The sequence below is a fragment of the Budorcas taxicolor genome, chromosome 8 (genome assembly GCF_023091745.1).
Source record: "Budorcas taxicolor isolate Tak-1 chromosome 8, Takin1.1, whole genome shotgun sequence".
NCBI lineage: Eukaryota > Metazoa > Chordata > Mammalia > Artiodactyla > Bovidae > Budorcas > Budorcas taxicolor.
The window spans coordinates 54,055,364-54,199,542 of record NC_068917.1 but is presented as its reverse complement, the minus strand read 5'-3'; the positions used below and the strand labels follow the sequence as shown (position 1 = coordinate 54,199,542).

The 144,179-nt window shown below is 40.6% G+C and overlaps 3 protein-coding genes across 8 annotated transcripts; 2 read left to right on the top strand and 1 right to left on the bottom strand.

Annotated features, from left to right (window-relative positions):
- Nucleotides 1-33,131: 33,131 nt before the first annotated feature.
- On the bottom strand, nt 33,132-88,366 carry OSTF1 (osteoclast stimulating factor 1). Its single transcript, XM_052645038.1, has 11 exons — nt 88,090-88,366; nt 61,648-61,694; nt 54,868-54,918; nt 51,847-51,910; nt 49,963-50,016; nt 48,377-48,484; nt 47,427-47,476; nt 45,157-45,235; nt 41,889-41,987; nt 34,008-34,038; nt 33,132-33,627 (listed from the first exon to the last, which is right to left on the bottom strand). The coding sequence occupies exons 1-11, from the start codon at nt 88,121-88,123 to the stop codon at nt 33,588-33,590; spliced, it is 657 nt and encodes a 218-aa protein (XP_052500998.1). The 5' UTR covers nt 88,124-88,366; the 3' UTR covers nt 33,132-33,587.
- A 195-nt stretch (nt 88,367-88,561) lies between these two features.
- Nucleotides 88,562-114,791, top strand: NMRK1 (nicotinamide riboside kinase 1). Of its 6 annotated transcripts, none has more exons than XM_052644854.1 (10): nt 88,605-88,655; nt 89,241-89,276; nt 93,651-93,704; nt 101,495-101,585; nt 101,873-101,921; nt 107,165-107,312; nt 107,391-107,462; nt 108,079-108,185; nt 110,129-110,212; nt 113,849-114,791. In XM_052644854.1, the coding sequence occupies exons 3-10, from the start codon at nt 93,676-93,678 to the stop codon at nt 113,854-113,856; spliced, it is 588 nt and encodes a 195-aa protein (XP_052500814.1). In that variant the 5' UTR covers nt 88,605-88,655; nt 89,241-89,276; nt 93,651-93,675; the 3' UTR covers nt 113,857-114,791. The 6 variants fall into 6 exon arrangements, with proteins under 6 accessions (XP_052500817.1, XP_052500814.1, XP_052500815.1 ...); XM_052644855.1 differs by having other exon boundaries at nt 88,620-88,652; XM_052644856.1 differs by having other exon boundaries at nt 88,630-88,838.
- LOC128052330 (actin-related protein 2/3 complex subunit 3) lies at nt 94,897-95,552 on the top strand. The gene has a single exon (XM_052644859.1). The coding sequence runs from the start codon at nt 94,920-94,922 to the stop codon at nt 95,454-95,456; it is 537 nt and encodes a 178-aa protein (XP_052500819.1). The 5' UTR covers nt 94,897-94,919; the 3' UTR covers nt 95,457-95,552.
- Nucleotides 114,792-144,179: the final 29,388 nt, after the last annotated feature.

Sequence of the window (144,179 nt, the reverse complement as noted above, 5' to 3'; positions counted from 1 at the left end):
ACTCACGTCCATCGAGTCCGTGATGCCATCCAGCCATCTCACCCTCAGTCGTCCCCTTCTCCTCCTGCCCCCAATCCCTCCCAGCATCAGAGTTTTTAACAATGAGTCAACTCTTTGCATGAGGTGGCCAAAGTACTGGTGTTTCAGCTAAAGCTGAAAGCATGATGCTAAAGCATCATTCCTTCCAAAGAAATCCCAGGGCTGATCTCCAGAATGGACTGGTTGGATCTCCTTGCAGTCCAAGGGACTCTAAAGAGTCTTCTCCAACACCACACTTCAAAAGCATCAATTCTTCAGCGCTCAGCTTTCTTCACAGTCCAACTCTCACATCCATACATGACCACAGGAAAAACCATAGCCTTGACTAGATGGACCTTAGTCGGCAAAGTAATGTCTCTGCTTTTGAATATGCTATCTAGATTGCTCATAACTTTTCTTCCAAGGAGTAAGCGTCTTTTAATTTCATGGCTGCAGTCACCATCTGCAGTGATTCTGGAGCCCAAAAAAATAAAGTCTGACACTGTTTCCACTGTTTCCCCATCTATTTGCCATGAAGTGATGGGACCAGATGCCATGATCTTCGTTTTCTGAATGTTGAGTTTTAAGCCAACATTTTCACTCTCCTGTTTCACTTTCATCAAGAGGCTTTTTAGCTCCTCTTCACTTTCTGCCATAAGGGTGGTGTCATCTGCATATCTGAGGTTATTGATATTTCTCCCAGCAATCTTGATTCCAGCTTGTGCTTCTTCCAGTCCAGCATTTCTCATGATGTACTTACTCTGCATAGAAGTTAAATAAGCAGGGTGACAGTATACAGCCTTGACGTACTCCTTTTCCTATTTGGAACCAGTCTGTTGTTCCATGTCCAGTTCTCACTGTTGCTTCCTGACCTGCATACAGGTTTCTCAAAAGGCAGGTCAGATGGTCTGGTATTCCCATCTCTTTCAGAATTTTCCAGTTTATTGTGATCCACACAGTGAAAGACTTTGGCATAGTCAATAAAGCAGAAATAGATGTTTTTCTGGAACTCTCTTGCTTTTTCCATGATCCAGCAGATATTGGCAATTTGATCTCTGGTTCCTCTGCCTTTTCTAAAACCAGCTTGAACGTCAGGGAGTTCACAGTTCACGTATTGCTGAAGCCTGGCTTGAAGAATTTTGAGCATTACTTTACTAGCATGTGAGATGAGTGCAATTGTGTGGTAGTTTGAACATTCTTTGGCATTGCCTTTCTTTGGGATTGGAATGAAAACTGACCTTTTCCAGTCCTGTGGCCCCTGCTGAGTTTTCCAAATTTGCTGGCATATTGAGTGCAGTCACTTTCATAGCATCATCTTTCAGTGTTTGAAACAGCTCAATTGGAATTCCATCACCTCCACTAGCTTTGTTTGTAGTGATGCTTTCTAAGGCCCACTTGACTTCACATTCCAAGATGTCTGGTTCTAGATTAGTGATCACATCATCATGACTATCTGGGTCGTGAAGATTTTTTTGGACAATTCTTCCTTGTATTCTTGCCACCTCTTCTTCTTATCTTCTGCTTCTGTTAGGTCCATACCATTTCTATCCTTTATCGAGCCCATCTTTGCATGAAATATTCCCTTGGTATCTCTAATTTTCTTGAAGAGATCTCTAGTCTTTCCCATTCTGTTGTTTTCCTCTATTTCTTTGCACTGATCACGGAAGAAGGCTTTCTTATCTCTTCTTGCTATTCTTCTTTGGAACTCTGCATTTAGATGGCTATATCTTTCCTTTTCTCCTTTGCTTTTCGCCTCTCTTCTTTTCACAGCTATTTGTAAGCCCTCTCCAGACAGCCATTTTGCTTTTTTGCATTTCTTTTCCATGGGGATGGTCTAGATCCCTGTCTCCTGTACAATGTCACGAACTTCATTCCATAGTTCATCAGGCACTCTATCTATCAGATCTAGGCCCTTAAATCTATTTCTCACTTCCACTGTATAATCATAAGGGATTTGATTTAGGTCATATCTGAATGGTCTAGCAGTTTTCCCTACTTTCTTCAATTTAAGTCTGAATCTGGTAATAAGGAGTTCATGATCTGAGCCACAGTCAGCTCCTGGTCTTGTTTTTGTTGACTGTATAGAGCTTCTCCATCTTTAGCTGCAAAGAATATAATCAATCTGATTTCAGTGTTGACCATCTGGTGATGTCCATGTGTAGAGTCTTCTCTTGTGTTGTTGGAAGAGGGTGTTTGCTATGATCAGTGCATTTTCTTGACAGAACTCTATTAGTCTTTGCCCTGCTTCATTCCGTATTCCAAGGCCAAATTTGCCTGTTACTCCAGGTGTTTCTTGACTTCCTACTTTTGTATTCCAGCCCCCTATAATGAAAAGGACATCTTTTTTGGGTGTTAGTTCTAAACGGTCTTGTAGGTCTTCATAAAACCATTCAACTTCAGCTTCTTCAGCATTACTGGTTGGGGCATAGACTTGGATAACTGTGATATTGAATGGTTTGCCTTGGAGACGAACAGAGATCATTCTGTCATTTTTGAGATTGAATCCAAGTACTGCATTTCAGACTCTTTTGTTGACCATGATGGCTACTCCATTTCTTCTGAGGGATTCCTGCCCGCAGTAGTAGATATAATGGTCATCTGAGTTAAATTCATCCATTCCAGTCCACTTGAGTTCGCTGATTCCTAGAATGTTGACATTCACTCTTGCCATCTCTTGTTTGACCACTTCCAATTTGCCTTGATTCATGGACCTGACATTCCAGGTTCCTATGCAATATTGCTCTTTACAGCATCGGACCTTGCTTCTATCACCAGTCACATCCACAACTGGGTATTGTTTTTGCTTTGGCTCCATCCCTTTGTTCTTTCTGTATTTATTTCTCCTCTGATCTCCAGTAGCATATTGAGCACCTAATGACCTGGGGAGTTCCTCTTTTGGTGTCCTATCATTTTGCCTTTTCATACTGTTCATGGGGTTCTCAAGGCAAGAATACTGAAGTGGCTTGCCATTCCCTTCTCCAGTGGACCACATTCTGTCAGGCCTCTCTACCATGACCTGCCCGTCTTGGGTTGACCCACAGGCATGGCTTGGTTTCATTGAGTTAGACAAGGCTGTGGTCCTAGTGTAATTAGATTGACTAGTTTTCTGTGAGTATGGTTTCAGTGTGTCTGCCCTCTGATGCCCTCTTGCAACACCTACCATCTTACTTGGGTTTCTCTTACCTTGGATGTGGGGGTATCTCTTCACGGCTGCTCCAGCAAAGCATAGCCGCTGCTCCTTACCTTGGATGAGGGGTGTCTTCTTACCATCACCATTCCTGACCTTCAACGTGGGATAGCTCCTCTAGGCCCTCCAGCGCCTGTGCAGCCACCGATCCTCGGGTTGTTCCTCCCGGCTGCGGGCCCTGGCCTCGGGTGCGTGGGTGGCTCCTTCCAGCTGCCATCCCTAGCCTCGGGCTCGGCCTGGCTCCTCAGGGTCCCAAATTCTGAATATAACTTTTTAGGAATACTAATTTCTAATCATTGCAACTAGTGCCCTCTAGTGGCCAATATCAGAACTGATAAAAACTAAAGCCTTTTACTTGCTCGCTGACTAAACATATTGAGCATCAAATGTATATCAGATACTGTCAAAATCTATGTGAGATACCTAGACAAATAAACTACATATCCTGACCTCCAGTTGTTCAGATTTTTCCCCAAAGTTTTCTTGGTATTTGGGGTTAGCTGACTGGACATACTGCACTTCTGATCAAGCAAAGCATTTACAGGGATGCAAAAAATCCACATTTCAGTTTCCTGATTTGGCACCCCAGGCCATTGCAGCTCCATCTTGGGTGTAGAATTTTATTTCAGTAAGTAATTGCAACACAAACCAGAAATCATGTGTGTGGTTTAATGAATCATAAATGTTGCTATGGAAATTTTTAACTCTTTGACATTCTTTTACCTATGATATAATCACTTACCTTTTTTCCCTTTGAAAACTAGCAGTGATGGCTAGTTTTCAAGATACCTAGCCAAGCATACACATTTTCCTCTCTCTCCTTCCCAATCACATCAAATATAAATAATTTTAAAAATATAAACATGAGAATAACTCTGTAGAGAGTTGAAAGATGAGAAAGGTGACAGTAGACCAAAAGGAAATGGAATTTTGACAGAATGTATACATGGTAAGTATATAGAAGATCCATGTAAGGCATGTGATCTTGTGGTTACTACAGGGCTTTCCAAGGGCTATGCTGGTATTCACAAGAAGAAGAAATTAATAGGGAAGATGAGATCATAGCAGGGAAAAAACTAGGAGGATTCAGAAGAAACAAGAAATTAGAGCAGGTGTGACCTAAAGAAACATAAATTTCTAGAGAACTCCGGAGATACTGGGGAAAACACAGATTTCCAACAGCATGTGGGAGTAATGTTGAAATAATTCTATTAGGACCACATAATCTCCAAGGATATGAAGACAACCAGACAACAAATTGATGAGTATCAAAGAGCTAAAGTTTGAAAATTATTCGTGTGTTTTTCTAAAAAAAATAAAATAGAATGGTCTTGTTCTCTTAAGGGTCTAGTATCACCCTTATTTACTTGCACTTAACATACATAACTGATTGAAAAAGGCAAAGTAAGCGTTAGCTGGAGGGCAGTAAGAATGTGACCATGGTTATATTGTACTGGAGAATATTATCCATCATGTTTCAATGCAGGAGAAAAAACTGAGATGATTCATTTCATGGAAGTCACTGAGGGAGCCTGTCCTGATGATTCAGCTGATATGTTGTTTGTAACTCCGCAATTGAGGAAGGCTCAACCAAGTGTTGGCCCATACTTCCCTGCAAGATGAGAGAAGAGAACCAAGGAAAAAAGATTGCTCCTTCAGTACCCTCACACCCAAACCAGTATGCTTACCCAAAACAGCCCCAAACATCTATGTTCCTTGTTACAGGCTGTGCTGTATACCCCTCAAATTCACATTGGGTGTTCAAGGCCTAACACCCAATACTTCTGAATGTGATTGTATCTGAAGACATCTTTATGCCAGAACAAGACATCTTTTTGGGGGGATGGTCCTAAGATGGCAGAGGAATAGGATGGGGAGACCACTTTCTCCCCCACAAATTCATCAAAAGAACATTTCAAAGCTGAGTAAATTCTACAAAACAACTTCTGAATGCTGGCAGAGGACATCAGGCACCAAGAAAAGCAGATCATTGTCTTCAAAAACAGGTAGGAAAAATATAAAAGACGAAAAAAGAAACAAAGGAGGTGGGGAGGGAGCTCCATCCCGGGAAGGGAGTCCCGTCCCAAGAAAGGAGTCTTAAAAAGAGAGAAGTTTCCAAACACCAGGAAACACTGTCACTGCCGAGTCTGTGGCGAGACTTGGAAGCACAGAGGGCAACATAATAGGGAAGAAAAATAAATAAATAATTAAAACCAACAGATTACGAGTCCAGCGGTAACTCCCCCAGCGGAGAAGCAGCACAGACGCCTGCATCTGCCACTAGCAAGTGGGGGCAGGGCAGGGAGGCGCGGGCTGCAGTGCTTTTTAAGAATTGGGCCAGAATGCCCCAAATGTAACCAGAGCAAACTAACTTGGGCTAGCATACCAGACTGTGGGATAGCTACCACGTGAAAAGGTCTAATATAAGACACCTCCAGGACCGCACACAGAACAAAGGACGGAACAGAAATAGCCGACTGCAGACCATCCCCCTCTGGTGACAGGCAGCCAGAGCCGTAAGGGCTGGAAGGGGGCAATCACAGCCCCGGAGAGACTTTACCTACCAAACTGCAACCAGGCTTCTTTGCTAACTAAGACTTCTTGGGGTTCTGGACAGTCACCATCTGCCTGGCAAGGGGCGCCAGTGGTACACCCAGAAAACTGAGCAGCAGGGAAAGGCGATAAGTCGCAGCGACTGCGCTCGCCAAACACCTGAGCTACTCGGTCCTGGGAAGGGCACAAAATACAGGCCCAACTGAATCAGTGCCTCTGGGGTGAGGGCTACCTGAGAGCCAAGCCTGAGTGGCTTCGACTGGGGAGGTGCATGCAGCCTAGGGCCGGCCTCAGACGGTTCCCGGTGGAGCAACGTAGAGCCTGAGTGGTGTGCGCTGTGTGCAGGGGCATGCCCAGCATGGCTGAGACATTGCAAGCACACGCCAGTGTTGTTTGTTTGCAGCATCCCTCCCTCCCCACAGCGCAACTGAACAAGTGAGGCTAAAAACAAAACAAAAAAAGGGTCAACCACCGCACCCCTTGTGTCAGGGCAGAAATCAGACACTAAAGAGACGAGCAAACAGAAGAAGCTAGACAGAGGGAACCGCCTTGGAAGTGACCCCACACTGCCCACAACACCAGAGAAAGGACCAGATATATCTTTACTATTTTTACAACCATTCTCTTTTTTGTTGTTGTTGTTGATGTTGTTGTTTTTCTTCTTTTCTTTTTCTTCTCCTTTTTTTTAACTTTTTTAAATTTTTAAGTCCTCTACTCGCCCTTAATTTTTTTTCTCTTTTTTCTTTTTTTCTCCTTTAATTTTAATTTTTATAACCTACTATCACTTTTCAAAAAAAAAAGACCCTATTTTTAAAGCAAACGCCTTATATATTTTGTGTGTGTGGTTGTTGTCTTTTAATAATTCTTGTGACTTTGTTTTTTTTTTTCTTCTTGTTCTTCTTCTTTTCTTTAATATTGTATTTTTGAAAATCCAACCTCTACTCTAGATTTTTGGTATTTGTTGTCAAGTTTGTACATGTAAAAACCCAATCTTCAGGACCCAATTTTACCTGAGAGTGAGATTACTGGCTTGACCACTCTCTCCTCCTTTGGACTCTCCTTTTTCTCCACCAGGTTGTCTCTGTCTCCTCCCGCCCCCTTCTCTTCTCTACTCAACTCTGTGAATCTCTGTGTGTTCCTGACGGTGGAGAACACTTAGGGAACTGGTTACTGGCTGGATCTGTCTCTCTCCTTTTCATTTCCCTCTTTTATCCTCCTGGCCACCTCTGTCTACTTCCTCCCTCTCCTCTTCCCTGTATAACTCTGTGAACATCTCTGAGTGGTCCAGACTGTGGAGCGCACATAAGGAAGTGATTACTGGCTAGCTTGCTCTCTTCTCTTTTGATCCCACCTCATCTCATTCCAGTCACCTCTAACTACCCCCTCCCTCTTCTCTTCTCCATATAACTCAGTGAACCTCTCTGGGTGTCCCTCAATGTGGAGAAACTTTTCATCTTCAACCTAGATGTTTTATCATCGGTGCTGTATAGATGGAGAAGTCTTGAGGCTATTGTAAAAATAAAACTGAAAACCAGAAGCAGGAGGCTTCAGTCCAAATCCTGAGAACATCAGAGAACTCCTGATTCCAGGCAACATTAATCGATAGGAGCTCATCAAATGCCTCCATACCTACACTGAAACCAAGCACTACCCAAGGGCCAACAAGTTCCAGAGCAAGACATACCACACAAATTCTCCAGCAACACAGGAACACACCCTTGAGCTTCAATATACAGGCAGCTCAAGTTACTCCAAAATCATAGATGTCTCATAACTCATTACTGGACACTTCATTGCACTCGAGAGAGAAGAAATACAGCTCTACCCACCAGAACTCTGACACAAGCTTCCCTAACCAAGAAACCTTGACAAGCCACTGATACAACCCCACCCACAGTGAGGAAACTCCATAATAAAGAGAACTCCACAAATTCCCAGAATACAGAAAGGCCACCCCAAACGCAGCAATATAACCAACATGAAGAGACAGAGGAATACCCAGCAGGTAAAGGAACAGGAGAAATGCCCACCAAACCGAACAAAAGAGGAAGAGATAGGGAATCTACTTGAGAAAGAATTCCGAATAATGATGGTGAAAATGATCCAAAATCTTGAAATCAAAATGGAATCACAGATAAATAGCCTGGAGACAAGGATTGAGAAGATGCAAGAAAGGTTTAACAAGGACCTAGAAGAAATAAAAAAGAGTCAATATATAATGAATAACGCAATAAATGAGATCAGAAACACTCTGGAGGCAACAAATAGTAGAATATCGGAGGCAGAAGATAGGATTACTGAAATAAAAGATAGAATGGTAGAAATAAATGAATCAGAGAGGAAAAAAGAAAAACAAATTAAAAGAAATGAGGACAATCTCAGAGACCTCCAGGACAATATTAAACGCTCCAACACTTGAATTATAGGAGTCCCAGAAGAAGAAGACAAAAAGAAAGACCATGAGAAAATTCTTGATGAGATAATAGTGGAAAACTTCCATAAAATGGGGAAGGAAATAATCACCCAAGTCCAAGAAACCCAGAGAGTTCCAAACAGGATAAACCCAAGGTGAAACACCCCAAGACACATATTAATCAAATTAACAAAGATCAAACACAAAGAACAAATATTAAAAGCAGCAAGGGAAAAGCAACAAATAATACACAAGGGGATTCCCATAAGGATAACTGCAGATCTTTCAATAAAAACTCTTCAGGTCAGGAGGGAATGGCAAGACATACTTAAAGTGATGAAAGAAAATAACCTACAGCCCAGATTACTGTACCCAGCAAGGATCTCATTCAAATATGAAGGAGAAATCAAAAGCTTTACAGACAAGCAAAAGCTGACAGAATTCAGCACCACCAAACCAGCTCTCCAACAAATGCTAAAGGATCTTCTCTAGACAGGAAACATAAAAAGGGCGTATAAACCCGAGCCCAAAACAGTAAGGTAAATGGCAATGGGATCATACTTATCAATAATTACCTTAAATGTAAATGGGTTGAATACCCCAACCAAAAGACAAAGACTGGCTGAATGGATACAAAAACAAGACCCCTATATATGCTGCCTACAAGAGACCCAACACAAAACAAGGGACACATACAGACTGAAAGTGAAGGGCTGGAAAAAGATATTCCACGCAAATAGAGACCAAAAGAAAGCAGGAGTAGCAATACTCATATCCAATAAAAAGACTTTAAAACAAAGGCTGTGAAAAGAGACAAAGAAGGCCACCACATAATGATTAAAGGATCAATCCAAGAAGAAGATATAACAATTATATATATAGATGCACCCAACATAGGAGCACTGCAATATGTAAGACAAATGCTAACAAGTATGAAAGGGGAAATCAACAATAACACAATAATAGTGGGAGACTTTAATACCCCAATCACATCTATGGACAGATCAAGTAAACAGAAAATTAACAAAGAAATGCAAACTTTAAATGATACAATAAACCAGTTAGACCTAATTGATATCTATAGCACATTTCACCCCAAAACAATGAATTTCACCATTTTCTCGAGTGCTTCTCCAGGATAGATCACATCCTGGGCCATAAATCTAGCCTTGGTAAATTCAAAAAAATTGAAATCATTCCAAGCATCTTTTCTGACCATAATGCACTAAAATTAGATCTCAATTACAGGAGAAAAACTATTAAAAATTCCAACATATGAAGGCTGAACAACACGTTTCTGAATAACCAACAAATCACAGAAGAAATCAAAAAAGAAATCAAAATATGCATAGAAAAGAATGAAAATGAAAACACAACAACCCAAAACCTGTGGGACACTTTAAAAGCAGTGCTAAGAAGAAACTTCATAGCAATACAGGCATACCTCAAGAAACAAGAAAAAAGTCAAATAAATAACCTAACTCTACACCTAAAGCAACTAGAAAAGGAAGAAATGGAGAACCCCAGAGCTAGTAGAAGGAAAGAAATCTTAGAAATTAGGGCAGAAATAAATGCAAAAGAAACAAAAGAGACCATAGCAAAAATCAACAAAGCCAAAAGCTGGTTCTTGAAAAGGATAAATAAAATTGACAAACCATTAGCCAGACTCATCAAGAAACAAAGGGAGAAAAATCATATCAATAAAATTAGAAATGAAAATGGAGAGATCACAACAGACAACACAGAAATACAAAGGATCATAAGAGACTACTATCAGCAATTATATACCAATAAAAAGGACAACGTGGAAGAAATGGACAAATTCTTAGAAAAGTACAACTTTCCAAAACTGAACCAGGAAGAAATAGAAAATCTTAACAGACCCATCACAAGCACGGAAATTGAAACTGTAATCACAAATCTTCCAGCAAACAAAAGCCCAGGTCCAGATGGCTTCACAGCTGAATTCCACCAAAAATTTAGAGAAGAGCTAACACCTATCCTACTCAAACTCTTCCAGAAAATTGCAGAGGAAGGTAAACTTCCAAACTCATTCTATAAGGCCACCATCACCCTAATACCAAAACCTGAAAAAGATGCGACACAAAAAGAAAACTAAAGGCCAATATCACTGATGAAGATAGATGCAAAAATCCTTAACAAAATTATAGCAATCAGAATCCAACAACAGATTAAAAAGATCATACACCATGACCAAGTGGGCTCTATCCCGGGGATGCAAGGATTCTTCAATATCTGCAAATCAATAAATGTAATTCACCACATTAACAAACTGAAAAATAAAAGCAATATGATTATCTCAATAGATGCAGAGAAGGCCTTTGACAAAATTCAACATCCATTTATGATAAAAACTCTCCAGAAAGCAGGAATAGAAGGAACATACCTCAACATAATAAGAGCTATATATGACAAACCCACAGCAAACATTATCCTCAATGGTGAAAAATTGAAAGCATTTCCCCTAAAGTCAAGAACAAGACAAGGCTGCCCACTTTCACCACTACTATTCAACAGTCCTGGAAGTTTTGGCCACAGTAATTAGAGCAGAAAAAGAAATAAAAGGAATCCAAATTGAAAAAGAAGAAGTAAAACTCTCACTGTTTGCAAATTACATGATCCTCTACATAGAAAACCCTAAAGACTCCACCAGAAAGTTACTAGAGCTAATCAATGAATATAGTAAATTTCAGTTCAGTTCAGTCGCTCAATCGTGTCCAACTCTTTGTGACCCCATGAATCGCAGCACACCAGGCCTCCCTGTCCATCACCATCTCCCAGAGTTCTCTCAGACTCATGTCCATCGAGTCAGTGATGCCATCCAGCCATCTCATCCTTGGTCGTCCCCTTCTCCCCCTGCCCCCAATCCCTCCCAGCATCAAAGTCTTTTCCATTGAGTCAACTCTTCGCATGAAGTGGCCAAAGTAAAGTTGCAGGAGATAAAATGAACACACAGAAATCCCTTGCATTCCTTTATGCTAATAATGAGAAAGTAGAAAAAGAAATTAAGGAAACAATTCCATTCACCATTGCAACGAAAAGAATAAAATGCTTAGGAATATACCTACCTAAAGAAACTAAAGACCTAGATATAGAAAATTATAAAACACCAATGAAAGAAATCAAAGAGGACACTAATAGATGGAGAAATATACCATGTTCATGGATCGGAAGAATCAATATAGTGAAAATGAGTATACTACCCAAAGCAATTTACAGATTCAATGCAATCTCTATCAAGATACCAGTAGTATTTTTCACAGAACTAGAACAAATAATTTCACAATTTGTATGGAAACACAAAAAAACCTCGAATAGCCAAAGCAATCTTGAGGAAGAAGAATGGAACTGGAGGAATCAACCTGCCTGACTTCAGGCTCTGCTACAAAGCCACAGTCATCAAGACAGTATGGTACTGGCACAAAGACAGAAATATAGATCAATGGAACAAAATAGAAAGCCCGGAGATAAATCCACACACCTATGGACACCTTATCTTCAACAAAGGAGGCAAGAATATACAATGGAGTAAAGACAATCTCTTTAACAAGTGGTGCTGGAAAAACTGGTCAACCACTTGTAAAAGAATGAAACTAGATCAGTTTCTAACACCAGTCACAAAAATAAACTCAAAATGGATTAAAGATCTAAATGTAAGACCAGAAACTATAAAACTCCTAGAGGAGAACATAGGCAAAACACTCTCTGACATAAATCACAGCAGAATCCTCTATGACCCACCTCCCAGAATACTGGAAATAAAAGCAAAAATAAACAGATGGGATCTAATTAAACTTAAAAGCTTCTGCACAACAAAGGAAACTATAAGCAAGGTGAAAAGACAGCCTTCAGAATGGGAGAAAATAATAGCAAATGAAGCAACGGACAAACAACTAATCTCAAAAATATACAAGCAACTTATGCAGCTCAAGTCCAGAAAAATAAACGACCCAATCAAAAAATGGGCCAAAGAACTAAATAGACATCTCTCCAAAGAAGATATATGGATGGCTAACAAACACATGAATAGATGCTCAATATCACTCATTATCAGAAAAATGCAAATCAAAACCACAATGAGGTACCATTTCACACCAGTCAGAATGGCAGTGATCCAAAAGTTTACAAGTAATAAATGCTGGAGAGGGTGTGGAGAAAAGGGAACCCTCTTACACTGTTGGTGGGAATGCAAACTAGTACAGCCACTATGGAGAACAGTGTGGAGATTCCTTAAAAAACTGGAAATAGAGCAGTCTTATGACCCAACAATCCCACTGCTGGGCATACACACTGAGGAAACCAGAATTGAAAGAGACACATGTACCCAATGTTCATCGCAGCACTGTTTATAATAGCCAGGAAATGGAAACAACCTAGATGTCCATCAGCAAATGAATGGATAAGAAAGCAGTGGTACATATACACAATGGAGTATTACTCAGCCATTAAAAAGAATACATTTGAATCAGTTCTAATGAGGTGGATGAAACTGGAGCCTGTTATACAGAGTGAAGTAAGCCAGAAAGAAAAACACCAATACAGAATACTAACACATATATATGGAATTTAGAAAGGTGGTAATGATAACACTGTATGCAAGAGTGCAAAAGAGACACAGATGTATAGAACAGACTTTTAGACTCTGTGGGAGAGGGAGAGGGTGGGATGATTTGGGAGAATGGCACTGAAACATGTATACTATCAGGTAAACAACGAATCGCCAGTCTATGTTTGATACAGGATATGGGATGCTTGAGGCTGATGCACGGGGATGATCCAGGGAGATGATATGGGGTGGGAGGTGGGAGGGGGGGTTCAGGATTGGGAACTCATGTACACCCGTGGCTGATTCATGTTAATGTATGGCAAAACCAATACAGTATTGTAAAGCAAAATAAAGTAAAAATAAAAATAAAAGAGTGATATTCTTACTGGCAAGGGTGGAAAGTGGAGAGTGAGAGAATTCTGTACAAAGAGATCTTGTTGAAAAAGTAAATATAAGATCAGCAACAACAGTGTTTTTAAAGCTGCACTGAACTTGGGAAACTCCATGTTTTAATCACGTAACTAGGTATCTCTTCATGGCTCTGCTTGTAAAGAATTGATTCAATATCATGTTAATGTAAAGGTTTCTTACTAGGTACATGAAAGACATGTACCTAGACAGCATATTAAAGAGCAGAGATGTTATTTTGCCAATAAAGTTCCATCTAGTCAAAGCTATAATTTTTCCAGTAGTCATGTAAGGATGTGAGAGTTGGACCATAAAGAAAGCTGAGCACTGAAGAATTTATGCTTTTGAGCTGTGGTGTTGGAAAATACTCTTGAGTGTCCCTTGGTCTTCAAAGAGATCAAACCAGTCAATCCTATAGGAAATCAGTCCTGAACATTCATTGGAAAAACTGATGCTGAAGCTCCAATACTTTGGCTACGTAATGCAAAGAAATGACTCATTGGAAAAGACCCTGATGCTGGCAAAGGTTGAAGGCAGGAGGAGAAGGGGACAACAGAGGATGAGATGTTTGGATGGCATCACCGACTCGATGGACATGAGTTTGAGCAAGCTCTGGGACTTGGTGATGGACAGGGAAGCCTGGCGTGCTGCAGTCTATAGGGTCAGAAAAAGTCAGACACGACTGAGCGACTGATGTGAAAAACACAAGATAAAAGTGTCCGCTCTGAGTATGGTACTGGCACAAAAACAGAAATATAGACCAATGGAACAAGACAGAGAGCCCAGAGAGAAACTCACACATCTATGGGTACCTTATTTTTGACAAAGGAGGCAAGAATATACAATGAGGCAAAGACAGTCTCTTCAATAAATGGTTCTGGTAAAACTGGACAGCTATGTGTAAAAGAAGGAAATTAGAACACTTCCTAACACCATATGCAAAGATAAACTCAAAGTGGATTAAAGACCTAAATGTAAGACCAGAAACTATAAAACTCTTAGAGGAAAACATAGGCAGAATACTTGATGACATAAATCAAAGCAAGGTCCTCTATGACCCACCTTCTAGAGTAATGGAAATAAAAACAAAAATAAACAAATAGGACCTAATTAAACTTAAAAGCTTTTGCACAGCAAAGGAAACTATAAACAAGATGAAAAGACAGCCTTCAGAATGGGAGAAAATAATAGCAAATGAAGCAATGAACAAAGGATTAATTTCCAAAGCATACAAGCAGCTCATTTAAGCCAATACCAGATAAACAACCCAATCAAAAAATGGGAAAAAGATCTAAACAGATATTTCTCCAAAGAAGACATACAGATGGCTAGTTCAGTTCAGTTGCTCAGTCATGTCCAACTCTTTGCGATCCTGTGGACCGCAGCACACCAGGGCTCCCAGTCCAACACCAACTCCCAGAGTCCACCCAAGCCCATGTCCACTGAGTCGGTGATGCCATCCAACCATCTCATCCTCTGTCATCCCCTTCTCCTCCTGCCCTCAACCTTTCCCAGCATCAGGGTCTTTTCCAATGAGTCAGCATGAGGTGGCCAAAGTATTGGAGTTTCAGCTTTAGGATCAGTCCTTTCAATGAATACCCAGGACTAATCTCCTTTGGGATGGATTGGTTGGATCTCCTTGCAGTCCAAGGGACTCTCAAGAGTCTTCTCCAACACCACAGCTCAAAAGCATCAATTCTTCTGCACTCAGCTTTCTTTGTAGTCCAACTCTCACATCCATACATGACTACTGGAAAAACCATAGCCTTGACTGCTACTGCTACTGCTAAGTCACTTCAGTCGTGTCCAACTCTGTGTGACCCCATAGACGGCAGCCCACCAGGCTCCCCCATCCCTGGGATTCTCCAGGCAAGAACACTGGAGTGGGTTGCCATTTCCTTCTCCAATGCATGAAAGTGAAAAGTGAAAGGGAAGTCGCTCAGTCATGTCCGACTCCTCGCAACCCCATGGACCACAGCCTACCAGGCTCCTCTGTCCATGGGATTTTCCAGGCAAGAGTACTGAAGTGGGGAGCCGTCGCCTTCTCCGTAGCCTTGACTAGATGGACCCTTGTTGGCAAAGTAATGTCTCTGCTTTTTAATATGCTGTCTAGGTTGGCCATAACTTTCCTTCCCAGGAGTAAGCATCTTTTAATTTCATGGCTGCAGTCACCATCTGCAGTGATTTTGGAGCCCCCAAAAATAAAGTCAGCCACTGTTTCCTCTGTTTCCCCATCTATTTGCCATGAAATGATGGGACGAGATGCCATGATCTTAGTTTTCTAAATGTTGAGCTTTAAGCCAATTTTTTCACTCTCCTTTATCACTTTCATCAAGAGGCTCTTTAGTTTTTGTTCACTTTCTTCCATAAGGGTGGTGTACATGAAAAGATGCACAACATCACTCATTATCAGAGAAATGCAAATCAAAACTGCAATGAGATATCACCTCACACCAGACATAATGGCCATCATCAAAAAATCTACCAACAATAAATGCTGGAGAGAGTGTGGAGAAAAGGGATCCTCTTGCACTGTTCGTGGGAATGTAAATCAATAGAGCCACTATGGAAGGTGGTGTGGAGATTCCTAAAAATCTAGGAATTTACCCAGAGGAAACAAGAACTGAAAATGACATATCCCATTGTTCATTGCAGCACTACTTACAATAGCTAGAACATGGAAGCAACATAGATGTCCTTCAAAACATGAATGGATAAAGAAACTGTGGTACATATACAATGGAATATTACTCAGCTATAAAAAGGAATACATTTGAGTCAGTTCTAATGAGGTGGATGAACCTAGAGCTATTATATAGAGTGAAGTAAGTCAGAAAGAGGAAGATAAATATAGTATACTGATGCATATATATGGAGTCAAGAAACATGGTACTGATGAATTTATTTGCAGGGCAGCAATGGAGAAACAGACAAGGAGAACAGACTTAAGAACACAGTGGGGTGTGGAGAGTGCACAGGAAGGAAGGAGAGGGTGAGATGTATGGAGAGAATAACATGGAAACTTACATGTAAAGTAGATAGCCAGTGGGAATTTGCTGTATGACTCCAGGGTTCTGTATCAAACAGAGGTTCTGTATCTACCTAGAGGCGTGAAATGGGGAGGGAAAAGAGAGGGTGGTTCAAGAGGGAGGAGACATATGTGTACCTATGGCTGATTCATGTTGATATTTGGCAGAAAACAACAAAATTCTGTAAATCGATTATCCTTACACAGGGATATACACACACGAAAGAAAGACACAGCAAGAAGATAGCCAACTTCAGGAGAGAGGAAAGAGGCCTCAGGAGGAACCAAACCTGCCAATATCCTGATCTCAATCAACCAGCCTCCAGAAGTAAGGAAATAAATTTTTATTCTTTAAGCCACCCAGTCCATGATCTTTTGTTGGAGCAGCCCTGCACAGTTATATATTTCTCGAGATGTAATATCTGATTTCCCTTTTTCTATCTCACTAGTCTCTTTCTTCTGCTATTAAAGTCGACTCACTAAAAATCACCAAAACACCGTCTTGATCAAAAGAAGGTTAGTTTCACAAGAACACACTGTATATAGCACAGGGAACTCCACTCAATGTTATGTGGCAGCCTGGATGGGAAAGGGGTCTGGGGGACAATGGATACATGTATGTGTATGGCTGAGTCGCTCTGTTGTGCACCTGGAACTACCACATTGTTAATCGGCTATGAAATCAAAGTGTTAGTTGCTCAGTCGTGTCTGACTCTTTGTGACCCCATGGACTGAGGCTCCTCGGTTTATGGAAAGTAAAATAAAAAGTTTTTTTTTAAAAAAGGTTAAGTTTATTAGTTTCCTGTAGCAAGAGGGAGCACACACATCTCAAACTAGAATAGTTAGAGAAAGGTATTTACAGGGTTTGGGAGCCTGGAATTTGTCATTCAGTGGTTTTAGGACAGAAGATAATGAGCAAGGTCTTTGGTGGGGATCAGTAAAAATTTGCCAACTAGGTGAGTTATTGGTACAGTCAGTGGTTTTTATCTTTAAAAGATACAAGTCCTTATACAGTTATGATTAAATCAAGTTTGTGACTTCTCTTGAATGTAGGAGTCTGAATGAACTGGTGTTAAGGGGATCCGAGCTTAGACAGTTTGCCTTGCAGTCATGCTTTGGTACAAGTTTCTCTGTTTTGCAAGTTATGGTAGTTTTGCAAGCTGTGGTTTCTGTGTCATTTCTCACTACTCAGAACCTCTTTGTGCTTCCCTCAGTGATCTCAGATCAATCCAGAGAGCTGATATGGATAAATGAGCACAGTATCAGTGAAGAGTGAGTATGCCTACTTTCTGGGTGATTCCAAAGTTCCTTATCTATTTATGAACCATCATAATCCTTAGATTAAAAAGAGGAAACTAAAATCTGAAAAACCAAAATGTTCAATCCAATTAACACAAATTTACTTTTTCATGTTAAAGTGAAAGTCACTCAGTCATGTCTGACTCTTTGAGACCCCATGGACTATACAGTCCATGGTATTCTTCAGGCCAGAATACTGGAGTGGGTAGCCTTTCCCTTCTCCGGGGGTTGAGGGGGTGGATCTTCCCAACCCAGGGATCGAACCCAGGTCTCCCACATTGTGGCCAGATTCTTTACCATCTGAGCCACAAGGGAAGCCCTTTTCATGTTAACTGAGACCCAAATAGTGGGACTGCATTAGAAATTTAGCTTAAAAGTTGAAAACAGGGCTCTGGAGTCAGGTAGATCTTGATTCAATTCCCATCTCCATGGCTTGTTTTAGGATCTTAGGCAAATACCCAGATGGTAAGCAGGTTAGAGGATCATCAGACTTACCTAGCAGAATTTAGAAGAGAAGCAATTCTTGCCAGCGACTGCAGTATGCAGCGCTGAGTAGTTACTGGAAGAACCATCCTACAGAACCTCCATGTTTGTGTCAAGGTGAAAAGTCTAAAGGTGCCATACAAATAAATGCAAATACAGATATACAGAAACTGATCATGAATAGACACGATATCTATAGGCTAAGGGGCACAGGAAAGTTGATGTACAAGTCACAGTATTTCAGTTTTGTTGTGGCTAGCTGGGTCTTCATTGTAGCTCAGGCTCCTCTAGTTTGGGCGTGCAGGTTTAATTGCCCTGAGGCATGTGGGATCTTCGTTCCTTTGCCAGTGTTGAACCCATGTCCCCTGCATTGATTCTTAACCAATGAACCAGGTAAGTCCCAAGCCACAGTATCTTAAAGCAGAAGAAAAGTAGATGAGTCTGGAAGGGAACTTGAACTTAGGGGCACTTATGCAATATCTGGCTTCCTAGATGGCTCAGTGGTAAAGAATCTGCCTACTGCTACAGGAGATGCAGAAGACACAGGTTCTAACCCTGGGTCAGGAAGATGCCCTAGAGGAGGAAATGGCAACCCATCCCAGTATTCTTCCTGGAATATGCCAAGGACAGAGGAGCCTGGCAGGTTATAGTCCATGGGGTCACAATGTGTTGGACAGAACGGAGCATGCAAGCTCATGCAATATCTACAAAACCCTGCCTTGGACACGCAGTCTTAGGTAAAGCCAATCTTGGCACATTGATGGGAATGCTGGGAAAGGATTGATAGGCTGGGAAAGGATTTTAAGCGACTAAGTGTAAGGCTATCTTAAGACTGAAGTACCCATCTCCATAAACAGTATTCTTATAGGAAAACTGCCTTATCTTTATAAGAAGAATAATTAGAATCTTAACACATGGCATCCAGTCCCATCACTTCATGGCAAATAGATGGGGAAACAGTGGCAAACTTTATTTTTTGGGGCTCCAAAATCACTGCAGATGGTGACTGTAGCCATGAAATTAAAAGACGCTTACTCCTTGGAAGGAAAGTTATGACCAACCTAGACAGCATATTAAAAAGCAGAGACATTACTTTGCCAACAAACGTCCATCTAGTCAAGACTATGGTTTTTCCAGTAATCATGTATGGATGTCAGAATTGGACTATAAAGAAAGCTGAGCACCGAAGAACTGATGCTTTTGAACTGTAGTGCTGGAGAAGACTCTTGAGAGTCCCTTGGACTGCAAGGAGATCCAACCAGTCCATCCTAAAGGAGATCAGTCCTGGGTGTTCATTGGAAGGACTGATGTTGAAGCTGAAACTCCAATACTTTGGCCACCTGATGTGAACAGCTGACTCATTGGAAAAGACCCTGATGCTGGGAGGGATTGGGGGCAGGACGAGAAGGGGACCACAGAGGATGAGATGGTTGGATGACATCACCAACTCAATGGACATGGGTTTGGGTGGACTCTAGGAGTTGGTGATGGACAAGGAGGCCTGGCGTGCTGCAGTCCATGGGGTCGCAAAGAGTTGGACACGACTGAGCAACTGAACTGACAGAGCATTTGGGAATCTTTGAGTTCAAGGTTAGACATTTAATGTCATTATTCTTCATTTATACAGTCCTTAATTTGAAAGATAGAATCACAATGCATAATCTCCTGCATCATACCCTCTGAAGAAATTTTAAATAGAAAACAACTTCCCAGGGATCGAACCTGCATTGCAGGAGGATTCTTTACCAGCTGAACTACCAGGGAAGCCCTCCTTATCTTTAAGTGTAGGACTAAGACCAAATGATTTATAAAAATTTTTCCAGCTCTGGATTTTTTTATTTTTACTTTTACTTTTTGTGATTGCTTGAATTGTGAACAGATGTATCTGCCAGACACAATGTTTCAAGATCAGCAAGTTAACAATTATGTCCTTTGTTGTTGGTGATCAGTTAAGTTGTGTCTGACTCTTTTGTGACCTCATGGACTGCAGCCTGCCAGGCTCCTCTGTCTAAGGGATCTCCCAGGCAAGAGTACTGGAGTGGGCTGCTATTTCCTTCTCCAGGGGATCTTCCAGGGATGGAGCCCATGTCTTCTGTACTGGCGGGGGTTGGGTGGGGTGGGGGGTTTTCATTACCATTAAGCCACCAGGGAAGCCCATTATGTTTTACATTCTCTTTTACTCTCTAGGTTTGACTCATAGACAATTTAAAATGAAATTTTAAAGATAAGGAAGTTAAATTTCAGAGAAGAAGACAAGAACTTAGTACTTATTAAATGAATAATACAATTAGTATTTTCTGTATATTATCTCAACATCGGCAAACCCATTTTGCTTGGAGCCAACAGTACTCTCATTTTAGAGACAAGGAAACAGGCTCAGAGAGGTTAAAGTGACTTGCCTGAAGTCATTCACTGAATTTGCAGCTAATCCAAGACTTAAAACAACTCTCCCTGAAAATGAATGCCTTTTTCTCTATGCCATACTTTGTAAAACGTATGGCCCTCTGTTAGTAAAAGAAGTCAGAGTGTTTTTTACTCTTTTGACTTTTTTCTGAGAATGTCTTGCTCTATTTGAAATTTCTAAGAATGTCTACAGTGACAATTTCTTTTAAAAAAAAAAACAGCTATATTTAAAATATTCTGTATTTCTGAATCATAGGGAATGATTCTATCAATGATATATAAACTGATATTTCAGACCGCTTGATATAAATGATATAAACAAGCATTTCAGAAATGGTCAGTGCTACATAAATCACAAATTAAATCTTTATATAAGTGCTTATATTTCCTTGATTTGCAAGGTCCAGCCTCTGTTTGGGAAGCAATTATCTGATTTCAGAATCCAAATAATATTGATCATACCTCAGTGATACCCACAATTAGCCAGAAATAATTCTCTTTGCCTGAAATCTGAAAGATCATTGTATGACCATTTCAGAACTACTCATTATATATGCACATACAGTGTAACTTGTATGTATAATTTTTATGTATGTATAAGATATACATTATTTATATAGAGAGAGAGAAAGTATGTATTAAGAAATGTGCATTTGATCTCCTTCCCCTTTTCCTGGCCCACAGTTCCTTAAAACCCTTGTAACCTCTGAAGTGCTAAGTGTCTTTTTTGTATGCTAACGACATGACTAACAGCTGGGGGATCTTGGAAAGCCTCAGGATGAAGGCTGTTAATCCAGGGAAACAAGCCTGTGATGAGAGGCTTGGAACTTTCAGTCCCACCTGGGAGGAAAGAGGGACTGGAGGTAGAGTTAATCACCTATGACCAATGATTTAATCAACCATGTCTGTGTAATGAAGCCTCCATTAAGAAACCCTAAGGGAAGGGGTGTGGAGAACTTTTGGGTTAGTGAACAGGTGGAGAGCACCACACTCAGAGAGGCAGGGACACCGCCGCCCCCACCTCATTCTTTCCCCCACTCTTGGCCTTATGCAGCTCTTCCACTTGGCTGTAAACTATTTTCCCGAGTTCTGTGAGCCACTTTAGCAAATTATCACACTCAAGATGGGGCAGGAGGTCATAAGTATATCTGAATCATAACTAGCAGGTCAGAAGCACACTGGGCTTGTGCCTGGCCTCTGAAGAGTGACCAGGAGCAGTCTTGTAGGACTGAGCCTTTAACTTGTGCGATATTAGTGCTAACCCCAGGTAGAGAGTGTCAGAACTGACTGAATTACAGGGCTCTGGTTGGCCTCCAGGAAGCTGGAGAATTGCTGGTGTGGGAGAAATACACACATTGGTGTCCGAGTATAAACAGTAAACAGATTCTCTTTTTTGGCCTCCACTGAGGCCTATCCCCAGTTTTGCTAACATAAAGCAGTCCATAAGAGCCAGTGGTTGAAACCACGTTGACCATGTGTCATCTACTCACTGAAAAGGCGCTGAAGAGGTGGCTGGCGCCCGAGCTGGAAGTGGAGGCCTGGGCTCCGGTGCCCCAGGGCAGGGGATGTGAAGGCAAGGAAGCCGGCAGCCTTTCTTCGTGGAACTCACCCTCGGAAATGTGGCAACAGCAGGGATGCTGGCTGCCCCAGAGGCAGAGGGCGCAGCAGAGCACAAGACACAGTGGCAAGGCCTTCTGTTCCAGGTGCCAAAGCCACAGCTTCCCTCAAACGCCAACCTGGTGCTGCAGGTAGTGGGGAGAAACCTCCTCGCCCAGACCTCAGGAGATTAGCCGGGTCAGGTGGGAGGGGGCGGATCAGCAAGGAGAGGGCAATGGGGAGGGTCCTCCAGAGACCCACCCCACGCTGCCTCAATCCAGCCCCCTTAGTTGTGCTTCTGCCCACGGTCCCCTTCAACGACAGGTAGTCAGTAGTGGCCCGCATGGATGCCATACTAGTCTGGAGGGGAGAACCCTGTGGAGACCCCCCTGGACCGGCTGCTGAATGCATCGGGAAAATCTGATTTACAGGTATAGCCTGGTTAAGGTAGCAGACATCAGAGCACCAAGCCTTGAGTGTGAAGCCAAAGAAATGTAGATTTTCAAAGTAAACAGAGAACTATTTGAAGGACAGGACAGGGAAGGAAATTATGGGCGCAAGAAAAGGTCCAAGCACCTGTGGGAGGTTAGAATTCAAGCCCCTGTTCCATTCCTGCAGCTTCACCTGCTGCTAAAGATGGAAATACAGGGAAATCTGATTTGCTTTCCATTCTTACAAAAAAATACTAAACATGTACCTAAATGTTTATGGCTTTTCATAATTGCCAAAAACTGGAAACAACCCAAACATCCAGCAACAACTGTGTTCCATTCATAAAATGGAAGTTTAAAAAAGGATACATGCAACAAATTTGAATAACCTCAGAGATACTACGCTGAATGAAAGAAGTTTGTCTCAAAAGATTATATGCTGAATGATTCCATTTATATGCCTTTCTGGAAAAGACAGCAGGGATGGGGAACAGATCAGTAATTGACAGTCACTGGAGTAATTGACAGCTGGTGGAGTAGCAGGAGGGTATGACTATAAAAGGATAGCCCATGAAGTTATTTGGGGCAGGGAGCTATTCTATATCCTGATTGTGGTGGTTATGCAAATATACACATTGTTAAAATTCATAAAAAGGGGGAAGAGTCAACTTGACTGCATAACTTTTTTAAAGCACTTAAACTCTATGCCAGGCACTATGTTATCTGAGGCAAAAGCAATTTGCTCAATGAGATAAGGAATGAAGAGAAACACAAAGTAACTATGGCACAGAATTATTTGACACATGATAACTGAAAAGTAAAAACAGCAAATGTTACAAGAAATAAAAGGAGAAAGAGATCATTTCCAGCTTAACTAAACAGAAAATGCTTCAGGGCAAGAGATTGCCTTGAATTTCAGTTTCAAGAACAAGAGAAGACAGATGATCACTCCCTGTGGAAAATGGTCAGTTTTCACTGGTGTGCAGGAAGGAACAGAACAGAAAGTGCCTGAGGGCAGAAAGTGTGCCTGGTTAAATGGCAAGGAGCTTGGGGAGAGCCTGAGTTGGCATGCTGGCCATCTAGGACAGTAAGCCTTTCCAGGCAGCTGGACCCACCCCTGCAAGATACCTTGGAGACCATGTCGAAGGTTCACTTGGTCCACATTTTCATTTTATTACCACAAATGAGTTTTTTGCCTCATTTACAAATGTAGCACACATCTTCATCTTACTTGCTGCAACTTGCTTGCATGCTTAGTTGCTCAGTTGTGTCCAGCTCTTTGCAACCCCATGGACTATCACCTGCCAGGCTCCTCTGTCTAGGGGGTTCTCCAGGCAAGAAAACTGGAGTGGGCTGCTGCAACTTCAGTTCAGTTCAGTTTAGTCACTCAGTCGTGTCTGACTCTTTGCAACACCATGAATCGCAGCACGCCAGGCCTCCCTGTCCATCACCAACTCCCAGAGTTCACTCAGACTCACATCCATCGAGTCTGTGATGCCATCCAGCCATCTCATCCTCGGTCGTCCCCTTTGCCTCCTGCCCCCAATCCCTCCCAGCATCAGAGTCTCTTCCAATGAATCAACTCTTCACATCAGGTGGCCAAAGTACTGGAGGTTCAGCTTCAGCATCATTCCCTCCAAAGAAATCCCAAGGTTGATCTCCTTCAGGATGGACTGGTTGGATCTCCTTGTAGTCCAAGGGACTCTCAAGAGTCTTCTCCAACAACACAATTCAAAAGCATCAATTCTTCAGTGCTCAGCTTTCTTCACAGTCCAACTCTCACATCCATACATGACCACAGGAAAAACCATGGCCTTGACTAGACAGACCTTTGTTGGCAAAGTAATGTCTCTGCTTTTGAACATGCTATCTAGGTTGGTCATAACTTTTCTTCCAAAGAGCAAGCGTCTTTTAATTTCCTGGCTGCAATCACCATCTGCAGTGATTTTGGAGCCCCTAAAAAATAAAGTCTGACACTGTTTCCACTGTTTCCCCATCTATTTCCCATGAAGTGATGAGACCAGATGCCATGATTTTAGTTTTCTAAATGTTGAGCTTTAAGACAACTTTTTCACTCTCCTCTTTCATCAAGAGGCTTTTCAGTTCCTCTTCAATTTCTGCCATAAGGGTGGTATCATCTGCATATCTGAGGTTATTGATATTTCTCCTGGCAATCTTGATTCCAGCTTGTGCTTCTTCCAGCCCAGCGTTTCTCATGATGTACTCTGCATAGAAGTTAAATAAGCAGGGTGACAATACACAGCCTTGACGTACTCCTTTTCCTATTTGGAACCAGAGGACCATTGCTTTACCATATGTTGTTGACACTGGGAGACCAAATTCTTTAAGCGTTGACCTTATGGAGGAAACATACAATATTGCAAAACTTACCCATTTAAATAGGTTGTTTCCATTTTGAAGGCAAGGCATATATAAGAGCTAAACAGAACTAGACATGGAGCAACAGACTGTTCAAAATTGGGGAAGGAGTACATCAAGGCTATGTACCGTCACCCTGCTTATTTAACTGCAGAGTACATCATAAGAAATGCCGGGCTGGATGAAGCACAAGCTAGAATCAAGATTGCAGGGAGAAATATCATAACCTCAGATATGCAAATGATACCACCCTTACAGCTGAAAGCCAAGAGGAACTAAAGAACCTCTTGATGAAGGTGAAAAAGGAGAGTGAAAAAGCTGGCTCAAGACTGAACATTCAGAAAACTAAGATCGTGGCATCCAGTCCCATCACTACATGGCAAATAGATGGGGAAATGGTGACAGGCTTTCTTTCTCAGACTCCGAAATTACTGCAGATGGTGACTGCAGCTATGAAATTTAATGATGCTTGCTCCTTGGAAGAAAATCTATGACAAACCTAGACAGCATATTAAAAAGCAGAAACATTACTTTGCCAACAAAGGTCTGTATAGCCAGCTATGGTTTTTCCAGTAGTTATATATGGATGTGAGAGTTGGACCATAAAGAAGGCTGAGCGCTGAAGAATCAATGCTTTTGAACTGTGCTATTGGAGAAGACACTTGAGAGTCCTTGGACTGCAAGGAGATCAAACCAGTCATTCCTAAAAGAAATCAATCCTGAATATCCATTGGAAGGCCTGATGCTGAAGCTGAAGCTCCAGTACTTTGGTCACCTGATGGGAAGAGCTCACTCATTGGAAAAGACCCTGATGCTGGGGAAGACTGAAGGCAGGAGTCAAGGGGATGACAGAGGATGAAATGGTTGGATGGCATCACCGACTCAACGGACATGAGTTTGAGCAGTCTCCAGGAGATGGTGAAAGTGATGTCCACGGTCTCGCAGAGTTGAAAACAACTGAGCAACTGAACAACAACAAAATAAGAGCAAAATGGTAACACCAAATAGCCTTTCAACTCTAAATAATCACATACCAAATACAGGACCTATGGTCTTTCAAGCCCATCAAACCACTCCAAAGCAACAATATAAAACTGAAGTAGTGGCAGGGATAATCTCCTCACTTCGACTTTGAATTATTTTAATAATAATAGTAACAACCAGGTTAAGTTATGTACCTCTTCCCAGAAAGTATATTTATCTTGAAAACCACTACTACCATATGTAAACACACCTAAATGACTGTAAGGAAATATCATTGTCCTCCCCCCATTTTAAAAGCATTTTACTTCTTCTTTTCCAATTTGGATTCCTTTTATTTCTTTTTCTGCTCTGATTGCTGTGGCCAAAACTTCCAGAACTATGTTGAATAGTAGCGGTGAAAGTGGACACCCTTGTCTTGTTCCTGACTTTAGGGGAAATGCTTTCAATTTTTCACCATTGAGGATAATGTTTGCTGTGGGTTTGTCATATATAGCTTTTATTATGTTGAGGTATGTTCCTTCTATTCCTGCTTTCTGGAGAGTTTTAATCATAAATGGATGTTGAATTTTGTCAAAGGCCTTCTCTGCGTCTATTGAGATAATCATATGGTTTTTATTTTTCAGTTTGTTAATGTGGTGAATTACATTGACTGATTTGCGGATATTGAAGAATCCTTGCATCCCTGGGATAAAGCCCACTTGGTCATGGTGTATGATCTTTTTAATGTGTTGTTGGATTCTGATTGCTAGAATTTTGTTGAGGATTTTTGCATCTATGTTCATCAGTGATATTGGCCTGTAGTTTTCTTTTTTTGTGACATCTTTGTCAGGTTTTGGTATTAGAGTGATGGTGGCCTCATAGAATGAGTTTGGAAGTTTACCTTCCTCTGCAATTTTCTGGAAGAGTTTGAGTAGGATAGGTGTTAGCTCTTCTCGAAATTTTTGGTAGAATTCAGCTGTGAAGCCGTCTGGACCTGGGCTTTTGTTTGCTGGAAGATTTCTGATTACAGTTTCAATTTCCGTGCTTGTGATGGGTCTGTTAAGATTTTCTATTTCTTCCTGGTTCAGTTTTGGAAAATTGTACTTTTCTAAGAATTTGTCCATTTCTTCCATGTTGTCCATTTTATTGGCATACAACTGCTGATAGTAGTCTCTTATGATCCTTTGTATTTCTGTGTTGTCTGTTGTGATCTCTCCATTTTCATTTCTAATTTTATTGATTTGATTTTTCTCTCTTTGCTTCTTGATGAGTCTGGCTAATGGTTTGTCAATTTTATTTATCCTTTCAAAGAACCAGCTTTTGGCTTTGTTGATTTTTGCTATGGTCTCTTTTGTTTCTTTTGCATTTATTTCTGCCCTAATTTTTAAGATTTCTTTCCTTCTACTAACTCTGGGGTTCTCCAATTCTTCCTTTTCTAGTTGCTTTAGTTGTAGAGTTAGGTTATTTATTTGACTTTTTTCTTGTTTCTTGAGGTATGCCTGTATTGCTATGAACTTTCCTCTTAGCACTGCTTTTATAGTGTCCCACAGGTTTTGGGTTGTTGTGTTTTCATTTTCATTAGTTTCTATGCATATTTTGATTTCTTTTTTGATTTCTTCTATGATTTGTTGGTTATTCAGAAGTGTGTTGTTCAACCTCCATATGTTGGAATTTTTAGTAGTTTTTCTCCTGTAATTGAGATCTAATCTTAATGCATTATGGTCAGAAAAGATGCTTGGAATGATTTCGATTTTTTTGAATTTATCAAGTTTAGATTTATGGCCCAGGATGTGATCTATCCTGGAGAAGGTTCCATGAGCACTTGAGAAAAAGGTGAAATTCATTGTTTTGGGGTGAAATGTCCTATAGATATCAATTAGGTCTAATTGATCTAATGTATCATTTAAAGTTTGCGTTTCTTTGTTAATTTTCTGTTTAGTTGATCTCCCTTATGACCCAGCAATCCCACTGCTGGGCATACACACCGAGGAAACCAGAATTGAAAGAGACACATGTACCCCAATGTTCATCGCAGCACTGTTTATAATAGCCAGGACATGGAAACAACCTAGATGTCCATCAGCAGATGAATGGATAAGAAAGCTGTGGTACATATACACAATGGAGTATTACTCAGCCGTTAAAAAGAATTCATTTGAATCAGTTCTGATGAGATGGACGAAACTGGAGCCGATTATACAGAGTGAAGTAAGCCAGAAAGAAAAACACCAATACAGTATACTAACACATATATACGGAATTTAGAAAGATGGCAATGACGACCCTGTATGCAAGACAGGAAAAAGACGCAGCTGTCTATAACGGACTTTTGGACTCAGAGGGAGAGGGAGAGGGTGGGATGATATGGGAGAATGGCATTCTATCATGTATACTATCATGTAAGAATTGAATCGCTAGTCTATGTCTGACGCAGGATACAGCATGCTTGGGGCTGGTGCATGGGGATGACCCACAGAGATGTTATGGGGAGGGAGGTGGGAGGGGGGTTCATGTTTGGGAACACATGTAAGAATTAAAGATTTTAAAATTAAAAAAAAAAAAAAAAAAAAAAAAAAAAAAAATTAAAAGCATTTTAGGGAATCCACTCTTCACAAATAACAGTGCTTTTGAAACACAAGTTTGTTAACACATTCTTCATCTGTACACATCAATTTGTTTTTAATGAAAACCCTCATTCAAGCTTATGAATAGCCAACATTTATTTAGCAGTTACTCTGCCAGGTACTATCCAAAGTCATCAGCATAGATCATTTTATTTAATCCTTTTTAACGTTAGGCAATGGGTACTATTCTCCCATTTTACAGTTAAGGAATCTGAGTGTTTAGGTAACCTGTCCATGTGACTCAGCAACAGGCAACAGAACCAGACTTGAATCAGAGAATTCCACTCCAAAGCCCATACCCTTAGTCACTTCTTGAAGCATTCTTCTTTTATATCAGAACTATGTGAGATTTAGAGAAGGTCACCATTATCTCCTTTGCTGATTAGCCTCTTTTCCTTTTTGTCTCTTCTTCCATTTCCCTTCCTGCTTCCTCTCCGTCTAACTCACACCTTCAGATTCCTCCATTTTCTTTTCCAGCCACAGCCAGGAAACCTGGCCTCACTCAGCTCCTAGTTGGCAACAGCACAAGTTTAGATGGAAACCATAAGCAGAAGGCCACCGGCAGAACAGCAGAACTGCCTCGGAGCGTGAGGTTACAACCGCGTCCACGATGAGCTCGCACACTTGTGTCAGAAACATTCCCTGACCCTTCTGAAGGGACGCACTTATTTTCATGGTGAGGTGGAAATATGTGAGGAGCTCTCAGACTATGTGAGGGAAATCGTGAAGTTAGCAGTGCAAACTCAGAGCATGGTGAATAGCTGCTAATCTTGACTTTCCTTCTTTAACATTTACTCAGTCTACTGAGCATTAACGTGGAAACTTTGGGAACTTGAGGGTATGGCCTGCTTCGTTATATCATATTTCTCCAGCGTTGTGTGTTAGTTGCTCAGTCTGGTCTGACTCTTTGCGACCCCATGGACTGTAGTCTTCCAGGCTCCTCTGTGGGATTCTTCAGGCAAGAATACTGGAGTGGGTTACCACTCCCTTCTCCAGAGGATCTCCCAACCCAGGGGTTGAACTTGTGTCTCCCACATTACAGGCAGATTCTTTGCTGTCTGAGCCAGCAGGGAAGAACCCAAAAATGTTGCCAAAATTTTTCTGGGGAAAAAAAAGGAGATCTTTTTTTTTTTTTTTAATTCTTTTTGAGGGTTAGTTCAATAACACATTTAATTAAGTTAGCTCAGTTTATTTCATGCTACATCCAAAGCCTGAGTCAGAAAAGGAGCTGGTCTGCGTCAATTTTTCTGGCAGGCTGCCAATGGCGTCACCCCCCAGCTGCAGTAGGCAACAGATGCATGAGCTCAGGAGTCAACCAGACCTGCTTTTCCACCTTCAAGCAGTGCAACCTTGAGACCGTTACTTAACTTCTTCAAACCTCATCTTCTCTGTAAAAAGGTAAGAGCATTAATGTTTGCTGCCTGGGGTTTTGCTGTAAAGATCAAGTGACATCATGTCTATGAAAGTGCCTAGCACAGAACTGGCAGCATAGACACTTAATAAATGGTTGTTTTATTTAATTTTATGTCATTTTAAGGGAGGAGAAGATGTACAAGCTTGTTATTAAGAAATAAAGAGACAGAAACCATAGATTTGTGGTTTGCAATTTTCCCTTCACTTAAGAAAACTGTTCACCAAAGCTATATTTTCAGTTAAAATAGCAAGAGCAGGGTCTTTTGCAATACTTCTCCCACCAAAACCTCAACTTTTAGTAATCAGACACTTTGAAGTCTGACGTGTGGTTGTTTGTGTATTACTGCTGCATATGTATTTACAACACAAAATTCAAGAGAACAAGCACAAAGTCAAACAGGGAAATGTGGAGGATCAGTGTCAATGTGAGACTCTTGTAGCCTATCAAAAGCATCATTTATAAGAAAAGAAAAAATACCAGTGAATCAGAAATTCTACACAGCAAAAAACATTTATGAAGAAAGCTTATATGGAAATATTGTTTTCTTCTGCCTAAAATTTCTTAGATTTCATTTTCAGCATTTCTAGTTTGGTTTTTAAGATGGGGAAAAAAAAAATAAGGTCACCATGGCTTTGCTCAACATTTCCCTTTGGGTAAAAATATAGCCAATCCTATTTTTTAAAGTAGCCAATAGGGGTGAGGGGGATCAGTGAAGAAACACAGAAATTGACAACTGTAATGCATGGCGCTTCAACAACAAATAATTTGCACCATAGCAGTCCTGGAAAGAAACTAAAATGGGAACCTTCGATAAAAACTGGGCTTTTTTGCATGAGGTTATGGAGTTAACTCGTTAGAAAAGACTCTGATGCTGGGAGGGATTGGGGGCAGGAGGAGAAGGGGACAACAGAGGATGAGATGGCTGGATGGCATCACTGACTTGATGGACATGAGTTTGAGTGAACTCTGGGAGTTAGTGATCGACAGGGAGGCCTGGGGTGCTGTGATTCATGGGGTCGCAAAGAGTCGGACACGACTGAGTGACTGAACTGAACTGAACTGAACTGAACTGGCTTCCCTGATGGCTCAGCTGGTAAAGAATCTGCCTGCAATGCAGGAGACTGGGTTCGATCCCTGGGTTGGGAAGATCCCCTGGAGGAGGGCATGGCAACCCACTCCAGTATTCTTGCCTGGAGAATCCCCATGAACAGAAGAGCCTGGCAGTCTACAGTCCATGGGGCCAAAAAAGGGTCAGATATGACTGAGCGACTAAGCACATACACTGGGCCGATAGCGGGACCAGTCTCTCACTGCCCGAGGGGCTGGAAGGCATCTTCTTTGTTAAGGATGCAATGGCTGGGAAGGAGTTCAGGCCACAGTGACTATCGGAAAGCTTGGGTTGCAGTAAAACCTCCAATGCCATTTCTAGAATACAATCAAAGCTCTCCTCTGCACAGAGTCTGAGTGGTGGCAATTTCCTGGAACTGGATTTTGTTGCTGAGTTCAGCATTAAACAATCTCTGAGAAAGCTCAGATAAGCTAGACTGAATAAACAAGAAGCAAAGTAAATTTTCTCATGGAATTTCAACCACAGCCAAATTGTATATTGTGGCTGTTGCAACAGAAAAAACTGAGTATATACCTAAGTCTGCCCTGCATTGCCAAAAGAACTATATATAGTTGGCCAACTTTCTAGAATTCTCTTAATGTTAAAGCAATGACAGTAAGGCCTCTTTTCCTCAAATGCATTAAAAATCTACATCAAGTACATAGTATTTTCATTAAAATAATCTTTATTTCTACAAACGTTATCTCTACCAATGTTAAAAAAAAAAAAAATTGAGTGCTTAGTTGGCAACTATCCTGACTGTCTCAGGCCCAAAGTACACAAGAATAAAACGTCAGAGATTTCCCATTTTAAAAAACAAATACTTAAAAGATTCTGTGGGAAAAGAATTTCAGTAAGGATTTCATATATTCAAGACTATGCTTATAAAGTAATAAAAATATTTAAATTTAGGTGTTTCTTTTAAAAATAAAATACCCCTTTTTTTTTTTTACTAATTTCAGATTTTGTGCTCATCTCTGACTGTTAATAACTGTACAGATATCTTTCTATTAAAATTTATTTGGGATATTTGACAGACCTTGAACAGGCTTCTCAGGGTATCCTTTCTCAAAGCACCCATGGAGAGAAAAACCAAAGTCACAGACAGAGGAAACTCCTCTACAGGCAGTTATTCATTTCCTGAGCTAGCCCACTTCCTTCTTCAAACATTCCCTTCTCTTCACCAATGTGTTTTCTGAAATTAGCATCAAAGTCCTCTTGCAAAACATACTTCTGGATCTGAGGCCTAAAATCTAGGCAAATGCCAATGGCCATGTCTTTTTTTAGTATCATCACTATTGTGATCAAAAGTAGAATCTCAAATGAAGTGTCACTGCGGTAGTAAAGGCTCCCTGTAATGTTACACTGATGTTTTATCAAAAGAAGCCAGATCATTATGAACTAGAGCCATGTTTAGAGAAAATAACTTACCAAAGTGAAAAATTGAATGGGGAAAAAATTTCATGGCTCATGGCTCCTCCATTATGGAAAACTACAGCATCTTTCATAATAAGGAAATAATTTTTTGTTCATCTTTCAAATCTTAAGCAAACTGTAATGAGTTGCTAGATTTTTTCACATTAAGTATAACACTGGAGAGAAAATTGAAAGTCTCACAATGTTTAAGTTTGGGATGGACACGTACACACTGCTGTATTTAAAATGGATAACCAACAAGGTCCTACTGTATAGCACAGGGAACTCTACTAAATGTTATGTGGCAGCTTGGATGGGAGGGGAATTTGGGGAAGAATGGATACATGTGTACATATGGCTGAGTCCCTTCCCTGTTCACCTTAAATTATCACAACATTGTTAATTGTCTCTACCCCAATACAATATAGAAAGTTTTTTTTTAAGTTTACATATTTTATTAGAAATGTATCTCCTCAATGATTGCTGCCTTGACTTTAATCAAAGCAGATATATCAACAGAAGGCTGAACAGAAATTCCACAGTACTATGCCAACTTGATCCCCTAACACACTGAGAATCTCCCACGTCCACAGTTTCCATCCCACAGGCTCTGAAGAAGGGGAGGGGCTTAGGGAGCCCCACCTTGTCTTGTACCAACAATAAAGTACACTGTACCCAGAAAAAAAGAAAGAAATTTGGCTGCTATGACTTCTCTGCTAATAATACAAAATGTATTTTAAAAAATCAAATCAGGCTTTACCTAAATATAAAAAGCTTTATTTATTTATCAGCAAAGAATAATACCATAAAACAGACAAAAGAAATAAAGTCTCTTAAAATGTTTATTTTTGTCAGAATAGCTGACAATTTTCTGTTAAATCTTTTGGTTTATTATTATAATAAGCATCCCTCCCTTGAAAAATCCATTCAAAATATCTCAATCCTTGAGGTAAAGAACTTTAAAAAAAAAAAAAACCTGACTTTTTTAAAGAAAAATTTTTTTTAATTCTGTTAAGCTTGATAAATAGAAATAATCTCTTCTTGTTCTACTCTGGTGAGCAAATATGTACTTTATACAGCAAAATATCCAGTCACTTATTGGCAAACTGAAGGTTAGACCTAGTCACTTACAAGTTTTACTCAAACACAGTGCAATACTGCCACGTTCATATAGACTTTTCTTTTTTTTTTTTTACAGTTACCAACACTCTTCTGACAAAGACAAGGTTTTGAAATGGCAAAAGCAACAGTTTTAGATCTCAAAGCTCCGGAAGGGAATTAATCTGAGTCTTCATCATCAAGATAGTCCTCGGCATTGCTTAATGATCGGACTGCATCTAAAAGGAACAGGGGGAAAAGCAAAACAGAAAAATTAGAAATGGCTTGGATTTTTTTTTCACTTTCAAAGCTCCTAGGGGTTGTATTTCTCCCAAGGATCTTTCTCTACTTTTGCTTTCCAGGCTAATCAGCTTCTGCTGCCACAGAGGCTGACAGCTATATTGGTCTGCATGTTACCTAGACACGCACAAAAGCAACAAACGTGGTGCTGAGGTGCTGTTAGTCTATCTCCCACCACAGAACACAGCCAGCCACATGCGCCAGGACCAACGGGGGACACACCAAAAGCCCGTCCACCCTGACACCTATGCTTCCAAACCTCCTCTCCCAGTGACAAGTGCACAGGTGGTTTCAGCCAGTCCACAACCTGTAGCCTTACCTGAAGGCAAGGTCACTGGGCAGAAAGATAACTAATGAGGGGGAAAAGGAAAAGAAAGAGAATGAAAACATAGAAGCTTCAGTTTCATTTTAGCAAACATTGATAAAGAATATGCAGAAGCAAGGAAACTGAAATGAAAAATAAATAATGTTTTAAAACAGAAAGAGCTGAACCCCATCAAATGTTGTCAACCCTAAACAGAGTTCAAAAGGAAGGTATCTGATCTTTTTACCTGTTCACCTGTCCATTCACATTCAAATAGTCTAATCAAATTCCTACAGCAGCAGCTTACACAAGGTATAGTTTTAAGCGAAAAACTGAAATGCAAGTATAAACACATTGTTCAGTTCAGTTCAGTTGCTCAGTTGTGTCCAACTCTGCAACCCCATGAATCGCAGCACGCCAGGCCTCCCTGTCCATCACCAACTCCCAGAGTTCACTCAGACTCACGTCCATTGAGTCAGTGATGCCATTCAGCCATCTCATCCTCTGTCGTCCCCTTTGCCTCCTGCCCCCAATCCCTCCCAGCATCAGAAATCTTTTCCAATGAGTCAACTCTTCGCATGAGGTGGCCAAAGTACTGGAGTTTCAGCTTTAGCATTATTCCTTCCAAAGAAATCCCAGGGCTGATCTCCTTCAGAATGGACTGGTTGGATCTCCTTGCAGTCCAAGGGACTCTCAAGAGTCTTCTCCAACACCACAGTTCGAAAGCATCAATTCTTCGGTGCTCAGCCTTCTTCACAGTCCAACTCTCACATCCATACATGACCACGAGCTCAATAAATGTGTATTATAGCACCCAGAACATTGTCTCTAAATACTATAAGCCCCTGCTCACTGGAGATATGATTGATTCCAAGTCTGGGACAGAAACTGTAAAAGATGGACCTGAAACCCCTTCTTAAGCTATAAAACAAGGATCCTAGCAAACACAGCATCATTTTAAAAGGGCTCAGGATCCAACCAGAAGGGGTCTCCACTAGCCAAAGGTAGGCTACCAGTAATTAACAATACTGGATCAAAACACAGCAAATATTTCAACACACAAAGAGAATTCATTGGTTCCCTTCAAAAAATAATAGAGATCCAGCAGGTTGCTTTGAAAACTCTTAAAGGGCTTTCAGGGGCAGAACTCTTATTCTGCCCCTGCTATACAAACTATTGCTCTAAGTAAGCAAACAGTTGATAAGGGGAAATTTTTCTTTATAGGAAGTTCTAACTAATAACTGAGAAGGGAATGAAATTAAAATATCACCATTTTGTAACCATCAGTGAAACAATGGATCTAGACAATAATCATCCATGGATGCCAACATCACAGGAGAAGTGACAAATAGATATTAATATTATGTGCCTCTGTTAGAAGAACACAATTTTCTTTATTACGTATCCTTCCCTCTACCCCTGAGACAGACAAAATCTAAGTCTAACCAAGCTTCTGGACATAACATCAATTGACAAAAAGATGAGGACAGAGGAGCATGACAGACTACACCATGGAAATGCATGCTTGCCATGTCTAGACTGGGAAATTCAGGGAAACTGTCCCAATTTCTTTACCAAATAAAAAGCAAGGCCAAACAAAGAGGAAAATGAGAGCGGAAGGAAACATTAATTGAAAAACAAAGCAGAGAAAAAAAGAGACATAGCTATCAATTTGGACCCTACTTAAACTGTAAATAAATAGATAAGTAAGCAAAGAATAAACAAACATATGAAAGAAAATGGTAAATCTAGACTATAACAAGATATTTGATGATACTGTAGTCTTTTAAAGAATATGTTTAGGAAAATAATGATTTTTAAAAAGGGAGGGGCAAGGGAGAGTCAATATGAGGGACATAGAAACCAACTTATCTTACATCGTATACATGGAACAAAAAGAAAGGGAAAAGAACAGTGAGTATAGGCAGAACAGAAGTATGCTTCAGCAATTTCACACCAGCTTCCAAACTACTAGAAATCTCCAGGTTGATTGTCCTTGTCTCCATTCTCCTTCAAAGGAGTTCTGGAGGCCTGGGAGGAAGGTATCTTCTTCTATCCCACACACACCCATGAACTTCACGACTGGCTGTGAACTGGTAGCTTTTTAAGTTAAATACAAAAAGACAAATATAGCAAAGCTCTCCCCCTTTCTTTTGTACTTTGCTACTACAATCCTATGTTTTGCTATATCGGAAATATTCTCGATCCTTCAATTGTTACTTTGGCACTTTGCTTTAAGCAAGAGAAAGATAACTTGCCATGGTACAAATGCTGACCGCACACAAAGTGAGAGACAGGCAGGCTAATAAACTCCTTCTCCTTCCTTCCTTACTTCCATAGACTCTCTGAGACACAGTTTCTCTGGAAACTTCCAACACGGCCAAGTGCTGATGATGAGCTGTATCTTCAACAGCCCATCCTGGGGCGTCACCATCATGGTAATGTATCTCCCAACAATGTTTCTCAGCCTCTCCTGCCTTACTTCCATTTTTTTCCTCAGTCTCACTGCCCTGGATTACACGTTCCAAGTCAAGCACTGGAACGTAAGACAGAAATACAAGTGAATAAATGAATGATGGAGGGAAAAACACAACATGGATAAATCTCACAGACATGTTACATGAAAGAAGTTAGACATCAAAAAGCACACACTGTTTGATTCCATTTATATTAAGTTTGAAAACAGGCAAAACTAATCTATGGTGAGAGAAGCAGGGGATGCTGAGGGAGGCTTCTGGGATGTGGGAAGGGCCCTCCATCTTGATCGGAGTTGTGGTTAACAAGTGTAAGCACAGTGGGAATTCCCTGACCGTCCAGTGGTTAGGACTCTGCACTTCAACTTCAGGGGCCCAGGTTCGATTCCTGATGGGGGAACTAAGATCCCCACAAGCCTCATGATGCAGCCAAAAAACAACAAGAACAACAAAATTTCAGTGTGAATTAAACCAGGTTAATGAATTTTTTAAAAAAAAGCAAAACACAGTAAAAAAAAAAAAATCATCAAGATGTTCAGTTAGGATTTACATATTTTAGTTAGTGAAAATTATACCCCAGCTTTTGAAAACTGGAAGAACAGCTTAAAGGTTCAAGGTTCAGTCCTCAGTCATGGCCTGACCCTACCCCTATCTCCTAAAGTTACTCTTCATGTTAGTGTAACATGTAAATTATCTTGTCCCTATAAGAAATTCAAGAGGTACTTTCAAAAGTGGCCAACAATATGAAAATATACCTTTTCTAGTTTAGAGTTCATGTTGGCAATTAGCTATATGACCCAGAATTCAAGCTCTTATTTCAACTAGGATCAAAATACAAATTAAAAAAATTTTTAACTGGATGACTAGGGGAATGAAGCAAGAAAAAAAGCAGAGAAAAAGGTAATATGAAAACTGAAATATGAAAATTCATTTCTTGGTTCTGTGTGCCAGGTCCCAAGATTAGACCTCAATACTGAATTGAGTATTGCACAGGTTTACAGAGGTAGACTAGAGATACTTGGAGTAAACAGGGAAAAGGGCATCCACCTCCTAGCCCCTTTCTACAAAGACTACAAAAAAATCGAAGGGAAAAAAGAGGAAAGCTTTGTCACCCGCTTCTTCCTGCTCCAGTTGCTCATGTGGAGCCTTCGAGGTGTAGCCCTCTGGGGTCTGAGCAGGTGTGGTATCTTCCTTGTCTATCACAGTCACACTCAGTGTGCATGAGACTGACACCCTTTAACTCATAAGAAACTGGTACTCCTCAGTCAGGATGCTTTGGAGGTACTAATAAAGCAATAGGAAGTCAGTGGCAGAGAAAGGAAATTAGGTCACAGTCCTTCTTCCTGACTCAACCAAGGCAGCAGGGAGTGGGAGATCTACCTCAAATAAAAGGGTCTCTCCCACATGGCTTCTAACATGACTTCTGGGTCAAAATGTTGCTGGGGGAGCACAACTCAGCTGGTAAAAACCTTCTTACTTTGTTAGTAGAATCTGTATAAATCTATGCATAAGTAATTTCTTTAAAGGACAACTTGCTCTGCCAGTGAACATTCATGGCTTAAATAAGTAAGAAATCCCTAACTGTTTAATGGTTTATACTATACCTAGACTGAGGTTAAATAAAAATCTGGTACAAACACTCATCTGAAATAAGGAACAAAACGAGCAATGGATTTGTGACGAGAACTATGATGAGAATTTGATGATAGGTAAGGAAAATGATGGGGCTTCCCAGGTGGCACTAGTGGTAGAGAACTGCCTGCCAATGCAGGAGACACTGGAGATGTGGGTTCGATCCCTGGGTGGGATGATCCTGTGGAGGAGGACATGAAACCCACTCCAGTATTCTTGCTTGGAGAATCCCAAGGACAGAGGAGCCTGGCAGGCTATAGTCCAAAGGGTTGCACAGACTCAGACATGACTAACGCAACTTAGCACACATGTACGGAAGAAGGATGATTCTGGGAAGCGCCCCTGGTAAGCCAAGGAGAGAGGCAGGCTGTTTGTTTTTTTTGACTGATGAAGCCAGGAGACCAGGCAACTGACTGTACTTTGTTGCTTCTGCTAGAAATGGACTATGAGACAGCATAATACTGACTCTTCTCATATATCAAGGGACAGGAGAAATAAGTTTCCCAAGAATTCAAACATGAATTGGAATTTGATTCAAATGATTAAAACAGAAATGAGTGTCTCATTGACCCAAGTTTTAGAACTCTGAAAATGATAATACCCTAAGGACAAAATGAAAACACATGCACTTACCCTCTACAATAGAAATTTCTTAAAAAGTTGTTTTGGTGATTCTCCACCAACATGGACCAGACTAAACTTTGGGCTCTAAAGCAATACTAAAAAGAGTCCACAATGATGAGTAGCAACGTGAACTCATGCAAAAGGTGAGTCTTCCATTTTTTCCCCCTCCCCCGCCACCGGTAGCTCAGCTGGTAAAGAAACTGCCTGCAGTGCAGGGGACCCCAGTTTGATTCCTCAGTTAGGAAGATTCCCTGGAGGAGGGAATGGCAACCCACTCTAGTATTCTTGCCTGGAGAATCCCCATGGACAGAGGAGCCTGATGGGCTGCAGTCCACGGGGTCACAAAGAGTCAGACACAACTGAGAGACTAAGCACAGCTCCTTTCTAGAAAATAGCAGTAAAAACGTATCCATGGGACTTCCCTGGTAGTCCAGTGGCTAAGACTCAATGCTCCCAATGCAGGGGGGACTGAGTTCAAATGTCCTCTCCAACCAAGCATCTTTTTTTCAAACCCCTCTGGGTTTCTCATGGGCCAGGAGGCTAATGAAGAATGAAAGAGGGACAAAGGAGAGATGGATGGGAAGAAGAGTTCAAGGCACACCCTTCTACTGCTCCCAGAACTCCTTTTTGGAAAATCACCATATCAGAATGAATCTGGAGGAGCACATTCAATAGGCTACTTACTGAGAAGTCAAATAAACAGCCAGTTTCTGAATAGTATCATGAATGGCACAAATGTGTTTAACACCTTTTCTTTCCTTTAACACCTTTTCAAAACCACCAAACTGTTCAAACTTTTCAAACCTCTTCTCCCACATCAATAGATATTATCTTTGAGATCGTACACCCTATCTTTAAAAACCACCCACAAAAAATAAATAAATAAAAAATAAAAACCACCCACAGAACTGTGAGCAGATAAGTTTCCAAAGTCTAGAATAATTTTGATCACAGCCTATTGATACCATCATTTACAACAGAAGCAAATTATAATCATAAAACTCTTGAACACATAAATAAAAAATATTTAGCAATAACCACTCATAAAACCTTACTCGTTGGAAGGAAAGTTATGACCAACCTAGACCAACCTAGCAAATTAAAAAGGAGAGACATTACTTTGTCAAAAAAGGGCTGTCTAGTCTAGGGTATGGTTTTCCCAGGAGTCATGTATGGATGTGAGAGTTGGACTATAAAGAAAGGTGAGTGCAGAAGAATTGATGCTTTTGAACTGTGCTGTTGGAGAAGACTCTTGAGAGTCCCTTGGACTGCAAGGAGATCCAACCAGTCCATCCTAAAGGAGGTCAGTCCTGGGTGTTCACTGGAAGGACTGATGTTCAAGCTGAAGCTCCAATACTTTGGCCACCAATGGAACAAGATAGAGAACCCAGAGATTAACCCACCTATCTATGGGTACCTTATTTCTGACAAAGGAAGCAAGAATATACAATGGGGCAAAGACAGCCTCTTCAATAAGCGGTGCTGGGAAAACTGGTCAGCTACATGCAAGAGTGAAATTAGATCACTACCTAATGCTATACACAAAAATAAAATGGATTAAAGACTTAAATGTAGGACCAGAAACCATTAAACTCTTAGAGGAGAACATAGGCAGAACACTCAATGAAATAAATCAAAGCAAGATCTTCTATGACCCATCTCCTAGAGTAATGGAAATTAAAAACAAAAATAAACAAGTGGGATCTAATTAAGCTTAAGTCCTTTTGCACAGCAAAGGAAACTACAAACAAGGTGAAAAGACAATCCTCAGAATGAAAGGAAATAATAGCAAGGGAAACAACTGATAAAGAATTAATTTCCAAAATATATAAGCAGCTTTTACAACTCAATACCAAAAAAGCAAACAACCCAATCAAAAAGAGGGAAAGGGACCTGAAGAGACATTTCTCCAAAGAAGACATACAGATATCTAACAAGCTCATGAAAAGATGCTCAACATCACTCATTATTAGAGAAATGCAAATCAAAACTACAATGAGATACCACCTCACACCAGTCAGAATGGCCATCATCAAAAAGTCTACAGACAATAAATGATGGAGAGGGTGTGGAGAAAAGGGAACATTCTTGCCTTTCTGGTGGGAATGTAAACTGATACAGCCACTATGGAAGACGGTACGGAGATTCCTTAAAAAGTGAAGAATAAAACCACCATATGACACAATAATCCAACTCCTAGACATATACCCTGAGGAAGTCAAAACTGAGAAAGACACAAGTACCCCAATGTTCACTGCAGCACTATTTACAATAACCAGAACGTGAAACAGATGCATGGATAAAGAAGGTGTGGTGCATCTATACAATGGAATACTACTCAGCCATAAAAACGAATGCATTTGAATCTGTTCTAATGAGGTGGGCGAAACTAGAGCCCATTATACAGAGTGAAATAAGTCAGAAAGAGAAATATAAATATCATATACTGACACATATATATGGAATCTCAAGAGAGAGCACTGATGGATTTAGTTTCAGGGCAGCAATGGAGAAACAGACACAGAGAACAGACCTATGGACAAGGTGGGAGGAGAGGAGGGAGAAGGGGAGATGTACAGAAAGAGTAACAGAAATTTACAATAACATGTGCAAAACAGATAGCCAGTGGGAATTGCTGTATGACTCAGGGAACTCAAACAGGTGCTCTGCGACAGGCTGAAGGGTGGGGTGGGGAGAGAGATGGGAGGGAGGTCTGGGAGCGAGGGGACATGGGTGTACCTATGGCTGATTCTTGTTGATGTATGACAGAAAACCACAAATTCTGTAAAGCAATTATCCTTCAATTAAAAAAATCTAAAAATATATGTATAATCGAAAACAAGAGTATGGAAACAATGGTTCTTTGATAAAAAGAAATAGAAATATTTCTTTATATATATGATATATATAATATAATAGAAAGCAAAGTAATTAGAACTTGATTGCAAGGAGAAACATACTAATCACAGCAAAAGATCAGTGTCTCTACAAATTTATTTTTACAGATACATTTGTCCATGTTGGAGGTTCTGATTCAGACCAAGGATATAAAATCTAACTCTAGAATCATCTGTAGAATTCAGCAAGAAAAATCTTTCCTCAATACTGAATCGATAAATCTTAAGTCACGATGGCATTATGAGGGAAAAGGATTAAAATCAAGTACCTGTTCCCTGTTTCTTTTTCAGGAGAGATGCACAGGCAGCATTAGTAGCCATGTCCAGGGCCAGCTTCTTCTCATTGTTTCTTAAGTCTGTTCTAGCACCTTCCGCAACACAAGAAAGGAAATTAGGTGTTTTGCAGACTCTATAGTAGCAGCCAAACATTTTTTTTCTTAAGTTTCTTTTTCCTCTCTTTCCTTTCTTCAAGTTATACTGAGATATAATTCACACACAACACTATAAGTTTATGGTACATAGCATAATGATTTGACTTACAAACATCATGAAATGATTATCACAAGTTGAGTGGACACCCGTCATTCCATATAGATACAAAATTAAAAGAATATTAAAAAATGTTTTCCTTGAAATGAGAACTCTTAGGATTTACTCTCTTAACTTTCTTATATAACAAACAGTAATGATGTTAGTTATAGAGCAGCCAATCCTCTTTCCATCAAAACATCACTTTTGGCAAAACTAACGACAGAATCATCTGGCCCTAAAGTAAGCTCTTTCAGTAAAACTTTCACAAGACAGCAACAGCATATTTGGCATCTTTAATCAGGGAGCTTACTGCTGCACCTATAATAATTACATACAATTGAAATACAGTCTTTCCTTTCAAGTCCCTGTAGAACTGCATGTGAAATTTTTCCTGAGAAGTTTACTGTCTTCATGTACAACACTAGGTCAGTTAGACTCAACATTCCTTGCAATAATACACTCTTTGCCTCTCTCGTTCAAGAAGATCTTTAGAAAAGACAATGTGAGTTGAGCTTGAGGAGATTAATATTTATCTTCAGTATACTTTCAAACATTATTAGCAGAATTAGTAAACCTTGAAATCCGGAGGCAATCCATTGTTTGCATAGCTCATCTTCCACTCACCTTTTCCCATCTTTATTATAAATTACATCGGAATTCATAAATATATTCTCATTGTCAAAGATTTGAAAATACAGACATATGCTAAACAATAGCTTCTGTCTCATTTCGGCTCTCAACTAACCCCTTCCTTCCCCATCTTCTACCTTCCACATAGGTGACCATTCCCAACAAACGGGCATCAGTTCCCATCTCCCTTACATGCAAGAGTGCATTCACAGACACTCGTGGACACATATACAAAATCATACTACAGGTATTGGTCTGTAATTTGATGTAGGGTTTTTTTTGCCAGTGGTATTTTCCTTTAAAAAAAAATACTGATGTATGGTTGATGTATAATACTATATGTTTCAGTTGTACAACAGTGATTCACAAATTTTAAAGGTTATATTCCATTTATAGTTATTATTATACACAGTACTTTGTGCCTTTTAATCCCCTAGCTCTATTTTATCCTTCCCCCTTCCCTCTTCTCACTCATAACCAATAGTTTTTATATTTTTTTGGTTTGAGAATATTGTTTCACAATATTGTGTTGGCCTCTGCCATACTAGTTTTGGTTTTTTTAACTTAACAATATATCATGCTATTTGTTCCTTAGTAGTACACGTACTTATAACTCAATTTATTTAAACATTGATAATTAATCCATTTTGTGGATGTTCCAAGATTTATTTAACCACCCCTCTCTGACAGGCACTTAGATTCTAATATTCATTATCACAATAATACTGCCATGAACCTCCTTGAAACACATCTTTTATGTATTTCTGAAGGATGTTTTTCTAGTGGTGTTGAAATATAAGAATATGTATGTTTTCATTCTGTTAGCTACTGTCAGATTGCCTTCCAAGAAGGCTTACCAATTTACACTTTCTGCCACAGTGTTTGAGAGTGCCATTTTCTCTACAAACATATCCTCTTTGGTAAGCAAAAAATAAATGTCCTAAAACTCAAAGGCACAAAAATATCGCCAAGGGGAAAAAAAAAAAAAAAAAAAACAGGAAAAAAAAAGCCAAAAGAAAAAGAGAAAGTACATTTAATTAGCAATATGGTGACTGTGTGTGAAAAATCTCTCGTGAAGAGCCTGAGATCTATCCACAGCTGGGGTGATACAGAAAACCTCATTCTCTCGCTGTGCTACAGGTCACACATCCTGCGTGTTCACAGTTCTGAGATTAATCATATCTTACTTTACACTTGAGAACTCACATACATGATTTCTGTCACGATGGGAAATGTTCAGAGACAGGATGCCAGAGGAAAACCATTTCAACCAGTGCTGCCCAATGGAAAATTATGTGAGCCATAGATGTAATTTATACTTTTCTAGTGGCTACATTTTCAACAGGTAAAACTCATTTAAACAATATATTTTACTTAACCCAGTATATCCAAAATGTTATCACCAAAATGTTATATATGTAACCAATATAAAAATTATTGATACATCACTTTTTTTTTCCCCCACTAGGTTTTCAAAACCTGATGTTCATTTTCCACTTCTAGCACATCTCAATTCAGACTAGCCTCATCTCAAGAGCTCAGTAGCCTGTATGGTTAGTGACTGCCATAGCAGACAACACATCTCTTGGCATACTTTTGAGGGGTACTACAGAGGTCATCAAGGTGTCTGATCTCTTATTCCTAGAGTTTATATTATCAACAAACTTCAAATTGAAAACTCACAACATTGTTCCAAGGATCCCTAATGATAGTACATCCACATGACATGCAGGCTGGGAACTCAAGTATCCTATATTATAGCCTTCTAGACCAGGGTGCAGTATGTGGTGATATCCCTGGCACCCTACAAGGGTTAACTAAAGCTTGTGGGACAAACAGATGAATAGATGGTTGAGTCCATTATTTCACTGTTCCTTCTGACTTGTGTAAAAACGTGGAATCAAGGCTTCTTCTCATTTGCTGTACACTGACCACCTGCTCAGCTCAAAGCAGGACACCGTGCCATAGCATCCTTTCTTATCTAATCAAGACTTGCCTGTGAGAACCTGGGGCCTCAGCAACTTTACCCACACAGCTTTTTTAGAGAGATCTCCTCTGTATGTGTGCACACATACATGTATGCAAACACACACACATACCTTCCTTCTAGGTCCCTTTAAATCCTGCAGAAAAATAAATTCTTACTAAAAGTAACATATATAATGCTAAAGCTTACCAAACTTTTGATTTAAAATGAAAAACAGAAACCACCTCAATAATTTTATCTTATCAGAAAAACTCCATGATGCAGACAGAGATCAAAATCCCAGTTATAAAATAAGAAGCCCGTTATTTTCCCTGAAATTTTTAAATGGTGTAATTGGATGGAGCTTGATTTTCAGAGTGATCCAAGACCAGAAAAACTAAACACTTTACCTTTTGCCAGAAGCAACTGTACAATATCTGCATAACCCTTCCAGGCAGCGGCATGCAAAGCTGTGTCTCCCAGCTTGTTCTACGGTGATAACAAGAGAGAGCAGCATTTTTAAAAAAGAGAGTGAGGATTGAAAATATACACAAATTTAGGTTTACTCTAGCCTAAAGTACATCTAAAATGAGAACAAAGTGAAAAAAACATATAAAATTCCAAAGAGGCAAAAGAGACTCAAGAGATGAGTGATGAGTCATATGGGGAGAGGGAATGCGATGGCGGAGGAGCAACTGACTTGGCAGAGCACATGTGGAAATGCAGATGCTCACAGAGGGAGGAAGCAAGCAGATCTGTCCCTGTAGAAATCAGCATGAAGGAGGAATTGGAGACACTGGAGACTCTGGAGCAGGAAGGAGGCATGGGAGTGAAGCCAAGAGTACTAGGTGAAAGTGTTTCTACTGAGTAATTAGAACCCCCAAACCCTAGATCACCTTTCTCTCTCCTTGCTGTCAGATGACCCAGTACAGATGGTAGAATTATCATATTTTGAAATTAACCGGACAGTTTCCAAGCTTATGGAACTTGGAGGCATAAGAGAAGGTAGTAATGAGGCCAGGAATTAAAAGCAGGGGGCTAGCTGAAAAACCTACACAATGAGCAGTAAGACCCCTCTCATAGCTGCCTTCACCTACCCCACATACCCTCACCCCACTGCCCCAGCTTGCACACACACACACACACACACACAGCCCCAGTGTGTACAGCCTAGCATCTACCCCAAGAAGGAGGCTGGAGAATGCTGCTCTGATAGAGCTGAACAGCCCCAACAGAGAGGAGGAAGTGACTATTTTAACTGGCATCTGGGTATAAGCCAGAAAAACAGTGAGGACCTCACCATTTCACCCAACAGAGAAACCCACCAGTCAGTAAGCCCCACAAGCACACACAGCTTCTAGTCACACTCAAACATGAATGGACAAAGGCAGTATTTGAGGCACTATGTATTTGTATCCTGTATTTGAAGAAAGATCAAAACAAAACTAACAGATCTCAGAGGGAAAAGATACAGTATAGTGAATAGTAGGAAATGTTTTTAAATATGTATATAGTTGCTTTACTGGTAAGTGGCCTGCAGTGACCCCTAAAAATGGTTCGCTATTTATCTGACCCAGAAAACCCCAGAAAAACCTGGAAAACCTGGGAAAAACCAGAAATCATGCAAATCAAGAGGTTCAAATCTTCATGTTCACTTTCAGAACACTTGTGAAACTGCCCAGGCCACTAAGGGCATGCATATCCAAAAAGCCACCGAACAGGTGAAGAATGTTGCTTTACAGAAGCAATCTGTGCCATTCTGTTGTCACCGTGGTGGAGTTGGTAGGTGAGCTCAGGCCAAACAGTGGGGCAGTCGGTGGCCGAAAAAGAGTGCTGAATTATTACTGTTTGTGCTCAAAAACAGAGTAATTCAACCCAGAATTCTATCAGCCAAATAATCAAGCCCAAGCTCCCCTTTCTCAGGAATCTATTGAAGGTGTTCTTCAACTAATGGAAGACGCAGGATTCAGAAAAGTGAGGACACACTTTTCTGAAGGGCAGTGAAGGGTTTCCCAGGAAGACATCAAAGAGTAGAGGAGATCAAGCTGCTCCAATCAGAGAATGAAGATGGAGGCCTTCAGCATGATTCCAGAAGAAAAACAAGAAAGCAATTATCATATACATTTTAGAAAAGTATATCAAGAGAGGACGAAAGGCTATAAATACTGAAACAAAATAAATTATATAAACAGCGAACAATATTGAAACAGCTACAATACCATGAGCATTATGTAGTAATATAACCCAAAATTATGATATATTAGGAGAACCAAAGGAGGAAAGATTGGAAGTTGGGTGGTGGAAGATGACAGGCTGTTGACAAGCATGGATCGCTATACCTGCCAGATAGAATGCCAAAACACTTATGAAGATGGTGAATTATAAGACAGCTCCACAAACATATTTCTCAGTAGTGTGAAGATAAGAGGAAAGCACTAAAGGCTTAAAGTGATATACTAGGAGTAGTGTGGCAGGCATTTTGAGCTTTATACAGTTTGCACTTTAGTGTAAAAATAATTTTTAACTATGTGCTTGAAGTATTTAGATTGAAAGTTTTATGAAAGATAATAAATGGGAAAAATTGAGTTTCAAGACCTCAAGACAGGATTTTACACACCTATAAGCTGTACTATGAGAGCAAGGCAGGCAGGTTAAATGATTTCTGCGTAAGCAAACTCACCTGTTGGTTCAGTTCAATGTTTGGTTGAGTAAACAGCATTTCCACTATATCTGAAATTCAAATAGAAACAATCTTTTTTAAAGAATGGGAATAAAAGCCTGATAAGACTCTGCATAATAATTTTAAAAGGATTCTTTTTAGAAGAACCTTCAAAAAACTCCTTATAACAATTTTTTCAACATTTATGTAAATAGAAGACTTAAGACTCTAAAAAACAGAATTATTTAGGGATAATTTTTTTCAAATACTTTGGCTTTTGCATTTTCACATGACATCTGTGATAGGAATATTTTTACATTTGCTGGGATACTTAACACTCATATCACTAATTTGTGCTTAAATTTTCCTTTGGCCATGCTATTTAACTTTTTGGATTCTTTTTTTCCTAATACTATTGGGATTATTTTCTGTGTGCTGTAGAGAGAGGGAGCAAGAGAGTAGGTTGCCGTAGATTCTCGGCCAGGCTGAAATGCATCTAGAAATTCCATCTGTCATTATTATTGATTATAAGAGAGAAAGTTATCAACTTAATCACCAACTCAAGCAAATGCTGTCTTTCTGCTAAATCTTAAACTTAGAATGTAAATCATAAAAGCTTTGGGGGATAAACTAAGCTAGAGGAGTCAATTGTGGCCCTTGTTTCAGTGAGGTTAGACAGTGGGGTTTGTTTTTATATTACTCTTGTTTTCCTGTTGCTCTTCCAAGCCTGAGAGAGGAAAGGAAGCTTTCACTCTTTTTAAGTGGAAAGGTGCCCACAGTGAGGCTGACCAGTCACATTCCACCTACAGTTTCACAGAACTTTCAGGAACTGGGCTTTTAAAAGGTTGATGTCCTGAAGAATTTAAAAAGAATAACCAATTTTTCTTTTCCATTTCTGTAACTCTCGGTCCCCTAGATGAAGCACATTTTCAGTGGCAAAGACATTTATGGTAACAAACAAAATGTAATACCTTTGTGACCCCCGTGACAAGCCCAGTAGAGGGCAGTGCTTCCAGCTTTGTCCAAACCGTTAACACCCACTCGGTTGTCCAAACACTCTCTCAACCAGCTCAAGTTGCCTGAAAACGTTTTATAATTATAAAAACACATGAAAAATATTTTCTTTTTTTTTGTTTTGTTTTGCTTTTAAATCAATTTCATCCTGCATAAATTTGTATTTGCAAAGGATTAGTCAGCAAGTCTGAAATTAAAACCTGCCCTTGTAATGCATTCTCTATGGACCATCTTGACTTCCAGTTTATTAATGGAAAGCATTAACATCAATTTTTAATGGTAAGTGGGAACAGTTGCTAAAATGGGTCTACCTAAGGTATTTTTACACTGTGGAAAAAACTGTTTTTCCTTTGTGAACTCCTAAAACTTTGAGGGGGAAAGAAACACAATCAAACCTAAGAACAAGCAGACACTACTCATATTCATATTTAAAACATACTTACAGTTCCTACAAGGACATAAAAAGTAAATAACCTACTCAAAGTACTGTTCTTTATGTTAAAGTATAGCTATTAATTTAAAATCCTCTGGCTAAATGCCCTAAATATTTACTTAAAAAATTTTTTTCTAAATATCTAGAAATTTTTAAATGTCCATTTAGTAGTTCTATTTATGCATAATCCTAAACAAATAATTTCCTTTTATATATTCAGATTTCAAGAAAATCTAAAATTAAATGGGAGCTTATTGTAGCCTGACAAAAACTCCCCATTATCTAGGGCAGGGTTCTCAACAGTGGGCCAACTGACATTTGGCATTGGAGGATTCTGTTATGGGAGCAGTACCGTGCACTGCAGGGTGTTGAGTGACACCCCCAGCCTGTACCCAAAAGGTGCCAGCATCTCTCCAGATATTGCCAAATGTCCCAAAGTCTGGAGAGAGGAATGACCCTTCAGTGGAGAACTGCTGATCAACAGGATCAAGTCCCATGTACTCTATAACATCTTACAGAAAAAATCCAAACATTTTTTGGCCAGCCCAATTCAAATCCCATCTCTGGTGCTCCCTTCCTCCCTAAGTCCATCCTCCCATACATACCAGCCCTATACCAACACTCTCCCAGAGCCTGGACCCCTGAGAGGCCCCAACCCTCTGCCCTGAATGAGGCCAGTTACTCACTCTGGCCTCTATAGCCTGTTTAACTGACCCACACTTCAACCACGGTCCTTATCACAATGTCTTGTAAAGATGTGCTACACACATCTCTCCCCGCCAGATTCTAAGCTCTGAAAGTCACAGACCATGCCTTTCCACTTGCCACTAAGCACAAGGCAGGTAAGGGGCTCAAAAGTATTTGTTGACATTTTAAAAATTAAAATCACACATTTCTGTAGAGTGAAAGAAGGCAGAATGGAGCCTGCCTTTGTGGGAGGTAAGGATTTAACTGGGAAAGGAACTTTTAGGGATGATGCAAATGTTCCAGATCTTGACCTGGGTGTTGGTTACACGGGTGTATACATTTGTCAAAAGTCATCAAATTATATAATTATTATCTGTGTGTTTTACTGTACTATTTATCTCAATCAAAAAGAATCATACCTACCTCTTTTTGCAGCTTCATGCAATGGGTTGTCAATGGATTCTGCCTGCTCTGCCACTAGATTGAAAAGAAAAAGTGCAAACTGATGCTGAGAAGGCCACTCAAAGGATTCCGTGAAACCAGCTTAGTACCCAAGCTTCAGAAATGCCAGGACCTTTCACCATACAGCTACCCTGACTTACTGTGGATTTTAAAAATGGCAGAAAATCAAAGTGATGTTTTGTGCTTTGAAAGAAGCTCAATGTGTCAAAAGAAACCAAGTTAAGACAATAACACAACAATTAACTGGGAGTATAAACAGAAATGAGTGCAGCAATTAATTGGAAGTATAAATAAAAACAATGGACATGAACTTGGGCAAACTCTGGGAGATGGTGAGGGACAGGGAGGCCTGGTGGGCTGCAGTCCCTGGGGTCGCAAAGAGTTGGACACTACTGGACAACTGAACAACAACAATAAATAAAAACACACAGATCCAAGGCCTGAATACTAGCTTGCTCAGATATTTCAACAAGAAATTTAGTCAGCAAACTGCAAAAGAAAGCATTCGAGGTTCATTTTTACATTCTTAAAAACATCCTGCTTTGAAGATGGCTGAAAATAATTGTTTCCCTTGTATGCATACATAAGAGGGGTGGGGTAAAGGAGAAATATTTTGCTTTCTGTATTCAGAAAGGGTAATTAGCATGCCTACCTGCCTCTAAGAAAGGTGTGTTCACTGCTGTCCCAGAATCAGCAGGAGTGACCACATGAAGACTTGCTCAAATGAGACTTCAGAGGCACCCCTCCCACCAGAGGGCTGTAACTGGACACTCCCTTGGCTACCAGGGATCTAGCAACTGAGGAACGTTTTACACCCTCGGTGTCTCTGAGCAGCTGGGAAGGGAGTGCACAGAAGTTGTTTATTTGGGATTTCAAAGAGGAGTGTAGAAATGTTTAAAACCTTTTAAAATCCAGAATGGTATGGCCCTTAGACCAGGTAAGTGAGGCCCCTGTGTGAAGGGCCTTAGCCTCACTCATTTCCCTTCCCCCTCCCCTCTCCTCCCCTCCACTCCTTTCCTCTGCCTCCTCCCCTCCCCTCCTCTCCTTTGCAACCTCCCCCTCTCCTCCTCTCCCCTCCCCTCCCCTAGGAACTGTGAAGTGCTTCCTAGAAATTTTGTAAGTCACCTTACAGTGTTTGGAACTAGTGCCTGATGCAAGCACTATTGGTCTGAGGATGTATCTAATTAAAATGTCCAATGGATCCTTAGAAGTGATTTGAATCAAACTTCTCATGATACAGATGGAGAAATGGTCCCACGGGTACCAGTTAAATCCCTTAAGTAAGGTCCCTCATTGTTAGGAGTAGAAGAAGAAGAATTAAAAACCGGGACCCTTGGTTTATCAATTTGTGTGCACTTTTTACTTTGAAGATGTCTATGAAAGTCTGCTTTGTCCCCCTTGTAACTAGAAGTGGCTTCAAGGCAAGGGCCCATGTCTCACTGTGCTATTACTCATTTAATGAACATCACTGCCCCAGACATTAATTAACATAACAAGGCAAAGTAATTTACTAAAGAAAGGGCTAGTCTAAAAAACAAAAGAGAAAGCAAAGAAAAAGAAAAATGTTCTAACCCTGAATAAAGTAAAGCCAAAAGCATTTCCCTGGAAACCTTACGTTCTTCCAAGAATGTTACAATGGGCATTTTCTTAAGCCAAAGAGTCAAGTTCAAGCACCTCAGGGTCCATGACCACTCTATTAAGAGAAGGCTCAGAGTTGAAAATGTCCCAGACTAGCAAAGACTCCATCAATTTCTCAGCCATAGGAGAAAGCAGAAAGGCCTCAGGAACCACATGATCGAGAATGCACAAACTACAGCCCAAGTAAAGCCACTGCAGCCGTCTTACCATAGTTGCTTGGGATCAGCCCAGTCCTGCCTTTGGAGGTACCTTTCCACCAATTGGTATCACTCTGGTGAAAGAAGAGTTAAATTAAGTGGCACCAAATCCAGTTTACATCCAATCACTATTAAAACCATGTGGCTCCGGCTGGCATCATTTTAGCCTTTTCAAAGGCTAGAGCAAGAGATGTTTTTGTCTTATTTTAGATAAGATACATGCTTCCAATTCAAATGCGGAGTTACTGCTTTGAACAGTAACTCCATCAGCCCTGGTCACATTGATCAAGCTTCCTGTTTCCCTACTTATTTCTACTTACTTATACCATTCCCTTTATCATTAAATTACAAATATACACACATCTGCCTGCAACAAATCAAATACACTTCATCAAAGAGTTTCAAAGTTTAAACAAATCACACAGAGATAATATGAAAGAGAAGTGAAACAAATATGTTTAGTTTAGACTATAGGATTTTTTTTTGCCCAAAGTCTAATTTCTTAGTCTCAAGATATACATATATTTGATTTTCTAAAGATCAATTTCACTTTTGTTTTTTTGGGTAACTTTTTAATCATTAAAAAAAAAAAATGCAAACCTGTACCAAAGTAGAAGGAATCATATAAGGAACCTACACATACCCATTTCTTACCTGCATGAATTATTTACTGATAGCCAATACTGTTTCATGTATTACCTCATTTATAACTCCCCTCCCCTTCAGATCATTCTGAAATAAATTCTAGACATCATATTCTTTATCTGTAAATATTTCAATATGAATCTCTAAAAGATAAGGACTTTCTCAAAGACCTAATGATAATACCATTATTACAGCTTAGAGTTTTTTTCAACAATTCCTTAATATCATCAAATATGTATAATATTCAAAATTTCTGATATGTCTCATAATAAGGCCACACACTATGACTGGATGATTTGCCTCTTAAGTCTCCTTTAGTCTATATTTTCCCCCTTCACTGATTTTTTTTCACTCCTTCACAATACATTTGTTGAAGAAAATAGTCTGTTGTAAAGAGTTTCAAATAGTCTGGATTTTGCATGTTGCGTCCCTTGTTATAAAAAAATGTGCTCCTTTGCACCCTGTATTGTTTATAAACTGTTCATTAGTTCTAAAGGCTTAATTAGATTCAGATTCAACTTCAGCAAGATGATTTCATCTGTAGCATTGATTCTTCCATCAGGAGACACTCAATGTCTGGTGGTCTCTATTTGTAGCATCAGTAACCACTGATGAGAATCTGGATCCATGATTTCATAAGGGTTGCAAATGGTGACATTCTAATTCTATCATTCCTTCTTCATTCAAATAACTAGTATGCACTTGCATGTTCAGTGGCTAAGTTGTGTCTGACTCTTCGCAAACCCAGACAACTATCTGGGTACAACTATCTGGCTGTAGCCCGGCAGGCTCTCCTGTTCATGAGATTGCCATTTCCTCCTCCAGGGGATCTTCCCCACCCAGGAACTGAACCCATGTCTCCTGCATTGCAGGTGGATTTTTTTTTTACTGCTGAGCCACCAGGGAAGCCCTTAAATAACTAGAATATTACTTTAAAGACAAACTTTTCCTCATCAACTCTCACGTGACCCAGAGATAAAGTTCATAAAGAAAAGGCAGAACAAATACTGATTCTTTTCCTTAACAGTTGCCAGAATAAAAAGCTGGTTCCCTAGCATTCCCTCAGGTTGACAAATGAGGTTTAGTTTTGTTTTTAAGTACCATTAGGAACTCATGAATTCAAACAGAGTAGATGTATTTCGATCCTTGGGATTGTTGCCCTAATTGATTGCTCAAACTGTCCTATCTTTGACTAGTGGCAGCCTCTTCTATTTAGTTCCAGTGTTTTTCCAGTGTGACCCTCATAGTCTTTGCTAGCTTCCTTGCTTCCTAATAGGAAGATGTCCTGGGCTTATCTTGTGCCTCTGCTGCTCTCAACCTAGTACCAGACATTTTTCAAAAGAACTTTTTTCCTTTCAATGGGAAATATATTATTATCAGGATGGTCTTTTTTTTTTTTTTTTGCCTATTCAAAGGACAGATTAAGAAATATTTTTGTTTCTTTTAGGTAAAAAACAACACACTTTGAATTCAAATGTAGAGCTACTTAACTTCATTGACCTTATATCTATCTGTATACCCTTTCTTGCAGACTGAAACTCCCAGTTTTCTACCTCATTGATCTAATGACTCATTTGCTCTAAACTGCAACACGCATGCAGCAATCTCAGAATAACAATACCATTTCTCCAACAACATCATGATTAAAAACAGTTTATAATGTGGGGCGGCAGTTCTTTCTGTTCCTTGTATTATTTGACTAGAGATATTCAGTCAAAATGCCGAGTTTTAAAGTCACTTGGAAGAGTTCCTTTCTGTGTGTTGTACCTCTCTGGGATATAACTAAGTTCATCTGATTCATTCTGCTTTTCATTTTCAGGTACTGCTTTTTTATCATTTAATTTTATAACTACACAAAAGTTCTACAGGATTACAAAGTGTGCTCTCCAAAACAAGGTGTAATTTTTTTTACAAGTCTTTATTCTGTTTATATATTTCCTCTATTCTATTTCCCTTTCCTTTCAGAGAGGAAACTACTTTTTAAAAATGTATAACTCTTCCATTGACTTTTTATTTTAAATTGAAGAAAGTAAGTATACATATATCCTCTCGTCCTTTCTTACATAAGAAAAGGCACACTATCTACAATTTTTTCACCTTGCTGTTTTTCACTTAAATTACCCCATAATATTATATAGAGAGATTCCTCACTCCTTTTTATGGCTGAATAATACTTTCTTTGTATATACAGCAAAGTTCATTCAACTATTTTCCTACTGATGGACATAAGGTTTACTTCCAATCTTATGCTATTACAAATTGTGTTAAGTGAATCGACTTGGGTGTATGTATTTCTATAAAGCTGTACATGTAAATAATGTACTGAAAAATAGTCTTTTATATCTTTAGTTCATGCATGGTATGAAAAAATATTAACTGGGCTTACCATGTCAGTAATGTAGATAATATCACCTTCTTCAAAGTACAATTCATCTGGCTGAAGAAAAAAAATTTTAAGTTTTACTCTATGCAATTTTTTTCATGAATTAGAACACAATCATGAAAATAATTACACAAACTCCAAATCCTAAAATATCCTTATAGGCAGCATAGATTTTTACATACTTAAATCTGCACATAAACCACATAACAAAACATTATCAACAAACTAAGATAAGAAGGTGAATCTTCCCATGAGAAGCTTCAAAGAATTAATATAACAAATAAGAATTCCCAGCTCCACACACACACACATCTTATTTTCCTGCACAATAAAAGAAAGGTGCTTTTATGCCAAAACAGGATTATTAATAAAAGTTTCTTACTGTAAAATTTTCAAATGGTGATATATATATTTTCATAAAAGGATCAATGTCTACAATTAAAGCCATGAAAAACAGCTAGAAGTTTGGCTCTCTCCTAAATGATTAGACTTCAAATCTAAACATTTTCATATCAACATCACTATCCACTTATTTTGAGAAAACTATTACTTTATCTCTTCATGCTCAGAGGGAATGAACATCTCATATATGAGAACTGTTAATACATAATTCAACCATTAATAAGGCTAAAAAGCTGAAAGATATGAAGCAGTAACTCAGTCTGGACCATAAGCAGTGACAACATGTGCTTTTGGACCAACCAAACTCTTTGAATAAAGCCAGGCACTTTGATTAAACATCGTCTTTTTCCCATCAGTAGATAACATTTATCAGCATAACTTTATTAAATTAAATGATGTCTAGGGAGTTCCCAGGTGGTTAGGACTCAGTGGTTTCACTGCCATGGCCCAGGGTCAATCCCTGGTCAGTGAACTAAGATCCTGCAAGCCACACAACCAAAAAAAAAAAAAATTATACACACACACACACACATATATATAATATCTTTTGAGGGCAAGTTTCATATATTGGGAAATGTTTACATTACCATATTGAGTGAAAAATGTAGGGCACAAAATTTTACACAGGATAAGATGAAAATTATGCATAAAATTCTATCATGAGCATGCACTACTTTCATAATTTTGGTGTGAAAAATATTTTTTAAAGGCTTTGATATTTCTGATTATGGTTACTATTCCATACAAATAACAATTATGCTAGTGAAACAAATTTTATTTCACTCTCATTTTCCTTTTGTTTATCTCCTCTCTTAGGCTGCAGACTTGGGCAGTAAATGTGACTCTGCACCAGTAGTTTATTTAGTTTCAGAGATAATATCTATTATCATTTTATTTTCCTTGAATATAAATGAATAGTATATCATGCTTTAAGCAACCACAATTCATAAATATTTAGATGCAATATGCATTCATATATAAAACAGCAAATGATTAAGGAAACCAAAAAATGTCTGAGTTCCTCTAGAAAGCACTTCCTGAAACATTTGTTGAATTTACACTTCGATCTGCAGAAACTAGACGTACACACAGTATATCTATGCAAAATCAACTGAACCTATGTAGATCAATGGCATACATTTTAAAATTACTGCAAATAGGCATTTAGAAGAAAAAGAGTAAAGCCTTCTAAGATTTTCTCTAATCTTTCTCTAAAATGCTCTGATGATCTATGCTCAATATTACAACCAATGTGTGATGGAAATAATAAGTAATTAGAGAAACAAACTATTTACTTTAGGAGTTCTCTACTGCAAACTGGCTTACTTGTCAGAGGCCAGAAAGAGAACTCACTTTCCACCACAGCATCCCCGGCAGGACACAGCGGCCACCCTACAACAACAAGATTGGCCTTCGCTGGCAATCTGAATAGACCCGCTCTCCTTTAGACGACAGTAAAGAATGGGAGGAGAGAAAAAAGCAAAATGTAAGGGAGTAAAGAAAACAGGGTATATGTGAAAACTTCACATGTTTTGGAGAAACTCTGAGTTTCTAAGAGTCCTGAAAGACTTCAATGTCTTGAATAGAAGTTAACCTTGCCCACTTATGTCTAATAATGAATCCTCCTCAATCAGTGCTTACGTTTAAGTGACAGAGTCATCTCTACCGACAGTTTTGACCTTCTAAAATCACAAAGGTCAAGTTTGCCTAAATTTCCACACTTAATAAGATCATTCACCTTTGAAACAAAAGGCACATTTTAAGAAAGAACCAAACAAATGACTTAAAAAGAAACAAAGAACACACAGTCACAGACACACACACACACACACACACGAGTCCCTGTAATTAGTCTTCATCATAAAAAGGAATAAAGCCTGGAAGAGTGGGAGGTAAGCATTTTAATGGGTACAGGGTTTTCCTTGGGGGTAATGAAAATATTTTGGAACTAGACAGAGGTGACAGCTCCCCAACACTGTGACTATACTAATGTCACTGAATTGTTTATTTTAAAGTGGTTAATTTTATGTGAATTTTACCTCAATATTTTAAATTGTATGGTCTCAAATGATTATTGTCATTCATGGTTTGCTATAATGCATGATTTGAAAAATGTCACCAAGTGCAGTAATTTCAAAACTTCTCAGTGCTATTTCAGATTTTAAATTAATGAATGCTGTTCAGTAGCAGTATCCGCCTCAGCCATGTATTAAATCAGACTTGGTTTTCAACTAAGGCAGCAACAACAGGCAGTCGATTTCAGTCAGGTAGAAAAAGTCTTGCTATTTTTCATCCAGAGAAAAGAGAATGGATGGTTTACTTTCTTTTTAATCAATAGCTCCCAGCACACGATGCTACTCTTTAGTAAGAGTAAAATACCTTCTTGCAAAGAAACTAGGAGCAGTTTTTCCTAACTGAGCTGAGGAGGTGCTCTATCAAATTCTTCAGAGTGCTGGCAGCATAGACAACAAGGCAATTTCATGGTTTTAAAAGTTAGATTTTTATCTCCAATATTCATATTTTCCATTAAGAAACCACTTGCAGGACACCTAATGTAAACTGTTCAATGCGGATCTACTTTTAAATTCCTGGCATCATATTCATGGAATATGATGGGAAAAGAGTGACACAATCAAGTAAGCACTTCTCTATTTCTAGTTTATTCTTTAGTTTTTAACCATATTCTTTTTTTCCTCTCTCCTTGAAAAGCCACAAGGTATTAGAACAAGTTACTTGTTGGCCACTGGGATGTTATGGGGATGAGTACAAACTTGGTAATGTATATCCTTGTTCCTGTTCCATATATTCTTGGCAACATAATTCTCAAGGTATTAATTTTCTTGGTTTATACAAATATATATTTTATGAAAAATTTTGGAAAGTGTGACATCCTTTTAAAATTTTTTCACTTTTGTCAATCTGGAGCCCTGGGAATTAATAAAAGAAAAAAAATCAAATTCACTACAGATGCTTTCATTTAGCACTTTATAGTACTACCATGTGCCAGGCACTGATCTGGACACTTATAATCTCACCAGCAACACTGTGAAGTGGGTGCTATTCTTATCATCACATTAGAACTGAGAAGCTTGTCCAAGGCCATATAGCAGATACATAGTAGACACTGAACTTGAACCATGACAGGCAGATTCTGGAGTCCCTGTCCTTCATTGCCACTTCTGCTTTCTGTCATACTGGAGCGTCTTGCCTAGCCATTACTGGTTGCCATGGTGTCATGACCAGGATAAAAGGCAATGGCTGTGGAAATTCTCCTGTTTCTCCCTACCCTGCCCCAACATAATGCAATACAGCAAAATCAACAGCAGTACCCTGTACTTGGCAAAGCGTACTTAATCTCATTTGATCCTTACAATAATCCATTAACGCAGGGCTGGGTCATGGGTATAATCTCCATCTCACAAGCAGGCTCGGAGAGGTTCAAACTTGCCACAAATGACACGGTTTGTGAGCAGTGGGGCTGGGCTCCTACTTTAGCTTTTAGAATCCCATTCTAGGGCTCCTTCCACTACAGATAGTGCTGTAAACCTAGAGGAGCCCAGCAAGCACTATATGATAGAGGTGGGTCCTACTGGTTTCCTTGCAGAAATCAACATAAATTCAGCACATAGGAAATGCTGCTCTCTCTGTATCAGTGCAACTTTACACTGGTCTACCCAGTCTTGCAGGACCTCTATATGATGGTTTATCAGACTGAGGGTTGGGCAAGAAATAAGAACCAAACAGGGCAGGGTAGTGCCAGGACTACCTTACCTTCGATCAAGACAGAGAAGAAACAGACTGGCCAGAAGAACCAGGAGCAACAAGTTTCCAGTGTCCTACTTGTTCAGTGGCTCACCAAGAAAGTTGGGCATTGCTGTGCCTACTCCTGAGAGTACTACAATAGCAAAAACTGGACCCAGGTCTTCCTGGGGTGTTGCACATGTCAGCAATGGTCTCACAGCTCAGCCCTCCCAACTTGCTTTGTCTCAGTGACTTTCAGGTGAGTTTAGGATGTACTTGGGGTACACTGATCCCACTAGAGAAGACAGTTACTTGGTTTCAGGGGAGAGAGACCAAACTGAGTTTGTCCAGCAGAAATTCTCATTCAGAAAACGAATGTAAGACTAACCCGGTTCTGGGGTGATGTTCAAAATACTGAACAACTGGTAAAGCATGGGCACTTAACCAGTCAGGAAGACCCCCTAAGACCTAGGGGCTACCTGCTCAGCCAGATGTCTCCCCATTAACATCTGGACTGAAGGGAGACGGAGAGGAGCAGAGTGTGGGGCCAGCAGGGCATGGGGTAGTCATTAATGGCCATCTAGTACATACAGAATGAATTAGCAGCACTGCACTAATTCCAGGATCCTCAGGACCATGGATATTAAAAATAGCATTTTAAATGGGGAATATTCAAAGAACCTAATGAGTTAGGGACTTCCTTGGTGGTCCAGTAGCTAAGATGCCACACTTCCAATGTAGGGGGCACATGTTCAATCCCTGGTTGGGGAAGTTCAGCAGGCTGTGTGGTATGGCCAAAAGCAAAGACCCTAATGAGTTAAATGGGCTTCCCATGTGGCACTAGTGGTAAAGAACCCACGAGATGCAAGTTCGATCCCTGGGTTGGGAAGATTCCCTTGAGGAGGGCGTGGCAACCCATTCTAGTATTCTTGCCTGGAGAATCCCCATGGACAGAGGAACCTGGCAGGCTATGGTCCATAAGGCCACACAGAGTTGAACACGACTTAGCATGCAATGAATTAAATGTCTATTTTCTCCTGTGATTTGATAATAACTAAGACTTTTAAAAAGCAGTAGAGAATCCATCTTGGAGTAGAACTACAGTTGAATTAAAGTAGTCAATATATCAACCAATCAAAAATATGTGTTAAGAGTGCTGGAGAGCTGGATCATAAAGAAGGCTGAGTGCCAAAGAATTGATGCTTTTTTCAAACTGCGGTGCTGAAGAAGACTCCTGAGTGTCCCTTGGACAGAAAGGAAATCAAACCAGTCCATCCTAAAGGAAATCAACCCTGAATATTCATTAGAAGGACTGATGCTGAAGCTGAAGCGCCAATACTTTGGCCACCTAATGTGAAAAGCTGACTCATTGGAAAAGACCCTGAAACTGGGAAAGACTGAGGGCAAGAGAAGAAGGGGGAGACAGAGAATGAGATGGTTGGATGGCATCACCAACTCAATGGATATGAGTTTGAACAAACTCCAGGGATACTGAAGGAAAGAAGCCTGGCGTGCTGCAGTCCATGGGGTCACAAAGAGTTGGACACGACTTAGTGGCTGAACAACAAGAGTCTATGAATATAGAAATCACTACTCCTTCTAATAGTAACAATGACTCCTTAATAGCAGCTTTACACAATAATATCACTTAATTCTCACTAAAATCCTATGAAATTATTATTATTACTTTCCCTTTACAGAAAAGTACACTGAAGCACAGAGGTTAGGTAATTTCCGAATTTAACAGGTCACACAGCTGTTAAAAGAGGCAGAGTGCGTCCTAACGCTACTGGCAGCTTGAAAGCCCTGTGTTCTCCCCACTAGACACTGTGCTGATGAGCAGGATTTCAAGCCAAGTGTAGAATTCAGATCAGGGAGAGACATCTCACTCCACTGGGGGATGATCAAAAAGTCTTTATGGAAGAGGAAGGGTGTAATCTGAGTTTAGAGGAGTGCAGAGCCATAAGTTTAGAAAAAGGTCAGGGGTGAGTTCTCAGTTCAGTTCAGTTCAGTCGCTCAGTCACGTCCGACTCTTTGCTACCCCATGAATCGCAGCACACCAGGCCTCCCTGTCCATGACCAACTCCCGGAGTTCACTCAGACTCACGTCCATAGAGTCAGTGATGCCATCCAGTCATCTCATCCTCTGTCATCCCCTTCTCCCGCTCCCAATCCCTCCCAGCGTCAAAGTCTTTTCCAATGAGTCAACTCTTCGCATGAGGTGGCCAAAGTACTGGAGTTTCAGCTTTAGCATCATTCCTTCCAAAGAAATCCCAAGGCTGATCTCCTTCAGAATGGCCTGGTTGGATCTCCTTGCTGCACACCAAATCTAGACTGGAATAACCCACCAAGAGGAAGGAGCAGAGGACAGGAGGACTTGGAAGGGGGCTGAACCACATGGGACTCTGTCCATAGTCAATTGAAGGGTTGAAGCAGGTCATGGCCATTTAGGACAAAAGGAAATATCTAAGCGAAATCACCTTCGGTTTTTGTATCTTTTTTTTTTGGTCACACCCTGTGGCATGCAGGATTCCCTGACCAGGGATCAAACTTGTGTCCCCTGCAGTGAAAACACAGAGTCTTACCCACTGGACTACCAGGGAAGTCCCTTTATGTCAATATTGGGACCGATATACTTACAGTTCTGGGTTCAAACGTATAAAGAGCTCTGAACACTTTAACTTGCCCTAAAAGAAAGGAAACAAAAAACACATGATCAGTTTTTTCATTTCTTAATTTTTGGTGAATAGTTTTTATTATCCTTCAAATTCTTCAGAATTCCCTAACTAAAAGCCTCTTGAGAAATTATTTTGGAATTAAATGTTTTTTCTACATAGAAGGTATTTTCTTTAACATTTGTTAAATGAAAGTATGAATAAACACACCTGGGGGGGGGCGGTGATTTTTGCTTCCCTCTTTCAAACAACAGGAGCTACCTAATTATTTGTACTTAGCTTCTATCCTATGTAAAGCCTTTCCAACCTGAAGATCTAAGTTTAAAAACTGAAAGGTAACAGTTTAACATAAAGATACTTACTGGGAAAATTAACAGTAATTACATATTCTTAAATCAATGGCTCATGATTTTATATTTTCCAAGAAAAAGGAAATACCAGGAAGAAAAAACTACCTGTTGGAAAAATCTATGATTAAGTCCCACAACAGAGTGCAATCCACAAAAGAGTCATGTTCATGAGAACTATCCTCTGTTCTGCCAAACCATGAACCCACCTGCCAATGCAGGAGAGGCAAGAGACATGCGTTTGGTCCCTAGATGGGAAAGATCCCCTGGGGGAGGGCATGGCAACCCACGCCAGTATTCCATGGGCAGAGGAGCCTGGCGGGCTACAGTCCAGGGGGCTGCAAAGAGTCGGACACAACTGAGCCAACTGAGTACGTGACAAAGCAGCACACATCTCCAAGCCATCTCCCTTTTTATATGTCCCTTCGCTGCACTTCCATAATACCTGGTATCAGAAATGACTGATGTGAGAGCCTGTCTCATGTGAGGGCAGGAACCCTGACCTATCTCCTGGCACCTACCTGGCATATGGTATGAACTTAATAAATTCTTGCTAAATAAATTTACAAGAACAAATGCAAATAGCATAGGGAAAAGCCTACAAATATAAAAACCAAAGACCTACTTAAAATGTGACAACAGTTCAACTTCAGTACTGGAAGAACCTTTAGAGATAACCGCCTAGTCCAAGAGCACCATTAGGAACAGCGGCTCCCACGGTAGGACACAGAAAGACTACTTCAGAAATTATGTACATTTTAAAAAGACAACTAATGAGGACCACGGTGTGGCAGAGGGAACTCTACTCAGCACTCTGTATAGGCCTATATGGGAAAAGAATCCAAAAACAAGTGGATATACATATATTTATACCAGGTTCACTTTCTGTACACCTGAAAGCAACGCAACGTCAAAATCAACTGCTGCTGCTGTTTAGTTACTCAGTCACATCCCATTCTTTGCGACCTTATGGACTGTAATCTGCCAGGCTCCTCTGTCCATGGGATTTCCCAGGCAAGAGTACTGGAGTGGGTTACCATTTCCTTCTCTGGAGGATCTTCTCCACGCAGGGATCAAACCTTTGCCTCCTGCTTGATAGGCAGATTCTTTACTACTAAGCCACCTGGGAAACCCATAAATCAACTACATCCCAATAAAAAAAATTTTACAGTGGAGTTTTGTACATTTTTATCTTATTTGTTTTCATTTGTATTTTAACATGTTTTAAATATAACAGCATGATATAGAATACATATAGGGGTTCCCTGGTGGCTCAGACAGTAAAGAATCTACCTGCAATGCAGGAGACCCGGTTCAACCCCTGGGTCAGAAAGATCCCCTGGAGAAAGGAATGGCAACCCACTCCAGTATTCTTGCCTGGAGAGTCCCATGGGCAGAGGAACCTGGCAGGCTACAGTCCATGGGGTTGCAAGAGTTGGACATGACTTAGCGACTAAACCAAAAATACATTATTGGAAGCAGTTAAAACCTTTCATTGATATAATATTAAGCATTATGAGGGCAAGTGTTTTATGCGTGGTATATCGAAGTACCTAGCACAATGCCTGGCACATAGGAGGCACTTACTTAATAATTATTTATTGAAGGGATGAAGAATAGATGAATAAAAGAAAGCAACATGCACTCAAAAAGAAGTCTGAAAACCAACAGATTAGAATAGCACTGTCTAATACATTTTTACATAATGATGAGAAAGCTCTCTATCTGTGCTACTCACACAGAGCTACTGAGCACATGAAATATGGCTAATGTGACTGAGGAACTGATTTTTACACACCACTTAATTTGAATTAAGTTAAACTGGCACAAGTGGCTGGTGGCTAGCATTTTGAACAACACGAGTCTAAAACACGAGAAAATGAGAAGTGATGAGGGGGGACTACATAAATCAACTCCAATTCATCCACATGATAGAGTCATTTAAAAAGAATGCTTCAGACAGACTCACAGACACTGACGTGGCAAAAAGCCTGTAAAACATTCAGTGGGAGAAAAAAAGTTATAGAACAGTATGCCAAGTACCATCCATTTATGTTGACCACACACATCTTGATTGGAAACACCAATTATGGGAATCTTCACATTCTACTTTACATACATGGTTTAAATTCATGGCTACTAATAAAAGTAGCGTGTACTACTTTTATTATCAATGAAAACAAAAAAGATACTTTCACTGGAGGCACAGAGGTACGGAAATCACTCTTTCTTTTAAACACCTTAATATAGAAGAGCTGCTCAAATCTCCTGTTACTTAGTGTGGCTGCAAAAAAAACATTATTTTTGCAATCTGAATTCTAGTGCCACTTCCAGAAGCAAAAGTGAAAACTCTTTTTCATTTGGAGTTTGTTTTTCACCCACATATCCTTAGGTCTAAGAAAGCAAACATTAAATGGAAGGAGAAATATTTTCTGCTGACCTAACTGTCTAAGGGAAGATTAACTGTCTTGATTACATCAAACTTTCCAAAGAGAAGTTACACAAAGAAGCATATGCTAGTGACCAAAATTAATAATGACAGAACTTTCTTGCTCCTTTGAGGGCAAGGCAGTGATGAGACAAATGATGGCTGACTTTGGGAACAATATCCAATGTCAATGAGCTTAAATTTTAAAACCTGGAGAAAAATAAAATGGAGTGTGCCTAAGCTGCTGATTCTTTGTAACTGTATCTTTTGTGACTGTCTTACTATAAAATGTATACAACTAAGAAGAAAGTTGGAGATTTATTCATCTCTATACTAAGCAGAGAGCATCAGGCAACTGTTCAGGCCATCACATGAGGGAATGTTCTCTTCATGTAATGCTGCAGAAAACATTTTCACATACAAATCTTTTACTCAATTTTAATGTTGAGAATTAGCCCCGTAAGGATCTCTTTGAACCCATATATCAGAAAAGTCCAAGGCCTTAATTTATTCCATCCTCAAGGCTGAGTCAAGTTGAAACAAAAGAATACAAAGAACAGGCAGAGGTTATGAAAGAATACCATAAAGAGGAAAAGCAGATGACTTTCATGATTACAGTTTACCAGTCGTGGGTAGAGCCTTTCAAGAAAATGCCAATTAATAAGACTTAACTCACTGATCATTCTTACATCATGTTTAACTCATCTGTGTGCAATGTTCTATAGGTGTACAGGATTACGCAGAGCAATGAAGGGAAAAAAATCAGGGTACTCTGTATTTCTATAGTATTGTTCTCCTGTGTGTGTGTTCAGTGGCTTAGCCATGTCCAGTTCTTTGCAGTCCCATGGACCGTAGTCCGTCAGGCTCCTCTGTCCATGGAACTTTCCAGGCAAGAATACTGGAGTGGGTTGCCATTTCCTCCTCCATGAGATCTTCCTGACCCAGGGATCAAAACCACATCTCCTGCATCTCCTGGATTGGCAGGTGGATTCTTTACCAGTAGTGGCACCTGGGAAGCTCAGTATGGTCTTTGCAGACATCAAAGAAAAAAAATCTTAATAAATCATAATGCTGATCAATTCCAAACATATTTAACGAAGGTGGATTCACAATGCAAAATAGTTGTGTTCTTGTATATCGCCAAGAGGCTAAATTAGATGCTTTCTTCAGGTGCCCTCCCTCTTGATCATTTTCTCAAGGAAGTCTGGTTACATGCCACAAAGGGAGAAAGTGGAGCCAAGAAGATAGCATGAATTGAATTCATCCTGAATTAAGACTGGAAATGGGCCCAATCTTTTGCCTGATGCTTTATGTGACTCTCGTAAACATGAACTAGCATGTGAATGGTACTAAGGATTTCAGTAGGGCTGGCCTCCTGACATAAGCAAGACGAGCAAATTCCCATGACACCAACAGTGGCTGGCTCCTTACCTTGCTAGGCACTCCCTTCTCTTTTCTCTGAAACCTCACCCAGGCCCACAGTGAAGAGCTGAATCTACTAGTCATCAGCCAAACACTGTTTCCCTCTGGAGTTAAGCTGACTGTCCCTGCTCCCCTCATCCACACTCTCCAACTTCACTAAACTAATCCTTGTCCAGAGTAATTGAGGCTGAATTAATTGACCTGAAGTAATTGACCTGAACAGGCAACAGATAAGAGAAAGTGCTGTTTCTGGGGTCTGCAAAAAGAATACATATTGTTGCACCACTAAGGCTCTGAAGCAGCACTTAGAAGGACTTGGGGCTTATAAACCCAAACACAAAATTTCTAATCTACTTTATTCTCTGTTGGTGAAAGAGTGGAGAAGCTGCTAGTCTGAGCCACTATGACAGTAATAAAAGGTGACAGCTCACTACAATGGATAAACATACCATAAACAGCAAGGGAATGACTATTCAAAATATCAGAACTAACAGATCGACTATTTCGTTTATATTCTGCTGAAAAATGTTGGGAGGCATGAGACATTTTAGATGGACTTCATTTAAAACGGCTGTGATAACTACCACACACCGACTATGATAGTTAAATCTAAAAACAATGACAATGCCAAGTGTTAAGAAGGATATAGGACAACTGGAATTCTCAGACACTACCAGTGGGCGTGTAAACTGGTACAACCACTACAGAAAATTACTTGGCAGTAGCATTTTTTTTTTAACAAGTCTTAACATGTCTTTGAGATTCTAAAAGCATTCTGAGGAAGAAAACCATCCTAATGTTGCATACAAAAATGACCCCTCTCAAATGGTATTACTACCCCCAGCGTACACTGAGTCCCAACATTTTTAAACTGTCGATCATGACATATTAGTAGATGGTAAAACTAACTTAGTGGTTTTTAAAAATACTAAATAAAACAGAAAAGACCAGAGTACACTGCACATAATGGAACCAATTATGATTTTGTGAAACTTTTGTTTCACTGGGACTGGACAGATGAGTAGAGACATGAGTGTTTATTTTAGAAATTTACCAAATACACATTTTGACATAATGCCAAATGGTCAAGTATTAAAATCAACATTTACCAAAGCTAAATGTTACCCATACAGAATGAACTGCTGGGAAACAAATATAAATCTGAAATTTTATTCAAAAATTAATTATGATTATAGTTTTATTATTAAAAATTCTAGTAGACCCATTTTTAAAGCTTGACATTAAAGGGCAGGAACTATAATTCCTCAGAATTGCTAACTGTAGGCTGAATGAAGCTTCTGCAAGACTAAATAAACATTCGCTATAAAATGAGGTCTGTGTAAAATCAAGATATTATGGCGCTAGTTCTGCCAGCGTAGCTTCTGTTTGTGATGATTCTGACACAAAGTTTGTAAGGTCCTTCCTGCCTAATAGAAACTGACTAGGGTCAGGACTTACCTCCTCTTCATCTCCTGGGCTTAAAGATTTGCCTAATGCTGGGGATGCAATTTCACTGAAAACAATCCCACAGAGAGACAGCGGTTTCCCCCAAATTATTAGGGATCATATTCTCTCAACAATGTCATTTCACACCTATGATCTTAACTATTTATATAAAAATATTTGGACATTTAAAATCCATAGCCTCACAATCATCATTAATTACCACAATATTTTATTCTCCAATAAGTACACTTATACTTTCGGTTGACTGAGAGAATTTTCAAATATAAAGTACAAAGAGGATATCGGAACTAAATTAAAGTTAGAGTATATACCTGTCTTTCAAAGTAAACATTAAGAAAACAATAAATCCAAATGACATGCCTAGCTTGCATCACTGGCATGGCATGAGGAATACCTAAGCAATCTACCATCCTTGATAAAATACAAGGTGTGCCAAATACGACACTGAAGTATGCATTTCACCATGTGGTCAGTCACCCAAAGCTGAATGGCAGGTTTGGGAAGAAATTTGAGGCGAAGGTAAATTTCTGTGAACCCCTATGCTCATACGTATCTGTGTGGCTATGCATGTGCATTTTTGAATGTACCAGGTCACTAAGTAAAAGATACATCTCTTACTGGAGGTCGAGGTCAAAAAAAAATTGTGAAAGCCACTACTCCAGACTACCTGATCAAGTTAGAGATTTGCTACAGGACTCTAAGGAATGGGTAATATTCTTTTATTTTATGAATCTCAAAATTCAGCTAACATATAAAATATAATATTCTCTTATCACCCCCAAAGCAGATATTCTTACCATTTTAAATAATTATAACCAACCGAAAAGAAACAGGAAGAAAATTACTTTAGAAAGGGAAAATTACAGAAAAATAAGAACTTATTTTATACATATATTCCTCACATTTATCTAAGTGAATACAGGGAGTACTGGGCTTCCCCAGTGGCTTGGCAGGTAAAGAATCTGCCTGCAGTGGAGGAGACACAGGAGATCCAGGTTTGTCCCTGGATTGGGAAGATCTCCTGGAGAAGGAAATGGCAACTGACTCCAGTATTCTTCCCTGAAAAATCCTATGGACAGAGGAGCCTGGTGGGCTATAGTCCAAAGGACTGCAAAGAGTCGGGCACGACTGAGTAACTAAGCACAAGTAGGGTGTATTACTCTTCTTACTTTGTATCATGTGGGTATGGGGAAAAAAAGTCTCAGGGTAAGTAAAAGTATTAATATTATTTCCACGAGGCATGTTTAAATTATTCTATTCAGCAAGCATGATGAAACAGGATGTTTTCTGTTCGAAAACAGAACAGAAGGAGCCTATGTGATAGTATCCAAGAGTCAAGGCCATCAGTTCCATTGCTGGGGTGAAAGGAAACAGCTGTGCTCTGTTAGGTCAACATGGGGCTCCCATGGGCTTTGTGGGCTCCAACGCCCATAAACAGGATGGTCAGCTCAGAACAGGCTTCTAGGTGAAGATCTCTATTCTCGTCAGTCCACAAAAGTCCACTGCTCTTGAAAATAAAATGTTTTTCTTGCAAAGAAAATCACTATGTGAGTACAGCAATAAGCTTCTCCCTTCATACTTATCTTCTTGGATGAGTTAAATCAAATCCAACGAACTCTATTTACATGTACCTTTAAAGGTTGTAACTAGCAGAAAAGACTATGAACGTAATGCTTTCATCTCTCCTTACTCCAGCACCATCTCTTTCCTGCTACCCTCTTATGTAATCCAAAAAAAAAAAAATCTAAAGAATTTGAAATGTGTCTTGATTTCAGCTGCAGGAATGGCAGACTCATTAAAAACAGTAGCCAGTGTGTTTTCTGACAAGAGGATTCTGTTTATTAACAGTGTGCCTTTCTTACCAATTTTTTCCTTTGCCTATACTTTTCAGTGCCTTTCAGCAAATTTCGTTATTTTCACATCTGCTGGTTATTTTTATTTCTTCTCCTCAGTATAACATAAAAGGCCTTAAGAGCAGGACTTTTCAAATGACAAGTTCACTGCCAATATGTTTTGATGGGTTAAAAATCAGAGGAAAGAAAGCAATGGTCCGTAAAACTCTTCATCTCAAGACACCTTGCTTCCAAAGTCAGCTTGGGGAGATCTCGGAGAAGAATGGAGGAAAATTCTTGATTTCAGTTCTTGGAATTTAAAGTAAAAAGGCTCCACTGACCACAGCACCTTCTGCGAAGGGACAAGGTGAGTCTGGGGACCAACTCGTGATAGCAGTGCCTGTTTTTGTACAATCTGTGAGCTAAGAATTAAGAATGGCTTTACATTTTACAATTTGAGCCACCGGGGAAGTCCCAAGAATGGCTTTATATTTTAAATTGGCTGGGAGGGAATGTCATTTCATGGCATATGAAAATTACCTGAAATTCAAACTATAGTGCTCATTAATAAAGTTCTTCTGGAACGGAGTCAGTATTTATATGTCATCCACGGCTGCTTTCCCACTACCATGGCAGGGTCAAGTGGTTATAACAGAGACCATCTGCGGCTCACAACGCCTAAAATATTTACCATCTGTACCTTTACAGAAAAAGTCTGCTGCCCCCTTATCTGGTGAAGGACAAGTCAGACCAAAGGAGCACGTGGCACAGCCTGAGGAGGCAGCAGGTGTGCCTCTGACTGCCCTGAAAGCAGCCTGGGGCTCAGCCTTGTCCTGTGGGAAATGACTGGTTGTGCAAATGAATTCATACATCCAAGACTGACACAAAACTTCCTAACACTGATATCTCCAATCCAAAAGGGAATGACCCATCAAAGCTCACATTTATGGGACACTTTACACAGACCAGATACTATACAAAGGGCTGACCTGTAGCAACTTTTAATCATCAAAACAATCCTGAAACACAAATACCTTATTCACACTATTTCACAGCTGAGGAAACAGGTTAGGGTGGGCAAGATGTCCAGGTCCACACAGCTAGGGCAGAAATGAGGTTTAAACCCAGGCTGTCTGGCTCAGGGTTCATGCTCTGAACACTATGGACATGGCTCAGAAAGATCTGAGCTTTTGTTGCTGGGACACTGAGATTAAATGGATTTAAACAAATTTATATATGTAAAGTACTATGTGTAGTTCCTGAGACGTTGTATGTACCCATGTTAGCTTTTATTAATTACTATAAATTTTTATTTTATCCCTTGTGTTTTTATCTTCACTGGCAAGACAGCCTTATCAAAATCCTATATATTATATAGAATTATATACATCCCTTATAATATATATATACCCTGTATATCCTTTATATTGGGCTTCCCTGGTGGCTAAGACAGTAAAGCATCTGTCTACAATGCGAGAGACCCGGGTTCAATCCCTGGGTCAGGAAGATCCCCTGGAGAAGGAAATGGCAACCCACTCCAGTACTATTGCCTGGAAAATCCCATGGACAGAGGAGCTTGGTAGGCTACAGTCTATGGGGTCACAAAGAGTCGGACACGACTGAGCAACTTCACTTTATCCTTTATATTAGTTTATCATTTATAATACCCCCACAGAGAAGCTGAAATGCTTTTGTTAAGCAAACAAAGCATAACAGCTACTATTATATACCTTGTGTGTGCTATGTTTAGTTGCTCAGTCGTGTCCAACTCTTTGCAACCCCATGGACTGTAGCCCGGCTCTTTAGTCCATGGGATTCTCCAGGCAAGAATACTGGAGTGGGTTGCCATGCCCTCCTCCATCTTCCCAACCCAGGGATTGAACCCAGGTCTCCTGCACTGCAGGCGGATTCTTTACCATCTGAGCCACCAGGGAAGAATATTATATTCTTTAGTGGCTATTAAAGAATTCAGTTAGAGTTTTAAACCTCACTGTCATTTTGAGACCTATAGCCAGTGTCCTCAGTCAGCTCAGGCTGCCTCAACAAAATACCATGAACTGGGCACCTGAACAACAGACATTTACTTCTCACAGTTCTAGACAGAGGCTGGGAAGTCCAGGATCAAGGTGCTGGCAAATTTGGTTTCTAGTGAGAGGGTTCTTCCTGGCTTGCAGATAGCTACTTTCTCACCGCGTGCTCACATGGCCCTTCCTTGGTATGCACACACATAGATCTCTCTCTCACTCCTTTTAAAAATCCCACCAGGTGGGTCCCAACCTCATGACCTAACCTAACCCTAATTACTTCCCCCAAGGTCCCATCCCTATCACATTAGGTTTAAGGCTTCAGTACACGAATTTTGGGGGAACATAAACAGTCTATAATGGCAATGAATACAGAATTATAGGAAAAAAAACAGAAATGCATGAACATATAAATGTATGCATACATTGGAATACAGGTTATCACAGTAATTGATTAAAAAAGGATTTATTATGACCTTTATAAATAAGCTTTTGGAAGATATGCTTACATTTTACAGGTACATAAACATAATGTCACAGGTGGTAATATTATATATACAATCAGCTATGTAAAATAAAGATATGCATAGAAGAAAAACTGGAAGGAAACAACACTACAATGTTAACACTCATCTCTGGGTGGTGGAACTATAAGTCATGTTTATTTTCTTCTCTATTTTCTTATCTAAAAGAATATAAATCCCATATATAACCAGGAATAGGTGGTCTAGTTTAATATCCTATTGAGCCAAAAATTTATGTGCACTTTATTTATCAGCAGAGTATTTATTAATATGAGTTCTCTTTTGTCCTCTTGGACTCTCTGATCTCACTACCAAAAAAAAAAAAATTATGGGTGGAAAGACAAGCAACTGTAACACCAAGTACACTCACAAAAATGAGAATACAGGGATCCTGTAAGTAACACAGACAGTGAGATTTTTAGGTCAGTGCTGGTCGTATGGGAGATGGCACCTACTTTGTTTTTGGAAAAATAATAGGAGTTGAAAAGAGGGGCTGGTGGCAGTCTAGGTCAGACTAGAATACAGAGCAGAACGTAGACAGAGGGGCTGGAGGCCAGAAAGGGTGAAAGGTGGCCTAGGAATGTCTTGAAGATCAACAGGCCTGAAGCCTGGCAGGCGAAATGGTGAGAGATTAGGCTGGGGACATGAGTGCAGACAGGCTAGAGAGTTCTCAAATTTTTCTGAGACCCATAACAAGAAACATTTTGCATATCATGACCCAGGAAACACACACTCAAAAACAAAAAAATTTTCAGAAATACTTATCATTACATTTATATATGAATGTACATAACCGGTGTTTAGAGATCAAATGGGAATTTTTCAGATTAGATATCTGGTACTCCTTGCAAAAATAAAATACTCTCAGAATATATTAAAAATGGCCTTGGAAAGTATTCTATTTTTTCAAGAAATTTTTTAAAATTTTGAGCAAATAATATATGGACAAGCTTAAAGACTTCATGAATGACTAATTCCTTAGGGAATTACAATTGTACATAGAAAATAAAACTCTGCAACAATAACAAAACAAACGGTCTTAGTCCTCTATAAAGACAAAAGCTAGCAAGATAACATGATGATAAAAATGTTTCCTTTATTTAAAGCAGAACCCCTTAAAATCTGATATAGGGACAAAGATATATACTATATTTAAGAAAATGATTAGAGAATCTCTAGAGACATAGAACAGAGTTAAAGGACCCACTTCCTACCTACCTAATAGACACACAGGGGTCAAATCTGTAGTGAGAGCATTTTACTACTTCTAGTTAATCCTAGAACTCTTGTATAATACACTCTGGATGAGTGAAAAATATTATCAAACACAACAGGAAAACGTAATAAGTGGAAGCAAAGAGTAAGCAAAAACTTTGAGTCTCTCTCAGTTCAGAAAAAATAATTCAAATTTTCTTCTATAGCACATATGAGAGACTCTAAACAAGTTTCTATCCAAAATTATAACAGAACCAAAAACAGGAAAGTGAGTTCAGAAGGTCACCTATAGGAAACCAACAAGATGTCTAAGCTATTTCAAGATCATCGACTCACTAGGACAACAGCCTTTAAACTGGAAACTGTTTCCCTAACTGCATTCCTTCTCAAGTCATATACTACTGCTCCTTCAAAAGGTTTGTGAAGTGCTCCCAAGGGTCACGTTCCAGGTGGCCCCAGAAAAGTTGGACATAACACCTCTGTTGGAAGCTACATCCCAGGGCCAGACCTGGCATTGCTGAAGACTCAGCCCCCAGAAAGGGGATGTGCTCAGTTGTGAGTTCCTCCACCCAAATCAACCTGGTTCTGAAAGTCAACACTGTTTATGGAAAGGAGGGGCTACAACTGGAAGGTCTGGAAAGACCCAAAAAGTCCAAATGACTCCTGGAAAAGGTCAGGGGAGAATCTTAACCCAAACAAATGTTCAGGTATTTTTCCAAACCAGATTAGCTGTTGGGAGGACGAGGGAGTGAGAATTAAGTCCTGAGGATTTCCCCAAAGGCTAGACAGAGACAAACACAAACAGCTGTAGTTTTCTGGAGTTATAATTAAAACAGGATAATTATAGGACCATTCGTAGGAAAATCTTCCTTCTACTCTAGGCCTCGGGTGGAGCTGTGATAAAATTCCTGAGGGTTACATGCTTACTTTCAGGGACTAACCTCAGCACTCTAAGACCCAAGGCAAATTGCTTAAGGATTTTTTTTAAAACTCTTTTTCATTAATGGATGCCCAGAAGATCATTTCTCTTTTTCAGAAACATGGGGTCATAGGGAATTTGGAATTTGTTCTTAAACTTCTAGGAAAACCTCTGGTCCCCTCCCTTGAGTCTGCAGAACTATCTGCTGTTTATAATGTGGAAGGGTAGACAGTGAAAATAACTGCTCTGCCCACAGGGACGGAAGAGGGGACACTCTGCACTCTCTAGGGTTTGGCTTTCCACCAATATTCAGTGGTCACCCAAACTGCAGGCTTCCATAATAATTACTAGGAATGTGTCCCACCATCCAGATGCACAAGTGCCCTGCCTTCTTGTCATCTGTCCTAACAAACTGCAGTCCCTTATCTATAAAGACATTTAGGGAAAAATTAACACTCAAGATCACTATAATAATTTTCAACTGTGAACCAAATTTTTTGTATTTGAGTCTAAAGTTACAGCAATAAAACTTATTCCCATCAATACAAGTCTAACTAAAACTTATTCCCATTAGTACAAGTCTACGTTCTTAACATTGCCATTATATCGGAAGCCCTATAAGTATGTAAATGTTATTTTCTTGAACAAATTGGTTTCTTGTGTCAGATCTACATAACTGACAGAGTAACGGGTGGGCTGAGAATCACTCTCTTACAGGAGGACTATCAATCAGCTTTTAGAGAAAAGCATTGAAAACCCTCCTTTCTGATAAAGAATCCGCCTGCCAATGCAGGAGACACAAGAGACAGGGTTTGACCCCTGGGGCAAGAAGATCCCCTAGAGTAGGAAATGGCAACCTACTCCAGTATTTCCTGCCTGAAAAATGCCATGGACAGAGGAGCCTGGTGGGCTACAGTCCATGGGGTCACAAGGAGTTGAACATGACTGAGCAGAGAACTTGATTTTCTCTCTGTGTGCTTGATTAGAGCTCTCAGGCTCACTTATCTAGACCATATCTAATTACTGAGACTAGGGTGGGGGAGGAGGGGAATGGGTAAGAAGCCTTTTAAACTTTATCTATTACAACTGTTATTTATAAGCTAATGAGTTTTATACTGTAATACCTGATTCACAGCTAAGTTTAGAAAATGAGGTGGTGAGATCTCTGGTTGTGCCTGTCTATACGTTTATGTGTGCATTAGTGAACAGTGAATAGTGAAGTCACTCAGTCTTGTCCAGCTCTTTGCGACCCCATGGACTATAGCCTACCAGGCTCCTCCCTCCATGGGATTCTCCAGGCAAGAGTACTGGAGTGGGTTGCCATTTCCTTGTTTTTACCTTTGGATGGTATTAGCAAAATTAATTTGTAAGTGAGCACTACTTAATTAGATTAAAGGAAATTAAGTGCTTATATAAATTCTCAAAAAAAAAAAAACACACACACACACAAGGTAACTGGCCAGAATTAATTTCAGTTCACGTGAACTGGGAAATATTCAATATTATATTAATATTTGGTATTAATGTTTAAGCTTGTTGATCTAATTAACACAGACTTGTCTTTAGAGTCGCCAACATTAAACATAATATCTTTATTGTGCCTCGGTTTAATAGAAGTCAAACAAGGCCTTATTATATCTGTTGCAAATTTGTCAGCAAGAAAAATAATTTGGTATGATGAAATTTTTATAAGTGTAATAAATGCTTTGGATGAACTTTTAAAGAATAATTATGTTTTAGGAATGTCTACTTGAGCATGATCTTTCAGATATTTGGTAATGTGAAATTTTACAGCTGTGTTAATTAAGCTTTAAATAATGGAAATCTGTTGAATAGCTTGGCCATTCCCAAATAAAATAAGATACTGAGACATCAATTACTAAATAGAGAAACTAAAGATATTTAGGACTATTAATGAATATGCTTGGAGCTACCCTGAGATGTTCTCTATAAAAAAGCAAATGTTTTTAAAATTATCACAGGAATTGATGTTCACCAATCTACAGAATGCTAAAGTAAGACAGTTCATAATTGCTTCATTCTTAGTTTTCACTAGAAATTAAGGTTTTCAAGAGTTGAGGAGTCTAATTCAGACATGTAATTAGCATTAATAGAAATAATAAAGGGAGCATTTCAGTATACATTAGGAAGCCGGATATATGTTTTTGGCTATATGAGGGTATATGAGCAATAAAGAGGGTATATGAGGAATAGAATTGCATTTTATTAGGAAAAAGAAAAGAAATCTGCCTGAGAGCTAATGATTTCTGGATGAAAAAGAAAAAGTAATGGATACAGAAAGTGAGGGGAGGATTGTGGGAAGTGGACCCTGAAAAAAGAGTTTTGTACATAGTCAGGACTGGCTAAGTTTAGAATAAATTAAATTGAGTAACTATATCTTAAAACTAAGCTGGTCTAAAACTTAAGCTTCTCTCTCTGATATGAGGACAACTTTTCTTAAAATACTGGATTGCCTTTGATAACAGATTTTAAGTTTCTTTACCTTTTAAGTGATCTGTTCTGTATTTGCCTTTGAAATATTTTATTGTTACTTTTTGGGGGGGCGGGGGGTTTGTGAAGTTGCTCAGTCTTGTCCGTCTCTTTGCGATCCCATGGACTATATTGTTACTTTGGCTAAGTGAATAACTACTGTTTCACAGAGACCCATGATCCTATTTGACTGAGTAGATAGGATTTATATTTTTCAGACAAACTTCAAAATCTTTTGATATTTTTCTGACAAACTTCCAAAACATAAATTTTTAATTGTAGTTCTTTTGACCTCCAGCTAACTTTGAAATGTTTTAGAAGGCCATAATGCATCTCAGACAGAAATATTAACTAGTACATTAAATTATTTGGTGAGCATTATTATTACATGAGTGATAACCTTTTAAAATATATATATCCATAATGTATGGATATTATTAATACATTATGGATTCGTACATTATTATCATTAATAATGTATATTATTAGTATATTATTAATACAGTACAGTCTATTCTAGGCTTTCCTGGTGGTTCAGATGGTAAAGAATATGCTTGCAATCGAATCCAGGGTTCAACCTCTGGGTCAGGAAGATCCCCTGGAGAAGGAAATGGCAACCCACTCTGGTATTCTTGACTAGAAAATCTCATGGACAGAAGAGCCTGGCAGGCTACAGTCCAAGGGGTCACAAAGAGTTGGACATGACTGAGTGACTAAAACTGGGGTTATTCTAGAAATTACATGGAATTTCAAAAATTTAGTATGCTCTATTCTAGTTATTTCAAAATGTTGCATGTCACAGCAAATTTCTTATCAACTACATTATGATCAGATATTTAATCATGACTCTTTAAATCTTTCTGTCATTTATAGACAGTTGTACTCTGCTAAATCTCAAATTATACTGAAGAACGGGGTAAGAAGAATCTTAAGGAAAGTTGATGACTTCATCAAAAGTTTAACAAGAGGATTAGTTATGGAGTGAACTGGTGAATACAGTTATAATGCTTATTTTTCTATCCGAAACATTTAATCTGTGTTTTCCAGATATAAAGAAACCCTTCCCCTCAATCTAATTATGACTTACCAGCAGTTTAATAATTACACCTCTGTAAGCAGACTGAAATATTTTTCTTTCATCTCTACCTGACCCCTCCATGGACTGGAAACTCTTAGGCTGCCAGCAGCTTTATCAGATACACTAGAAAAGCCACCTTCTCACAGGTGCACAAGTGTGAAGGTACTTTGCAGACCTCAAAAAGGAAGAATTTACCTAAGCAGAAATCTGTGACAAGTCATTGGCTTGGCTTTCCTGACTCAGAGATACCTTTTATCAATTGATCACACTTAATTTGTGAAAAAGTTAACCTTGATTTGACTATACTGGAGAAGGAAATGGCAGCCCACTCCAGTATGCTTGCCTGAAAAATCCCATGGACAGAAGAGTCTGGGTGGGCTACAGTCTACGGGACTGCAGAGTCAGACATGACTGAGCAACCAAGCAGTCGACCACATTTATAAAAATGAGGGTAATTTCAGAGAAAAAGAGACGTTTCAGTGGATATCAAAATCTAACTCTGTTTACTGAGGCCTGTATTTCCTGAGACTCACTTCCTAGTTCCTTGCTGTTATGTTATATTGTTGTGAAGCTTAACTGAATTATGAGAACAGCACTCTAAGTCTGTTTCTGAAGCATAACTGAGTAACCTATCTTTGGATGAAGATCAGGTGCTCCATGATCTGCAACCAGGAGGTTAATACCAGGGTATGGTCATTTAAACATAAAGGCTCCCCTCATGCTGGGGAAAATTAAACCATACTAGAGATAACCAGCATAGTAACACTAAGAAACTGGGCTAGGTGCCTTATGGATATAACTTCCCTTAAAGATAAGGATTGGTACAGAACAGATTAAGACGATCTGGGATATAATGGGTCACACCTAATGGAAGTTCTTGACTTAAATTCTTACTTAGGACTTCACTAATACTGCTAGCTAAATTGTTCTCTGCATTTCCAAAAGTGTGACTCTAGCTCTGATAAAATGAAGTTTCATAACCATACCAAGATCAACAATGGTAATAGTGTAACTCCAGATATGGGAAGAAGCAACAACAGAGAATATTTTCCAGGACCATAAAAGACTATTAAGACAGGTAGTCCAGACACTTTTGGCTACTGTTGAGTAACAGTCTTTTATGGTCCTGGAAAATATTCTCTGTTGTTGCTTCTGTTTGTTTACCTCTGACAGGGTCCAACAGTTTCAGGCTAAACTCATGTTACTATGAGGGAGAATGCCGGTTTTGGGTGAAGACTACCTCGTGGTGAGACTTCTACTCTACTAGGTAGGACTATTCCCACTCTCAACAGGAAGTATTTGTAGAAGAGATCTCTACCTCAACTCCCAGGAAGTATATTGAGTATAAAGTCTCTCAGGGTGGAATTGTTAGGGGAAACCACTAACTGAAACCACCCTCCAGCCAGGCACCTAGTAACCACTTGCATGAGTTATCTTACAACAGGAGGTCCTAGTTAAGCAAGGCAGATGTAACAAGATATCACCAACTAGAATAATTTAGGAAAAGTTAAAAGGAGAGAGAAGACACCAGTCCATACATCCTACCAAACTCCTAGAATCCTTCTGGCTGGAAGCCATCTTGGCTGAGAGATGCAAGTGCCATTAGGAAGGACCCTGAGTTAGAATGAGTGGCCAGAGACAAACAGGAAACTAACCTCATTACCATAAAACCAGAGACTGCAAGCCACGTGGCAGAGTAGTTCTCCTGGATTCCCTTACCCTGCTCCTCTCTGCCCCGGCATCCCTTCCCCATAAAGTCTCTTGCTTTGTCAGCACATGCGTCTCCTTGGACAATTAATTTCTGAGTGTAGACAAAAGCCCACTCTTGAGCCCTGGAAGTGGTCTCCCTTCCTGCAACAATAATGGCCACATTTTGCGAGCATCTTATTGGCATCCATGCATGCATGCATACCCCAGACACATTTCTGCAGAGCCACTTCAATGTTGCCTTCTAGGCAGGTGTAAGGAAAAAAAAAAAAAAACACTCCACCATCCTGTGTAGCCAGAGACCTAAGTGAAATCACCCCAGACCTAATTAAGAATATATTATGTCCCCATCCTAGCCCACCTGCCATCCTCTCTCTCTCATAGAAATGTGAATTTATGAACTGCCCTTAAAAAGTATTTAACTCCTCCATGTTTTCATTACCATGGTACTGACCACTGGGAGTAGCAGGGAGATGAGTAAGGGACTACCAAAAATGTCCAGGGCTCTATAAAAAGCACAGGATGAAATTATGTAGAAATTTGAGGAATTATTTGAAAAGTCAGTCTAAGGCAATAGAGATTCAGAATCAGATTTAGAATCAAACGAAAAAACTGAGGTCCAGAGTACTCTATGGACTGACTTATCAAAGTGACCTAATAAGTTAATTTAAAAAAAAAACTGAGATCAGAATTTCACTCCAAAGCTAACGTTCATTTCCCATTACTATATTCTGCCTCTCTCCCCTCCAAATCAGACTTTGGTCTTAGAATAGCCTAATTAACCCATCTTTATGCCTAAATTCCTATCAGTAACAACTAGTTCATCTGAAAAAGGAATTTCTCTCTCAGGAATCTCTTTTTAGCTTATTTTTTAATGTAAGCACATTGGGGAAGACGATTCTGATAAATCAATGATTTGTTTAACACTGCAGGTAAATCTGCTCATCCTATGTGAAGCAGTGAGTTTATTCGCAGAGGCCCATGGAACTGAGAAAACAGGAAGCCAAGTGCCAGGTGATGTCAGTGACGAAAACCGGGATGCTCCTGGGCAAGATATGGTTGTAAGGCTCTCCGGGCACATGGCCTTGGTCCCCAAATCAGAGATCCAACAACAACGGACTATGGCACTCAGGTCTACCAAAGGTTAGGTCTGAAGAAGGATGGACACCCAATGGGAAATCCGTCTAAGATCAGACATAGACCCATGCCAATCTTAAGGTCACAGCATGCTGGAAAGGCTCAGTGTGTTAGCCAAAGGCCATATAACAGGGAACATATGTCCAAGAAAACTAAAGACAAGTGTTCAGGGGAGACCAAGCAGCATACATCCCAGTGCCAGTCAACAAGGGAGTGCCTGATTAGATGCCAAAACATCAGAGAGGTCCAGTGCCAACTGAGAATCAGGAAATGAGCAGGAACCCATTGTGGAGAACAGAGCTCCTGCTAAGTCAGTGTCAAGTCCTAGGGACCATTTAGAGACTCAGTATTTAGGTATAAACTTGGACTCTCCTGAGTGGGAAGACATTAGGCAAGAACTAGAAGCAGCTCTATTGAGGGGACAGGCTTCCTGAAAGAGGAAGTGGGCGGTCACCATAAGCACTGACTCCCACTCAACAGCTCTTCTCAATGTATACCCAGGTTGTGATTCGCAGCTCCTTGGGTGACTTTGATTTAGAACCTGAGTTCTGAGGAGTAAAAGAGAATGATTTATTCCTCAACAGAAAAACTAGGCTGAAAACAATCTTGGGTGTGATATACTACTCAGAAACTAACTTTGGAGGGACTGGTGTTTGTTGCTATATTTCTCAGACAGTTTTCTTGTCTGAAACACTAGTAAGAATACCTTCAGTTTAGGTCCTCCCAGGGATATCTGACCTGTATTCAGGTCAAGAAGCAACCATTAGAACTGGCTATGGAACAAAGGATTCATTAAAAATTGGGAAAGCAGGATGTCAAGGCTGTATATTGTTACCCTGCTTATTTAACTTATATGCAGAATACATCATGCAAAATGTTGGGCTGGAAGAAGCACAAAGCTAGAGCTAGAATCAAGACTGCCAGAAGAAATATCAACAACCTCAGATACACAGATGATACCACTCTAATGGTAGAAAATGAAGAGAAACTAAACAGCCTCTTGATGAGGGTGAAAGGAATGAAAAAGCTGGCTTAAAACTCAGTGTTCAAAAAACTAAGATCATGGCATCCGGTCCCAAAACTTCATGGCAAATAGATGGGGAAAAAGTGGAAACAGGGACAGATTTTATTTTCTTGGGCTCCAAAATCACTGCAGCCATGAAATTAAGACACTTACTCCTTGGAAGAAAAGCTATGATAAACCTAAACAGTGTATTAAAAAACAGAGACATCAGTTTGCTGACAAAGGCCCATATAGTCAAAGCTACGGTTTTTCCAACAGTCATGTATGGATGTGAGAGCTGGACCATAAAGAAGACTGAAAGCTAAAGAGCTGATGCTTTTGAATTGCGGAGCTGGAGAAGACTCTTGAGTATCCCTTGGATGGCAAGGAGATCCAACCAGTCAATCCTAAAGGAAATCAACCCTGAATGTTCATTGGGAGGACTGATGCTGAAGCTCCAGTACTTTGGACACCTGATGTGAAGAACTGACTCTTTGGAAAAGACCCTGATGCTGGGAAAGATTGAGGGCAGCAGGAGAAGGATGCCACTGAAGATGGGATGGTTGGATGGCATCACCGACTCAATGGACGTGAATCTGAACAAACTCCAGGAGATAGCAGCAGACAGAAGAGCCTGGTGTGATGCAGTCCATGGAGTCACAAAGAGTCAGACACAACTGAACGAATGAACAACAACAGGGCTACTGTCAACAAACTTTCACAAACTCATCAAAACAACAGGCCCCCAAAGCAGCTCCCAAACCCTGTAAACCTGCATACACAACAATTCAGAGAGAGTCCTAAGAGTCTGATTTCCAAGGAAGGAAATATGAGACTGTGGAATCTTCCAAATCTGGAGTCTGGAGACACCTGCCAACTGTGCCAAAAAACCTGGAGGGTCTTCTCTCAGCCTAGCATTTCTTATCTGTGCTCAGAGAACTGGAATTTGGAGGGATCCTCTCCATAAGCATGGATTGGGTCAAGACATTTCTAGAAGATACAGCCACCCCAGAACACTCTCCAAGTGGAAGTCATACAAGTATCATACCAGTGGGTTGAATCAAGGCTGTCCTCATAGACAAGAGAATCCTGACACAGAAGCCCTGAATTCCCCAGAAGCCAGTAAAATCCCTGAGTCAGGGATGTCAGAAAGGCTCTCGGGGCGGTTTTCAGATCACTGTAAGAGGCTGACCCTCCAGCAAGAGAAAAAACCTGGTCTAGACACCCGAGAGTCAGTTTCTAGGGTCTCCTTTAATTTGAACTTAAACTGCTTTCAGGATCCCTGAGAAACAGGAGCAATAGACTAGGAGAGAACCACCAGATACCTCCCTCCAGGGACCCCAAGCTCTCACCACTCCATGGTCCCCTCCGTGGCTTGCCGCTGCTGCCACCACCCCCACCCCTTGCTTGTCTTACACAAGTGCCTGAGTAGGGGCTTCCTCACTGTTCTGTCCACCCAGCAGCAACTAAAGCCAGGCACCTACCTCTTCCACTTCCTCTCAAAGCTACTCTCATGCCCTCGGCCCTGACAATTGCACGGTGAAGAACAGTCTGTCTGCTTGCCTGCTGATTCAGTGCGCTACTGGGTGTGGCCCCTCGGGCCTCCTGTCTTCTTGGCCTCTGGCTGACAGGTTGCCCAGGCCCACTACACCTTCCCCCCAATCTGCAACTTGTACCCCCTCTGACCTGGCGCCTCTAATAAATTCAAGTTCACACGGGGGCGGCAGGAGGTGGAGACAGGGGTGAGAATTAGTACCTTCTTTGGTTCCAAGAAAATAAAACCAAAGCAATGTATCAAATTCTAAGGAAGTTAATAAGTTTAAAAATGCTCATCAAAATGCACAAATACGGAACTCTCCCCCAACTCTTACCCTAAGAGTAAGTTGAGGGATTTGCCTTGTAACTTTCTAAAAATTCTACAGATACTCAAACACTGAGTGGGAAACAACTGGAAAGAATTAATGAAAAGGAGGGTGGCCTCAGCAGCCCCACCAGTGACTTGTGTGAGTGAGCTGAAGCTGTGACCCTCTTTAACTCACATCTGCAAACTAACCACCCATAGCTCCTGTTAACCACTGACAAATTGATAAACACAGGAGTAGATGGTTCACATGTGGACATTCAAATGCTCACTTTCTGCGTGGAGCAATAATGTTTTTCACAAACTGCAACACTAGGCAAAAGGCTTTCTCTTTAATTTGGGACAGTTTCTCCAGTTCACAGTTCCACACCAAATATCCCTGGGTTCACAGTTCCACACCAAATATCCCTGGCTTCTGTGAGAGAAGCTCAGGCCCTGTGCAGTCAAGCAAACGTGGACAGGCCATCGTGTCAAGTTATTTCGTTTCTTTACATGTCAAACAACTTCCCTCATGTCTGCCTCCTAAATTCTTACTCAGCGTTGGAGACGCTACTTAATTTTTCCCTCTTTACCAACACCATCTCAGGGTCTTCAAGCTCCTTGCCTTGTACTTCTAGCCCTCTAACCACACTTTGATAATATCTCCTATCACATGTGTGGCAATTTTTCACATGCGTAAGGCATGCTCAAACATTTTGGGTAGGAAAGTAAATCAGAACTCCCTCTTTGGGAGAGTGTTTTGGAAATGTGTGTGAATGTGGCAATGTATTAATACATACCCTCTGGAACAACAATCCCACTGCCGGGACTCTGTCCTGTGTATATACTCACACATGTAAGCAACAAGGCTGTTGTAACACTATTTGCTGTAACAGAAGAAACGACTGAAGCGTGGTTCATGGGTTTGGTTAAGTAAATACAATAGAGTACTAGAAAGCTGTTCAAAAGAGTCAAAAATCTCTCTATATACTGATATCTGAAACTATTTTCCCAAGCCCATGGCATTTGTTTCATAATGTTTTTTCCCCAGCTTTATCGAAGTATGAATGAAATGACAAATGAATAGAGAATTTGACTTAACAGTTCAAATCAGCCCACTAAAAGGAAGTGTCTGTCCCCCGTCTCTCTCCCTCTTCCCAAGCCCATGTATTTTGTTTCCCATGGCCATTACTCAAGTGAAGACAAATTTGGCAATGGTTTTCACTGGACCTCAGGTATAAGATGAAGGGGATCAGAAAATGTCACCCCAAGATGTAAAGATGGGCCAAAGGATGTTGAATGAGATTTGGACTAGAATCCTCTCATTCTAAGCAGGTCTGATAACCTTCCCATATGGCCGGAAGCCTGATGCCTGTCTGACCTTGACCAATTCTTTTAAATGGCTTATTGATTTTCGTGATGGAAGTAAAGCAGCCTAAATATTTCACTGTCTTGGGAAAATAAATTCAAGGGGCTTTGAAGAAGCAAATGTCAATGTTTTGGGTTCCTTCATATTTACAGTAAAAACATTACAAAACTTCAAAGATGTCACACATAAGCTGCTTATATAACATCTTTGAGAGGGAAAAGGTTTTCATCTAAAATGATCTGAAGTTTTGTATAATTTTTTCCTCTCTGAATAAATGAATCAGTTCAAGCTATCACTAGATGACAGCTAGGGATGATTTTTATACTTTCATTTATTTATTCATTGGTCTCTGTACTACAGCTTCTAAATTTTCTGTAACAAAAACATATTACTTCCTTTTTTAGCTATAAGTTTTTTTCAAGCAAAATGGATAAGTCAGCCATCCAATTGTAGACAGGCGACAATCTAAGATATTTTCCGGAGATACCTAAATCTCCCCTATTAGTTTCAAAAGCTTCAGGGACAAGATCTTATTTTATTGTTCCTTGGAGCGCCAGGGTCTAGCACAGGGCCTGAAATATAAGCTGCATGTATTAATAAGTGTTTAGCAAATGAATTTTGGATATGGCCACTAACCGAAACTCTGGTATAACCTCAGGAAGGTAAAAAAGGAAATGAAGTGGCAGGGGTCTCCTGCCAGCAGCTGACTAGGACTCTGAAAGAACATTCCTTTGGAAAATGGTACCCCTACTGAGTATACACCAATCACCCCGACAGATACATCAGCCCACATTATAGCTACATGTCCACTGCTACCAAAACCTTCCCGTAAGTCCTCTGTCCTCCTTCACCTAGCTCCCCTCATTTCCACACTGCCTCTGAAATTGAACCATGCTGCTTCACCTGGATCTTGCACTGCAGGAAGCTCTAAAGACTAGCATTATGATGTCCCACTTGTGTTTCTTGTAGAGATGTCCAGTTCACTGCAATACTTAAAGAGAACCCACCCATGAGAAGTTCATTTCAGATCTCACTACCACTGTAATAACTCTTCTCAGAGCAAGTAATACATTTTAATTTTATGAACACTGAGAATCTTAGTAATTGATCTGTTCTCTCTCTCTGCTTGAAGCAAAGAGCCAAGTCTACAGGCCTTCTTTAGAAACTTTGCAAGTTCTTACAACATGCATGTCTGTAAGATAACTTTCTCTCCAGTTTCCTCTTGTTATTCTTCCCTCCCTCTATAGGACCCCACTTCCTGCATCTTTTTTTTTTTTTTTTTTATCAAGTCTCATTCAGGATGAGGCAGGGGTGTAAACAAACCAAGAAGCTAAGAATTAAATACACCCTGCCTTCCAATTCCAAGTTTGCTTTTGACATTTTCACCCATCTATCTTGCCTACAGGACAAGAAAGTAAATGTCAGCACCACTCTTCTTGTTGCTACAGCCAAAGGGTGAGTTTGTGACAACAAAGTCTGACTGAGGACCAGAGACACTCTCCTTCCCACTTCCTGCCTACCAGGAAGTACACACGATGACAGGAGTTAATGGTAGGCTTTGATGTAAAGCACAGTAACATCACGGTTAAGAGCTCAGACTCTGGGGCCAAACTGCCTGCGTTCTAATTCTGCCCACTCTTCTCCACTCAGTGGCTAATCTTGGGCACATTAACTTGACCTTTCTTGACTTAGCTTCATTTCCGCATCTGTGAAATGGGAACAATACAGGTACTGACCTCATAGGGTTATTGTGAGAGGTAAATGAGATAATACACGGAATGTGCTTAGATCAGTGCCTGGCACACTGTAAAGGAGAGCCAGGACTATAATAGGCCCCTTCTGTTTTCAACTAAGCCAGGCCACACAAAGTTTCAAGTTGGATTAAAAGTAATATTTCTCACTGTAAATTAGGTCACTGACAGATTATTTCTAGGGTGATCTTATTTTAGTTTGGATCTCATTTACAAATCAATGTGGAGTCTGAATAGTAGTCATTTTTTAACCATTTGCTTTCTGATTTACTGAGTACAAGGAGAAAGCAGTAAGGTCAGACAACAAAAATGGTTCCTGAGAGTGTATTTCCAACTGGTCACAGTGTAATCCCTACACCCAGGCAAATACACAAAAACATATCACATCCGTGCCCCTCCAGCTGTAGCACAGACATCACCGAATGTCTAGAGATGAAAAACCTCATGAATGGCTTCCCAGGACCTTCTTTGAAATAAAGTACTCTGTTATCAAAGAATAACTCTGCTGTGTTGATTACTTGAGGTCCTGATTTATACTTAAGTTTAAAAAGCTGCCATTTTCCACAAACGCACTTAGAAGGCAAATTCCTCATCAGACTCCATTTCTAAAGAAACACAGAGCCCAGTCCTAGCCATGTCCCACCTTTGCTCACACCAGAGCCAAAGTTCCAGCAAAGTCACACACCAGTCCACCAAAATTCAGGTTCTGGGTGACTGACTATGTCATATATGCGAGTGTGTACAGAATTTTCAAATAAAATGACTTGAAACTACCACTGCATGATGGTGAAGAAAGAAAACTGGATGAGATGAAAGTTGAACAGCTTGACTAAAGTTTAGAAAAATCAAGAAAAAAATCAATCACTGAAACGACTCTCTCTTAATCAAGGTTACTTTGAAACTGGATGTAAATAGATACATTTCAGCCTGTAACATACCGAAGTTACCTAAGACCAGGAAGAAAAACGCTGAGAGTATGTCAGAGCCATTTCTCGTCCATTTTCTACGTTTTCTGTAATCACCTACCCAATGAAGGTATGAGTTTGTTACAGTATCGAACTGAAATGCCTCAGTCCCTTTTAAATTCTTTCTCCCTGTCCCAGAAAATATTCTAGGGATCGAAGAAGAAATGAACAAGGAACATTCGCCAAAAGACCTGCTTTGAGGAAATCTCACCCTCACCCTTTCCAGTTTAACTCGACAAACTCACAGAGGGAGTAAAGAAAAGACTTGTTCAGCACTATAAAGTGACATTTCCGAATAGTAATAACTGAGATTACGCTGCCGCAGCCTAGATTTTTCTAGTCAGGAGCTCAACTACAGTTTCCTAAACGCTTTTCCCAAGATCTTAAGGTCAATTTGCTGCTCCTCTCTAAAGTCCCGAAGGAGACTCGCTTACCCACCCCACCCTATAACCAGCGCACTTCCCGTTCGCTTTGGCCGGTCAAGAACTCAAACTTGACAGTGACACACAGTGAAGGAAAAAAAAAAAAAAAAGAGGAAGTGGATGAAGAAAAAACCATTTCAAGACTTTTTTCTCCCCCCTAAGGGAGATCAATGACCCTGTCTTCCAGGAAAGCGTCAATGGGACGTAGCCATCACATCGATGGGAAAGTTGCAGCGAATGACAACGCTGAAAAACCGAGGGTGACTCCTCTTTAAAAATGTAAATGTTTAAATTCCTCGAAAATCTTGCGATCTGTCTCCTAGAGCGAACGCAACAAATCCCACCCTGGTGCGTGGATCGCGAAAGCGAGGCTCGGGCCGGGTACGTGCCTGACCTGCCCTGCCAAGGGGGCAGAGGGAGCGCGGGGCACCGCTGCCGGCCCGGGATCCCCCGAGCACCTCCCTTACCTGGTTTGACTGGTTTGGGTGGCGGCTTCGACATCTCTCTTCCTGGAGCGGCTGATTCTGAATACCACGCACGGAAAGTCAACCAAACTTGCCTCCAGCCGACACTCTGAGCGCCTCAGTTTCTTTTTGTCTGCTTTGCAGCGGTGCGCCTTCAGGGACCTGTGTCTACTCTCGGCAGCCGGACAAACCAAGGCAGGCAAGGCGGCTCAGCGAAGTGCCCCGCCCCGCCCCGCCCCGCCCCGTGGCCGACCGAGCTGTCCGGAGCGCGCGGCCCCGCAGACGAGGAAGTGGCCGCCGCCTAGCCGCGTGCTAATTGGCTCCCCGGCTGCCCTCTCCGCCGCGGCAGGAGCGCGGGCGGCGCGCACGGCGGCGCGCCCGGAGGCAGAACCAGGCGGAGCCGGACCGGGAAGCCGCAGGCTCGCGCCGGGGCCGGCCTGGCCGCGCGCACCCTGGTCGGGAAAGGGCCGGACAGGGCAGGATCGCGCGCGCAGGCGCGGGGCCACGCACGCCGGAGGCCCGCCCCGCCCAACGCCGGCTAGAGCCTGCTGCCGCGTCCGCTCCAGGTGGTATGGAACCTAGGTTGGCCTTCTCTACCCTGGGCAGCCTCTGACCCGGAAGGGGAGCGGGGAAAGAGGCTGTGCGCCTCTTGGTTAACGAGCTTCAGGCGTTGCGGCGGGTTAGTGACAGGCGCGCGCGTAGCGATCGCCTGTGCCGCTTTGCTCGGGAGCAGTCGAACGAACTAGCGCCCGGTGAGTAGTACCTGCCGGATTCCGCCGCTCCCCGCCACGCAGACTCGCTGGGGCCTGGAGGTGTTCCCAGAGTGTTCCTGCGCTGGAGCCTGAGCCTGGCCGTGTCTTGCAAGCTCTGTTAGGATATCTACCACCCTAAATGGACTGATAAGTGCCCTGCCCAGGAGAAAGTGTTGTCCTGATGGGGTACTACTCTCACGCCCCCTAATAATCCTTAAAATGGGAGTCGGTCTTCTGGAGACCATACAGGTTTTGGGGAGAAGTCACTGGGGTAGGGGTGAGGTCTTGATCCCTATCGGAGGAGGCAATCTTCCTCCTTTAGCGTTGAGAGTGACTGACGGAGGCCCTCGTTGTTGCCTGTTACTGTATAGCCTAAGAATGATTTTCACTTTTTTTTTTTAGATGGATTAAAAGAAATCAAAAGAAGTAGAGTTTGTGGTACGTGGGAATTATATGAAATTCAAATTTCAATGTCCGTAAAGTTTATTAGAACACAGCCACGCTCATTTGCTTCTGTATTGCCTGCGGCCACTTTCACTTCCTAACAGCAGAGTTGAGCAGCTGCCCACGAAACCCAAAACATTTACGGTCTAGAACTTAGCAGAGCAAGTTTGCCCACCCCAGACCTAGCAGGTTGAATCTCCACTGGGAGGCAGGGGCTAGAACAGACAAGAAACGCAGCGGGTGAAAATTTAGAATAGTATAGGCAATATGATAAATCACTTGTATTGAGGGGGGGAGATAAAAATTGAGAAGAAAAAACTTTGCATGAGAGTCTACCTAAAATGAAGCTTCGAAGTCTACTAGGAATTAAGTGAAACAGTGATTACAAGACAAAGGGGCAAGGGTTGTGTATTCGGACAGGCAAGCCTTGGTGTTTACCAAAAGGGAGCAAAGTTTAAAAAAAAAATAGTAGAAAAAGACTTCCCTGTCACATAGAAAGTAATCAAAATGTTGAAGAAAATAAATTGAGTGAGAAGTCCTGAAACATTTCACTCTTCTAGAAAAACCAGGCTGGTGTTGAAACTGATTGAAAAACCTTTTTAGTTTTGTCATCATCCATTCCTACTAGGGAGTTGCTAGCTTTCTTATAATCTGCTGATTCTACACATGCCACCTGTGACTGTTTTGCAGTTTAGTATCCAAAATGTACTGTTTAGTAGTGAAATAATTTAAATATACAGATGGAAATACCAGACCACATTACTTGCCTTCTGAGAAACCTGTATGCAGGTCAAGAAGCAACAGTTAGAACCGGACCTGGAACAACAGAACTGGTTCAAATTGGGAAAGGAGTCCATCAAGGCTGTATATTGCCACCCTGCTTATGGAACTTATATGCAGACTACATCATAAGAAATGCTGTGCTAGATGACTCACAAGCTGGAGTCAAGATTGCCAGGGGAAATATCTACAGCTTTTAATGACAGAAAATGAAAAGGAGCTAAAGAGCCTCTTGATGGAGGTGAAAGAGGAGACTGAAAAAGCTGACTTAAAACTATTTAAAAAACTAAGATCAAGGCATCTGGTCCTATCACTTCATGGCAAATAGATGGGAAAAAATGGAAACAGTGACAGACTTTATTTTTTTTTATTTTCTTGGGCTTTAAAATCGCTACAGACAATTACTTCAGCCATGAAATTAAAAGATGCTTGCTGCTTGGAAGAAAAGCTATGACAAACCTAGACAGCATATTAAAAAGCAGAGACATTACTTTGCCAACAAAGGTCTGTCTAGTCAAAGCTATGATTTTTCCAGTTGGGGCACAGAAAATATCCCACCAATAATAAATCAATCAAAATAACATCTGTTATACAGAAGAGCCTCACAATTAAGGCAGCGCATGTACACCATCCTTTCTCTGCTCCTGGTAGTAAAGTGCTTTTTAGCAGCTTTGAAAGATGATTAGAAGTTGACTCATTTGGTTTAGGTTTGTTTCTAGTTTTGTTCTTTGGCTGTACCGTGTGGCTTGCAGGATCTTAGTTCTCTGACCAGGATCCAACTCTGGATCCAGCAATGAAAGTGCTGAGTTCTAAACCATGGAGTACCAGGGAATTCCCTCTAGTTTTCCATGTACTGTATGTGTGATCTTGAACAAGTCACTCCATTGCCTGGGCTATTTTCAACTTGTGCAGAATGAAGGAGTGTGGACCATGTGATCTCTTAAGATTGTATCTCTCCAGGCTTGAGAATTTAGGCTGTGATAAATTATCCAAAAATAGGTGCGCTGGAAACAAGGAACAACAAAGTCTATGAATTTTTTTGTTCTTATTTTGCTAATTAAGGACATGAATCTACTATTACTTACTGCCAACATAAGTTTGTAGGAAAAAGGACATGTTTTAAAAGTGCAGGATGTTAAGATGTTAAGAAAGCTACCATCTCAGGATAAAGGGCAGCCTTTCCCATCCTAAAAAAGGATAGTTGGCAGGCTAGCACTGACATATTGAAAATAAGAATAGGGTAAAATATAATTCAAAAGCAGAAAAATTACAATGTAAAAATTTATTTTATAATACTCATTATATGTAATTGTTCCTTGATACACTTTGGCAATTTGAATGGGTATAAATATATTCAATATTATGCAACTCCCAGTAAAACTCAGATGTCCAACCTGATGTATTATTTTATTTCTGTCACAGTCACATTCTTGTCTCACACAGGCTAGTAAATTAAATTGGAACCTCACCTTACCCAATTGCACTCAATTTGGAATACCCGTTGTTCCTCAGTATCAAGGGTGGTAGGGATTGGTTCCAGAACAATACCCACCAACCCAGGAATGCCAAAATCTGCAGATGCCCAAGTCCCTTATATTAAATGGCAAAGTATTTGCACTTAACTTGTGCACATCCTCTCACGTGCTTTGAATAATTTCTAGACATGTAATCCCTAATACAATGGACATCCTGTGGAAATAATTGTAAATTCAATGCAAATGCTATGTAAATATTTGCTGGTGCAGCAAATGCAAGTTTTGCTCTTTGGAACTTCCTAATTTTTTTTTCCCCTAAATACTTTCAAACCAGTGTTGGTTGAATCTGCAAATGGGGAGCCCTCAGACACCAAGGGCCAACTGTGTTCCAGAAAAGCTGAAGAAAAGCCAAGGAACACCATCCCTCTTTCTACCAGATTGCTCTCCCTACTATCCCCACAGAGGGAGTCTGGACACAGGTCAGGGTAGGAACTGGGAGGGCAGCCAAGACTAGACACCATGTACCCAGGGTGACACAGCTTAGGTTCCTAATCATTCCGCTAGAACAGTCAGGAATAAAGAGCAGCATCAGTCAGAGACAACCTTCTAGAAGCACTGTGCTAAGGTTTCCTGCTGCTGGGCTTCATCTTCTCACTTAAAGAGATGACAGTGGTCCTTAGAATATCCGCAAGAGTACTTTGGTAAAGCTTAGGGGGCCATGCATTAAACTGCCCTCCACCTCCAGACCAGGGGTCAGCCAGCAGCGGCCTGCAGCTAAAACCCAGCCCAGTGCCTGAACACTTGTAACATTTTGTAATAGGAAACACTCATTCTGAAATTCAGTAAGGGAAATGTTATCCTAATAAAAAAGGAATCCCATTCTCATTTGTAGACATGCATTACAAAAAAAAGTACTCAATTATTATGTTTTCAGTTCAGTTCAGTTCAGTTCAGTCGCTCAGTCGTGTCCGACTCTGCGACCCCATGAATCGCAGCACACCAGGCCTCCCTGTCCATCACCAACTCCCGGAGTTCACTCGGACTCACGTCCATTGAGTCAGTGATGCCATCCAGCCATCTCATCCTCTGTTGGCCCCTTCTCCTCCTGCCCCCAATCCCTCCCAGCGTCAGTCTTTTCCAATGAGTCAACTCTTCGCATGAGATGGCCAAAATACTGGAGTTTCAGCGTTAGCATCATTCCTTCCAAAGAAATCCCAGGGCTGATCTCCTTCAGAATGGACTGGTTGGATCTCCTTGCAGTCCAAGGGACTCTCAAGAGTCTTCTCCAACACCACAGTTCAAAAGCATCAATTCTTCAGCACTCAGCCTTCTTCACAATCCAACTCTCACATCCATACATAACCACAGGAAAAACCATAGTCTTGACTAGATGGACCTTAGTCGGCAAAGTAATGTCTCTGCTTTTGAGTATGCTATCTTTTGTTTCGGCTTCTGTCAAAAAGTTTGTGGAAATGGTTTCTCTCTTATAAGTTCTTACATAATAACCCTGACTTTGCCTCCTGGCCCACAAAGTCTCAAAGATTTACTCGCTGGCCCGTTACTAAAAGTTTTTCTACCCTGGCCCTATAGTGAGGAAATAGCACCCTTAATGGGAGCACCCTTTAATTGCCTGGAGCACCCTCCAGCCTCTGGCCAGCAGTGACTTTGTCCCCATGTCAGAAGGAAAAAGAGGCCATCTCAGCCAACTCCTTGCCTTGGGGTTACTGGGTCATTCTTGGGTGATTCAGTCATGTAGGTGACAAGTCATCTGCCTGAGGGGAGCATGAAACTGTAATATGCCCCATGTCTCTGCAGCTCTTCCCTGCCCTTGAAAACAGACCCTCAGGGATGTGTGCTGGGCCATGGGGGCCCTTTTAGTTCTCTTGACTTGGCTGTCAGGCCCTGAGTACTACCTGCCGTTGGCGCTTAGCACGAGAGTATGGCAGAGAGAAGCTAGTACTGTTTGAAGCTCTCCCATGGAATGTGGGTAATCCAAGGTGGGTAACCCAGAGTTCAGTAGCATCTTCTCCTTCAGCTGGCCCTCCTAATTTAGGACTCTCTTTTGTGTTTTTGGACACCTAAGTGATATCCTTTTTTTTTTTTTAAATTTTAGGAAGACGTGATTTTCAAAGCTAATTATGAAAACATTTGTCATTGGAATCAGTGGGTGAGTAATTTTGCTACCAATAGCTGGTCAAGATACTCAGGATGTCCAAAGAGTGTTGCCATGTGGATGGGGTGGGAGAAGAAGCAGCAGTGAAAAGGAAAGAGAAAAGAGAGCAAGCCACTGTTGAATTTAAAACAGTTAAGTATTGGCTACGTAGATGCCAAGAAATGGGAGAGTTTCCTGTAAACAGAAACAAGAGAGTCAGTACACAAGGTTTACCTGCCTGACTTTATTTTCTGAAGCTGACACCAGCGGCAAGGCCTCATCAGATGCTACTTTGGTTTGGGGTGATATATCATTCTCCACATGGCTGCTCCTCCGCGGTGACCTAGAAAATCTATTGTTTCTTTCCAGTTATGCTCAGTTTTGGACATGTGGAATGAGGAACCACCTCACCTCTACTCCTTTTTCCCCATACATTTTTATCTTGAAGTAGTCCTTATTGCCGTGGCATGATTATTAATCATTTACCCCTCTTCCTCTTAGAAGTGTCCTAAATTATATGGTCACCCTTACCCATGTAACCAGAAGTGGGCATTCAAATAAAACTACAGCAACTCAAGAGGACGTTGTTTGTTTTGCTAGTGCATTATATTCATCTTTCTTCTGAGTACTTTCATGTTATGTGTAGTCTAGTTAAAAAAATAGTTAAGACTATTGAAATTAAATTTTGTAATTTGGGCGAGATCATCGTATTATTGTATTACATTACTATAGTGAGTCATCAGTTAGAAGTAAAATTGCGTGAATTAAATGCCGGAACTTTGCCTTGACTTGCTCCCATCTAATTAGAACGAAGTTCAGGTTTTCTCTGCCTTGGCTTCTCTTCTCCATCCCTTGCTTTCCATGCTCATTGCCACCATCCTAATTCAAGCCCTTATATTCCCTGATTCCAGTCTCCTCCTCTTCATCTTTCCTACATACCTCTACCAATTCAATCTTTATACAAAATTTTTAAATTATTCTCTCACCTGATGAACAATATCCTGTGGTTCCCAATTATTTAAAATGGAGTCTGAATTTCTGGATATATGAGGACCATCCAAAATAATAAAATGTATTAGCGTCAGGGGCAGGCAGGGTACAGGAAAGATTTGATGTAGGAGCTTAGGGGTGTCACCAGAGACTCCATTTCTCTCTGTGTCTTCCTCCTTTTGAATTCATCTAAAGTTGGCTCCAGCTCTTCGTTGGGGTTGAGACCCGGGAGCCTCCAAAATGCCGGCTTACCACTCTTCCCTCATGGACCCAGACACCAAACTCATTGGAAACATGGCACTATTGCCTATCAGAAGTCAGTTCAAAGGACCTGCCCCTAGAGAAACAAAAGATACCGATATTGTGGATGAAGCTATCTATTACTTTAAGGCCAATGTCTTCTTCAAAAACTATGAAATTAAGAATGAAGCCGATAGGACCTTGATATATATAACTCTCTACATTTCTGAGTGTCTAAAGAAACTCCAAAAGTGCAATTCTAAAAGCCAAGGCGAGAAAGAAATGTATACACTGGGAATCACTAATTTTCCCATTCCTGGAGAGCCTGGTTTTCCACTGAATGCCATTTACGCCAAACCTGCGAACAAACAGGAAGATGAGGTGATGAGGGCCTACTTACAACAGCTGAGGCAAGAGACTGGACTGAGACTTTGTGAGAAAGTTTTTGACCCTCAGAATGATAAACCCAGCAAGTGGTGGACTTGCTTTGTGAAGAGACAGTTCATGAACAAGAGTCTTTCAGGACCTGGACAATAAAGCCAGCCTCAGGTGGACCCTGGCTGCACAGCTGTGGGCAGCATTCACAGCAAGATGTACACAGTTCTTTGCCTTTATTTCATAAAGTTTTATACAGAGGAGAGAAGAGCGTGTGTCTTTACTTGAAGAGCTCTTTATCAAGAATTTGGGGTGGGATGGGTGGGGAAGAATGAGTTGTTGCCTGGTGATTTGAAATGTCTGCAGTATTAAGCTGGTGCTTAATAAACAATAATAAAGAAATTTCTAACAAAAAAAAATAATAATAAAGTTGGCTCCATTATCTGGCCACAGGAGACCACCAGCAGTTCCTGGGACCTCGTGCTGCTTCTAAGCCTAGCACTAGGGCAGGGACTCTGCTTCCCTCAGGCCAAGGGTCTCTTAGACTTGACCAGCTGTGTCACATACCCACAGTCACAGTCGAAGGCAAAAGCAAGGGGACTGCCTTGATTGGTTTAGGCCAGTGGGGCCCTGCTCTGAAGTTGAGAGCAGGTCACTCCAAACCAGACCTTGGAAACAGGATGGCAGGAGGGGGAGCCCAGGGAGGCCACTACCAGATCCACTACAGGATCCAGTCCAACCTTCATTCCGCATACGGGCGAATAAATGCCCCGCATCTCAGTATTCCAGCCCTCCGTGTGGAAATCTGGGTCACGCTTTCTTGTCATGTGCATTACTCCTTAAGAAAGCCTGTTTTTGATGCTTCTTCCTCAGCATGGGCCAGGATTTTGTGTTACTGCTGCTGCTGCTTCTGCAAAGCCCTTGCCAGACTCAGCTGCAGTTCCTGCCTGCCTTCCTCCAAATGCACTGTGCTGTATCTCTCTTGTACTTAAAATTTGCTGCCCTGTGAACTAATTACCAGACCTGCCTCTTGAGAAACCTGTATGCAGGTCAGGAAGCAACAGTTAGAACCAGACATGGAACAACAAACTGGTTCCAAATAGGAAAAGGAGTACATCAAGGCTGTATATTGTCACCCTGCTTATTTAACTTCTATGCAGACTACATCATGAGAAACGCTGGGCTGGAAGAAGCACAAGCTGGAATCAAGATTGCCGGGAAAAATATCAATGACCTCAGATATGCAGATGACACCACCCTTATGGCAGAAAGTGAAGAGGAACAAAAAGCCTCTTGATGAAAGGGAAAGAGTGAAAAAGTTGGCTTAAAGCTCAACATTCAGAAAACGAAGATCATGGCATCTGGTCCCATCACTTCATGCAAATAGATGGGGAAACAGTGTCAGACTTTATTTTGGGGGGCTCCAAAATCACTGCACATGGTGATTGCAGCCATGAAATTAAAAGATGCTTGCTCCTTGCAAGGAAAGTTATGACCAACCTAGACAGCATATTAAAAAGCAGAGACATCACTTTATCAACGAAGGTCCGTCAAGTCAAGGTTATGGTTTTTCCAGAAGTCGTGTATGGATGTAAGAGTTGGACTATAAAGAAAGCTGAGCGCTGAAGAATTGATGCTTTTGAACTGTGTTGTTGGAGGACTCTTGAAAGTCCCTCGGACAGCAAGGAGATCCAACCAGTCCATCCTAAAGGAAATCAGTCTTTGGTGTTCTTTGGAAGGCCTCACTTCCTTCCTCCCAATATTTTGGCGACCTGATGCAAAGAGCTGACTCATTTGAAAAGACCCTGATGTTGGGAAAGATTGAAGGAAGGAGGAGAAGGGGACGATACAGGATGAGATGGCTGGATGGCATCACCGACTCAGTGGACATGAATTTGGGTAAACTCTGGGAGTTGGTGATGGACAGGGAGGCCTGGCGTGCTGCGGTTTGTGGGGTTGCAAAGAGTCGGACATGACTGAGCGACTGAACTGAACTAATTATTCACTTGAGACTGCAAGGAATAATGAAGTTTCTGAAGAATTCGAGGGGCATCCATGAACCTTGTGCAACTTAATGCTTGTGTGAAGATATTAATTTTTCTAGGGAAAGGTTTTATAACCTTCATCAGATTCTCACAAAGTTCCTTGATATTAAAAAATGTAAACTGGGTGTTAGAATTGGACTTTGTATCTCATCTCCAGTTGTTACCTTGGGCAAGTTTTTATGAACATACAACTTTTCAACCCTTAGTTCCTAAACTGGACAATGGGAATTTTAATTTTATCTGTTGAAGGAGGGATTCTCCACTTGTTGGAGTAATTACAGACAGCTTTTTTTAATTCCTCCTTAGCCAGATAGTGGTGGTGGTGGTCGCTAAGTCATTTCCAATTCTTGTGACTCCATTGACTGTAGCCCAGCAGGTTCCTCTGTCCATGGGATTTTCGAGGCAAGAATACTAGAGAGGGTTGCCATTTCCCTAGCCAGATACTATATTCCAAATACAGTGACTTTTCTTGTTACCTGTCACATGAAAAATGGACTAAAAATTTTTGTCACATTAGAAAAATGGACTAGAAGTTGTGCATTTATTTGGGTTTTGTGAACAAAGGAGGAAGTGGGCCCAAGTATACCCATTTCCTTACCCATATCCCAGGATGGAATCTGCTCCATCTGGACAGTCTGGCCCTGTGGTTGGAGAGCACACAAAGGAGGCTGTGAGCCTGCTGGTACACAGTGGTTATGAGCATGCTGAAGGAGAAGAGGTGAGTCTTAAGGTGTCAGCTCACCAGGATGGTTGCAGACTAATTATAGGTTCTAGGCTCAGACGGGTTAAATTCTTCCCCTCCTCCCCCTCCCCCACACGGCCACCACATCTCTCTGACCTGGACTGCCTTCTAGCTTGTCCATCTCCTCTGATTCTAAAAAAAATGAGGTGCTTGTTTTTCATTGGCTCCAGCTAAGTCAGTGAAAAGCAATCTGTTAGCTCACCTACGTGATCTTAACTAAAGAGGTAGGTCTAGAAAATAATACATTTTCAAGCCAGATCACTCATACTGTAATAAAGTTACCCTTGTTTACTATGTATTTTAAACCAAAATTCAGTAACTAAATTAGGGGCATTCAATATGGATTACAGACATTTTTGTTAGAGGGAGAAAAAATTCTCACAACAGCATTTACTCAATACATAGGGTAAACCCACCCTCTCACTTTACCTTTTTTTCACATTTTGCTTAGTTTTTGGCCTGCCACATGGCATGTGGGATCTTTAGTTCCCCAACCAGGGATCGAATCGAGGCCCCCTGCATTGGAAACTTGGAGCCCTGGGCACTGGACTAACAAAGAAGTCCCCGTTTTTCCATTTTTAAGGAGATTGCCTATATCCAACCCAATTGTGTAGACTAAGGTTAAACTCAATATGCCAGCAAATTTGGAAAACGCAGCAGTGGCCACAGGACTGGAAAAGGTCAGTTTTCATTCCAATCCCAAAGAAAGGCAATGGCAAAGAATGCCCAAACTACCACACAGTTGCACTCATCTCACACACTAGTAAAGTAATGCTCAAAATTCTCCAAGCCAGGCTTCAGCAATACATGAACCGTGAACTGTCCAGATTTTCAAGCTGGTTTTAGAAAAGGCAGAGGAACCAAAGATCAAATTGCCAACATCTGCTGGATCATAGAAAAATCAAGAGAATTCCAGAAAAACATCTATTTCTGCCTTATTGACTATGCCACAGCCTTTGACTGTTTGGATCATAATAAACTGTGGAAAATTCTGAAACAGATGGGAATACCAGACCACCTGACCTGCCTCTTGAAAAACCTATATGCGGGTCAGGAAGCAACAGTTAGAACTGGACATGGAACAACAGACTGGTTCCAACTAGGAAAAGGAGGACGTCAAGGCTGTATATTGTCACCCTGCTTATTTAACTTCTATGCCGAGTACATCATGAGAAACACTGGGCTAGAAAAAGCACAAGCTGGAATCAAGATTGCTGGGAGAAATATGAATAACCTCAGATATGCAGATGATACCACCCTTATGGCAGAAAGTGAAGAGGAACTAGAAAGCCTCTTGATGAAAGTGAAAGAGGAGAGTGATAAAGTTGGCTTAAAGCTCAACATTCAGAAAACTAAGATCATGGCATCCGGTCCCGTCACTTCATGGGAAATAGATGGGAAAACAATGGAAACAGTGTCAGACTTTATTTTTGGGGGCTCCAAAATCACTGCAGATGGTGATTGCAGCCATGAGATTAAAAGACGCTTACTCCTTGGAAGGAAAGTTATGACCAACCTGGATAGTATATTGAAAAGCAGAGATATTCCTTTGCCAACAAAGGTCTGTCTAGTCAAGGCTATAGTTTTTCCAGTGGTCATGTATGGATGTGAGAGTTGGACTGTGAAGAAGGCTGAGCGCAGAAGAATTGATGCTTTTGAACTGTGGTGTTGGAGAAGACTCTTGAGAGTCCCTTGGACTGCAAGGAGATCCAACCAGTCCATCCTAAAGGAGATCAGTCCTGGGTGTTCATTGGAAGGACTAATGTTGAAGCTGAAAGTCCAGTACTTTGGCCACCTCATGCAAAGAGTTGACTCATTAGAAAAGACTCTGATGCTGGGAGGGATTGGGGACAGGAGGAGAAGGGGATGACAGAGGTTGAGATGGCTGATAGCATCACCCACTCGATAGACATGAGTTTGAGTGAACTCCGGGAGTTGGTGATGGCCAGTGAGGCCTGGCGTGCTGCGATTCATGGGGTCGCAAAGAGTCGGACACGACTGAGTGACTGAACTGAACTGAACTAAAGGTTAAACAACAGCAAAAAAAAAAAATTGTGAATCAAGTTCCTTTTACTTCGTAGCTATAAGGTATTTTGGTAATAATTTAATTATATCCAGTAAAAAATTTTGATGAAAAAATATTAGATCCTTTTCCCTTTCTTGATTATAAACATATTACAGTTCATCTTACTGGGGAATAAGCACAGGTTCTTACAAATTCATGTGCAGTCAGGAGTTTTTTGTAGTATAGACATTCGATGGTATGGTGAAGTTTTGATTTCTTATAGTAGTGGTTTAAGTGCACAAAGTAAAAGAGGAATGCAAAGGAAACCAACTGTGATATTAATACAGTTATAAAAATATTTTTAAAAGCAAAATTTGTAGCATTGTGATATACGTGCCTCTTTGTTAACTCATTAAATAGCACTGTCCAATGGTAAGTCTAAAAGCTACAGTAAAGTTGAAGTAAAAATGAGTATCAATGGTATTACTACAAGATGTCTGCCCCAAGTGCAACATGTTATGAAACTATTTGTGATTTCAATTGGTGAAAAAGTCACAGGTACAGTTAATAGTGTTGTTTCTGATTTATATTTATAATGAAAGGAAATGCCAAAAATCTGTTAGAATTTAGTGAAAATAAAGATGTAAATTTTTTTCAAGTTCACAAAAACCTTGAATCTGTCCATAGACTCTTTAGAGTTACATCAGCCCTAGGTTAAAAAAAAATATGAGTTACTGAGAGGAGGTGTGCTTTCTGCCCACTATGCATGTTTCTGAGTACCAGAAAACTGGATACATACGCGGAGGAGGTGGTCAGGGTCCCCATTCTCCTTGATGTCACAGTCCAGCCAGAAGAGACAAGTAACTACTGGATGCAGTAAGCTACAATGGACCTCCTAACCAGCCCAACCAGTGGAGAAAGATTAGAAGGAAAGGAGGCACCCACAGGAGATGAGAAGTCTTGATAGGTGGGCTTGTAATAAGCCAGTCCTCCACTTTTCTTCACTGTACATTGAGACAGAATCATAGTAAGCATTTACAGTTTCATATACTTGCACTAAGATGTGCTGCTCACCTTCTCTGAGTGCCATGTGAACTCTAAATGTTTCAGCATAGACAAAAAATCGTTCTACTTCCACTACAATAGCTGTAATTTAAGTCTTAGTATTTAATATTACCCAGTTCACTTGCCCAGCAGTTAGTTACCTTTCTGCTCCTTCCTGTCTGTTTCAAGACCTACTTGGGCCTATAGTTTTGCCAAACAAAGAAGTATTATCTATAAAGGAAATAATTCTTCTTGATTATTACATATTGTGTGAAATATCCTTTTTTAAGGTCAGTTTTAAATGTTTTATGTTCTTTTAATGCATCTTCCTTCTCAGTATTCTTCTTTTTTTTTTTCGGTTCAGTGTGACAAATGGTGGGAAGACAACACTGGCTAAGAATTTGCAGAAACACCTTCCAAACTGCAGTGTCATATCTCAGGATGATTTTTTTAAGGTATCTATGAAATTTCTCAAATAATTTATTTAAATCGAAACAGTTATAATAGCAATGTCACTTGAATTACATCCAAAAGCCTTTGCTAAGTGATTGAGCTTTTGTAGTGAACACAGGCTCAATGCAATAGTGTTACTTATCCACCAGATGGCACACTTATGGGAGCTAATCTTTGATTTTATTTCTCCTCATCAGCAAAGCATTTGTTAAAGGTTTGTCACCTCTTCCTTCTATGACTGTATTATTTCTGCACTGAAGTTCTTTTGGGCACTTTATTGTTTTTCCAGCCAGAGTCTGAGATAGAGACAGATGAAAATGGATTTCTGCAGTATGATGGTAAGTAGATGAGCTTAGAGAATATCATGTGCTAATGTTCATTCCTTTTTCAAACCCAAATAACTTTGCTATCTCTGAAGAGAGTCTCAGAATAAGTTTAAATATGTTGCTATACTTTAAGCATGCTTTTGTAAGGGCTTCTGGTACATGTTCAGCTCTTTAAATAAATGAAACCCTTTCCCCTGTTTTATGGTTAAAACTGAAAACATTGGAACAATAGATTTTTCTTTTGAAGGTGGGGCAAGATAAGTCTCTGTTGTTCTGATCCCACCATAGGACACACACAGCTACCTAGACGATCATCTGTGTCCCATCTTGCCTAGGTCAAACTCTAGGACTATATGTCTCCTGACCTTACTTTCCCAGTGACCTAAGTACTGGATCTTGTCACTGCTCAAAAAAGATTAGTAAATATTTTTTAGATAGATTCACTTCACCCCCCTTGCCCACTTTAACACTGCTTTGAAGCCAATAGGGTAAAGTCCATCAGAAAAGCATCTACTTATACCTATAAAGGAATATCATGCTAGGAAACCATATTTAATGGTCTTATCAACTTTTAATAAGATCATTGTGTACTTATGCAAACTAGCTCTCTTAAAGAACCATGAGATATGTTCCTTATTTTTAACTTAGATAACCTGGAAGGGAAAATGTTATGTAGTCAGTTCTTACAGAAACATGATAGCTTTAAGAGAGGCAAAATCCTTGACTGGCTATCTGCTCTTGTGTCTTGAGCCAGTATATTTTTTTCTTCTCTTCCCCTCTTCTATTGGTTAGTGAGAAAGATTATTACAAAGTAAGAGTTAAGCAAGGAAAAAATATTTTCAATAATTGACAAAGATTTATTCCTAATTTAAATGAGTTCTTACAAACTAATAAGAAAAACAGTAATATCTCAAATGAAAATTGTCCAATAATGTGAATAACTATTCACAGGAAGCATAAGGTTACTTGATTAATGAATGTACAATAAAAAATCAACCTCAAAAGTAGTTAAAGAATTAAGATTATTTTTTCCCACTTACCTCATGAATAGATTTTTAAAGCACTAATAATAGTGCTATTTAATAATGGCATAGGCCACATAAATAATGGGCATAGGCCCATTAAAATAACTTAGGCTGCTGCTGCCACTGCTGCTAAGTCTCTTCAGTCGTGTCCAACTCTGTGTGACCCCATAGACGGCAGCCCACCAGGCTCCCGCGTCCCTGGGATTCTCCAGGCAAGAACACTGGAGTGGGTTGCCATTTCCTTCTCCAATGCATGAAAGTGAAAAGTGAAAGTGAAGTCACTCAGTTGTGTCCGACTCTGTGCAGCCCCATGGACTGCAGCCTACCAGGCTCCTCCGTCCATGGGATTTGCCAGGCAAGAGTACTGGAGTGGGTTGCCATTGCCTTCTCCAAAATAACTTATAGGTGAATATTAATTGGTACAATCTTTTTTGAAAAGGAGGTTGAGCATATGTCCCAAAGACCTTAAAATATTCATGCCATGTGTTCAAGTGTCCCAACTCCAGGAATCTATCTTAAGCAGAATTCTGAGCTCTTTAGGTAAATATACAAGTTTAAGGTAAGTCAAGGTAATGTTGAAATCTTTAAAACTACCAAAAGAATAGTTTTAAAGTATATAGCTATCACATTTATAAATAGATGGAATCATTAAAATATAGCTGATAAATATAAAAGAAGTAAAAAATAGAGAACTAAAATATCAAAGGATGGTGGAAAAATAGAAGATGGTGTAAAATGATGCTTTAAATAAAATATATCAGTAGCTGTATTAAGTTAAATCAACTAAACATGTTAACAAGTTGTCAGACTTGGGATTCTCTTAAGTCTTAATACATTTCAATGTATTGAAGTAAGATAGAGATATATTCTAATTACTACTACTACTGCTACTAAGTCAGAGAACTGAATTAGAAATCAATAGCAAAAGAGTAAGTATAAAATTCCAAAGTGTTTGAAAATTAATCAGTGGTTTTTTTCTGATTTTTATAAACTTTTTGTTATGGAAATTTTTAAGCAGATACAAAAGGAGGCAAGAAAAGTACAATGAACTCTCATGAATTCACCATTCTGCTTTTAAAATGATGAATTCTTGGCCAATTATATTTCATCTATACCCTCACTCACTTTCTCCTTCTGTATTATTTTGAAGCAGATCCCAGACATCATCATATTTTACCTGAAGCAAGACACTTCATTATATCCCATGGGTCAAAGAACAAATCACAATGAAAATTAGAAAATATTTTTAACTGAATGTAAAGAAAATATATTAAAACTAATGGTACTTCTTGTTCTACCCAAGATGGCTTGCCCCATTACTTGCTATTCCTCCCTCTTATAACTAAAAACCCTGGATAGAATACAACAAACCAAGACTGTGAAAGACGAAGAGAGCATATTGACTAGGGACTTTGGATCTTGAGGAATGACATTGCTGTGAGTTCCCTGGGCACTTTTTTTTTTTTTTTTTTTTGCCTGTCATATATATCTGGAAAAAGATGATAGAGAAGTGTGCTACATGGAACCATCAATAGGTATAACTAAAAACCCCCAACAACTCTGTTCCCTTTCAGTTCAGTTCATTTCTGTCGCTCAGTCATGTCTGACTCTTTGCGACCCAATGGACTGCAGCACATCAGACTTCCCTGTCCATCACCAACTCCCAGAGCTTACTCAGACTCATGTCCATTGAGTTGGTGATGCCATCCAACCATCTTATCCTCTGTCATCCCTTTCTCCTCCCACCTTAAATCTTTCTCAGCATCAGGGTCTTTTCCAGTGAGTCAGTTCTTTGCATCAGGTGGCCAGCGTATTGGAGTTTCAGCTTTAGCATCAGTCCTTCCAATGAATATTCAGGACTGATTTCCTTTAGGATGAACTGGTTGGATCTCCTTGCAGCCCAAAGGACTCTCAAGAGTCTTTTCCAACACCACAGTTCAAAAGCATCAATTCTTTGGTGCTCAGCTTTGTTTATTGTCCAGATCTCACATCCATACATGACTACTGGAAAAAACATTGCTTTGACTACACAGACCTTTGTTGGCAAAGTAATGTCTCTCCTTTTTATGCTGTCTAGGTTGGTCATAACTTTTCTTCCACGGAGCAAGTGTCTTTTAATTTCCATCTGCAGTGATTTTGGAGCTCAAAAAAATTGTTCCCTTTAGTCAAAGGAATAGAAAAACAGTGCCCTAATAGAAGAGAAAATTATTTTGGTAATACCCACTTTACTGTAGCCAAACAAAAAGGAAAAACAACTTCCCTTCATGGTGTTAACAGGGCGCAGTGCATTTCTCGCCTTTTGGACCAGCAGCACCAGCACAGCAGGGTCCATTGGCTTTCCATGTTAGCATAGGAATCATATCAGTAATGCCAAAAAGAAAATTGAACTTCCATACCTAACGGGCAGCAAAAAAAAGGAATAAGGCAGTGTGAGGTGGTGTGAGGTGGCACTCCACTTTCCCTAACCAAGTTGTGTCAACTACTGTCAGCAGGACCCACTGGAGAGCTGAACTTCTGTCCTCACTGAACTGTAATGAAGCAATACCTGAATGCTACTACTTGCCTCTTTCTCCTTCCACAGCCATCCCCACACCTCAGTATGGTGATGCTCAGCAGACAGCTGAACATCCACCCAACCTGGACCTGCACACTACACCTGAACAGAGTAACTGCCTGCAAAAACAAGATTAAATAGGCTCCAGAGCCTTGTAACATAATACCCAAAATTTCCAGGATGAGACTGAAAATCACTTGTCATACTAAGAACCAGGCAACTTTCTATTTGAATGAGAAAAGACAGATACCAACACCACAATCACACAGATGCTGGAATTCTGACAAGGATTTTAAATAACATCCATAAAAAGGCTTCGGTGAACAGCTGTAACCATTCTTGAATCAAGTGAAAAATTAGAAACCTCAGTAAAGAAAGAGGACATGTGAAAAAGTACCAAATAGAAATCTTAGAACTGAAAACTGATATAAAATTTTAGAACTCACTGGATGGGCATAATAGCAGTATAAATATGACAGAGGAACGAATCAATGAACTTGAAGACAAAACAATAGAAATTATTAACACTCAATCTGAACAGCAGACAGAAAATAGACGGAAAAGAAATGAACAGAAATGTGGGGCAATAACAAAAGATCTAACATTTGTATCATCAGAGCCTTAGAAGGAGAGGAGAAACAGTATGGTGCTGAAAAGTATTCAAATTAGTAATTGTCTAAGACATCTCAAATTTGGCCTAAGATGTAAACCTACAGATTGATGAATCTTAGTGATCCTCAAAGTTAATCAAAACTAATCAAGAAAAAAATAAAGAAAAACAAAAAAAGTCAATATCACTACAAATTCCACAAATATCAAAAAGATGAGTGTATTAGGAACAATTTAATGCCAGTTGAAAACTTAACCATTTACCAAATGCAACGTAATCAAAACAAATACCAGAACAAAGAGAAAAGCTTAATAGCTCTATATCTATTAAAGGGATTAATTCATAATTTTAAAATCTTCCACTCTAATATATCTACATACATATGGCTCAATTCAGTTGTTCTGAAGTAGGAGTGAGAATTTGCATTTCTGATAAGTTCTATGCTGCTGCTGCTGCTGCTGGAAGTACCACAATTTAAGAATCTCTTATAGGGTACTTTTCTAGAATTAACAACTGTAAGCTCTGAAAGTATACACATTTTTAAGTTTTGAGTATTATATATTTGTATCCTTTGTAAATTATTTTAATGATTTACCTCCTCTTATTTACCTGTAAGAGCTCTTTATATATTAAGGATACCCATTCTTTGCCAAGTATATGGCAGGTAATTTCCCCAGTGTGTCACTGTCTTTCTATTTTATAAATATTTTGTCATCCAAAAATGTTACACATTTATATAGTCAAGAGGGAATAGAAGTTATAAATAAAGCAATGAGTTTATAATTGTCAAAGTTGGTAAGTGGGGACATGGGAGTTCATTGTACTCTACACTCTACTTTTGTATGTGTTTAAATTTTCCCACAATGAAAATATATCAAGCATACCACCGTATCAATGATAGAGTTTATACTTTTTGTCTAAAATGTTTGTTCATTAGGTGTTTTGAAGGAAAAATAGAATAGTGTTATTTTATATGTTTATAGGTCACTGGATATCCTCATCATAAAAAGCCACAGCGTAAAACTTTTGTTGTATTTATTTCATATTTGTGTCTGTTTGTTTGAAGTGCTTGAAGCGCTTAACATGGAGGAAATGATGTCTGCCATTTCTTGCTGGATGGAAAACCCAACACACTCTCTGGTATCAACACATGAGGAAAGCATTAAGGAAATTCCCATCTTAATTATTGAAGGTTTCCTTCTCTTCCATTATAAGTAAGCATTCCCCACTCTATTAATGACTGTATGAATGGGGAAAAAACTAAATATGCACTAAATATGCTGTTATCTTAGGCCCCTTGACACTGTATGGAATAGAAGCTATTTTCTGACAATTCCGTATGAAGAATGTAAGCGAAGGAGGAGGTAAGTTTTGAAAATGCCTTTGTGGATTGTAATTCCAAAGACAGACTTTAAGAAAAACAACGAAACAGCATTATTGAACAATGTGTATGTTATTTTTCAAGCAAGGGAAGCCTCAACTCTTCACAAAGAATAAGACCTTTTTCCATAAATGGCCACCCACATGGAGTAATGCAAATTACTTTTCTAAGAAAAGGCCCTTGTATGAATACAAGCTGTTTGGCTTATCTTTCCTGAATCTTCATATGGAGCAATTTCATTTTGATTATGATTTTAAGTTAATTGGCCTATATTCTGCTACAGCCATTGAGGGCACTGATTAGTTTAAAGCTTACTGCAACATAACAGTATTGCTATCATTATTTATATTAATATTGTCAATTCTTTTATAAACCACTTGAAGAGGAAAAGATGATTAGGAATGGTAGTCAGCGAGTTACAAAGTTCATGTTTAGATTAGAGGACTAAGTCTGTCGTATGTTATCTTTGTAACTGGCATTGGGTCTAAAAAGTATAGTCTTACCCCTTCTCTGAGTGATTTCCCCATGGTCCTGACCATTATTTCACTTTACCAGTTTTGTGTTTCTGTCAACATGAAGTTTCCTACATGTTTTGACAGTACAAGAGTCTACAAGCCTCCAGACGCCCCAGGGTACTTTGATGGCCACGTGTGGCCCATGTACCTAAAGCACAAAAAAGAAATGGAGAATGTCTCATGGGAAATTGGTGAGTGTCTTTTTCCCTTCAAGGAAGACTTTTAACTGTCATTGCCTCAAAGTACACAAGATTTTAGAAGGCATCTTTCTCACGTGTTAGATTGTAAAAGGACATTTTAAGCCAGAGCCCTCCTTTCCCACATTGGCTCTCCTGGCTTCTGTTTCTCTCTCTATGACTCTTGTCAAAGTGCAGCAACTTCTAAATGGTCATTCATTCAACAAATACTGATTGAATGCATTCCCTGAACAAGGCACTGCTCTGGTATTATCAAGGGAAATAAGACAGACTTGATCTCCAGTCTTATGAACCAACATTCTATCAGGGAAACAGATGTTAAACACACTTGCTGCTCAAGTTGTCCTTTCTAACTATGCTGAGTACTGTGACAGTGAGCTTCAGGGGGACTGTCCCAGTCTCAGGAACCGGGGAAGGCTTCCTTAAGGAAGCCACATTTAAACCACTTTATGATAGATTTAACTGGACGAAGGTAGGGGTGGGATAGAAGGTCACCCCAGACAGTGGGTATGGTGCATGGAAAGGCCAGGGGGCACTGGCAAAAAAATTGTAGAGAAAGACAAAGCAACGGGTGATGTTGGTGGTACAGGAAGGGTACCTTACAAGGCCAAAGGTCATTGTCCTAAGGAAAGTGGGAAGCCCTCTGCAGAAAGGTTTATTACAAGGATATGGTAAATAGGAAATTTTTGTTTCAGTCAGATCCTTGTGGCTTTGTGAAGGGTAGATGTGTATGGTGTGATATGGGACATATGTATTCAGAGGAACTGAATGATAGAATAGATATGGAGGGTACAGGTAGTTGAGGTGTCAAGGACAACAGCTCAGGAATTGTCAGAACCTTGGGATACAGAATACAACATGGAGAAGAAGCCGGAGGCTGGAGACAGAAGGCTTTTGGATGAGGCAGAGCAACCAGAGCAGACACATCTTTTCGGAACAAAGGGAGTTGCCCCTACTCTGAGAGACTTCATGGCCTGTTTGGTAAATACAGAAAGCACACGGGACCTCCCCATGGTCTGGAGGCTCTTACGATCCCTTCTTCAGTCCAGTCCAACCCCTCTTCCGCATCCCCAGGGCCTGTCATGACGTTTTGGTCACACTATTTCCGACCTAGACCATCGGTTGCAGGGATGTCTTCTTACTACTACCTGTCCCCCCCGCCTCCACCATCTCATGCGCCTACCTTGCTTAAATGCTTCCAAAGAGTCTCCAGCCCTCTGGGATAAAATCTAAATGGGCAGGAAGGATCTCAAGGTCTCCAAAGGCTAAGGCAGAGCCTCGCTCTAAAATCTCATTTCTATACTGTTCATGCCTCCCCACATTCTAGCCTTTCCAAACTGAGCATCTTTTTCTTAACAGGCAAAATTCTCTCCTACCTCCCCCTACCTCTGTAGTAGACTAGAAGGCTCTTTCCTTCCTTTAACCTACAGAATTTTCTTATAACCTACTTCTTATACCAAACTGACTATGGCAATTTAAAGTATCTCAAGGCCTGGAGAATGCAGATTCAGCACATACGTGACAGAAATCACACACACACAAAACAGCAGACAGAAAGACACACACACACAGCATGGTTTAAGAAGCTTCACAGGTTATCCTGATAAGTTTGAAAACTATTCCCTAAATGATTATTTTGAGAAAGCACCTATTTGGTGCTCCTAAAGTGACGTATGCACAATGCCACTTAACTCTGTGTCTTTTTTGTTTTTATAATTCTCACATCAGCTAGTTTGAATTTCTCTGTAATAACCCAAATCTCTTACCTATTGTATCAGCTTTATATTTTTCTTTTTAATGGCTATTAATTTCTTTTAAAGTTAAGTTCCTGGGTTCTTTAAACTTTTGGTGTCTTCAAGAGATGCCAAATGCCAGAGTAAGCATCCCATATTAATAAGCCTGTTAGCATTTGAACTACTCTTTTTTCCCCTTCTCAGTTTATCTAGATGGAACAAAATCTGAGGAAGACCTCTTTTCACAAGTATATGAAGATGTAATACAAGAACTAGCAAAACAAAAGGGTTAGTATTGTGCAATCGAAGTGGATTGTGAAGGAGCAACCAGGAAAAATATTTCATTACATACCCATGAATGTTGTTGTTGTTATTTTAGTCACCAAATCATATCTGACTCTGTTGTGACCCCATGGACTGCAGCCCACCAGACTCCTCTGTCCATGGGATTTCCCAAGCAAGAATATTGGAGTGGCTTGCCATTTCCATCTCCTGGGGATCTTCCTGACCCAGGGATTGAACCTAGGTCTCCTGCATGGGCAGGCGGGTTCTTCACCACTGAGCCACCAGGGAAGCCCCAAGAATGGTATACCAGAATGCTAATGTAAGAGTGATCATATCCATCCCCTCATTGCTTTGAAGACAGTTCAGAATCAGACTCTTAATGGGTCTAGGGAGTCGATTACTTTTTGAGGGTGAAAATATTCACCCTTTGTTATCTCTCTTAATGATATGTCTGATATTTAGTTCAAATTTTTAATAGATGGCTGTTATTTCAATAGGACTGAAATTATTCTTTGAATTGAGTGAAATTAAATGCTGATGATCTTGTTTTAATAGGTATAGAGTTCTCTTTCTCCTTTATTCCTCAAAGATTTTTCATAAATACTTATTTCCCAAAATAAACACAAGATTTTTAAAATAACTTACTGAATGTTTCTTTAAGGTTTTCATATCAGATAATACATTTTGCAAGTGACAGACATCCTCCTAAATCTGGCTTAAGCAGAAAAAAACAGGAGTGGCAGTGGCTTCAGGCTCAACTGAGTTAAGGAGAGCCGACGGGGTCCTCATGGTTCTGCCTCAGTTTCTCATTTTCTGTTTGGGTGTATTTTGAGGTCAGTCTCTCTCCACTAACAGACATGAAGTATTTTGGCAACACCATCCTCCTAAATCCAATAGCCCCAGTAAAAAGACAGTTTTATCCTTTTTCATTGTCTATGAGTTAATAAACAGAGCTGAGTATTGGATACAGAAGGGTCTATATGTTATTCTCACTAGTTTTGCATATATTTTAAATTCTTTACTTTAAACATTTTTAAATCAATTTTCCGTATTATCCCAGCTGAAAAGTCCCAGGAAACATTTTGATTGGTCCTGCTTGGGTCACACGACTTTTGCTAAGCTAATCACTATGCCTGGGAGATGGCTTACTTTGGTTGGCTGGAAGTGGATCATGTACGCATCTTGTAATTGAGTACCTTAGGAAAGGTGTCCTGGTTTAAGGGGAGAAATCCTCCAAAGGGAAGGCAGAGTAGGAGGTAGAAACCAGAAGAAGGAAGACAAAGTGTGCTGGGAAAACAAAACTATAGATCTAGATCTTTCCCCGGCACTGTTTGAGCTAACACTTTGCATGGCTAACATACAAAATGCAGTCATCAGCTGGCTCAGGAGAAGACAGTATGAGTCACTTTGGCAGCGAAGAATATTACATGCTCTTTTGGTGAGAAGCAACTCCCCTGGTGCAAATGTCATCATCTCTCAGAAAGAACTGGATTTCCTGTGTCCTCAGTAAATTCCTAACTGACTAGAGGTTTGAGCCCAGCCAGGCAGCTCATTGATCCTAACACACTCCCAGTTTCAGAATCAGCCCTTCATGTAGGTATGAACCTATTTAAAGAAATGTCAGGACCATACTAAAATTTCTTCCTGTAAGTGGAACTTAAAATCCTTGCCAGGTATGCCTGCTTACCCCTGCCATCTGTTACTCTGATGAAAGGCATACCACCCCCCCCACCCCATCACGAAGCTCAGGCCCCAGCATCAGTGGATACAGAGAATGTAGAGTGAAGGGAGGGACTCAGCCTTTGTAAATGATAGCACCTGAGCCAGAGCCACTTCTCTGAGAGCTGTTTGCTCCCTTGCTGACCTTGATAGGGTACTTACAGGGTGTTGATACTTACAGTGGTTGAACACCTATACCTTTCCATTCTCTCAATAATGGCTAGGCTTGGGTCCAGTTGTCCTTTAATGACCAAGTCACGTGCTGACGTTTGGCCTTATGCTGTATCTGCTGATAAAAATGAATGAGCCTCGATCATGTAGCTCAGGCAGATTGCATACTGAACGCCAGCTTTTGCCATCTGGTCCAAGACCCAAGAAAAGCTGGCATGTTTTGACGGAGGCTGAAAACCCACAGGAAAGTACATTTCCATGTCTGTAACACCCTCCTCTTTCCTTACCTACATCCTAGAGGTTTGTAAGGAAGTAGTCCTTCGTAAGACTATCTTGCCTGCGTTTGAGATATTGGATAAAGCTTAAAAGAAATAAAAAAGAAAGAAATGTTATAAGAGACATCAAATCCAAGGAATATCAGCTTTTCCTACCTCCAAGATTTATGTTCTTTTTTTTTTTTCTTTTTTTTTTCCAGTTGTATAAATAAGTTACTGTGTTATTTATAGTAACCCATCACCTTTCCCAGTTCTTCCAATCACAGTGCCCTGGCAAAGCTAGCCTGGAGGGATCCTTAGCATAGCCTGGTTTAACCCTCAGTGAGGTTAAACCAGGCTATTCTGGACTCCTTCAAATGTTTCAGTTGAATATACCTCATGCTTCTTACAGTGTCTAATAAACTAATTTTCTATTCTAAACACAGAATCATAATTGTGATAAAGCAATAATAATGAAACAGAAACAAAGATTGAATTTAAATCTCTCTCTTACATGGTTAATTGCCATGTTTACTTTTATTTTTAAATTAGTATTTAATGTTGAATAAGCTTTGTAGAGTCCATTATATAATGAAACAATAAAACTAAATAGCTCTCCCAGTTTCCCAGTTAAAGGATTCAAGGTTGAGTTCTGTTTTGCTCATTAAAAGTAAATTATAAGACCTGACATTGATATCTTCCTGCAGAAGAAAGATGTCAAATCAGAGGGATAAAAATTGCAAAATAAAAATTTAATAAAATGAATTTGGGGGGATATTTCTATGTTGAATTTAAAATATAATTTCCAATTATAAAATAATAGTATAATTGCCATAAAATTATTGAACCATTTCCTACTGTTAGATACTTAGTGTTGTTAAAAAGATTTTTACCTTGGCAAATAATGTACTGTAAAATATCTGTGTGTGTTGCTGGTTTTCTTCTTGAAAGATATGTAAAATTTTCAGAAGTAGCACTTGCTGGGTCAAAGAGTATAATCATTTTTATATTTTGCATGCTTCAAAGATTACCAAAAAATGTGTGCTTTTCTAACATGAGATGTGTGATAAGAATGCGGCAGGCTGATCATTGACTTTCTAAGCCAAAGTCACTAAATATTCAGCTCGGCATCCTTACTTTTAAAAAAGGTAAGAATACTTCTTTCCTCAAACCAAGGAAATCATTCCAAAACAAGAATAGTACTGTATCAGCCACCTTTTGTGATATTCTTCTAGTTCTCAAATTATTTCATTTCTTGAAGTCAGGGATCATTATACCAATTGCAAATAATACTGGATATCTGAAAATGGGCTTAAATTTAGCACAGGATTAAAAGAATGAGATTTGGACTCAATTTAGTTCTTTACAGAAAACCAGCATTTCTGGTCCCAGAATCTGTGTAATCTTAACACACCTTGATGTTAGTGTGAAGATTTAATAAAATGACAGTTGGAATTCTTCATTAATTTCTTTTCTTTTTGTAATTATTCCCAAGGTGTGTGAGTGACAGCATAAAGTGAAATGGACTGAAACCTTCCTGGAGTGAATTGGAAAATTCAAAGGAATCTGTTCAAGTACTATAACCAAGATACATTGTGCACTTTGGTACAATGACAGTCTGTTGTTTCGTTTGTTCTGCCTCACATGATTTCCTTAACACATGGAACAGTAAGTGGCTATCCATGATAATGGACAGAAATTTACCCTAATGCTGTTCTCACACCAAGAAGTGCACAGATACAGCGTAGCTCCCAAAGACTGAGTCATTTCACTAGACTAATGATTTTCAAACTTTTATGAATGGGATCCAAAGTGAAAAATAAGATGTAGCTCACAACCCAGTATATGTGTAATCTACTGATGTGTGTGTTTGTGTGGATGAGTCTATATATGTATGCATATGTGTCTCTATTTGTTGCATGTATCATATCAGTTATCATATAACATTTACCTCACGTATGGTTTACTCTATATTTTTCTGTTTTTAATTTTTAAAAAATATTTGTCACCATCCCATACCGATGCCCACCTCCTGCCAATAATGGGATTACCAGGAGTAGCAATCATATTGAATAAATCAACAATTTGCAACGGTACATTTTTGTATGTGTTTTGTCCTTGTTACTGCTGTAATTGTTTCTCATATGTATCTAAAACTGCTGGATCATTTGTGTCACTTATATTGAGACTTTGTTACAAATAAGGATTTTTGTGTGCATGTTTTATTTTGTTTTTGTCAAACCAATGGTCTAAAATTCCATAAGTAAGCCACAGTGACTTAAGTGGTATACAATACAGGGGACCTTTCATTGGAAAGCACAAACAGGTGATCTGTATAATTGTATAATTTCTTGACGCCCCATTCAGTGCTGGAATTTAAATTACTGATCAACTTTTTATTTATTAATAATAGATTTCTGACATTTTTTACATAAATTACAAAAACATTTCTGACAGTTTTTACATAAATATAAAATATATTCTTAAATTAACTTTAAACAATCTCTACAGACTCATCTGATCAGCTCTCATTACTTAGAAGTTTGTAACTAGCTTGCACTCAGTAATGATTAGGGGGTTTTTTTGCTCACATACACTATTTAAAAAAAAAAAAAATCTGGGCTAAAATTACAGTTCATTCACTTAATAAATTTTTATGTTTTTGATCAAACCCTTTAAAGTCTTTATTTCCTCTTTGTAAGGCGAGGATACCAACAGTTCTTAGTGTGGATATAGTGGAGAGTAAGGATAAGTTTTGGAATCCTTAACATGGCCCCCAGGGCATCCACGATCCACCTCTCTGCCTGCAGTTCCCATCACTCTGTGCTGCTCAACCACTGGAACCTCCTCTCCTCAAACTCACCAGGACTCTTCCCATGTCACAGCAGCCTCACGTGCTGCTGCTGAGGCTTGGAGCAAACTTCTGCAAACCTCCCTCCAACTAGCCCACCAACTCCTATTCTGCCTTCAGTTCACTCTTGTGATGCCACTTCTCAAGGATTTCCCTTCTCCTTACCCCGCCCTCATAGGTGCTCCCTCGGTTCCTCTACTTTTCCTTCAAAGCGCTGGTCACAGTTGTAATTACTCTGCCACTTACAGAATCACTCATTCAGTGGCTGTCTCTCCAGCTAGACTGCAAGCTCCTTGAAGGCAGGACCTACCTCTGTGGCTCAATTACAAATACCCCCTGTTAACTAGCACAGTGTCTAGCACATAGTGAACATAATAAATGCTGGGTACTTCTTACAAATTACTACTATATCAGGAATGAGTTCACATGCAAGCAGTGTGTTAACTTGACTAATAGTAACTTACTGAGGTAATCCTTTTTACATTAACAAACGTTTAAGACATGTAGTCTAGGGTCTTTACATAGAGTTGTCAGATTTAAGGGGAAAAAAAAATCAGAGGGCCCATGGTTAAATTTGAATTTCAGATAAACTCTAAACAACTTTCAAGTCCTAACTATTACATATCTAAGACTTGTTCTTCAGAAATTCAAGAACTTGAAAGTGTCATAGAAAAGCCACAGTCTTTCATCCTTGGCCTGTGGAGCTATCACCAGGAGATCACAGGAAGGCCCCACAGAAGCTCCCAGCACAGTGTCAACTATCAAGGAAGGAACTGGGTACAGGAGGCAGACAGCCACAGGGCTCCCCAAATTACCCAATGGTGACCCCAGCAGCCATGGCTCCCAAGGCCACTCTCACTGCAAAAGAAGCTGGGAAGAAGTTGTTAGGATAGATTCAAACAACTTATGAATCACTGCCCGGGGATGTTGCCAAGTTGAGGAAAGGTGGGGGGTATGGAACACTTTTACTAAAGAAGGAGGAGGAAACAGGTAAGCAACTGCAAGTATTTTGCAAGTATTACCACATTTTTTTTTTTTCTTCTTATCTTCCCTGGCTATAATTTTTTCGAGCTTAGATGGATGTAATTTGTTTTATCCAAACAGTTAAAAAAATTTTTTTAATTATTTATTTATTTGACTGAGCCAGGTCTTAGTTCCAGCATGTGGGATCTTCAATTGTCATTGCAGCACACAGGGTCTTTAGTTGTAGCATGTGGGATCTAGTTCCCAGACCAGGGCTCAAAACCTGGGTGGGCTCCCTGTATTATGCCCCTGGGCCACCAGGGAAGTCCCAAAATTTTTCTTTTTTTTTAATATCGAAGTCTAGAAATGACTTTTCAAACTTTGTTTCCCAAAATTTCTGAAATACTCTTCCCCACAGAGAATATTGTCGCTGTTGATTGAGAAGCATCACACTTGACTTTTCCCATTTCAGCATGTGAAAATAGATCAGAGACTGTTTATCTTGGTGTGGGGTGGGGGGGGGGGGAGTGGGACACTAAGACATTAAAAATGGAAACATTCAAATCATGTTGGGAAGAATGAAATGTTTTTGTTTACTTCTCTCAATGAAAAATTGGGAATTTGAAATGAAGAATACGAGCATTTCATTTCCACAATGTGCTTTCACATTTAGTTACTCATCAAAGCAGTTAATGAGCTATTGGATTGGCCAAAAAGCTCTCCCAGGTTTTTCCATCAGATCTTATGGAAAAAAATCTGAACAAACTTTTTGGCCAAGCCAATATCTGTTCAGAAAGTCTAAAAGGAGCAAATCTGCTGAAGACATCACTTTTCTATGCATAAATAACCTCAATCCCTTTAGATTGAATTTGCTGTAGGAAGGTTTTGTTGTGCTAAATGTTAAGCCCCAGAGGAAGGAGTTTAGAAGAGGGCCTGACTGTTATACTACAGGGTGACATTGAAGCCCAACAAGTTATCTGTTAAGCATACACTTGTGGTGGTACATAGAATCTTAAAATGTTGGAGTAGTCTCAGCTGGTCTGATGCTCTGTATATGAATGTAGAAATTAGAACCGGAGCTGGTGACCTGCCCAACCCCATGCAGCTAGTTACTAGCAGGACCAGGGCCAGGCCATAATTCCTACAGCATACAAACATGCACACACACACATACACATACACACACACACACACACATTTTCCATTTCAAAGCAAAAAATAGAAAAATCTCTTGCTAGAGTACATCTCTCCATCTTTGCTTTGAAAGGAGCAAATTAAGGAGCTTGGAAAGGCAAAGGCTGTGTCAGGGGAAAGGGAAACTTTCTGTTCTGGGCAGTTGGAGCCTTGTCAAGGAGGCAAGCCAACTCATGAGGTTATCTGAGGGGCAAGGTGCAGTGGAGAGCTTATGTGAGCTCCATGTTGCTGTCTGCTGTGCTGACCTTAGGTTTGTGGCTTGAGCTGTTCCTTCAACAACTGAAGCTATGGTGGAGACCTAGGAAAAAGCACAGATATCGGAAAGGCAGAATAGGCATTACACTCCACATCTGTGCACCCATAGAAGCAGATGAAAATTGCAATAGCAGCTTTGGGGCCCTCATCAAGGTAGCATGACCTGTACATAAGAGCACATCAAAAACAGAATTTCTTACCAAAATGAGCATAGTTGATGCATTCATGCCCGCATATCAAGAAACACAACATCAGTGTGAAAGCAGAGGTTAAAATCATATGCTCCCTGGTAGCTTCCAGATCCTAGAGAAGTTAGGTTGTCTTCTTCAAAATTAAAAAATGAGACCCTGGCTTCCTTGGTGGTCCAGTGATTAAGACTGCATGCTTCTACTGCAAGGGGTGCTGAGTTTGATCCCTGGTCGGGGAACTAAGATCTCACATGAGGAGCAGTACAGCCAGATAAGTAAATAAATAAAATAAAGATTGAGATTTAAACTCATACAAATAAATCCTTATTGACTTTTCTTCATGCCTGAACAGCAAGTTTCTAGAACTTACTGTTGTTAACAATGGTTCTTAAACCTTAGTGTGTACCAGAATTCTTTGGAGGGCTTATGAAAACCCCGGATTGCTGGTCCCCAGAGTTGCTGGTTCCATTGGTTGGGGGTAGGGTACTAGAATCTACATTTCTAACAAGTTCCCACATGATGTTGATATTGCCAACCCAGGGATCATGTGGAGTTACTGCTCTATAGCTGACAAATAGCAGCAGGCAGGCCCAGGAGGACCCACACTGGCTGTTATTCAGACAGCATCAACCTGAAATTATCACTACTGTCAGCCCCTAAAAGTATTACAGAATAACTCTTGTGTCAGTTACTGATTTTACTCACTCTTAACTCCAGATTATCCCTTTTTGCTTCTTCTGTGAAAATGAATCTGGGCCCTCTAAATAATTTTCTCTTGTCAAGTGGAACAATGTTAAGCTTTGTCAATAGGGGGCGCGGGAGAGCCGTTGCAGGAGAAAGATTTTGCTTTTCGCTTCCGCTGAATTGGGCTCCCCTACAATGGCATCCCACTCCAGTACCCTAGCCTGGAAACTCATGGACGGAGGAGCCTGGTAGGCTGCAGGGGGTCGCTAAGAGTCGGACACGACTGATCGACTTCCCTTTCACTTTTCACTTTCATGCATTGGAGAAGGAAATGGCAACCCACTCCAGTGTTCTTGCCTGGAGAATCCCAGGGATGGCGGAGCCCAGTGGGCTGCCATCTGTGGGGTCGCACGGAGTCGGACACGACTGAAGCGACTTAGCAGCAGCAGCAGTGGTTCAGAGTCGGACATGCCTGAAGTGACTTAGCAGCAGTGGTTCAGATGGTTAAGTATCCGCCCGCGATGTAGGCGACGTTGGTTCGATCCCTGGGTTGGGAAAATAGCCTGGAGGGGGATCCCCCCCCCCCCCCCCGCCCCTGCCTCCTGGTGGGGCTGCGTATGGTAAAGTCTCCCCGCTAGAGGTGTTCCTTACCTCTATCTTCTTTAAAATTCTCTTTACTCCTTAGCAGCCTTCCTTGTGTTTTATTTACAAAATGTTTTCCCTTGCTGATGTTTTATTTATAAAATATAATCATTAATTGTTTAAGTAATTATTGTTTATATGTGTTATATCTTTATCTTACACATTTTTATTTTACGTACTTTAAATATATGCTTTATATAAATATATTTAAATATGTTATATACTTATTTACAGCCATTTTGGTACATTTTGTATTTATTCTTTATTAAATTTCTATAAATATAATTATTTTAAAAAATAATTATTGATTTTTTTAAGAATTTAGAAAATTCTTTATATCATACTTTTCTTGTTCATATTAGTCTGATTTTTCTTTTCTTATTGGACCCAGTGGATAGATACAACCAATGGATATATTAATACTATTCAACTGATTTATGCAAGGTGAATTTGGGCAACTGTGGGGCTGCTTTTTTTCCTTTGTTTTTTTGCCTTTGTAATGTAAAGCATAGGGAATATAGTCAGTAATATTATAATAAATTCATATGGTGACAGTTACTAGGTTTATTATGGTTATCATTTTTGCAATGTATATAAATATTGAATCACTATGTCATACACCTAAATCTAATACAGTATTGTGTGTCAATTATACTTCAATTTGTAAAAGTCAAAACCCCCACACTTTGACAAGTAAAAAGGGCCACAGCCCGCAATCTTATGATCTGTACCTTACCATCCTTTCTGTAACAGACTTTAAATGGATTCCCTAAGGATATCTTGAATATTCTCAATGTGACAGTAAAGTTTTTCATGCAGGAGGAGAGGCTCAGTTTTTTGAATCAGGCTTTCAGGAAAATTTTTTAAATATAACTTGTCTTCTTTAACAGATCTATCATCTGTAAGTCCGAAGGTTGTATTGGAGGACTTTCTTAAAACTTCAAAGTGACCATGATGAAACAATCTAAACAGGAAAAAAATATTCAACAGTGACGATGCTTATGTAAAAGTATCGTATTTATTTTCCTGTATGAATGTTTGGGCTTCTATCTAGTGGTCTATAAATTTATAGAAATAAGTAACCTTCACTAAGTACCTACCATGTTTTAGGGATGTCAATTATCGTTAAGAAAATTTTCCAAAACTGAGAAATAGGCCAAAGGGCTCCTGCATATCCTTGCAGAGTTGTCTCAGCATTTTCTAGCCAACCCACCCAGCCACCAAGGGTCAGCTAGTTTCCAGGAGTGTGTATCTTTGTTTGACTTGCTATTTTCTCTTGATTAGGATATTTTATTGATAAACTTCAGAAGAGTAGATGTTAACTTGTAGAAATTGATAGACAATATTTCTCAACCTCAGCACCTTTGCCACTGGGGACCGGATATTTCTCTTTTGTTGGGGGCTGTCCTGTGCATTGAAGGATGTTAAGACCATCCCTGCTCGCTCCCCACTGGATGCCAGTAGCGCGTGCACACACACACACGCACACACACACACACACGCACACAGCTGTAACAACCGAAAATGTCTTCGCATGCGTGCATGCTCAGTTGCTTGGTCGTGTCCAACTCTTTGCGACCCCATGGACTATATAGCCCACCAGGCTTCTTTCAGACATTGCCAAACATCCCCTAGAAGGAGAAATTATCCCTAATTGAGAACAACTGCTGATTGTGAAGAAAATTAAATTTGTTCACTAGTGATGTGAATTATGTATCTGATAAAGAAGACAACCCCAGATGTTATAGTTTTATTGCTATGTACATTAACCAGTTTTGTAGCTAAATTAGCCATCTTATTTAACCTTTTTCTTTAGCCGCCACAAATACTTTGCTCTCTCCAACGTTCTTTAAACCATTTTGTCTGTTCTCTCTCAGTCATATGTGACGTGAATCTTCTACACATGCTGACTTTATATTTGTATGAGAGTCATCTTTTTAACTTTTGGAAAGTATATCTTTACAGTTTACCTTACATATATTACTTTATTTAATCTTCATAGCAACTATGTAAATCTGAGGCTTTGAAAGATAGCATAACTACCCAGTCACCGTGTTAACATTTTTTGGAACCAGATTTGGAGCCCAAGACTTCATGACCCTGAATGGTGAACCACTGTGCTACCGTGTATTACAGGGCTAGTCCTGAAACTCTGTGACCCAGCTTGCTGTTGTCACTGCACTTAGCTTGCAGCTAGACCTCCACAGCTCTTGGCCACCTAATCTATACACTATGAAAGGGCTCCATATGATGACAGACAGTAACCATGTATGAAAAACACATGTGATAATAAAAGGAGCCATCACTTGTAGAGTGCTTACCATGTGCCAGGCATCATTCTAAACTTCCTGCGTATATTATCTCATTTGAATCCAGTGGAAAATTCTGTTGTTTTCCAGATGAAGAAACTGAGGCACAAGGAGGTAAACTAACTTGCTGAAGGCCATACAAGTTGTGGCAGAGCTAAATCCAAGTTTGGTTTGCAATTGCATGCTGTTAACCACTACACTCTACCATAATAACAGGAATGCTTGACTACACAATTGGTGGGACTGGAATGAGGGGCTTAAAGAGTAAGACTTCACTGAAGATGTCACTCTAATGGCAGAGAGTGAAGAGAAACTAAAGAGCCTCTTGATGAAGGTTAGAGAGGAGAGTGAAAAAGCTGGCTTAAAACTCAACAGGCAGAAAACTAAGATCACAGCATGTTGTCCCATCACTTCATGGCAAATAGAAGGGGGGAAGTAGAAACAGTTACAGATCTTATTTTCTTGGGCTCCAAAATCACTGCGATAGTGACTGCAGCCATGAAATTAAAAGATGCTTGTTCCTTGGAAGGAGAGCTATGACAAGCCTAGGAGAGCTGTAGAGGTATAGGTCTATACATTTAGACAGAGTATATAAAAAGCAGAGACATCACTTTGCTGACGAAGGTCCATATAATCAAAGCTATGGTTTTTTTCCAGTAGTCATGTATGGACGTGAGAGTTAGACCATAAAGATGGCTGAGCACCTATGAATTGATGCTTTTAAACTGTGGTCCTGGAGAATACTCTTGAGAGTCCCTTAAACTGCAAGATCAAACCAGTCAATCCTAAAGGAAATCAATCCTGAATATTCACTGGAGGGTCTGATGCTGAAGCTCCAGTACTTTGCCCACCTGATGCGAAGAACTGACTCATTTGAAAAGACCATGCTGCTGGGAAAGATCGAAGGCAAGAGAAGGGGATGACAGAGAATGAGAGGGTTAGATAACATCACCAACTCAATGGACATGAATTCAACCAAATTCCAGAAGATAGTGAAGGAGAGAGGAGCCTGGTGTGCTGCAGTCCATGGGGTCACAAAGAGTCAGACATGACTGACTGAACAACAACAATAACTGGCTTAGTGTCCTGTAAGCCAGGATATGTAGGGTATGTAAGAGGAGAGAACCTCCAGATTTCTATTATGATGTGGTCCTTACTGAAGCAAAGGTTGTACAGAGCTTAGAAAAGGAGCTATTATCACTTTGACAATACTGAATGGAAGACATTTTGCTTAGCTATACAGCTGCTAAAAATAACAGATTTATTTGATGAGACACTTGATATCTATTTTTTATAACCTCAGGTATTTTTATTATGTATTGCTTTTAATAAGCCATAAACAACATGGAAATGTAATTGCATACTTGTATGGTATAAGAGGAGTTAGAGGTTTGAGGCCATTAATAATAGAGATGATGTTTACCTCTTGAAAATTATTTATTTAACTCAAACACATATAGGCACACAAAGTACATCTTATCTTTCATGCCACCTATCCTTCCACACCCATGAAAGTTAGGCCAAACTTAAGAAATATTGCCCAACTAGACAACAAAGGAAAATGAGATGCCAAGATGCTATTTGTGGCCACTCAAGTTGTCTAGTTTGGAGACAGATTTTTAATAAAACAAAAGTACACCGTCCTAGAAAATGGAATTTATTTCAGTACAAACTGTGAATTAGTTATCTTTTCTATTTCAATATATTCTCCTTTGCCTTTCTTTTTTCTTTCCAATAGGCTTGTAATAAAGTGGTTGCCCAAAAAAAAGAAAACAAAAAAAAACAGTACTTAATAGTACAGATGTTCAAGCTGGTTTTAGAAAAGGCAGAGGAACCAGAGATCAAATTGCCAACATCCACTGGATCATGGAAAAGGCAAGAGAGTTCCAGAAAAACATCTATTTCTGCTTTATTAACTATGCCAAAGCCTTTGACTGTGTGGATCACAATAAACTGGAAAATTCTGAAATAGATGGGAATACCAGACCACCTGACCTGCCTCTTGAGAAACCTATATGCAGGTCAGGAAGCAACAGTTAGAACTGGACATGGAACAATAGACTGGGTCCAACTAGGAAAAGGAGTATGTCAAGGCTGTATATTGTCACCCTGCTTATTTAACTTATATGCAGAGTACATCATGAGAAACGCTGGGCTGGAAGAAGCACAAGCTGGAATCAAGATAGCTGGGAGTATCAGTCACCTCAGATATGCAGATGACACCACCCTTATGGCAGAAAGTGAAGAAGAACTAAAAAGCCTCTTGATTGTCGGGAGCCAGCGTGAGGAATCCCACCCGTGACAAGGTCATGCGGAAGGAAGCCTGACAAAACGCAAGGACGTGTTCGGCTTCAGGGATTCCCCCTGGAAATTCCTGAGCATCCACCCGCCAAGACCAGAGTCTGCCTGCTTTACTGTGTTATGCTTTCCACCTACTCTTCTGTCATTAACAGGGGACTGTCCCCCCACCACCTTTTTCTGGAAAAAATTAGAGCTTTTAGATAATAAATCTCCTGGGCATAATATGAGTGTTTCAATCCAAAAACCCCTCTGATGGCTTTCTAGCCTGCCTGCAGGACTCGTACAGCTGCACATGTGATTGTTTGAGGCCTCCTGACGGCGGGAGGCACAGGAAGCTTAAAACATCCCAGGAATGTCGAGGCTTCCGAGGAGTCAAATCATTAGAATAGGACTGATAAAGGTTTCATTTGTTGAGCCAATACTTGCTGCCAAATTTTCATATCTTTTATTTTTAGGTATAGTTGGTATATAGAAAAACAGGTAGTAGACCTGGTCTTAGCAACACTAGATCTTTGAGTTAAGTACTTTCTTTGTTATAACCCTCTGCACCTTTGTTCTATAGGAATGTAACTTTTTTGTACTTTGAGGGTGATGCAGAGTAAAGAGAAAACACTTCCAGGGAAAAGGAGTTTTCTGGACAATTATCCAGGAAGAGAGCCATAAAAATGTTAACAAGCTTCTTGGCCAGAAGATAATGTAAACCACCTGAGACCTTTCGAATACGGGAGGGTATGCAAAAAGAAAGCCTTGTCTCAATGAGGGTCAGGATTGCTGCCCCTGCATAACTCTTTATGTACAACTTGGGGTATATAAGCTGATTTTGAAAAATAGTTTTTGGAGTCTTGCACTGATGCTGGGCTTCCCCATGTCGTTCTTTTCTTTTTCCGGCTGAATTCCCATCTGGAGTAGGGAGGCTCATCATGTCTACTTATTTGTCCCGGCTTCTAAGATCCATAAGAGAGAGAGCCCAAGGCGGGGCACTCTCCGATGTTCAAACGGACACCGGTGGCCTAACGTAGATGGTGCAAGCTCCTTGTCTGGAGCTTTATTGGTTTTCCACGTAACCCAAGTTAATCAGCCTCTTCTCTCCACTTAATCTTCCTACTACACTATTTCTTCCTAATCTAATCTTATATTAATAAATAAATAAGTCTTTCCTCGCCAACGCCGTCCCCGCTTCGAATTCCCTGGATCCACCGGGGCTGGACCCCGGCACTTGATGAAAGTGAAAGAGGAGAGTGAAAAAGTTGGCTTAAAGCTCAACATTCAGAAAACGATCATGGCATCTGGTCCCATCACTTCATGGGAAATAGATGGGGAAACAGTGGAAACAGTGTCAGACTTTATTTTGGGGGGCTCCAAAATCACTGCAGATGGTGACTGCAGCCATGAAATTAAAAGATGCTTACTCCTTGGAAGGAAAGTTATGACCAATGTAGATAGCATATTCCAAAGCAGAGACATTACTTTGCCAACAAAGGTCCGTCTAGTCAAGGCTATGGTTTTTCCTGTGGTCATGTATGGATGTGAGAGTTGGACTGTGAAGAAGGCTGAGTGCCGAAGAATTGATGCTTTTGAACTGTGTTGTTGGAGAAGACTCTTGAGAGTCCCTTGGGCTGCAAGGAGATCCAACCAGTCCATCCTAAAGGAGATCAGCCCTGGGTGTTCTTTGGAAGGACTGATGTTGAAGCTGAAAGTCCAGTACTTTGGCCACCTCATGCAGAGAGTTGACTCATTGGAAAAGACTCTAATGCTGGGAGGGATTGAGGGCAGGAGCAGAAGGGGACGACAGAGGATGAGATGGCTGGATGGCATCACCGACTCAATGGACATAAGTTTAAGTAAACTCTGGGAGATGGTGATGGCCAGTGAGGCCTGGTGTGCTGCGATTCATAGGGTCGCAAAGAGTCAGACACGACTGAGCGACTGAACTGAACTGAACTAGGGTACTATAAGTCTGGGTCTGCAATTATTGGGTCCTCTGTATTTTGGGAGTCCCAATCTACCATAAGATGAAGGTTAAGTCAAGGGCATAGCCTGTGGAGAAAGTAGCATCAGTGGTTGGTGAGACTGGAAAAGGAAGCAGCCAAGTGAAAAGCACATAGGACTGGTGGAGGAAAACTTGGGTTCTCTTTCTGGCTCTAATGCTTGGCTGTGGGCACATCATTTAACATCTCTGAGCCCAAGGAAGCTAAACCTCCCTCAAAACCGAAATGACTAATACTGATCTCATGGCATTTGGTTAAAAATGTTATGAATACAAAGTACTTAGTCAAATGCCTGGCACTTGGTGGGTGTTCACTATTATTAGCTCTATCTTTCAGATTCCATCCTACAAACCTAAAGGTTATTCTTAAGATCAAATAAAATGTTATGAAATCATCCAAGAAACTCTAAAGGAATCTACAAATGTTAAAGATATTAAGGACTTAGTAAGACAGATCTAAGTCGATCATCACAGTTAGAGGTGAGTCACATATACCCCTTGAGGTTTTAAAAATTCTTATTTTTCACCTTCAAGCCTTCCCATTTTAATCATTTTTACCCTATACAAAATGAACAGGGATGTTGGAACATATGGTATATTTGCTCTAGGACCTAAAGCACTGTGTAAGGATGGTCTTCAGCCTTTGGAACAATAGATACCCCACCTATAATGGTCCCCCTCCTCCCACTCAAAAACAGCTTCATCCCAGCTGCAAAATTGTGTAATACCACGTCAGCCTTGTTCTCTTGGATTGCTTGATCTGGGGAAAACCAGCAAACAAATTGTGAAAAGACTCAAGCAATCCTGTGCAAAAAACCTCTGTGGCAAAATAACAGGACCACCTACCAGTAGCCAGAGACAGACTGCCAGCCATGTAACTGAGCCACCTTGGAAGTGGGTCCCCCAACCCCAGTCAAGCCTCTAGATGACTGAAACCCAGCCAACACCGTGATTTCAATTTCACGAGAGATGCTGTGGCAGAACCACCAGTTAGGCCACCTCCACCAAATCCCGATCCACAGGAAACTGTACAGGATAAGTGTGTTTTAAACTGCTAAGATTTGAGTTGGTTAATTTGATGTGCAGCATTAGATAATAATTCACAACTGACTCCAACTGTTGGCTGAGACTGATCTAGTTACATTTCTGCTGCTTCTGATCAAAGAAACTTTGTGTAAAACACCTTCTGTACCAGAATCACTTGGGACAGGTCACGAACATCTACAGTTTTTTAAACCTCTACAGATAACCTTATGTGCAGTCCAGTTTAAAATGTCTGTTTCATTTGGAAGTAGATATATTTAACATGTAATCATACTGCACTGGATTCAAATTACCTAAACTCCTTTCTTCCCTCCATGATGCATTTTGAGGGTTAGGACCAGTTTTTAGGCCAGTGGAAGCTCAGGTAAATTGCTCCAACATTAAGAAAATCTGAGGTTTTTTCCTCTCCTCTATATCTAATGTAGAAATGAGTGGAAAAGATTCACCTTCACTGCTTTCTGCTTGAATTTCCGTTTTAGTTTCACCATTCCAGGCTAAGACCAAAGGCAGCTTCTTTGAAATATTCCTCCTGGCCATGAGACAGTGGCTTCCATCACATCCTGGGGTCACCTTTGCCCCTGACTCAGACATATTAACTCTTTCCTGCAATATTTAATAAATATTTGTCAAGGATGTATGAAAATTCCATTTAAACCAAAGAACATGAGGGCTGTGATGAGATGTTGACTTCTCTCACTCATAGATGCAGACCAAAGATGCTGCATTTCCAAACCTGAAACTCAAAAGCAGGAGTAAATAAGTAGTTGGAGATCTCTTTCTCCCCGTCTCCCTATCTTTGCATCACGAACATGCAAACAACCTCTTCTAGCAGCCATACACACCAGCAAATTAGTTAAAAAGAAAATCTCAATAGGGAATCTGGATTACAAAGATCTTGGCCCAATTGATAATGGAGTCACCCATCTACCTGATATCCTAATATCCTAGTAATTATCCTCACTTCCTCTCTCACCTTGCTTTGCTCACGGAAATAACTCCCCAGCTCCTATTCATTTTATTTTGGAAATCTCATATTCAGACCTTCACCCCCATCCTGACAGTCGCAGCTTTTGTTCAGAAAACCTTCATAGCCTGCCTAGGCTATTACAACAGCCCTTTAAGGGGGACCTTGACAACAACCTTCCTTCTCTTTTGTTTACTCTGCATCTCACTGCCAGAGTTATCTTTCAAAACTGTAGATTGTATCATGCCATTCCCTTGATTGAAAACATGCCATTGACATCATGTACTCCCCAATATGCTGCACTGGGGAGGGCTCGTCACTTCTGTGGTATTCCTGCCAAAAAGGCAAAGCCTCAATCTAAACATGGGTTAAGCCCAGTTGAGGGGCATTTCATAAAACAAATGATGAGTACTTTTCCAAAGTGTCAAGATCATGTGAAGAAAAGAAAGGTTGAGGAGCTGTGACAGACTGGAGAAGACATGGTGAGTAAACATGATGCCACATCCTGGGTTGGATTCTGGACCAGTGGAAGGACAGTAGTGGAAAAACTGGTGATATGCATCTAAATTCTGTAGCTAATGATACTGTACCAATTTCTTAGTTTTGATCATTGTAGTATGGTTAAGCAAGATGTTCATATGCAAGGAAGTTGGATAGAGGGAATATGATAACTCTCCGTACCACTCCAGTAACTTTGACAAAGTAAAAGCTTATTTCAGAAAGTAGATGGAAAAGAGACCAGAAAGAAAAATCACATACTATTACAACAAATTCCAGTCCACTATATAGGCTTACTAGAGAAGGTGAGAGGGATAGATGGAAAGAAGAAAGGGGAAAAGAAGGAGACACAGAAAATGAATGTGTGTTTGGCAGGCAGGTCCCTGGGATGAGATGTGAGTTTATAAGATCTCCTCCTAGTTCCTCATGTACACATAGAGTATGAACACCCCACAATACTGGATGTGGCTCACTCTTTAGAAAATACAGCCCCTAGATGCAAGCCAGTTGCTTCATCTGGTCCTCAGCTGCAGAAACAGTGATCTTTTCAATAGTAGAGGAAAAAATGACTGTGGTCTTGAATGTGGCAGAGACTCTTCCAATTTCCATCTGCCCCTCCTTCTTTAGAAATAAAAATCCTGGTTTTCAGGCTGGAGCATTGTCACCCAACTAAAAGAAATTTAGGAGATTATTTATTTGGAGAAAGAGTATACTGTGGCAGTGAAAACCAGGGCTTGGTGTCCATCGCATAGAGCAAAATCAAATATAGCTGTATGACATCAAGCAAGTTATTGTCTATGTTGAGGCTTAGTCACCTTGTCTATGAGATAAATATAATGATAATCCTACTTTATAAATTTGCTGTGAAGATTACATTTTTAACCCATGCAAATGCTTTAGATTTAGTATAGTAATCTGGCCCAAGATATGTGTTCATTAACTATTATTATTTTTATTTATTATTTAAATCTCAGTTATTTAGAGAAAATATCTAAAATTTATTGTGGTGGAAAGTTAGTGAAAAGACATTCATGTATATCTCTAGTTGAATGCACCATTAATCTAGTAGTGCCTCCTAGACCTACTCCTTCAGGACAGTCTCTATATTCTACCCACCAAATCACTGGATCTCTCCAGGTTCCTAAAATAAGGAATCCATCCTCCGCTCTAGTGACCAGAGAAGGGGAGCTGGAAGGGAAAGTGAATCTCTTTGCCTGAATGCTAATGTGAGTCCCATCCACCATCAAAAGATCACTTCACCTCATGCACTTTTCATCTTTCTTCTTCCTTCTTTTCATCTATATATAATTGATACTCCCAGTTGAATAGTCCTAATTCCTAAGATTGTATAAATAAGCTTTTTTTTTTAACAGCTGAAAGTTATAATAAAACTTCAGAATTCTTATCTATCTGCACATGTATACCACATCTCCTTTATCCATTCATCCACTGAAGAATACTTAGGTGGTTTCTATATCTTGGCTATTGTGAATATTGCTGCTATGAACATGGAAGTGTAGGTATTTCTTCGATACTGTTTTCATTACCTTTGGTGGGGTGTGAGCAAGTATTTCAACCATATTATGTGAATTAGGATATCAGTAAGTAAATTTCTAATGAGAAGATTTTGTGATTGTAAAAAAATATCATTTAACAGATCATGACCATTAAACTTCTTATGCTTATTTTATCATTTAATATTTTCATATGGAAACACATATACTGGTGGAGGTGAGTACCATAATCTTTCAGTACTTAGAGTCTCTAGCAGTGTTTATCCAGGCTACCGAAAGAAACTATAGGCTAAGAAAGCAAGCTCGTGGGACAGCGGTATTGGGAGAAAGAGAAACCCACTTAAAAAAAAATAAATTTCTATTAGTAATATCTTTGTAACTCTAGCTACAACCTTTGCCTTCCACTTTGATTCTCCTTTTATTCATCCCCTATATTTGATTTAGTCTTTTCTTCCTTTGAAAATAATATTTAGATTTACCTTAGTCTCTTCTCTTCACTATTACCATGTAGGATAAATCTTTATCATGCCATTTTAGGATTATTTGAACAATTTCCTTTTCTGGTCTTTCTCACAATAGTTTAGCTGCTGGCTCTTATCTGATTAATTGTTCTATAATACCACTTTTACCATATCACTCTACTGCCTCAGAATCTAAAATGAATCACCACTGCCTAGTGACTCATTCAATCTCTTCTCTCTGACTTTGAAAGATTCTAATAATTTTATAGCACCTGAATTAACAAAATTTGTTTCCCTCTGTTTCTTAATATGGATTATAATCAGACTGGTCTTTGCTTTCCTTTCCACCTTGCTCATGTTGTTATTCCCCGACTATGCCAAAGATTGTTATGCTTTCATGTCCAGAAGTGTTTTTTACCTTTTCAAGCATCACTCAGAATTTCCTTTGGTAATCATCAAGCTTTTACCTTTGGTCCATAGGTTTGCATGTGGGTGGACATGTGACCCAAGCGTGGCCATTCAGAAGACCATGAGCCTTTGGTCACAGCAATCAATTCAATAAAGAACACATGACCCAAGCTGGTCCAACTTGAGCCTTACCTGAACCTTCCCTAGGAACTTTTAGAAAAAATTAATGCTTGAGAAAGCCAGGAAATAGCAACTAACATATTCCTGATGACATAATTGAGCTTCCAGATCTACCTATGCCTGATCTCCTTGGTAATAAGAAACAATCAATCTTTTTTTTTCTGTCTTGACTGAAACCAGTTTGAATTGGTTTGTAAAGAGTACTCCCACCTCTTTGCCTCTTCAAGTTACACTTATACCTTAAGATCTAGCTCGCATGTCACTTGCAAGCTGTTCTTCCCTTTCCTTAACTCCCATTGTACCTTACTTAATCTAGGAAATGGCAACCCACTCCAATATTCTTGCCCATGGACAGAGGAGCCTGGAGGGTTGCAGTCTGTGGGGTTGCAAAGAGTCAAACACGACTTAGCAACTCAATGAACAGCAACAAATCTATTTGTTTAACACTAAATCATCTCAACTGTTTAATATTTTCTAGTTTTACTTCCTCACTGGACCATAACCTTGAACGCTTGGAGCATAAATTACATTTCTCTTGTGTTCACAACACTTAAGAATTTTTTATACTTAAGATGCAAAACTGATAAATTTTCGGATATGTTATTTTTCTTTAGGATGCCAGTGGTTAGAATTTCAAGAATAAATGAAAACTGGGCAAATTGTTGCTAATCAGGGCCTAGCTCTTTTGGTAATTCTGTTCTCACCTTATTGATTTAAAAACAAATATGGTAAGAAAGAAGGGGAAATGATATCAGTGACTGTGTTATGGAGTCACATTTTGCACCACCTCCTGAAGATCTATTTTGGGGTCTCTAGAAGGGCCTGATGACAGTTCCCTGTTTTAAAATATAGGCTTCATTATTATTCAGGTATGGTGAAACCAAGAGTTCAGGAGACAGCTACCATTGACAGGATGGCTTTTTACTTACAGTCTTCAAGAGGAAGGGCACATTTCACCACACAGGACCATGATGGGAAGCACTAGGACCAATCGTGAGATGGAGGGGTTGGGGCAGCAGGGGCACAAGGCTTTATTGTGGTTTTCACAGGAAAGGCAAGGCAGGGTAAGCAGTCTTAGGAGTAGCTAGTTTGAATAATTTTGGCAGGCTCTGCTGTGTAGGGACTGTCGTCAGTCATCTGGTACATGTAGCTGGGTTGATTAGGACAGGGGAATATTGACTTACTGTGTGACAGTTTGATAAAGAAGGTGGTTTAAAACAGAAACAGACTCATAGACTTAGAGAACAAACTTTTGGTTACTGAGGGGGAAGAGTTGGGGGGAGGGAGAGTTAGGGAGTTTGGGATTGACAAGTACATACTGCTATATTTAAAGTAAATAACCATCAAGGACCTACTATATTAAAAGAAAAAATGGAGAAGTGTCGAGAGAATGATGTAGATGAGATGAGATTGGCCATGTGTTGATAATTCTTGAAGCTAATTGATGGATTCATGGGGAATTATTACACTGTGTGTATTATTTTGCATGTTTGAAATTTTCCATAATAAAAAAGTTTTTTTAAAAAGGTAGTTGAAGGAGCTAAATGGGTTCTGGATTGGTCAATTTGTATATGCAAGGTTCAGGAGAGTTGTTAGTATTGGATGATTAGCTAGCCTTGAAATGGGCAGCATTAAGAACATACAATATAAGGGGTGGGTGAGGACCTGCTACACCCTAGAGGGTCAGTGCCTCAGGGGCCACTGCTGGGATCTCCCACCTTGAGATCCACTGACCTGAATTCTTGAGGTGAGACTCTCTCATGGAGCCCTTTGAGGATTCCTGCCCCTCTTTTTTTTATTATGGTTATGTAACAAACAAAAAATGTCATTCCAATTGTATTTTACAAATTGCAGAATTGAAGATACAGAGGAATGCCACCCAGTGAGCTAGGCATAGACTCCAAATGCCTTGATTCCCATTCTTTTGCTCTGGAGGTGTGTGCCTACTTTGTTTAGTAGCTAAGTCATGTCTGACATTTTTGTGACCCCATGTACTGTAGCCCACCAGGCTTCTCTTTCCATGGGATTTCTCAGGCAAGAATACTGGAGTGGGTTGTCATTTCCTTCCCCAGGGGATCTTCCTGACCCAGGGATGGAACCTGCATCTCCTGCATAAGCAGGTAGAGTCTTCATCATTGAGCCAGCAGGGAAGTCCCTGTGCCTACACTGGGTGGTAGAGGTTAAGTTGCTAAGTCATGTCTGACTTTTGTGACCACACAGACTGTAGCCTACCAGTCCTCTCTGTCCATGAGATAAGACAAAGTAGAGGCAAATAGTAAGCACAGTTTCTTTTCTGTTACTCATGCCATAAAATCCTTCCCAGTTGGAAAAGCTGTCCTGGTCCAATACTGCTATGACTATACCAGTAAGTCTGACTAATTCTGGATGGAGTTAGAGTGTTCATTTGACCCTTGTATGATGATGTATATACATCATTAAAGGTAGGCTTTAATCAGTAAAAAGGGGGAAAATTGTACCACCATCTGCCTGTATTTTGTCTTACTGCTCAATTGTTCTAAACCCAAGTGGGAAAGAGGAGAATGTACTAACTGTATTGCCATTAATTACTTTCTCCATTTTTCCACATTATCTTAAGACCCTCGTAGGCCTCAGATATTATCTCTAGATCATTCTCTTTTTTTTTAACTATTCAACTTTCAAAATACTGTTGTAGATGGTTTATTAGTTGACTATACACATACAAGTTTGTTAAGTAAAATGAATGATACTGTATTTTTTTGTGACAACATAATAAAAAAGTATATCTTGACAGAAAATCCAGCCGGTCATCAGTTTTTTAAATAAAGTTTTATTGGAACACAGTCAGACCTATTCCTTTACATGTTCTATGTAGTTGCCTAGATGCTGTAACAGTGGAGTTGAGTAACAGTGAACGACTATGACCAGGGGCCAGTGCCCCTGTAAATATTTCAAAGCTGAAAATACTTACTATCTGATTCCACAGAAGTTTGTCGACATTGTTATGCCCAGAGTCCGAGTCCCCAAAACTGAGAGAATAAGACGTCCACAGCAATGCAAAAGCACGAAGGGGTTTTATTTCTAGCTCAAGCTAGGGCTCCCACCACATCCAATGCAGTGGAGTGGAGCAAGGAGCCCCGAGCCCAGATTTACAGCAGTATTTATAGGTTTTAGAACAGAGAGTTGGCAAGGCCTGATTGGCTGCAGGAGTTTCCTAGTATTTACTAATTGGCTAATCTTTATTGGCTGCAGCAGTTTCCTGGTATTTACTAATAGGCTATTGGCTGCAGGGGGATGTCTTTTACAACGTGATAAACTCAAACCAGGTTACGGGGAGTATGCTGATTAGACAAGTCCTGGCATCTGTGGGGATGACCTCACTGGGCAATGACTCAGCCTTTCCCGTGAGTCCTACCTTAGTCCCTGAAGCCTATCATGGCGTTTGTTAGGTCCCAACATTCCCCCCTGTCCTTTGATCATGGAGAGGAATCCTCCTCTTCATTCTGAGACATTGCCTGGTATTGTTGTCTCAGCATCATCACTTGAACCGTACTGATATGTTCTTGTTACAAAGGTCCAAGGTCGAAGAATAAATCTGGCCACCAAGTATTGGGGGGATTCCAGTAGTCGAATTGAGTACCTCATGGGTTAGTCCATTACAGAGTGTCCAGGTGATCTTAGCAGGTTGATGTTGGTTAGCACCAGCAGTTCCGGAGTAGAGAAGGAGGGCCACCAACAGGAGAGTCAGGGGGATTTGTCTGGGGCCAGCTGGTGGACAAGCTTCATTTTTAAGGGGTTGGTGGGATGCAGTGTCACCTTCCATTCTTTTTGGGCCTTTTCTTGTTCCTCTGGGGTGGCACGATGCATGAGGTTGCAGTGCACCCAGGGTCCAATTCCATCCACCTTTAGGGCAGTGGGGGTGGTAAAGAGAACAACATAGGGGCCCTTCCATCTTGGCTCTAAGGTTTTTGACTGGTGTCTCTTAACCCAGACCCAATCCCCCCGGGCCCATATCATGGGGCCATAAAGAATGGGGGTTCTTGACGGCAGAGGGAAAAGAGATTAAGAACCTTCCTGAAATACGCAGACTCTTGGCGGCGGTCCACTTGCCCCGGGCGGTATCCATAGTTCATGTCCCAGGACACCAGAAAGGTGTCCTTTACTCTGGCCCTCATGAACTTCTCGTATCAGTGACCAGATATGTTTATGCACTTTACTTAAAGCCAGCATCTCTTGTTGGAACATGCGTAGCAAGAGAGATGGTTTAGTCTTTCCCTCAAACACTGAACAAATGGGGGGTGGACTTCCATATACAATTTCAAAGGGAGTCAAACCTGGTTTATAGGGGGTATTGCATGCCCGAAAAAGCACAAAGGGAAGGAGGGTTACCCAGTCCCTGCCAGTCTCTATTGCCAGCTTTGTTAAAGTTTCTTTTAGGGTCTGATTCATTCTTTCTACTTGTCCTGAGCTCTGGAGACTGTACTTGCAATGTAGCTTCCATATGGTCCCCAGGGCTGAGACCAGTCCTTTAACAATTTTGCTCACACATGCAGGTCCATTATCAGAGCCAATAGATGCCGGCAGCCCAAACCTAGGTATTGTCTCTTCTAGGAGCTTCTTAGCCACTATTATTGCTGTCTCCTTTTTAGTGGGGTAAGCTTCTACCCACCCAGAAAATGTATCAACCAAAACTAACAGGTAACGATAGCCATATTTGCCTGGCCTTACCTCTGTAAAATCTATCTCCCAGTGCTGTCCCGGCCTTTCCCCCCAGTATCTTACACCCGTATGCTGTCCTTTTCCTGGTCTCATCATCTGACAGGCCTTGCAGGTGCGGACTACGTCCTGTATGGTTTTCTTTTGTCAGGGAAACCGCAGCTGCGCTGCTTGTAGAAGCGTCAAAATCTTTTTCTCTCCCAAATGGGTGGTTTGATGTAAATGGGTACAGAGATGTCTGCCCAAGTTGACAGGAAGCAACAGGTTGTCATCCTGGTCCCGATACCATCCATCCTTGCCCGCAGGGTGGTTGGTGTTATCCTGCATCCAGCTTAAATCGGAGGGGGAGCATATGGGGCTTGGGGGGAAGAGTCCCCACCCCCAGTGGTGGTAATCCTACAGCCAGCACATGAGCTTGGCAGTATCCAGCGGCCACCTCGTGGGCCACTGCATCGGCAGCACGGTTGCCTCGGGCCCTGGCATCTTCTCCTTTCTGGTGTCCTGGGACATGTACTATGGATACCGCCCGGGGCAAGTGGACCGCTGCCAAGAGTCTGCGTATTTCAGGAAGGTTCTTAATCTCTTTTCCCTCTGCCATCAAGAACCCCTGTTCTTTATATATAGGGCCTTGAATATGCACGGTGCCGAATGCATGCTGGCTGTCAGTGTAAATGGTGATCTTTTTTCCTTTCGCCCTCTCTAGTGCTTGTATCACAGCCATCAATTCTGTTTTTTGGGTGGATGTTCCAGGGGGCAAAGCCTCGGCCCAGACCACCCTCCCAGCGTCATCTACTATGGCTGCCCCCGCGTTTCTCTGCCCATCCTTTATATAACTGCTCCCATCTGTGAACCATATCAGCTCACTGTCCTTTAATGGTATGTCGCTGAGGTCTCTTCATATGGCAGTTACCTCAGCCAATACTTCAGCACAGTCATGGAGAGGCCCATCCTCCTCCGGGATGGGCAAGAGTGTAGCAGGATTTAGAAAACAAGGTGTCTGAAAGTGTGTCCAGGGAGCATCTAACAGCAGGGCTTGGTAATGGGTTAAGCAAGCGTTAGAAATCCACTTACCCGGTGGCTGTTTGTGGATCCCCTCTATGGCATGGGGAGTGTAGACCAGGAGGCACTGTCCATAAGTCAACTTGTCAGCGTCATGGACAAGGAGAGCAGCGGCCGTGATGATACCGAGACAGGGCGGCCATCCAGCAGCTACCGGGTCCAGCCGTTTAGAGAGGTATGCCACAGGCTGCCTCCAAGGTCCCCATTGCTGTGTCAGGACTCCCTTTCTCACTCCCTGCTTTTCATCCACAAACAGTTGAAATGGTTTAGCCGGGTCAGGGAGAGCTAGGGCCGGGGCTTCTAGCAATGCCTGCCGGAGTTCCTGAAACGCCCGCCTCATTGGCTCAGTCCAAGTCCAGTTCTTATTTTCTCTACTTCCTTCATATAGAGGCTGGGCCTTTTCAGCAAACCCCAGGATCCATAGGCTGCAGTACCCAACAGTCCCTAAAAACTCCCTCACTTGCCGAGGAGTCGTTGGCTCGGGGATCTGTAAAACAGTCTCTTTCATGGCCTGAGTCAACCATCTTTGCCCCTGTTTTATTTTGTACCCCAAGTAAACGACTTTCTGTTTAGCAATTTGGGCCTTCTTTGCACTCGCCCAGTACCCCAATGTCCCCAAAGTCTGAAGGAGGTCGCCTGTGGCCTCTAGGCATGCCTCCTTGGTAGTAGCAGCCAGTATGAGGTCATCCACATATTGCAATAGGACAACATCGGGGTGGCTAGTTCGGTACTCACAGAGGTCCTCACCTAGAGCCTCGTTGAACAACGTCGGCGAGTTTTTAAATCCCTGTGGAAGGCGAGTCCAGGTCAGCTGTCCTACAGTTTGACTGTCTTTGTCAGTCCATTCGAATGCAAAGATCTCTTGGCTCTGGGGGGCCAGAGGCAAACTGAAAAAGGCATCTTTTAAGTCCAAGATTGTATACCAGATGTAGTCTGGTGGCAAGCCGCTCAGGAGGGTGTTTGGGTTAGGGACAGTGGGATGAATGTCACTCACCCGTTTGTTGACTTCACGAAGATCTTGGACGGGTCTAAAGTCCATTCCCCCGGGCTTTTTCACAGGCAGTAGGGGAGTATTCCATGAGGACCGGCACTTTTTAAGAATCCCTACCTTCAGGAGGTGCTGTATGTGTGGCGTGATTCCTTGCTGGGCCTCCTGACTCATGGGGTACTGCTTTATCTTCACAGGGGTAGCATTTGTTTTTAATTCAACAATGATGGGAGGTCTTTGTTTTGCCAGTCCTACTCCTGCCATCTCGGCCCAGGCCAGAGGGTATTTTTGGATCCATTGTAGCATAGCCGGGTCCACAGCTGCAGGGGGTTTTGGTGAATATAGTTTGTATTCATCTCTCAGTGCCAGGGATAAAACATGAATTGGTTGTCCAAGCTCGTCTGTGACTGATATCCCTCCAGAGTCAAAGTGAATTTGCGCATTGACTTTGGACAATAGGTCTCTTCCTAATAAAGGGGCCAGACATTCCGGGATCACCAGAAATGAGTGGGACACCCTTTGGGCTCCCAAGTCCACTTTTCATTAAGTAGTCCAGTAATATCTTTTTGTCCCGGTGGCTCCCTAGACCAAGCTAGTCTTTTCGGACATCGGCCCGAATTTTTGATTGAGGACCGAGTATTGGGCTCCCGTATCTATCATGAAGCCGACCGGTTTCGCCTCCACATTAATAGTTTCCCAGGACTTGGGGAGGGGTGCCGGGCCCTGACCCCCCCTAATCACTATCTTCTCCTACATATAAAATGTGGGTACCCAAGGGAGACTCTTTTCTTACAGTCCTTTTTTTCAGGTTTCTCTTGGGGCACTCATTTTTCCATTGCCCTTGCTCTTTGCAATAGGCGCATTGGTCTCTCTTTAGGGTCGGTCTGGCTGGTTTCTCCCTTCCTTTCGGCTGGGTGTCTCGAGTCTTCCGGGAATCAGGTCCCAGTCTCATCCCCGCAAAGAAAATTTGAGCCAGCTCTTTCTGATTTCTTCGGTTTTCCTTAGCTTTAAATTTCCTTTCCTCCCGTCTAATTCGTTCCTCCCTCTCCTCAGGGGTCTCTGTTATTAAACACTTTCTCAGCTGCCCTCACCAGATCCTGTATTGACTGTTCTCCCAGCCTCTCCATCCTCTGTAACTTCCTCCTGATATCCAGAGCTGCCTGATTAAAAAAGGCTAGCAAGACTGCTGAGCGTGACTCATCAGCCTGAGGGTCCATGGGCATATACTGCCTGAAGGCCTCCATTAACCTCTCTAAAAAGGCTGCCGGGCTCTCATTTGGCTCCCTTAGACAAATTCGTTGGTTTCCTGGCGGCTGCCCGGAGGCCAGCCATCAGAGTCTGGTGGTACACTTGGAGACGCTCCCTACCTTCAGCACGTTCAAAATCCCAGTTCGGTTGCATCAAAGGAAACCCCTCCTCGATTAGGTGGGGCTGCGTGGTGGATCTTCCATCCACTCCTGGAACATGTTTTCGTGCTTCTGATAGAATTCGCTCCCATTCCTCCATGGTGAAGAGCACCTGCAACAGCTGCTGACAATCATCCCAAGTAGGATTGTGAGTAAACAAGATAGAATCTAAGAGATCAATAAGACCCTGGGGTTTTTCGGAAAAAGAAGGGGTTTGAGTTTTCCAGTTATATAAATCACTTGTAGAATACGGCCAGTACTGGTATGTTCGCTCCCCACCAGGATTTACTGGCCCCATCCGGACAGGGAATGCCCGAACAGTGGATGAAACTTCCGTCCTCAGACAAGTCTCCGGCCCTTCGAGTCCTTCCACGAGTTCCTTGGGCCAGTCCCCCTTCCCATGGTGGAGTTGAGGGTTCTGGGTCCCTCCTTTGTTCTACGGACGACACCTGCAGTACCTGCGGAGGCAAGGGTGGCTGCATATATGGAGGAGGTGAGATTTCAGTGTCTAAGTCAATCAAGCTAGGATATAAAGAGGATTCCTGGAGTATCGGCTTCTTCTTCTGACTCTCCCGATCTTCATGGTCAGTCATTACAGACAAAGGGGTGGAAGAGCTTTGACCCATAATGACGGAGCTCACAATGAACACACACAAAAAAACAAAAATGGCGCCAGCACACAAAGAAAGGCAACAGACAGAAGACAAACAAATATCGGCCGAAAACACGGAACTAGGTCTATCCCGGGTTACTGTTGTCTTGCTTCTCAATGTTATCTCACCGAAGGGCGTCCACTGCCACCAGATTCGGAGTCGGGAGAGATGTTCCTTCCCAATCCTTCACAGAACCCGCTGCCTTCCAGCGCGAATGCTGGGCCCCGGTTTTATGCTGGCTGCCAGTTGCCTTCCAGCGCGCTCACTGGGCCTCGGTCTTACACTGGCTAGGATGACTAATTCACCTCTGATTAGGCCTAACAAGAGCCAGCTGCCTTCCAGTGCATCTGCTGGGTCTCGGCCTTATGCTGGACTTAACCAGACTTAACACCAGTGTTCAAATATCTTTCCTCCTAGTGAGGAAACCCCTTCTACCAGGAGAGTGTTATTCTTCCCAGTTAAAGGGATCCCAGACGAGCCCCCAAATGTTATGCCCAGAGTCCGAGTCCCCAAAACTGAGAGAATAAGACGTCCACAGCAATGCAAAAGCACGAAGGGGTTTTATTTCTAGCTCAAGCTAGGGCTCCCACCACATCCAATGCAGTGGAGTGGAGCAAGGAGCCCCGAGCCCAGATTTACAGCAGTATTTATAGGTTTTAGAACAGAGAGTTGGCAAGGCCTGATTGGCTGCAGGAGTTTCCTAGTATTTACTAATTGACTAATCTTTTTTGGCTGCAGCAGTTTCCTGGTATTTACTAATAGGCTATTGGCTGCAGGGGGATGTCTTTTACGTCCTGATAAACTCAAACCAGGTTACAGGGAGTATGCTGATTAGACAAGTCCTGGCATCTGCGGGGATGACCTCACTGGGCAATGACTCAGCCTTTCCCGTGAGTCCTACCTTAGTCCCTGAAGCCTATCATGGCGTTTGTAACAACAGACACTTAGACTTTATTCAATAGGAAGTGGAACATCACTGAGGAATTTGAATCAGAAGAACAACATAGTCAATTCACTTTTGAAAAACAAAACTATTTATTGAGAGAAGAATCATCTAAAGTCTCTAATATATCTGGGCACACTCATATATGAGGGCAATCTGGAGGCTGCAGATTAAATTAAGGAGTGTTGCAATAGACTAAATTCTTGACCTAGGCCAAGTCCAGCCCCAAATAACTTTTATGTAAGTCTATATATTGGCAAGTACATACCAGAATTCATTTGGCATACAGCATAGAGTTCATAAAGGAAGCTAAAGCCAGACATTAATTATACATACATAGTTATTTATACTTAGAGTGTAACTTATACTTATACTACCTTAACATGAAGATAAAGATAGTATTGAAACTGTTTACCTCAGACTGGGACTTGAACCCACGTGGCTGGGACTCAAACCTGGCCAAAACCTAGTTTGGGACTCTAATCCACATGGCTGAGACAAAAACCCAATCAAAACCTGGTTTCAGGACCTAATGAAGCTCAGGTACTGATGTCTCATTGCAGAAAGAATTCAGTGAGAGACAAAATGAAAGATAAGAAGTGCATTTATTTAGAGGGAAACACATTCCACAGACTAGGTGTGAGCCATCGCAGAGGGTGAGTGCAGCAGCCCAGAAATGTGGCATTGTTAGCTTTTATGGGCTGGGTAATTTCATGGAGGATTATTCTATTTTGAGGAAGTGGATTTCCAGGAGTTGTGCCATGGCCCACTTTTTGGTCTTTTGGCCAGTTCCAATTGACCTTGAAACTGTCAGGGTGCCTCTGGGTGTGTCATTTAGCTTGCTGATTGAGGATCAAGGTTTAGTCTGAAGTTGACTTGTCTGTCATCTGGGACCCATTTGATTCTTATTGGTTTATGTTGTGTCCTTGGGCTATGTTCTTTCAAAAGTTGAGCCCTGACCCCTTCCCTCCTGTTACAGTATTAGTCGCCTTCCTAGCAGCAAACTACCCCCATCCCCACCTAGCTTAGACTATAAGACTTTCTCACTGATAAGAGAAAAGAGAGGCCTGAAAGGTTTAGGCCAAGATCAAAAATCTTGATTATATTTCAGGATTATAAAGATAATATTAATTAGTTGAAATCTGTCCAGGTAATTCTCTGTCTTTTGTCTATTATTAGTTTAGAAATGGGAATGTGAAGCACTTTGGGAATTCTGCTAGGTGGCTCCCAGGAAAATGTCCCTATTGTAGAAAAGAGATATATATGGGAGGAAACAGGTTTTGTTAAATTTTCAGTATCTGAGTGTGATGCCTGGAACTGTGGCAACCATCTTATGATTGTGAGGAATTAAGCTGGCATGTTGAAATAGCAGAGCCCCAGCATAGAAAGAACTGCGTTGATAATGTGGCTAACTCAAGGTGGAGCTGATGTACCTTTGGAATGTCATGTTATTTTAAATAGTAAATGTCATTATTACTTAAGCTAGTTTCGGTTGGGTGTTCTGTTCATATCACTGAGAGCAGTCTAATGTAGGCACCTGATGTAGGCTCTCAGAGAAAAAGATACAAGAGACTTTTATCTGTCATAAGTAAAAGTGGTCATATGTGTATGTGTGTATGTTGTTTCTAAAGCAGTGCTTTTCAAATTTTAATGTACCTATGAAACACCAGGGAATATTGCTTAAATGCAAATTCAACAGGTGAGCCTGAAATACTGTATTTCTAAGAAGCTCCTAGGATTTGTCCACAGTGCTGTAATAGGGTTCACACCTTTGAGTAAATGTAGACCACAGCTATACTCGATTAAAGGTTAGATAGATGGAAAACTTACAAGTGACTGATAGAATTTTTAAAGGGAGAGCCATGAATCAGGATGAGGTACAACAGTGACTGCTAAATCAAGTAGATTAGTCCAATGTGTGTGAGTACCTACTGTGCTAAGTTGCTTCAGTCCTGTCCAACTCTTTGCGACCCTATGGACTATAGCCCATCAACCTCCTCTGTTCATAGTATTCATCAGGCAAGAATAGTGGAGTGAGTTGCCGTTTCCTTCTCCAGGGGATCTCCCAACCAGAGATCGAATCTGTATCTCTTATATCTCCTGCATTGGCAGGCAACGGGTTCTTTACCTCCAGCACCATGGGAGATTAGTCCAATAATATTACTTCTTAATTTCAGAAAAGGAAAGGGGTATATAGGTGGTGGAACCAGGACAAGATTTTAGAGGCTACCTCTACAGAGAAAAAGGAAGTAGTAGAACGTGTCTATCTTATCTGTAGCAGGTGCTCAGACAAAGTGCAAATCCATGGTACTAGCAGGGCTTTCAGATGACTTTTATAGGCCTTTTGCCTGAAAATACTGTGGTACTCCTCCCTTCACTACCATAGGCAATCTAAACTACCACCATCAAAATAATCTGTAAAATAAGTGTAAGGAAGCCCAAATTTTTATTTTTCCCCCCGTCATTACTACTTTGACACGTTTCTTTTTTTGTGGGGAAGAGTGAGTAATAGATGTATTACTCTTAAATTTTGAAAGGAGTATATTTGCTTGATTGGTACCTTACACATATGCATGCGGATGCCAAGAAGGTCACTTGGCCTAAGATTTATGGATGGGGAAGCACAGAGTAATGTCAATTCAATCATTTTTTTAACTTGAAATGTTCTCAACAATGACAACAAAAAATAAATGATTTAGAGCTTAGAGAATGAGAAAACTTCTTTATAGGGACTACTTTAGTGCTTCTGGAAAAAAATAATGACTCCTAGCAGTATGATGGATAATCTATGACTTATTTTGAGTAATAGTTTGAGTTAGTTTGAAATTAACTATTGAGAACATTAAATTATGTGTATATGAAGACTGCAGAGACATTGCCAACAAAGGTCCATCTAGTCAAGGCTATGGTTTTTCCAGTGGTCATGTATGGATGTGAGAGTTGGACTGTGAAGAAAGCTGAGCACCAAAGAATTGATGCTTTTGAAGTGTGGTGTTGGAGAAGACTCTTGAGAGTCCCTTGGACTGCAAGGAGATCCAACCAGTCCATTCTGAAGGAGATCAGCCCTGGAATTTCTTTGGAGGGAATGATGCTGAAGCTGAAACTCCAGTACTTTGGCCACCTCATGTGAAGGGTTGACTCATTGGAAAAGACTTTGATGCTGGGAGGGATTGGAGGCAGGAGGAGAAGGGGACGACAGAGCATGAGATGGCTGGATGGCATCACTGACTCGATGGACGTGAGTCTGAGTGAACTCCGGGAGTTGGTGATGGACAGGGAGGCCTGGCGTGCTGCAATTCATGGGGTCGCAAAGAGTCGGACACGACTGAGCGACTGAACTGAACTGAACTGATATGAAGACTACAACTGGAGGTGGCTCTTGTGATTAAAATATAAAGATTCACTTAAAGTACAAAGAAATGATTTACAGTAGTCATATCTTTAGTTCCATTATTTAAAGACAAATCATGGTATCTTTAGCCTAAATCCAGGTATTATTAATAGAACAAAGAAAACAGAAGCAAAACTAGCTAGTTCTGAGTTGAAGACAGTACTCAAAAAGAGCAGACTTACTGGAGGGATTCCAAGAAGGAGAAACTGTAAATCCTAGAATGATGATGATTATAAGTAGACTCTGAT

Bases quoted from the DNA above. Each gene is read 5' to 3' on its own strand.
- OSTF1 (XM_052645038.1), bottom strand. From the start codon at position 88,123: ATGTCGAAGCCGCCACCCAAACCAGTCAAACCAG. The intron at 61,695-88,089 runs GTAAGGGAGGTG...CCTTTCTTTTAG, and splicing joins ACCCAAACCAGTCAAACCAG to GGCAAGTTAAAGTGTTCAGA. The intron at 50,017-51,846 runs GTAAGACGGCTG...TTTTCAATCTAG, and splicing joins GCTGATCCCAAGCAACTATG to TGGCAGAGCAGGCAGAATCC.
- NMRK1 (XM_052644857.1), top strand. From the start codon at position 93,676: ATGAAAACATTTGTCATTGGAATCAGTGG. The intron at 101,586-101,872 runs GTATCTATGAAA...TTGTTTTTCCAG, and splicing joins CTCAGGATGATTTTTTTAAG to CCAGAGTCTGAGATAGAGAC. The intron at 107,463-108,078 runs GTAAGTTTTGAA...ATGTTTTGACAG, and splicing joins GAATGTAAGCGAAGGAGGAG to TACAAGAGTCTACAAGCCTC.
- LOC128052330 (XM_052644859.1), top strand. From the start codon at position 94,920: ATGCCGGCTTACCACTCTTCCCTCATGGACCCAGACACCAAACTCATT.